This window comes from Sinohyriopsis cumingii, chromosome 9 (genome assembly GCF_028554795.1).
Source record: "Sinohyriopsis cumingii isolate HCF-2022 chromosome 9, ASM2855479v2, whole genome shotgun sequence".
Taxonomy (NCBI): Eukaryota; Metazoa; Mollusca; class Bivalvia; order Unionida; family Unionidae; genus Sinohyriopsis; species Sinohyriopsis cumingii.
Genome location: NC_142969.1, coordinates 25062500 through 25184395, shown reverse-complemented (window position 1 = coordinate 25184395; position 121896 = coordinate 25062500). Strand labels below are relative to the sequence as shown.

The 121896-nt window shown below is 34.9% G+C and overlaps 1 protein-coding gene across 1 annotated transcript; it reads right to left on the bottom strand.

Annotated features, from left to right (window-relative positions):
• Positions 1 to 6356: 6356 nt before the first annotated feature.
• On the bottom strand, positions 6357 to 102003 carry LOC149791414 (stAR-related lipid transfer protein 3-like). Its single transcript, XM_089969952.1, has 14 exons — positions 101574 to 102003; positions 88021 to 88142; positions 84438 to 84582; positions 80474 to 80557; positions 77997 to 78074; positions 76642 to 76695; positions 71815 to 71950; positions 63322 to 63432; positions 25699 to 25760; positions 14569 to 14730; positions 12277 to 12372; positions 11137 to 11321; positions 9847 to 9940; positions 6357 to 6659 (listed from the first exon to the last, which is right to left on the bottom strand). Exons 2-14 carry the CDS (start codon positions 88110 to 88112, stop codon positions 6540 to 6542), a joined length of 1419 nt encoding a protein of 472 aa, XP_089826078.1. The 5' UTR covers positions 88113 to 88142; positions 101574 to 102003; the 3' UTR covers positions 6357 to 6539.
• Positions 102004 to 121896: the final 19893 nt, after the last annotated feature.

The window sequence follows — 121896 nt, the reverse complement described above, 5'->3', positions numbered from 1 at the left end:
GTGTAGTTTGGTTCTATGTACGTGTCATTTAGACTAGCCAACTGTTATTAATAGTCCTTCATAACTACACTGTTCTGGTGTATTTTGGCTCTGTGTACATGTCATTTAGACTTGCCAACTGTTATTAATAGTCCTTTATAACTACTGTTCTGGTGTATTTTGGTTCTATGTACATGTTATTTAGACTTGCCAACTGTTATTAATAGTCCTTCATAACTACACTGTTCTGGTGTATTTTGGCTCTGTGTACATGTTATTTAGACTTGCCAACTGTTATTAATAGTCCTTCATAACTACACTGTTCTGGTGTATTTTGGCTCTGTGTACATGTTATTTAGACTTGCCAACTGTTATTAATAGTCCTTCATAACTACACTGTTCTGGTGTATTTTGGCTCTATGTACATGTCATTTAGACTTGCCAACAGTTATTAATAGTCCTTCATAACTACTGTTCTGGTGTATTTTGGCTCTATGTACATGTCATTTAGACTTGCCATCTGTTATTAATAGCCCTTCATAACTAATGTTCTGGTGTATTTTGGCTGTATGTACATGTCATTTAGACTTGCCAACTGTTATTAATAGTCCTTTATAACTACTGTTCTGGTGTATTTTGGCTCTATGTATATGTCATTTAGACTTGCCAACTGTTATTAATAGTCCTTCATAACTACTGTTCTGGTGTATTTTGGCTCTATGTACATGTCATTTAGACTTGCCATCTGTTATTAATAGCCCTTCATAACTAATGTTCTGGTGTATTTTGGCTCTATGTACATGTCATTTAGACTTGCCAACAGTTATTAATAGTCCTTCATAACTAATGTTCTGGTGTATTTTGGCTCTATGTACATGTCATTTAGACTTGCCATCTGTTATTAATAGCCCTTCATAACTAATGTTCTGGTGTATTTTGGCTGTATGTACATGTCATTTAGACTTGCCAACTGTTATTAATAGTCCTTCCTAACTACTGTTCTGGTGTATTTTGGCTCTATGTACATGTCATTTAGACTTGCCAACTGTTATTAATAGTCCTTCATAACTACTGTTCTGGTGTATTTTGGCTCTATGTACATGTCATTTAGACTTGCCATCTGTTATTAATAGCCCTTCATAACTAATGTTCTGGTGTATTTTGGCTCTATGTACATGTCATTTAGACTTGCCAACAGTTATTAATAGTCCTTCATAACTAATGTTCTGGTGTATTTTGGCTCTATGTACATGTCATTTAGACTTGCCATTTGTTATTAATAGCCCTTCATAACTAATGTTCTGGTGTATTTTGGCTCTAGATATGCACCATCACATTTAATACTGTCAGTTCATAAATTATAAAACTGCATAAAACATAAAACTAATTACAGTGCTGCACTCATGACAGAAGCAACATGTATTATAAACAAGAAATACTGAAACTTTCTGCAATATTTTCCTCCAATTGATATTGAGGCTTTCATATCATTTAAAATACATATTTTAAAAATATAAATGCTACCAAAATAGTATTGATAATTAATGCTTAAAAAGAGCACAATTATTGCATAATAACTTATACAGAACTTGGACACATTGGAATAATATACTATCACACAGAACATCTTTATCATAATTAAATGTTCCTAGAATACTCTTTATAATTACTTCTTCAAAGTTGAATAATTACTGCATGATAATTACTTCTGAAAAATTAATGTATGATAACTCATATAGATCTTGTACACAAAAAGCTATTACTTAAAACATGGTATCACTGTAAAATTGTACAAAAATCTCTACCCCACAGCAATGAAATAGTCTGTGCACAAATACTAAACTCTTGCTCAAATTTAAATGTTGACTTCAGTAAGTTTGTTCTGAGTGTCTGAAACACAAAACACAAGGGATTGTATTATAGGATTATATTATTAATAAAACTTATGGGATTATCAAATTAGAAAAACCCTCTATGTGCACACGAAATTTCAATGACCATGAAAGTTTGTGAAATGTGGAGTTGTCAGTGTAATTTTAGTTTGATGACTATGCAGTTGTTAGTGTAATTTTAGTTTGATGACTATGGAGATGTTAGTGTAATTTTAGTTTGATGACTATGGAGTTGTTAGTGTAATTTTAGTTTGATGACTATGGAGTTGTTAGTATAAGTTTAGTTTGATGACTATGGAGGATGGTATTATGCAGTAATATACAAATGTGCTACTTTCTTTCAAATAAAAAAAATAAATGAAAATTTTTGCAACAATACACAGTCAACTAGGACTTGTGGTTGCGAGGCCAAAGAAGTCAACAAAGAAAAAGAGCTACGAAAAGGTATAAAGCTGCAAAAATATATAGATGATATTTTCTTGAAACAAGTGAATAATGGATATATTTCATCAAGTGTGTTAAACAACTCTGTAACAGTTATGTGTTTCAGCTATGAGATAAAATATATCCATTATTCACTCAGAACAAGCAAATTTTCTTTTTATTTTATGCTCAAGTTTATTGGCTAGCAATATATACAACTGATTGAAGCAGCAGATTTCTTTCTGTGTCCCATATGATGATATCCGTGGTTTATTGCTTATGTTCGGCAGTGTTTTGTTTATACTTCTGTTTTGTGTATACTGCTGTTTTGTGTATACTGCTGTGTTTTGTGTGTATTCTCACGAGAAATATCTATAGTAACAAAACTTCCCTTCCTACTTCAAGGCAAAACAGCACATAAAAAAACTGAAGACAAAAGTATATGCATGTTATTGGATTTGAACTTGATTTGACTGATAACAGGCAACCATACTTACCACACACGCATCTAAAAATAGCTACAAATCTTCTTGGTTATAATGTTATTGACACAGCAGTGATATATATTTACTGTATTTCACTCCCTTGAATTATCACAATTATTTCACTTGGAAAATCACAGCTTAGCATAATATAAAACAATATCATTATATTTCCCTCTGTCATTATCAATGCATAGGTTTAAGTTGGGTAAACAAAATTCTCATTTCAGAGAAGTATGTATTTTTAGAACTATGAACCTCTAACCCACTGTATTTACTTGTCTATAACATGCCCCGCTTCATCACTGGGGTCCATTTTAGTACATGTGATCACTGGATTCAGGCTAAATGTTTAAAAGCTGCACCACAAAATGAACTGAATATGCAAAACTCTGAGGTTATACTTTTTCCTCTTTAATAAATTCCTCTATATCCAGAAACTTCCCTTTTTTCCAAAAGAAGGTGGGAAAATTTCCCACTAAATTTTTAGTTTCTAACAGACTCTCTCACAAACAATAAAATGCAGGATATCTAAGGGAAAATGTGTGTATTCTTTCATATGTATTTCGATGAAGTTGAAGTTTACATTTGGAACAGCATTTAAAACTTAGCTGATTCTTCAGTGAATCCGATAAAAAGATAAAATCAAACAAGTGAACATAAATCTGTAGTCACCACTTGAACTAAAAGAATGACAGAGGATGAGTATACTTTGAGGGATAACAACTAGACCTTTCTTTGAAACCAAACATATTTTTATCGTTTTTACTAGACCTTGCTTTGCTCAGTTATTTTATAAGTGTTGGTTTCTATACATCAGTGTGAGTTTTTACTAAACCTGCATTCAACACAATCGGATGACTGATAACATCAGAATCTGTACTGGATTCTCCGTAGGAATAATGCATTCCAAAGAACAGACCAACTAGGCTGGTTATTAAGTGACTTTATTGACCTTGACTACTATAGTACCTTCAGTCCAAATCACACAGTATTTCCTGCAGTATAAGGTACACGCAACATGACAGACCAAGATCGACCATTTCATGATTTATTCGGTTTAGTAACTCAGGGATCTTTACCATTCACTTTAAATCTTAACCAGAAAGATAGCATCATTCCCGATTTGTTGGTGTTCTATGGGTTGGCAAATCTAGGTCTAATTTGTCTGAAAATGCATGTACATGACATATTAGCAAATATGGTATGGGGTCACTCACATTGATACAACACAGTTTCTAATTACACACTAGCATAGTCATGGATCGCAATGTATTGACGGAACTATATTTTGCCATATAATCTACCATGGTACAATTTTGTTTTGTTGTTGTTGTTGTTGTGGGCCTTATGCCATTTTTCAGCACATGATAGACTATACATGGCAGCCAGTATAACTGGTGGAGGAAGAACCTGGGAAAACCCATAGTTAAAGAGGAACTTGTCTGTATCAGTATCATGGTACAAGTTTATATCTTCCCTGAAAGACATATCATGAGCAATCACAGGAATACATAGACCATCTGGCATGTAAGTTGCAAACCTCAAATTTGGAAATGTATTTTTTTTAAAAAGTGTTTAGTCTATTTGTATGTTTAATTGTTAATGCCTGGACACAGTAATCACTCAAATACAATATATATTTCTACTTTTAAGAGTACCAATTTTCATTGTTTTTCTTCTAAAAGACAAAAGTTTTTGGTACTTAAATATGCTGATATGGCCCTGCTAGGGATCGTGTCCTATTTTCTGTAATTGTGAATTGTACAGTAGGTTACTGAGCTTAAAATATATGCAAATATTGGGAGTTCATTTCAGTTTCTAATGGACTATTTTCTCTTCATCATGTATCGTTGGAGTTGTTTCAATTTAAATCGAACTACACTATCTTCATCAAGTTGTCACAACTTGTACATTAAATATGACTATTAGGGGCACTCATGCAGCAACATACTTTTTCTTCATCTGTCGCCTTTATATCCAGATTAAATATATATATGATGTTAAAAAAGCAGTTTACCAATAATTCCTTTATGAACAGGTTTCCTTAATATCAAAGTGCCTGCCAAGTCAGGCTTAACTGTACTGACTTAACAGTACAGGTCAAGTAGTCTTTTAGAAGAAGAAAACCAGAGAACCAACAGAAAACCCAAGATTATGAATGGGTGACATCTGATCCTTTTGCATATGCTAAACCAATTGGGGACTGCATAGGTGCAAAAGACCAACATCTGATTGATTAGTGACTTAACATGACCCAATCAGATGTCAGAATATACAGTTGAACATGAGTCTGACCATGAAATATGCCTGTACAATTTTGGGAAAACTTGGAGGAATGTGAGTCTCAACACATTAACCCCTGGTGATGAGTTTACAAGGCAGGAGGTAGTGGCCTACTGCCAAGCTCTGTAGCGTCAAGGTCATGTACGATACGCCAAATTGGCTGGTATTATAGAAAGGTAGACAGATGTACCTCTACAATGATACCAAATAATCTGGAATTTCTAGTTGTACTACAAAATTAAGAGGGGAAAACCTCATTTTTTGGACCCAATTTTTTTCTACCCAAAATCTGCCTGTGGTCGGAATCTGATTTGTGTCCGGATTTTAGACATTTTTGGTCTCAGATCTAAGGCAGACTGGTATGAAATGCAAACAGACAGATGAACCTTTGCAAAAAGTAGGATAAGATGGGCATTTGGAATAAAATGTGGTCTTGATACAAAAATAATGGGTCCATTAAGCAAAAAAAAATATAAAAAAAAATAACAAAATAATTAAATCGAACTTTTACCCTTCTGCTCATGCACAACCCAAATAGTCAATGAAAAACAATGTTTATAACTAGGCATTATGTTATTGGAAGATCACCTGGAAGTTATTTATTAGGATGTATTCAGAAATAGCTTTCAAAATGTGTTTCCTACTTGAATTTCAGGTGAAAACGACAAAAACCTCCAGGGGTTAATGTGTTAAAAGGTTAAAAAATTTATTTTAATGAGTTGAGAAGAATATGATGAGAGGGAATGTAACTTTGAAAACTACTATATATTATTAGGACAAGATATTTTTTATCAGTGATTAACATTAGAGACAAGCACAATTTGTAAAAAAAAATCAACCATTGTCAAAAATAATCTAAACTTCTGCAAAAATTAATTTAAAATTTTTTCAATATATGAAACATGTATTTGAAATAATTATTTTCACTGTTTGGGACTCAATGAAAAGAAAATTGTTGGAAGAAAGTACTCCATCTGTTATTTGAAATTATCACCATGAAAGTCTGCTCCCAGACTGTTTTGATTTCAGGCCATTTGATCCAGTTTCAACTTGCAACCTGTATTTGGTACTATACGTGGTCACTGTTCCTGACAATGAAAATGGACTCCAATGTCACATGTGCTAATATTAACACGTCACAACTTGCACTTGGTTTGTACATCCATAAACACTGAATCTGTGGAAGGAGCTTAGACTTTGGGCATTCTGAAATATTTTGAGTCCTTCAATGTTTGGTTAAAATGAAGTTCTGAAATTTTACACTTTTCAAACAAATGAAGTTCTGAGACAGAACTCTTTTAAAATTTTGTATTGAGCAGCTCAACAAATCTTGAATTAGAAAAGCACTGCCCTGTAACTGGGCTCCTTGGCATCATACTACAAGAGTTAAGTGTCTTGAATTCTTCACCGGTAAAGTTTCTTTGGTTAAAATGAAAGAAAATCCTGAATTGGTGTGACCAGAGGATTTACCCATACATTATATGGAATCTTCCAGTTTTGATTGCTTCACATCTTCTATATGTCCTCTTAGTATCTTCAGATATTCCATCAATACACTAGAAAAACCCTGATCAACAACTGCATGAGGAAGCCAGCCCTGAAGAAAAATTAAAAGATAACTGTGTTTTACATTTGTTATCTGAATTATCCCTAATTTTGCTGCAGGATAATATTTTGACGAATATCTATTTATAAACACTTTATTGCTTTACAAATAAATAAAAAACTTTTCTTATGCATTGAAATGGTTAATGATTTGATTTTTCCAGTCTGTCTCTTCTATGTGAATGTTTATTGATCTATACCACCCTTCCACCCATCAGTTCATCTATTTTTTACTCAAGAATATGTCTTTCTCTTTGTCTATTCAACCAACCAACAACCTATGCTTTCACCAATGTATAACAACATCAGTCTTGCTTAAAGACTGTTGGTATTATAAAGACCATTTCAGAACGTACAATAAACACAGAAACATGTGATAGACCATTAAGATAAATTTGTACCTCACAATAATGCATAGCTGTAACACTGTCCATTTTATAAAACAGAAGGAGCCTTGGATCCATTTAAGAGGATAAATTTTATTTGTGAAAATGTTAGTTAATATTCATTATGGTGTGAATTTGCATAATGTTGTTATGGTAAAACATACCCATTATAATGTATTCTTGTACATAATTTAACCCAATTAAAGATTACCTCACCAATAAAGTGAATATACATAAAATATATCTTATTGTAATGTTGTCATGCCTACAAGACACCCATTATAACATATTCCTGTGTATAATTTAACTCTATAAATGATTACCTTGTTGATAAAAAGAATTTACAAAAAACATACAATGCCATAATGATGCTATGCATAAACCATTCCCATTATAACATGTTCTTGCATAAAATTCAACTCCAAAATAGAATTACCTCGTTGATAAAATGAATTAGATAAAACACACTGTGACAATGCTACCATTCAACATTACCCATTATAACATGTTCTTGCATATAACTGAACTCAAAAGACTGTCTTGCCAATACAGTGAAACATTTTCATGGCTCCCATGAATAACATTACCAAAAAATCTCACTCTATTTTAGATCATGGATGGCAAATGTCACATTCATCTCCATTCATTAATGGCAGCCAAACATTAAAAAAATAAGAATGTAAACACTGAATGTTCTCTGCTGCAATGCACCTATAACTTTCTGCCATGTCAGAGGAAAACAATGCATTGCTACCACATGTACTCACTTACAAGACAAACTATATGTAAGACAGACCATGAGCTGCCATAAAATAATGTGCCAGTAGAACAGGTCTATGTTGTTTGTTCTAGTGATTACTTGTAACAAACTGCACAGACCCAGACCTGTTGGTACATTAGAAAACAGCAGATTTGTTTCTGTGTGTCACTTTTGCTAAGTCCAGGTATTAAGACATGTATCATTGCCTCAGCCATGTGTTTGATGTCTAAACATTGCTGTGGGCTAGAGCTAATCTGTTACGAAAGGATACAGTGACCCACCAGAGAGCGGAATCTTAAAATTGACACAGGTGATAGATTGTGCCAACTGGACAAAGGCTTGCCTACACCTACATGTTAAAGGTTTGTTCAGAGATCAGAGGAACCTGCGGGGTGAATGGGGGTGTGTTCTCATCCATCCCCACATGGACAGACAGCGAGAAGGACATTGTCCGATAAGTTTGATTGGATCGGTTCACAGCAATATCCAATCAAAATTTAGATAGAGGGTGTGGTTACAATTTAGATCCGAATTATAACTTTCTAACTCTCAAGCAAAAGGTCAGTTGTTCTCCTGGAAAGATTGTTGAGCAAACAGGATTACTCCAAAAAAGCCACTCGTAATTTGGCTGTAAAACTTAGAAACAAATTCTAAGGAAAGACAAAGCTTCAAAAAGAAAGCTTTATGGGGACAGGACTTCTAGTTCAGTAAGTCCTGAGTCTCCAAGTGGGGAGACAGAAACGAGACTAGTGAACAGTCAGAGTTGACAAAAGTCTAGTTGGTGGAGAGAAGGTGGAGGAGGAGGAAAAGTAGGCTGGAGGAGAAAGTGAAGGAGGAGGAAAAGGAATATAGAGAAGTCGAAGAGGAGAAGGAGGAGTACAGAGAAGTTGAGGAGGAAGAGAACGAATTTGGAGAAAGTTGGGGAAGAGGAGGTGAAGGAAATGGGAGAAGTAGGAGAGAAGAATAAACAGATGAGTAGAATATAAGGACAGGTGGAAATCTATCTCACACTACTAATCAAGTGATACGATAGGCTATTACAGGGTTGAGCGGAAGGAGAGTACTTGGGAAATTTGAATCATTTCACTACTGATTTGTTATTAAATTGTTATTCATTGAATTTCACTTTTTTAAAATATATTCAATCATTTAACAGTCGACACTGCTAACTGGGGACTTAGATCTTTACATCTATCTTTCACTAATTTAACTTGCAACCATAATCGAGCCTGGGTGGGACTTCTATAATAATTTAAATAAAATATTGGGAGCACCACACCCCAACCATAACAACCCCCACACTGTGTCATTTTCTGATGCACTTGACATAAACCAGTGCATATAGTATTGGTCAAGCAGGGAATTTCATCTGCAAAGGACTCATGAATGAGTACCCCTCAGCCATGAAGGAAAACACAAATTTTAAATTTGCAAAATGAATTTAAAATTTGCCTAATATATCAAAATGAATATAAAGTTTGTATAACATTTCCAGATGAATTTAAAATTTGCATAATATTTCCAGATGAATTTAAAATTTGCTTTATATTTCAAAATGATTTTAAAATTTGTATAAGAATTCAAGGTGAATATTACATGGGCAGAATTTCAAACACCAGTAAACAATCGTCCATTAAGTCAACCTTTATATATACCAATCAAGCTATACTTACATGAATTAAGCAAGTCCCAGTTTAAAAAGACAAATATATTAATAATTAATAATATGTATTTCTGATGTTGTTGTTGTTGTTGTTGTTTTGGGGCTTAACGCCATTTGTCAGCACACGATAGGCTATACATGGCGGCCAGTATTAATGGTGGAGGAAGAACCTGGGAAAACCCCGGAAAGAACCACCGACCCACGAGAAGCTACTGGCAAGCTTTCTCACATACCCACATTGGCTGAATCCTAGACTCGAACCGCCGCAGACAGAGGTGAGATGGCAGTGATCCGTAACGGAGAGCGCTTTAGACCACTCGGCCACTCGGGGCCCCTGTATTTCTGAAGATATTCTGAGAATGATACTTACCTTGAGGTTAGTATTGACCAACCAAGTAAATAAACATCTATCTGGTTCATTCTCGATAGGTTGAAACATCCAGCCTCCTGGGCCATTATCTCCCCTAAAAATAAAAAATTCATACATCATAAACTATCTAACATATTTTCAATGAACAATATACACTAGGCCATAGTCTCTCACATCACTCCACAGACGGATGACATCGAAGCCAATTGTCTATAGAAAAGTCCAAAGTTTTGCTATCCCACACGTGATGGCATTTGCTGCAATGTATTTGGTAACTAAAGATCCACCAAAATGTGGTACTTGCAGAGGCTGATAGGTTGATTACTTATCTTCATGTCAACTCCTTTGTACATGTAACCTTATTTATTCAGTCTCCATCTGGTGATGTTTTTTTACATACTACTCTTGTTTCTCACTTGTTTTAAAACTGGAGACAACAGAGATCCCCCCCCCAAAAAAAAAACCTGTCCAACAGATTACAGGAGTGAGGTGACAAATACATGTAATACAAACCTACTGTTACAATAGTAAATGAACTAACAACCTCTGTCACACATTTCCATGAATCCTTTGTTACGAAATGAAGGCCAGTAAACACTGCTTCACACTTGGTGGGCAAAATTTGGACTTTTCAATAGGAAACTGACATCACCATGATAATGAAACAAAGCATAACTAGCACAATGACATCAGAGATTCACACTAATGCACACTTAAATGAGAACATAACAGACCCAGATTTGCTGTCACATAATGTGCCGGTAGATAACAAGCTATACTGTTCTTTAAGTTACAAGAATGAAAAGTTTACACCTCTCCTATGACTTACAAAGATACTTTTGTAATTATGTAGCACTAAACATTTGAGTAATCTGTGTCATAGATATTTTCATTTTTTTAGATCTATTACATATATGAAATATATGTTTATCAAACATAACAGACATCGTTTTAAATTTAACTTTAAAAGAAAGCCCATTATGGGCAATTTCGGAAGATGTTTACTTCAGCTTGTATAGTCTGTGATATGAGGTTTAAATAAACTATTATATTCAAATTAATTTTTAAATCTGTTTCAGATTTGTAAATGTTTAATAAAATATTGAAATTTTTCAAGTTTTAAAAAGATTATTCACAGAAAAATATTGTATTTCAAAGTACAAAAAAGTGAAGTAAAAATATACATTATCAACTTCTATAATATGCCATCCAACTTAACTTCATGAAATTAATGTATTGAACAACATCTCTTATAATTTTACAAAGGGAGGTAACACCAGCTGACTCTACCTCACATATTTCTTCTGAGGAGGCATATCGGGGTGGGTGCAACCACAGCCTATGGACACAAAACTTCCTTCACGGTACCCCCATTTCCGCACACTGATAAAGTCTCGTGCAGATATCAGACCCCCAAGTGCCTCTGCTGATACATTATATTGCACATCTATGTTATCTTCTAACACCTGTAATGTCTAAAAAAGAAAACAAGGGTCAACTATATATCATACTTCAAGAAGCAGGCAATGTACATTATTCCCTTTGTCTCTTCATCTAATCATATATCTGTCCATTCTCCCTGTCCAGACTGTAGCCCCTGTATTACTTTATCTATTGACATCAATCTATTGACCTATTGCTATGGGTGCATCTTGGGAATAAGCGTTTCTTGCACTTGGTTGCTGTGACCTGTTTTTCAAGATTTATAAAAATAGTTGGTTAAAAAAGAATCATACCTGAGCCCTTCTACAATACCACTTAACCTATTTCCACCAAAGTTACACTGAGTGTTCATTTTAAAAAATAGACGTGCCCAGCACCAAAACCTGTCACTGTTACCTACTTTCAAGTAGTTTTTTTTTAATTGCCTGAAAATTGTGTCCATTCACCTAATGCAATGCTCCTATTGTTTCACCTATCAACATTAAACTTGCACTATAGTTACATCTTGGTTGCTGTGACCTACTTTCCATCATTTATAGAGCAGTGAGTAAAGATACTGATCCATCTATATTACTGAGTTTTCTCGGGTCTAAATCAACAGCAGAGAAAATCTGCTCACATAGAAATATTATGGATTGTCGTTGAATCCAGCTTATAAACAAATGCATGCATATATAAAAGGAAACTGATGTCAACAACTTTTTATAAATTCCACGGAAATGCAAATCTAAATGCAAGTCTGTAAAGGAATCTTAATTCTACATTATAAACAAAAGAATCTGCAAATGAAGTCATTCTCTGTTATTCCTAACAAAGGCTATTTAACACATTAACCCCTGGTGACGAGTTTACATGGCAGGAGGTAGTAGTCTACTGCCAAGCTATGTAGCGTCACGGTCATGTATGATACGCCAAAGTGGGTGGTATTATAGAAAGGTAGACAGATGTAGCTCTACACAAAGGGGAAAACTTGACTAAAAAACTTACTCTACACTCTATCACTGTAGGGTTCCATTTGGGAGAATCGCCAAGTCCTTGAATCATCTCCTCCCATAGCATTTTAGGTGGATAATCAATTATACCCTGCATTGATAAAAAAAACAGACAAAACTAAATAAAAAGCAAGTCACCAGACTGAGTCTAACTACTGTACATGCTGTGACAGATAAAAATACCCTCAGGTAAGCTATTTTAGAAAGTTTTCTTGACTCCTAAAGAAGACTATCGCATGCAAATAAAGTATTCTGATACCAAATAACCATATATACTCACATACAAGTCTGATCTGACTCTAAACTGCACAGATCAGATCTACCATCACATAATGCATCTAAAAAACTGGGTCTGTATAGTTTGTTGGGATTAATCAGTACAACAAGCAACATAGACCCTGATCTGCCAGTGCATTACATGACAACAAATCAGAGTCTAGGTTGGTTGCAGGTGGATGCGACTTGTAAGCAAGTATATACAATAAGCAAAAATATTTCAATCAGATTTGTCCATTTGTCCATGCATCAAACACGTCCATCTGTCCAAGCATCAGACACGTCCATCTGTCCATGCATAAGACATATCCATCTGTCCATGCATTAGACATATCCATTTGTCCATGCATCAGACATATCCATCTGTCCATGCATCAGACATGTCCACCTGACCAAGCATCAGACATGTAACTCAGTCCATGCAGCCATTTCTCAGTAAATTTTGTCCATCAAATGAGAGTTGCTATCTTCATAATGATGTTTCACAAGGATGACTAGATTACAACAACAAAACAGTATAGTATTTTGGTTAGATGCAGCTGCGGTGAGGAGGATTGGGGTAAGGAAATGGAAAGAGTAAAAGAAAGGAGGATGCAAATGGTGGTTGGGTGGGGTGGGAATTAGAAGCATGAGACAGCTTCTGATTGGACTACCCTCAACACTAACTGAACAAGCAAGATCATATCTGCTACAATGTTTTATAAGGATGAGTATATGACAATAAAATCTTTCAGATCATGGATATGGTTCTGGGGGTGAGGTTGGAGTGTATAATGTTATATTTACATTGCTAATAAGAAGGCCCTATATGTCAAGCCTACAAGTGAAGTGCTGCTGTACATTTCAGGATGTTGACCCCATGGCTCAATGGCTGAATGAGTGTTGCAGATTCATTATTCTTGCTTCATAATGACTCGTCCAAAAAATTAACAGAATATATTGTGGGTTTTATGAAATTTAAACAAAATACTGACAATATTAATACACAAAGTATCTGTTAATGTAACCTTTGACCCACAAAGTGCCATGTGTGCTACAAAAATGAGTTGTCTTTGCTTCATAATAATTCATTCCAAATATTAACAGAACACATCATGGGATTTAGGAAATAGAAGCAACTCAAAAACAAAACCTTTATACAAATCTTCTACAACTGTGACCTTGACCCCAAGGTCAAAGGGGCAAACAAGCGTGTAACATAATGATTTGTCTCATCTTCATAATGACTGATGCCAAATATAATGAGAACCCATTTATGCAAAGTATAATGAGATTGCACAATGGCGGCTTACAAAATATACACAAATGAAATGACTTTAACCATAAATTTAACACAATTTATTATGAACATGACCTTGACCACAATGTTAAAATGATAAGTGAGTAGGAATATTAGTTAGTGGCTGCATTCCTTTGACCTCACATTTATGACGCCAAAGATACCAAAATAAAACCTTTTTCAGCCAATACTTGTTTTATTATGTTCCAAAAAATTTAAACATATTTATTCAGTTATAAGAAATACACATAAAATATACAACAAACAATTCAATCCATCCATTAATGGAGAGCTGAATTTTCGTCCAGGTTGAACAGACAACAAAATGGCAGTTCCTGCTTGGGAAACCATGCTGAGCATTTGCATATATATGGAAATGATGCATGTCTAGGAGTGTATTTTTCGGACTTTGTGTTAATATTTTTTTGTGCAAACACAAGTCTCCAAGTCGAATACACGTAAATTTGGAGTTTATTCTGAAATTTTTAACATTCTTGTTATGGTCAGGAATCATTCATTCAACTGCAAATGACATAGACCCTGATTTGCTGGCAGATCAGGGTCTATGTTGTTTTTTTTCCCAAAGATTACTCCTAACAAACTGCATAGACTCAGATCTTCCTATGCTATATGCAAATCAAATTCTGTGCAGTCCATAGTTGGACTCGATATATAAGCCAGTATACAGTATTCCCCCATGTCCACCATAAAAAATTCAAGTTTGATTTTTACCTGTAACCTGAATACCTTTCTGCCATACTTCTTGATGTATGTACTCTGTACAATTCCCTCATGTACATTCTTTCCCCCTTCCAGTTTCCATCCATCTCTTACTGTAAATAGTTCCCATGCAGCGTCCCATGCTTCATGTACCAGCTTGAGTAAATCACCCTCCTGGTAAACAAAATTTTCAAAACAATAGATTATAAAATAAGGTTTAAAATCAAGCACTGAGTTCAATTCTTATTTTTTCATGCACATTTATTTACCATATATACTTCACTTACAAGTCCAGCTGTGAACAACATAGATTCTGCAATATCTTCAAAAAATGAGCCAGCTGATCTGGTTTTATATTGTTTTGTTCCACTTACGACTAAAAACAAACTGCAGAGACCCAAATCTGCCAGCAGATTATGCAACAACAGATCTGGGTCTCTGTAGTTTGCAGTTGGACCCAACTTATAAACGAATATATCTGGTATTAATAATTAGGCCCTGCATTCCTTTTACTTGGAATTTTTTTGTCTTATAAATAATATAAAGAAATTAGGAAGGATTATTTCCCTTTATTTTGTCTGAGTATCTAATTCATTTTCGGGTCTTAAAACTGCAAACAGAGGCTCTAGAAGGCCTGACATTGCTCACCTTGCTTACATAACAGTTAACTATTTCACTAAGCAGGCTTATGTAGTACATGTACTGTAAGAACACAATCCTGGGTAAACTATCTCTCAACTTGATTTTCATGTCCACTGTATGTTGACATAATTAATGATGTAGAGTCTCATACTTTTAAATAAACTCATCCAATGTCTTATGATTATTTTTTTTTAGCAAGTATTATTAGATTTAGATGATAATACAGTCTCAGGTCTCAGATGCCAGAGGATTTCATTAATATGACTGGGTCTTGCTTATTATTGAATTTGTCCAAGATACTTGAAGAGATATGCATGTTCCAAGTCTGATGAGCATTGAATTAGAAATACATGTATGATTTTATTCCAGAGTGGCAAAAGGCTCAGGTACATGTAATCAGATGAAAGCTTTCCACACTAATATACTTCAACCTCACTCATCACTGAACCTATTCAACATCCTGATGATGTAAGACCACATTTCAAGTTTAATCAAAATCTGATCAGATATATGGCTTCCAGAATGGAAATAAGCAAGTGTTGACAGATGCACAATGGCCATAGTTCATACCATAAGCTCACTTAGACTTGTGTCAAAGCAAGTTAAACATGATTGTAATTGGATATATAATATCATAAATGTCTTATATAAAATTATACCTTAATGTCCTTTAAAAAATGATAAGATAAAAAAGTTATATTATTTCACAATAAGTACAGTAATAAATTGACAGTGGGAATGCAGGTAAATTATATAACATCAGCATAATGGGAGGGGGATACATTTTAAAGCTTTGCATGGCCAAAAATATGAATAGTTGAGGGATGCAGATATTATGGGGAAATGACTTGCATCTAGGGTGGATATAGCATTTTTCTCTACAAGGTTTCAGTTTTCAAATAGATGACTTATTTTGTTTTAAAAAAGCAGCTGTTTCTTGTTTGTTTGTTTTTCACTGCTAAAAAAAAGGTGTACATTTATAACCTCAAAATTGGGTAGGGGTATAGGCTGACCCCTCCCTTGTTGCTGTTAAGCTTTTATGGATATGCTGATACACTGGATATCATTGGCATTGAAGGAATAAGTTAAATCCTGGCAAAATGTATGTGCCTTGTTTTATGGATATGCCGATACACTGGATATCATTGGCATTGAAGGAATAAGTTAAATCCTGGCAAAATGTATGTGCCTTGTTCATGGGGAATTTTGTGTCCAGGTTATTTACTTACTACTTTTAATCTATTAGACAGGAAGAAGCTTACACACACACACACACACACACACACACACAGAGTAACTTTAACATCTGGCACCAGTATCATAGAATATTGTTAGATTCCTAATACCAAGCAGGGTAGGTCTAGTCTTCTAACATACCTTTTGATTTTAGTCTTTGTAATAGTAAATGCTAAAACAAGCAGGTTAGGTTTAGTTTTGTAACATAACTTTTGATTTTAGTCTTTGTAATAGTAAATGCTAAAACAAGCAGGTTAGGTTTAGTTTTGTAACATAACTTTTGATTTTAGTCTTTGTAATAGTAAATGCTAAAACAAGCAGGTTAGGTTTAGTTTTTGTAACATAACTTTTGATTTTAGTCTTTGTAATAGTAAATGCTAAAACAAGCAGGTTAGGTTTAGTTTTGTAACATAACTTTTGATTTTAGGTCTAGTCCTGTAATATACAATTTGCAAATGAAAAATTCTAAGGCAACTTTTTAAGGACTGTATAATAAATTTCTAAGAAATTATATCTGAATGTATAGTACATTTTTAAGAACTAGACACATGAATGTATAATAAATTTTTTACAGACTTTACAATCATCTAAAAATGTATAATCCATTTTTAAGGACTGTATATCTGAATGAAAGCTATATTTTTAAGGACTGTACATCTAAATGTAGGATACATTTTTCAAGACTACATCTGAACGTATAATACATTTTTAAGGACTATACATCTGAATGTATGATACATTTTTAAGGACTGTACATCTGATTGTATGATACATTTTTAAGGACTGTACATCTGATTGTATGATACATTTTTAACGACTGGACATATGAATGTATAATATATTTTAAAGGAGTGTACATCTGATACACATTTTTAAGGACTATTCATCTGAATGTGTAATACATTTTTAAAGACTGTACATCTAAATGTAGGATACCTTTATTAGGGCTATACATCTAAATGTATGATACATTTTAAGCACTGTACACCTGATACAGATATTTATGGACTGTACATATGAATATATAATACATGTCCAAGGACTATACATATGAATGTATAATACATTTTTAAGGACTGTACATCTAAATGTATAATATACTGGAACTCACATACTGGAATTAAAAAAAAGGAATGGTGTTGATTTTATACAAAAGATCAAGTTTTTCTACATGAATTAATTGCCGAATTTGAAGAGAATTTTTTTTATATCATTTCATATACAGGGACATTTATTTCCAATGTTCTTTTGAAAAGTTTTTGAACTAATCTAAATTCTTTCTTTCTTCTCAAGTATGAAATTACAGTAATGGCCGGACAACCATTCAATTCTTTCATTCAACAGATGTTTGCTACTCTTTTAAATACTTTGCTTTGGCACAAAATAATATCAGTGTACATACTTTTCAATACACTCCAAGACTTTCTTTGAGTCAATACAAAAGTTAGATTCAATGATATATTCATTATTACATTCAATGACTGAGTTTTTTTTACTCAAATATTAGTCTACACTGTCTAATAGCCATGAAGAAGTCTTTTTTTTGGCCAGTAGTTCTTAGAGATTATAAACAGTAATAAATATTCAATTCAACATCAAAGATAAATTATACTGCATTATATTTACAGTGTGTCATATACTTACAAACAAATTCCTGTATATCTTTTAAAAATTCTTTTTTTTCAAGATGAAACAAATACTCCTGCATTTTCAGGTGTCAATCACTTAATAAATCAATCCTTATTTCCTCAATAGGCAAAGTTCAATAAAAAATACAGAGAACAGGACACAAAAAGAGAAGTTTAACAATTTATATCGATGATTTTGGAAAGCATTCCAGAAAGTCAGTGATACATATGAGCATGCATAATGGCACATAAACATTGTAAACCTAAAAATAAACCAAAAAAGGAAGGGGGAAGAGAGAGAGAGAGAGAGAGAGAGAGAGAGAGAGAGAGAGAGAGAAATATGAAGTTTTTTTTATTACAGTAAGGGTCCATTAATAATAATGGTTCTGATTTTAATCTGGTGTCTTATAGGTACAAAATTTTGTATCAGCTGATCTGGGGAGTTCTACTTTTGATAAATGTTTGGACTTCATGCTAAGATAAACACCCAAAGTTTTGTCTACTGGTATTTCAAGCATTGGTTTTAAGAGTTTTAGTAAATGTGACTTCTTGTTTAATTCTGGATATCATATAAATTAAATTTGGTCAAAATAAAATATAATAATCCAAACTGTAACATGCATACAATGTTACATAGTAAATGTAGATGAACCAATACTGTTTTGTTATTTTTGAATCCCATATAAACCCCATGTGGAACCTCATTTATACATGTGACTGTTATACCTGTACAGTACCACTAAACTTGGGACATAATAGTTCAGCGGTCAGTGGTAGTTTTAGGTATATATCACAAAACAATGAATTACCCATTCTTACTTTAGCATAAGCTAGTCCTTCAAAGAACAACTGAAACATCCTTTGAAATTAAGGAGATAAGATATACAAAGTAGGTAATTTGTTTATACAGTAAATTATTTAAATTTAATTTAATGTAATTATGCTCATGATTTAAAAAGACGTCTGTTTTTTTAAGAATAACATTTTATTATATTTAAATATAATGGTGTAAGCCAGTAAAAGCCCCTACACTGTAATAAGTATATTATCTTGAAGTTAATTGTTGTTTTTGTTGCCTTGGGTTTGATGCCATTTTTCAGCGCATTTTAGGCTATAAATATATGGTGGTCAGTATAACTAGTAGAAAAAGTGCCTGGTTAAACCTTAGTAAGAAACACTGACCAATGGGAAGCTACTGGCAAGCTTTTTCACATACCCACATTGGCCAAGACTTAGACTTGAACCCATGCAGGCAGAGGTGAGAGAGCAGTTATCACTAAGGCAAGCACTTTAGACCACTTCGCCACTATGGGCCCCAAAGATAACCGTAAACCAGCACATACTGTACTGCTGTTTACGATTTTGAAATTCAAGACAGTGCAGTTCATCACAATGCTTTGTCTCAAGTCCTGAATAAGTAATTTGCATACCTGTATTTAAAATACATGGATGAGATAATCAATTAAATACTGGTACACATGTATTTAAAATACAGGGATGAGATAATCAATTAAATACTGGTATACATGTATTTAAAATACAGGGATGAGATAATCAATTAAATACTGGTATCCATGTATTTAAAATACAGGGATGAGATAATCAAATAAATACTGGTATCCATGTATTTAAAATACATGGATGAGATAATCAATTAAATACTGGTATCCATGTATTTAAAATACATGGATGAGATAATCAATTAATTAGTGGTATCCATGTATTTAAAATACAGGGATGAGATAATCAAATAAATACTGGTATCCATGTATTTAAAATACATGGATGGGATAATCAATTAAATACTGGTATACATGTATTTAAAATACAGGGATGGGATAATCAATTAAATACTGGTATCCATGTATTTAAAATACAGGGATGGGATAATCAATTAAATACTGGTATACATATATTTAAAATACAGGGATGGGATAATCAATTAAATACTGGTATCCATGTATTTAAAATACAGGGATGGGATAATCAATTAAATACTGGTATCAATGTATTTAAAATACAGGGATGAGATAATCAATTAAATACTGGTATCCATGTATTTAAAATTTAGGGATGAGATAACTGAATATTGGTATACCTGTAATTAAAATACAGTAATGAAATAATTAAATACTGGTATAATAAAAAAAAGTATCTTGCTGGTCTTTATGTCTGCAAGTTAGTATGTCTGCTCATTTCTTATAATTTGCTCACTGCAACATATTTGTATTTACTTGTGAAAATATCTGGAGTCAGAGGCATGCAAGAAATGTAAAGTTACAATGTAAATTCCATAAATGGAGTAACTATAACTTTTAATTACAACATGCTCAAGTATTTTCTCATGTAGCTTGACTAATGAATGGTCACACATTACTTAGCTCAGTAACTGAATATTAATTGCTAAATTTGGAAATGACAAAGCATACAGTATATATATATATATATATATATATATATATATATATATATATATATATATATATATATATATATATATAAATAAAATAGAGACAAACAGTCATACATATAATTATATTGTTATAAAGGATATACAATACATAAATTTAAAAAAATTATCCAATTTTATATAGTGCATTGGCATTAATTCCATTAGGATACAAAGTATCTAACTAATGAATCCAATAAGTTTCTTTTATGAGTCTATTCATGTCACCATGCACAATATTTACTGGCATGAAATGAAAAAAAAATCGAGTAGAGAGTGATTACTGGTGTTAAAGTGTGTTAAAATATTAGAGGAAAACTGGGGATCTCTATAATTAATTATATGAAAGCAATGATTATTCATTCTCTTAGAACTTGTTGAAGTGTTTGTCTAACATGTTGCATGCTACATGTTTGTACAGGTTATCAAATAAATCACATCAGTTGATATGCAGTTAATGTTATCACGTGGAGAAAATACCTCTTTCGTATTAGTGCTACTGAAAGAAATAATTTCTCCTACGTTTACACATTAAAAGCACCAGTGTCTGTTTCATTTAGATGACAAAAAAATTGTATTTTTTATTTATTTTCAGTCTGTTTAGTTCTAATTAGAAAATCTTGCAAATTCTTGGGTCTTCTATAAACGAGAATTGGTTTATTTTTGTAAAGTGATTTTATGCTGGCTTTATTTGATAAATTTATGAGACTATAATATTTATTAATTATATGACCTATATTAGGTCATGAATGATTATATTGTATCGTGAAAAGAATTACATTTTTCTCTAATTTACATTCTGCTGTGTTTAAAGCCTTATAGTGAGTAAGATTGCGGGCTTTGTTCAGTGCAGAATCAATTATATGTGTAGGATAATTTCTATTTTGGAAATATGTTTGTAATTTATTCAACAAATTTTGTTATTGACAATCATCTGAAATAATGCAGTGGTATCTTTTGGCCTGGAGATATGGTATACCATTTTTACAAGCCCTTGTCAACACACTTTAACACCAATAATCACTCTCTACTCGATTTTTCTTTCATGCCAATAGATAATGTGTATGGTGACATGAATAGACTCATAAAAGAAACTTGTTGGATTCACAAGTTAAATACATGTACTTTGTATCCTAATGGCCTTAATGTCAATGTACTATATAAAATTGTGTAATTTTTCTAATTTTTAATTTTTTTAAAAAATTGATATATTGTATATCCTTTATAACAATATAATTACATATATATGTATGACTGTTTCTTTCTATTTTATTATATTATTTTTACTGATTCAGGTTTCATTAGAGACTTGTGTAACTTTTAGATCCTGTCATATATATATAAATAATTATTATGACGATGCATATCATTTATGACGTTACAAAATGATGTAATTGTTATTTTAAAATAAAAGATGTCATCTGTTTTTTTTCACAAGATTTCAATGCTTGATGAAGCATAAATGTGAAACTATTTACACAGAATTTTCAGCGTTTGTGTTGTTTTTTTATATCCCAATTATATATATATTTTATATATATTCAGTTGTAAGGATTTAATATCTGATTTTTGATTTGGTACCTGCATATCATAAAGTGCAGTAACTGCAATGATACTGAAAATTTATAATCATTTGAAGAATTTCACAACATAATTTAGATGTACAAATTAATTTGGGAGCCATGGTGGCTCAGTCGTTCACATGCCTGACTCACAACTAAAGAGTGCAGGTTGGAATACTAGCCTACGGTAGGATAACTACTGCAGTGTGTCCTTTGGCATTTTACTTCAACTACCTTGGTTCTAAATAGCCTACTTGTGTTGCTGTGCTGTAAAACACTGATTGAAAAGAAATTAGTTTCACATGAAGTGGGTTTATTTTGTGATCTCTGCTTATAGCTTAATTTCTGTTACTCAATACCTCTAGGTAACACAGATATAGACAATTTCAGCGACATTGCTGAGGAGTCAAAAATAATTGGAAAGCATTCCCTCAGAGATTACAAAGTAGCTGAATCGAATGTTTCAGTGTCTGCCTGTTTCAAAGTAAATAATCTAATGTCAGGATTGACTGATCTCCATGGATCCAGTAAATCTAGTTTACTCTTGATTTTGTGGACTGATGTTTGGCCATGGAGTATTTATCATGTAAAACGTCATAAGAGTCAAGCTCAAAGTCCTGAACAACATTCCACTCATACAAATAATAACAGAAAAATTATCAAAATTCATAATAGCCTCTCTAATTTCTAAAAAATAGTTAGCATTATTATCATTATGACCATATAAATTCACTGATGTAAATCTCTGTCCATTAACTCCATGTGTTGAGCAACATTCCAGTCACAGAAATAATAACAGAAAAATTATCTAAAATTTCTAAAAGCTTGCATTATCATTATTATGATCACATAAATTCACTAGTGTAAATTTATTTCCATTAATTGATAAATTTAGAAGAAATATTTGAATCTTGATATCCATTGTTATATTCAATTTAAATCTTGGCATATATTATCAGATCTGATTTGAATCTGCATATCTAATGTTATGCTCTAATTGAATGTGGGTATCCATTGTTGCATTCTATTTGAATCTGGGTATATGTTGTTATATTCTATCTGAACCTGATTATCAACTGTTATATAATATTTGAAAATGGGTATCTATTATATTATTATAGTTTACCTTTGTAAGAAGCACCCTGTTATGAACAGTATAATTATTACTTAGCTGCTAATGGCCAATATCATTAGCTTGTACCAGTCTAAACTAGCAAGCCAATATCATTGGCTGGTACCAGCCTAAATTGGCAAGCCAATATCATTGGCTGGTACCAGACTAAATTAACAAGCCAATATCACTGGCTGTTACCAGTCTAAACTGGCAAGGAAATATCATTGGCTGGTACCAGCCTAAATTGGCAAGAAAATTGTATCGACTGGTACCAGACTAAATTGGCAAGCCAATATCATTGGCTGGTACCAGACTAAATTAACAAGCCAACATCACTGGCTGTTACCAGCCTAAATTGGCAAGGAAATATCATCGGCTGGTACTGGCCTAAATTAACAAGCCAATATCATTGGCTGATAACTTAAAAAATCTGTCTCCTGACACATCTGTGTGGTGCATAATGGATAAAAAGTACTGCATTTTTAAAAATTAATTTATAATTATCACCAGTCTCATTAGCACAGGAAGGCAATGTAGTTGTCATTGAGTACAAGTCTATTTCTGAGAGTCAAAATTATTCAACTTGTAAGAGAAAAATAGGCCATAGGAATATGCAAACTGGATAGACTGATGCCCAGAACAATAAAATATGCTCAATAACAACTTATACCAGCATTTTTGCTATATTTACAAAAACCATAATTCCACTTTGGAAATGTACAAATCATCATTCTTTTTAGTGTTTTCAAATATAATGAATGCTATAAGATATCTATACATAGCTACAATACTTTCACTCTGCAAAATGACTGGAATGTACAAAGACATTTCATGGATTCTAGTACAAAAATGGCAGCCATTCCAGAAAGTAACTCCCAAACACAGTGGTTGTTCCAGGAGACAAGAAAATGGTGAGACCAAGAATGTGTCCTAGTTTACTGATTCATCCAACATGGACACAATCCATCATCAGGTTTTCTCACAGACTATCAGAAGCATTGCATAATCCTACCAAGACTACCTTTTAAACATATATTACTTTGTGAACAGATTGTTTAACTGGTTTTATTCAGGTATGTCATGCTTATTATTGAAGAAAAAAAAGCTAATGAAATAATACTGAATAAAAATACCAGTATTGAATTGTTTACTCCAAACTATAATCCTTTTTTTTGCCAGACAAGAGTTTAGTCCAGAGCTAGTGCAGTTTTTTTAAAAGCTGAACAGCTGCAATTTCATTTAGTATATGCCAATATGGTATATTAAAATATGTCTTTCCAAACATCATCCAAAGACAGTCATTTGTAGATAAAGAATGGCTTACTGAATGTGGCTGGAATAAAATAAATGATTCCCCAAATAACTATCAGCTAATAATTAGCAGTGTGCATCTGGGTTCAGATTTCTTCTAAACTGCTAGTATAGTAGTAAACCTTATCTCTGACCATTTGATTTGTTTAGCAGGTAATTAGATCCTAAAATTACATATACAGTTGCCTCTGTTCAATTATAAAAACAAAAATCATTTTTTTTATCTGAGCAATATGAGGGTTTAATAAAGAGTTAAGAGTCAGGAGTGAATGTGAACTGTTATTAATCATGATATTGTCGGTACAGAAAATAAGTAAAGTTTGGGCTGTTGTAAAGGCTTCATGCCTTCTACCATCAATTCAGACAAATTAAAATCAGCTTGAATTTATGTAATAAAATGGATAATTATTTACAATTCATAATGTATTTTCTCCTGCAGATTAAGCATCTTTTCAGATATTCACATCATTCCTAGTCATCATTGGGAACTATCAGGAGTACATGGGAATCATAAAATATTACAAAATTAAAAGTAGCTAACAAGCAGAAGATTTAGGATCTGCAGGGTGTAATCTACCAGATAATATTGTACAAGTATACTTTTTAGATCTGAAAGAATTCAAGAATATATCAGTACTTGACAAAGAATATATTAGACCAGTATGCTTGCACAAAAACTGATAGTTGCCACTAATTTTCCAGTAATTTTCCTGTTGGAAGATTACTGATCTTAGATGTTACAATGTCAGATCTGGATCTATGCAGTTTGTTATGACTAATCAATAGAACAAACAATGCTGATCCAGATCTAATGGAGTATTTTGTGATGGCAGATCACCATCTGTTATTTGTAGTGGGATCCAACTATTACACAATTGTATATGAAAAGTATGTTTCCAACAATAGCAGAGGTCACATACTGTAATTCTTACAGAACAATACTGAATACAGGTATCTCCTTTTACAATGACAAAATCTGAGCATGTTTTTTTTAAAAATTGTGTTTTAGTTTTTGGAAAAAGTCTGAACAAAAGTTAATTTAAGCCCTACGTTTCCAAACTGTGACAAATAAAGCCCATATGGGTATAGCAGAAATACTGTGCAAAGCTTTAAGCTCTTTAAAAGGCATGGAGGGAGGTGGGGGTAATGTTACAGACTTACCCCACTACTATAAAAACTGTTAATTGATGTTTCACTTGCCTTGCGACTGTGTCCATGTGATGTTGATGAAGGCTCTTTCCTCTCTGTTTCATCGTCAGACCCTGAAATGGAATAAAGCCATGAAAATACAAGGCAGGTTGGGGGAGCACTGCCACCTGAATAATGTGGTCATGTGACTTGTCTTGATGAATATTATCCACCAATTTTTGGGGTCTAATCATGCATTCAATGAACTGAATGGGAAATCCACTAGAACAGGTAATTTTAAATATTTTTACCTGTTATGTATGGACGCTTGTTTCCAAAGTGCATGTCGCATTCACATGACAAATCCACAGATGCCTGAGTGAAGTCACAAGATCAAGTCAACAGAATGTTAATGAGCAAATGCACATAGTTGCTGGATCTGACGGAACAGCCCAGATGTAGCCATCAAATTTTAAATGGTGACAGGAGGTAGGGTTGTATTATTCCACATGGATTTACATGTCAAACATAGGATTTCATCTGGAAATATACTGTACATAAGGCCAAAAAGCCCCGTCAACCAAACCTAACTCAGGAGCCACAAGAAAAACTGGTAGCTGTTTAAAATGTGTATGGAGGAAAGATCTGTATGTATCAATTGTATGATTTTATGAAGAGGTGAGATCAAAGTTAAATCATCCGTACAGGTTTGGGTGATGATTTATAACAAGGTTTTATTTAAATATAAATTATGAAAAATAATACTTTGTCATTTTTTTAAAGGTTTGTGTATTACCTTCAGATACATAGATTGATAGTCAGATAAATAGATAAATACAGATTAATAACAAGAATAGACAGAAGATGGGTAGATATCCATTAAAATATATATGGAGAGTAACCAACATGCAAAAAGATCATGACATCAACTGACAAACTGGAGAAAATGGATAAAAGGTACAGACAACTAACAGATTATAAAAATTGAGGCAGTTATTTACACAGGGAATTTCCAAATGATCAGGGTTTATGTTGTATATTATGCACCAGCAGATCTATGTCCATGCAGTTTGCAGTTGGACTGGACAGATAAATAAGTTTATAAAGTACATAGTACCTGATAATGACTGTTAATTTCCTTACAGCACTGACATAATACAGTTGGTATAAGCAATATTTATTGATTATCACTGACATAATCCATTAGGTAAAATCAATATTTATTATCAATGACATAATCCAACTGGAAAAAAACAATATTTTCACTGATATAATCCAGTAGGTGAAACCAATATTCATTATTACTGATGTAATACATTTGGTATAATCAATATTTATTTATTATCACTGATAAGCTGGTATAAGCAATATTTATTTATTATAATCATAGTAAAGCTTACACACATCTCAGAGTGGGCCCCAGGTGGACAAATGGTCCAAAATGTTTGCCTTTACCAATCACTGCCATCTCACCTCTGCATGGGTTTGAGTCTGGCTTAGACAATGTATGTGAGAAAGCTAGCCAGTTACATCCCATGGGTCAGGATTTCATACTGGGGTTTTCCCGGGTTCTTCCTGCACCAATTATCCTGGCCACCATGTATAGCCTATAGTGTGATGAAAAATGTTGTTAAACCCAAAGAACAGACAGCTAAAAGGATAACCGAGTCATAAGCAAATATGCTTTTATTAAGCTCCAGTAATTCATACTGGAAAACATCTTTATGTATATTGTTTTAAAGTTTTCTCACCATGAAGATGCTAAAATCTTTTCTACCATATCTGTCCTATTTAGTTAATCCTGTAATAGTTTTATTTTGGCTACATTTCTGAAGGGTGGTATATTTATTCCAATTTATTATATAATTCCTGTAAAACTTTTTTTCATTGGATGATACAAAATCAAGTGGTATGTGAGATCTCCTTGTATTGCAAGGTCATTCTTCACATCCCGACTTTATGTGACAGCATAAACATCATAGTTCTTAGTGTCATGCAACTAAAATGGCATCTGAACAAATCTAAAGCAAATTAAACAGCATGTTTCTCCTCCAAATCATGTAATAAAACAGTTAAAGACCCTTGCTTCAATGCGGTTTCAAGAACTAGAAAACCTACCATACTGAATTCAACTTTAATTCTCGAATATTTACTAAGTTTAGAAAAATGCTGAAATCTAATGTATTTTTTTAAAACCATTTATTCATGCACTTCAGCTTGTTTACGTTGCAGCAAAGAACGGTGCAGAAATCCATTTTCCGAAATTGTCCGAGTCGGAAAATGTGTTCTTACGGACCAGCAGTTTTTGCATGGTTACTTTAGTAAATTGTGTCCTGTAACTTAAAAGGGCATTAGTTCCTTTTTCGTTTGAGCTATGTTTACACAAGAACCATTCATACTTACTAGCGAGTACCATACGAGTACGTTGTAAATTTACATAGTGTATGCTGAAATTTATGGATTCGAACTGAAACCATCCACAGCTTCTATGGATACAACCAATCAAAACAGACAGTACTGGTTTAGGGGATATCTTTTATTGGTTACATAAGAACGAATTTCATTGGCTGAACGACAGGCTTCTACAGAAATCTGTACTTGTGAACCAATCGCTAGACTCATTCAAGCCATTAAATTTTCTGAGGAATGCAGCTGGATGTGTGTTTCTTTTATTATTATTATTATTACTGTTGTTGTTGTTGTTGTTATTATTATTATTATTATTATTATTATATCAAAGGTAACTCAACTAAACGGGCTAAAACTAAACTTGACTATGTCATAGAATAAGATAAAAATTAGAAAACGGGAGTTCACAGTTTTTTGGCTGCAGGAGTTTCTTTGGCTATAGGCCAACACAGATCTATTTATAATCATCGCATATTGTATACTAGTCCTACATGTAAGACGTATCACATGTTATTTATGTTTTAGTGCAACAAAACATTATTATCAGCGTCGAAGTCTTACGTGTAGGAATACTTGTATTACAGAGTACTATGGTATCGCTGGTCTTGAAGTCAGCGATCGGAACATAAGTAAACAAAGACATCAACCTTCACGATATTATGAATGCCTATTTGCTCTATATTAGAATGCATTTAAAATTTCCACTTTAAATCGAATGACTGCGGGAAAACAATCGATATGTAGATTCCAGGTTATGCACGGGGATTTACTCTGATATCGCGGTAATACCGAAAAAAAAAAACCCACAACATTTTTACGATGCCATATACTTGAGAATTTTATGTAACTATTGCACAAACTGTAAATCGATGCTACTTCCATGGCATTCGTTCTTGCACATGTGCCTACCAACAACAGAAACTTATTTCAGAGAATTCAAGTAATATATCTGTAACCACCTGGGAGTGTGACAGGAGTTCAAGGTCAAAACGAACATCTACGAAAAAGACATATGGCCAAAACGGACTCGTGCTAAAAGGCCCATTGCTTTATGCATTACTAATTGCTATTCTTATGTATACTAATAAAAATAAATAATACATAATTATGAAATCCTTGCTTCTACAGTGAGATATCTATGAATATTGAAAAGGAAACCAAACATTGAACTGACTAAAACCACTACAGATAGACTTGATGAATATGAGAATTGTTAAGCAGAAGTAAGAATCCTGAAAGTCGAAGAGGAAGACGCAAGAACACCCCCCACCCCATATGTTTGAGTGATGGGTTGTAAGGCCAAGCATAGAGTATATTTTAAGACAAGAAAATGCGTACCAAGAATAATGCCGCTAATACGAGATGAAAGAACCAGAACAAGTAGAAGTTGAATAATGAAATCTTTATGACATTTTTAATCAGGGAGTATAAAAAAGAACGGATTCATGCAATAATAATGCACACACATATGAATTCCAATGGCGCAGTACAAGCCACTTTTCAAAAGTGAGGAAGAGATGTATTTAAACGATCTCATTGATACCAAAGTGTAACTGCAGGTTACAGTTAAAGAAAAATAATTATTTAAAAAAAAAAAAGAAAAGTGAAATGAGTCTTATTTAAAAACAAGGACGCATAACTTTTGAAATTGTAAACTTATTATTATTATTATTATTACTGAATCTTTTGGGGCCCCGAGTGGCCGAGTGGTCTAAAGCGCTCTTCGTTACGGATCACTGCCATCTCACCTCTGTCTGCGGCGGTTCGAGTCTCGGATTCAGCTAATGTGGGTATGTGAGAAAGCTTGTCAGTAGCTTCTCGTGGGTCGGTGGTTCTTTCCGGGGTTCTCCCGGATCCTTCCTCCACCATTAATACTGGCCGCCATGTATAGCCTATCGTGTGCTGAAAAATGGCGTTAAACCCCACAACAACAACTGAATTTTTTAAAGGCGTTGTCAGTGAGAATAGACCACCAACATCAGTATTGGCCTCTGTACAGACTGTGGAGTTGTCAGTGAGAATGGACCACCAACATCATTATAGGGCCTCTATAAAGATACAGCAAATGGACTACCAACATCAGTATTGGCATCTGTACAGATACATCAAGTGGACTACCAACGTCAGTATTGGCCTCTGTACAGATACATCAAATGGACCACCAACGTCAGTATTGGCCTCTGTACAGATACATCAAATGGACCACCAACATCAGTATTGGCTTCTGTACAGATACATCAAATGGACTACCAACATCAGTATTGGCTTCTGTACAGATACATCAAAAATGGACCACCAACGTCAGTATTGGCCTCTGTACAGATACATCAGCATGAAAGCACTTCTCGACCACAAACTTTTTAAACAACTCCCAGTGTTCCAACGAAAACTTTTTAATTTACTTGTTGGCGGACAATTTGATTTTGAAAAATTGTCAGCACCCCTACAGCATTTATTATTTATTTACATTATACAGTAATTTGGGGTTTGCCTATATCATATTTATTATTTATTTACATTATACAGTAATTTGGGGTTTGCCAACTGTTTGCAGAAAACCATGAGTACATTGTGATATTTTATCCATGAGTTTACTAGCCATGCTAACAACGTTTTACTTGAAATCTGCTTACTTATGGGCAGTTGATTCCATTCGTGCCTTTCATAAGATTTGATTTCACATTGACATTCATATCAAGGTCAAGATCTGAGTATCAATAAATACCGGTACTGATTAAAATCAAGACTTCGTCTCAATAAGTAAGTACTTACTGATAGGCAGTTATTGATTTTTCATCAGACTGTTCACGTTCGTTGACTGTTTAGATGTATATTTTCCTCAACTGATCTAATAACCTGATAACATACAACCATAATTAGAGGGAGAGGTTAACAGTAAAGGGTGTTTATGCATTGTAGCATTGGTTTAAATTTACAGGATACTGGGGGGAAAATTAATATTACAGAGTAGTCAAAAATTCTTTAAAATAATATGGAAGCAGTCTAATAAAATATTCATTAGGATCATACATAAATGTTTTACGACATTAGGATCACATAAAAGTTTTATTACATTAGGATAACAGGGTTTTATTACATTAGGATCACATAAAGTTTTATTACGTTAGGATCATAAAAAGGTTTTATGACATTAAGATCATATAAAAGTTTTAATACATTAGGATAACAAGGTTTTATTACATTCGGATAATGCATACAGGTTTATTACCTCAGGATAATACAAAACGGTTTCATTATATTATAACAATACAAAAATGGTTTGATTACATAAAGAATTTTCTAACAAAAATAATATTTAAAAGCAGTGTAGCTATTTTTCCAGATAAAAACAGTAAGTCATTTAGTTAAAGGGATATTAAAATGTATACATGGTGCCCACGCTTTTCTAAAGATAATTTTCCAGGTCATTTCCAGAGATTTTCCAGGATGAAATTACTTTTTTCAAGGTTCACATGTGACCATTACTGAATGGAATTAAAGAACATTTTAGATTATAAAACATGCACTTTCTAAATCTAAAGATGTTTCTCTTTCAAGACTCCCCAAAAGCATCGAAGTCAGAAAGATGATCATGTACAATACCACAAAATGTATCACACGAAACAAGTTTGATTATATTCCTATAAATTGGCATGTGAAGTCATTTCAATGTACAGAATAAAAATTCTAACTTTATTTTGCTGCATTATGTTGCTAAGTGAGAACAACAAACATAATGAACATAAATTATGTTTTGTTTCCTTTCAAAGCTTTGATTCTAAAGAATTCTATACCAATATATATATATATATATATATATATATATATATATATATATATATATATATATATATATGTATGTATGTCATAGAAAGTAACATTTCCTATTACATTATGAAAAAGAAAGAAAAATCAAATAATTAGAATCTTGTCTTGTAACGAAAAGAGTAGAACCCTGAATTTATCTGTGCCAAAACAATCCCAAACATGATTTTTCAAACAACCTAATCTCCTTAAGACGATCTGGTTACAAATCCATCATTGAAAAACATTTTCAAAAGGGTTGATTTAAATTTTGACAAAAGACCTTCAAAATTATATATTGTTATATAAACAAGGACTGAATGTTCTGTAAAATCAACTTATCTTCTTGTAATTCCTTAAACCAGTCCCCAAACACGTACTGATAAAGGAGCTCGTATAGTTTTTAAAAAAATATATACAATGCTGTCGGGCATTTCAGCGCACCTAAAGTTTCCGTCTCCAATACTGAAGCAAAACGCATATCGAATTCGACCGATTGACGAAAATAAAATACTGCAATGCTTACCATTTGAAAAGAGGTAATTGTCACCACAATATTCTGTTCAAAATAATATTAATTTTGGACACACGAGATACCACCACCGTGTTTTCATGACTCGCGATATGTCGGCCAATTCTGCGCACAGCTTTGAAAAGATGTAATGTTTATCCGTCGGGCCAAAGAAATGAAATACATTACTTTAGACTGTTTCTGTCAGCAGTTCAGTCGAGTAATTAGGTCAGGTTTATAGCTAGTTTTACAAAATTCAGCGTAACAATGCCAATAAATGGCAAGCGATATTAAGCCAAGTAAACCGATCTTGTAAAAACATTAGTAAAATTCAATATTTTATAATAATAAAAAGTAAGCCATTATGTGGAAGAAAAACAACAATGAATAGGGTGTAATGCATTTAGAACGTCTTGCTTATGGGGAAAAATTACTCAAGAATTTAGAAACAGACTACAGACTACAGGCCGGGAAATTTTGTGGAAAATCCCGTTCTAGCAGCAAGTTGATATGTTGGGTAGCAGACGATTTTGTACGTGTGGGACAATTTCTTGCAAAATTGGAAACTTTGATTAAGAGGCATAATTTTTTTAAGGTATACATTTCCATCTTTTGCAAAATGTATTTATTTGTATGATTCTAACAGATACATAGTATATAGGATTTTCTGGGTTACAGGTTTAAGAACGTCATGGAGTGGGTCTTCATATTGACATTTAGTATTCACATTTTCATATGCATTTCGAGTCGAAATGTGGGATATTTTTGTATACTTTATAGTATCACGTTTCTTAATTAAAGTAAGATCTTTCTTTCTTGATACAAAATGAATTTATGGCAACAAATAACACGTGATCCAACGTTTACAGAAATGACGTATCGTTGCGCAGAATTACCCGACGCGCAGAATTGGCCGACATGGTGGTAATACAAGGGACGACAATTTCTCATTTCATCTCTGAGATTCAACAATTTGGACTACAAATTTGGCTTAAAACGATTAGCAGTCCGTTTTTTAATCCGAGTTTCCTCCGAATATTCCTACCCTATTTTGCATATTTGGACATTTAGGTTGGGGTGTGGGGTCATTACAACTGCATATCGAATGTTTTTGGAATTTGCCGCCACCGTGTGTTAGCGACATATGTTATATCGACTCATGCCTGCACGAAATCGATAGGAAAATTATTTATTTTCTCAGAAATGGCAAGTATTATCATCGTTATGTCGTTAATCTGCGGTCAAACAAGACGAAACTACGGCGTAGATGAAACCTGACCCAGTACTCGCCATTTGCATTACTAGTCATATGACTTCACAAATCTCAAATGAGGACATCGGAAGTTCAATAGTCACGTGATATCAACAACAAAATCCTTTATAATGTTTTGTACAGAGATTCAATTATATTAAATGAAAGCCAGATACTTTTTGTAAAAACCAGCAATATGACCAGTCTGATCTATCAAGCAGAGATCACATGTCAACGTGCTAGTCACGTGATACAACAATACTCCAAAAGTTGTTCTCGGAATATATAAATATAGAGAATTTTTGTGTTCTTTTTTTTATTTTATTCTTATCACAACCAGTATACAACTTTCATTTAATATTTTCTTTCTCTACAACATTTGAAAAGGTGGGTTGTTAGATTTGTGTACAGTATTCATGCGACTAGCAATGCAAATCGCGAGGACCAGGTCACATTTCATCAACGACGTGTTTTATCTTGTCTTTCAGCAGATTAAAGACATAACGATTCTAATACTCAGAATTTCTGAGATAATAAGTAATTTTCATATCGATTTCATGCATGTATCACTCGATCAAGAAACGTTTAAAGTTTACTAGGCCATCCGGCAAGGTTTATAGGACCCAAACCAGCAACCATTAACTGTTTTAACTGCCACACCACCGAAGATCTACACCACGTATTCAATATATGCCCAAAATATCAACCCGCTCGGAAAATATTTATCAAAACCCAAAAAGAGATTGGATCACCACACACTTACCCAGAGTTACTTATGGACTCTAATAAAAATAAACAATCAGCATATAAAAATATAAATCAATTCATAGACTCAGCAGGACTTAGGAACAAAATATAATTACTATCCCCACAAAACCAAAAGACCCAGTAACTAGCTAAATAAATTTAGAAGCCACCACATAAAAAACCATAACATATCATTCAATTTTATAAAAGTATTAATAAATAATTCACTTACGAAGCACCTATAAAAAAACTAAGGAAACCGCAAAATCGGATGTCCTAGATGTCCTTAACGAACCGAGTAATCAGATAGGATTCCTGTCCAAGATGTCCTTAACGAACCGTGTAATCGGTTAGGACTCCGGTCTCTTGCTAAATAAAGTATAAATAACATTCAATCTCTAAAAACATCAATTAATAAATAACTTAAAGAGGTAATATCTAAAAACTTATAAATAACCTAACGTAGGAAACACACCCTAAACACCTCGACTAGTAATCCCATAATAACCTTGAAAATCTCTCTTCATACATCATATCTACTAAGAACCTCTATAAACAGCATAGAACATCCCCCCTCCTTTTAGAACATTTTGAAGAAGAAAAAAAAAGAAAAAAATCTCGAGAAAAAAAAAAACCACCAGGCAAATGCAACAAGAAACCAGCGATGTAAAGCAAGCAGGACCGTTCCCGAGCTCTCCTTCCCACTAATGACAGCCAACCATTCAACTGTAGGGACCTTTATGGACCCACAGACTGAGGCCAAACTATCAGGGTTCCTTGAATCCATAAAAGCCTGGGGGAGGTGGCACCATCCCCTTCCCCAGGAACAACTAGCAGGCTGCGGTGCAGTCAGAAAAAAGTGGCACATGCACAATTGTGCGAACGCTACTATAATTAAACTCAACAACAAAAGCCACCACCATATTGGCCTCTTCTGACGCTAGATTGGTTTACATAACTTCCATGTAAGGAAAGATACGGAAATCGAGCTGACTTTGAAAATAAAAGTCTACTTGACGAATCTAATCTACCGGGCGTTTGGACTGACTCAGAATATATGTTTACTGTAAGCAACCAAATAATCCATTCTGCACCCTCTGAATATTCTGGTTAGAACTCGACAAATTTAACTCACGATCAGTTCAGTTACGATTCATTTTCGTAACTGTTTCAGGCGTCAATAGGTTTGCGGAAAATTCTCGGATTTTTCCCGACTTTCATCAATATTTGCGTAATTCCAGGACTTTTCACGATCGGCAAAAAAATTATCAGTTCTCCCGACTTTTTCCCGATTTCCCGGTAGCGTGGGAACCCTGTGTATAATAATTTCCATTTTGATCAAGATAAAGACATTTATTTTTTATTTATTTGACTTATGATTTATATTCCCATATTTAATTCAGACATGAAGGTCACTCTAAATAATTTGGTGCATACTTTACCAATACACAAGTTAAGACCTTTACGTAGAGAAAGTTTCTGTTGTGTTGCTCTTGAAAGAAAGAAAATGAAAAGAAGGACAGAAGAAAGGAAGCTAGAAATTAACAAAGAACTACAACTAAGGCTCCTATACAAAATACTGAACACTCGCCATGTCTATAAAATATGGTACATTATGTACACAGTCTCGCCATGTCTACAAAATATGGTATATTATGTACATAGTCTCGCCATGTCTATGAAATATGGTATATTATGTACACAGTCTCGCCATGTCTATAAAATATGGTATATTATGTACACAGTCTCGCCATGTCTATAAAATATGGTATATTATGTACAGTCTCGCCATGTCTATATAATATGGTATATTATGTACACAGTCTCGCCATGTCTATAAAATATGGTATATTATGTACACAGTCTCGCCATGTCTATAAAATATGGTATATTATGTACACAGTCTCGCCATGTCTATAAAATATGGTATATTATGTACAGTCTCGCCATGTCTATATAATATGGTACACAGTATTATGTACACAGTCTCGCCATGTCTATAAAATATGGTATATTATGTACACACAGTGGCGTCACTCGGGTTGGTGTCACCCAGTGCGGTAGCTCATGGTGTCCCCCCCCCATGGTCCTCCTTCCGTTACAGACCATACAGAATCCTTAGTAATGTCATTTTGGTGTCACCCCCTCTGATGGTGTCACCCGGTGCAGTCTGCACCCCCCGCATCCCCCTAGCGACGCCACTGCTGTGCCTGCTAGTCGTGTATTTAACTATGATCGGTTATCCGCTTATGAAATCCGACTAGACCGAGCAGTGTGTGCTCTGTAAAATTTGCAATTTTTCATTTTGGTGTCACCCCTCTGAGATGGTGTCACCCGGTGCGGTCCGCACCCCCCGCACCCCTCTAGCGACGCCACTGTGTACACAGTCTCGCCATGTCTATAAAATATGGTATATTATGTACACAGATACAACACTCGCCATGTCTATAAAATATGGTATATTATGTACACGGTCACAACACTAGCCATGTCTACAGAATATGGTATATTAAGCACAGTTACAACACTCGCCATGTTTATTAAATATGGTATATTATGTACACAGTCACAACACTAGCCATGTCTGTAGAATATGGTATATTAAGCACAGTTACAACACTCGCCATGTCTACAAATATGGTATAATATGTACACAGTCACAACACTAGCAATGTCTATAGAATATGGTATATTAGGTACACAGTCACAGCTGAATACACACAATCAACCATGTGTGTATGCGTATCAAATGTTGTACACGGCCAACATGTATATATCCTTTGCCTTTACAAAAACTCAAAACCTGTACCTGTATGAATTTATTCAATGTGAAATTTAAATTTAAATGTGTCGAAGATACTTTCTTTACATTTTCTGATTTAAATTCATTGTGCTCGATCCTATTTTCTACACTGAACTATTCTGGTCGGTTCTGATTTATTGTAACGTGTCCAGTTTTGTAATGTTAGGTTTGTTTTTGGTAACTAAGTGGCTACTCTCTAATTTAGCAAATTACAAACAATCTACCATGTTCACGTTCTGTGTTTCCAAACAGAATACACTATGCACTGCACTGATTTATGTTATAGGGTTTTATGGCACATCAGCACAACCCATACTACACAGTCAAGTAGGTTTAAGTATCTCAAAAAGGTAATACAAATAAAGATAATGGCAAAAAAAAGAGTCCTTAAAATATTAACTTTTAAAAGTCAAATTTTGAATATAAACTCCTTTAAAAAATATTCTAAGCTGGAATTTCATCACAGCATACATCCCAGTTTATGTCTGGAGCCCTTGGGTGGTGGTGGTGGTGGTGGTGGTGGGGCTACTGGAAGGGATACAATGCAATATGCAAAAACATTGACAAAATATGTTATATATGTACAAAATTAGGTTCCTAGAGTTTATGTGCACAAAGTTCTTTAGTAAAATGTTACAAGAACGTGAAGTAAAATAGAAGGCAACGAGAGTACCATGAATGGCACATTATATACCCACCCAGTATTTAACAGTCCTCTATGTAAGCACTAGTAGGGTATGGATGGATGATCCCGGATATTGTTGATCCATATGTCTCAACGAACTAGTGCTTTGGTGATAGTATGTGGTCTTGAACTAAATTCATTGTGCAGGAAATAATTTTTAGACTTACCATGACACTTACCTTTGACCATTAAGACTCCAAAAATCTATAGGTTTATTTCTTTCCCTATGTACAAGATACCAACAAAGTGTGGGAAAGGGACACGTTGTGAAAGAACAGCTTTCTTTAAGTCATAATGAACCTAATCTTTGACCTTTTGACCCCAAAACCAACAGGAATCTTCCTGACCTTAAGCACACACACTCCACAATTTAGGTCAACAAATAAGGTCTTAAAGTAAAGTTATAATTTTTCTTTCTTTCAGTATTAGTGACCTTGCCATTTGACCTTCAATTAACAATTTAATAAGCTTCTTTCGCACGTGGAGGAAGCAATCAACACATTTTTTGTGATCTATAACTTTTCCATGATAAACCATTTTTCAAATTTAAATGTTGACTTTTGACATCCAAATCAAGAGGCTTCTTCCTTATTCCGAGCGTAAGACATCAAGACAGTTTAGTCCACGTCTATGGCGTCGAGCCACATGTGACGTTATTGTGCTGAAACAAATTGTCTTCCTTCAGTTGCAGTGAACTTGATCTGTCATCTTTTCACAACTAAATTAATAGACATTTTTCTTATCTCAAGTTCAAGTCAGCCATAAAGTTTTAAATAGATGGTGTAAAACAAAGTTATTGTGCAGAAACAAAAAAAAAAAAAGCAACTGGACTGACATCCATCATCACACTGCTCCCCTTTAAGTGGGCGTATTATAAAAATGATCTATAAATCAAATGCTAAATCAGGTGTACCAAAAAATATTTTATCTATTATAATAAAATTCTAAACACTGTTGTTTACTAATAACACGAATCCCCTTACAAACAAGGACACCTTTGTAGCAAATATAATTTCTGACATGTTTTGTAGAAAACAGTCACTGGAGCCTAAATCTTGGGACACAGTGACCTGCTACTGGTACGGATGAGTTACTCTCCCTGAGATGCATCCATGTCCAAGTTTAATGAGCATAGGTATATTAGGGTCCAATATACTGGCAGTGTAACAAATGGATAGCCGAAAACACGGAAGTTACACAATTGTTAAAAGTAGTTAACAGTTTTGATATGTTACAATTATTCACCTTTATATGCATCCATGCAATTTGCATAATCGCAGGTGAAATACTGTCAAACATATTGAGGAAGTAACGAACGAATTGTTCAATATGCAAGTCACTAAAGGACATTAAGTCACAAAGGCCTAGTTTCAGAATGATTACGTTCTGCGATGCAAACATATAATAATTTTCATGAGTGAACGAAGGAAGGGACAAAACGCTACACTGAAGTTGTGGAAAGGAGAAAAGATGGTGTGTATCTAGTAATAAAATTACTGACTCAACTCTTTGTCCTAAAAAACGTCCCCTCTTTGAAGGAAAAAAAAAACAAACAAACAAACTTTCAAACCTTAAGCGCAGATATTAAACACGAGGGCCCTTAAAGTGTTATCGCTGAATGCAATTGAAGCCGACAAAATTTTATTGCACTTAACGTCAGAGCAAAATGCAAGGGAAACGGGATCGTCAATGATAAGATTTGACCTTTTCCAACTTTAAGATGTCTAACTTTCCATAAATGTTGAGCCCATAGAAGACTGCAGTCCTTCTTGTCTCCAAAGTGTAAATTATTTCTGCTAAATATTTTGGGTGACTGTACAATTACTTCAACACTTAATGACTAAGAGGTGCACGATTCATTCCATCGTTTCATCAGCTTTCTCTCTAAAGATACGTCAATAGATGACTATCACAACTTGTTAAGGGCATATTAAAACCAATGTTTTCAGTTCTCTAGAAGTTTAAATGCTATTTACCAACGATAGTGTCAATATTTAAAATTAAACTGGTAATACGTCACACTGGTCACGCCAGAGAAACGCTCATATCAGAGATGTATGCGTTTTGTATTTTGGACGCTTGTTATATCTTGAAACATTATAGATAAAGCGCCTGGCAGGATTTTTATTCTAGCAAGTGGTGTTTATATTTCAGTAAACTAGATAGCAAAAATATGAAAGGCAAAACCATAGCAAAATCCTCTGGAAAATATTCATCAAATGTAAATATGCTTGATGGGCAAGATAGAAAAGTTAAAGATGGTGTAATTACCCCCCCCCCAAAAAAAAAAAAAACAAAAAAAACAAAACAACAAAGGCAAACATTACTACCGTGAAAGTCACATTATACATCCGCCATGTGTTTAGTAGTTCTCTGTGTAGAAAACTGAAATTTGTGTGTAGAAATCATCACTCTTTTTCAGTCAGCGACCTTGACCTTTGATATTTTGGGCTCAAAACTAAAAGGTTTCTTCTTTACCCTTAAAGTGCAAGCAACCCACAAAGTTTGGTACAGTTCTATAATGTTACTGATCGGAAAAAAAATAGTATTTTCTTCTTTCAGTCACAGTGACCCTGGTGTTTGATCTTTTGGTACCGAAATCTGCAGGGTTAGTCCTTGATGCAAGTGCATCACAAAGTTCAGAACTGTAGATGGTAGAAAAGTTATTGTGCGGAACCCATTTTTATTCTTTCAGTCACTATGACTTTGACTGTTGAGTTGTTTTTGTGGGTTTTTTTGGCATGAAATCAATGGCGTTTTTTTCTCTTTTCTTACCATAAGTCAAAGCTATTCGTAATGTTTGATAACTGTAGATGGCGAACACCTGGAGTTATTGTGCAAACACCGTATTGATAACAGCGGGCATATAACAAGGGAAATCCATCACATACAATGTATATTTTACAAAAAAATAAGCGAATGTTTTTTTATTACTGAAAAAACAACAGCAACATATAATCAGAAACACTGATAGAATATATAATAATATAAGAGGTGGGTGGGTGGATATAGTATCTTCATCTATTAAGATCAAGGTAACTCGGTAGAGCGTCGGACTCGTAAACCAATTGTCGCGGTTTTGATACCCGTCTAGGTCAGCTGCCTCTGTGTGACCTTGAGAAAGACGCTAAGCTCCCTTTGTTGACATGATACAGCCAATAATGTTTTAAACGTGGCGTTAAAGTAAACCGAAAAGGCTTTGTAATTACCTCAAATTCACCTGTCTGAAAATGAGAAGCCCATGTTTGAAATTGATAGGTATACGTCCTTGGCAGAGGGAGCATGCCGGGATGAACTATCAAACAGTGATTTCTAGTAGGACGAATTGAATTTCATTGATCTAGACTCCAAAACATTTTTTTTTCAACGTTTGCCCCATGTTTAAGATTGCCAGCATCAAACACCACCAATAGAAGTCGACCGTGAACTGAGAAAAAGACAAATCATTTGATTTGTATCGTCTTTATTACACACACAATGCGGATAGCATTAGTTCTAAATCTAGATAATCCGTATCAGTGAAAGTATAACTGATGAAGGTTGTATATGATTTAAGACTGAAATTCAAAAAATCCCAGAAATTGTAATTTGACTGTATTATTTCCGTAAACAATGGAACGCATTAAACTGCGTAATTAAAAAAGAAAAAAAGAAAACAAACAACTGACGATCTCGTCAGCAGACAACAGCTAAATTTCTCGAAAATGAAACTTTTTTTTACAGCTTGTGACAGTGACCTTATTATTTCTTTTTTTGTGTGTGTGTATGTTTGTATTTTATGGAAAAAGTCTGATGACATGATAAATTCAACCTACATTCTTGCATACCCTGATCATAAAATTTTGAGCTAGATATAAAACCATACTCTTCGGAGACTAGATAGACCGTACTGTCTCATGCACTACAAAGTTTCTATTAAAAGAATGCAAGCTTAAACGAGGATATACAAAACAAACCTGCCGATAACGAATACTTTGAGCCGTATTAAGCTCGTAATTTAAGCGTATTCCGCTCTTAGTCAATGTATATCCCATATCGTAAGGAAAATTAGCGATATATTATGTTTCCAGTAAAGCTAAGCAATAAATAAACGAACGAAAAAAAAAGAAGGAAGAAACACGCTCTCTGAATCAGACCTCTCCTGTTGCATGAGCACTCAACTGGAACTATTTTAAAGTTTATAAAAAAAGGCCTCGATTTCATATTGCGGCATTGGGCGTGCCAAGCCTCTAAAAACATCGCCTTATTGCAATAGCTACAGGACACCTTTTAAAAAAAACAAGACACAGACATGTACTTTGTTGAAGAGTGGGATGAGTTATGAAATCAAGGGTTGGTAATGGCAACCATGTGAAAATTATTAAGTTCTTCTCGTATCTAACTGACAATATAGCCAATATATTTACCACCACCACCACCACCACCCATGCAAGCCCTTAACCCTTAAAAGGAAATGGATGTTCGCGATAAGGAGCAGGACTTATCAATTTTATTTTATTTGTGATCGATTCGTCCTGGACAAATAACTTAAGATGAAATATCACGAATTTTGTTTTCACGTTTCCAACAAAGAACATACTTCGTTGGATTTTTGTTTACATTTCGTATTAAAACAATTTAATTTCATACAAAAAAACTTGATAAATTTATAGAAATAGTATGTCCCTTATTATAAATCTGGTAATAATATCAGAAGTTAAGTTTTACAGTAAATAATAACCAACATGTTTGTTTTTTTTTAAAAATCATTTTAAATCTTACCAAAAATAAACGATTGTAAAGGCTGTAGAACTTAATTGTTCTCTAAAAATATTCGATGCTATAATACATGTTAATATCAAAGGATATGCCGAAGTGATGATTAAGTTGTACAATTAATGCATTTGTTGATCAATGAAAAATAAAACAACCCAAAAATAGTAAGAACATAAAAAGAAGCCGCAATAACTTCCCAGATACTCGATATGTTGCTATGTGCTGTTTAATGGTAAACTAAATTCAGCACAAGAAACAAGTATTTTTTTTATATCTATATATTTTTGTATCTTCTTCAGTTTCTACAATTATTTATCTTTTAAACCAGTACAAACATGTAAAATGCAAGAGGAAATATTAACAGGTACAATAGTATTAACAGGTAAAATATTATTATTAACAGGAAATATTAACAGGAAAATAGTATTAACAGGTAAAATAGTATTATTAACAGGTAAAGTAGTATTAATAGGTAAAATAGTATTATTAACAGGGAATATCAACAGGTAAAATAGTATTAACAGGTAAAAGGTATTAACAGGTAAAATAGTATTATTAACAGGGAATATTAACAGGTAAAATAGTTTTAACAGGTAAAAGGTATTAACAGGTAAAATAGTATTAACAGGAAATATTAACAGGTAATATAGTATTAACAGGTTAAAAAAGTATTATTAATAGGAAATATTAACAGGTAAAATAGTATTAATAGGTAAAATAGTATTATTAACAGGGAATATCAACAGGTAAAATAGTATTAACAGGTAAAGGTATTAACAGGTAAAATAGTATTATTAACAGGAAATATTAACAGGTAAAATAGTATCAACAAGTTAAAAAAGTATTAACAGGAAATATTAACAGGTAAAATAGTATTATAGTATTATTAACAGGAAATATTAACAGGTAAAATAGTATTATCACAAGAGTGTTATGTTTACTCTTTGTCCGAATTAGTCATGTACTTCTACTCTTTTTAATAATGTATAAAACATCAGTCAGCGACAGGGTCAATATGCTTGGCTACTGCCGACACCAATCAACCCGGGTTAGGCAAGTGAACTACAATTAGGTGGAAATTATTATTATTTTAAAAAATTATTTAAAAAAAGTTGTTTCCATTTATTTATAGCAATGTCCACAATGCAAAACCTTTACATTTGTCCTTAATAAACATTTGTTAACTTTTTTCAAAAATATTTAGTGAATAATTTTATAAACCCTAACGCACAGAAATACAGCTAAATATAAATATATACCTTCTATACAATATGTCCGGAAACATTAAAAGTTCCTTGGACTTTAAGATAAGGTTCCAGTAACCAATACATGTCTTCTCTGTGTGTGTGTGTGTGTGTGTGTGTGATCTGGATTTCTAGCGTAGCTTTAAAAAAAATTATCATTTCGCGAAGATGTCGGCAATGTGGCAGTTTATAGTGATGTCATAATAATAATAATAATAATAGTAAAATAAATTTTCTTTAACGAGGATAACACACTTGGTCATGACTGATCCATCGGCCATGTGGTCATGAGTTTTTGTAATTTGCTCCATTTAAAACAAAATAATACAAGATCATACACATAATCAGGTATCTAGCACTGGGGCATCATGCCACAGACATGTAGCAGTATGTCCCGCCCATTCATACTATCTTGACACTAGGCCGACCATCGTGAACACTAACCGCTTAAAGCTAAGCGCCTAGCGAAGTCGCTGTAGGTACCATTTTTATAAGTCTTTGGTATGACTCCGCCGGGGTTCGAACCCGCAACCTCCCGCATCCGAGGCGGACGCTCATATGCCACCGGAGCGGTATGCTCTGGTTGTGACTACGATCTACCCTGAATGGGGATGATACAGTTTATACAACGTCTCTGACAATTTCTTTTTTCTGAAATTAATATCAAAACAATATCGCTTTTCCATCAAAACAACCTTTTTATTGGATGATGGCCCCAAAATTAAGTTTTGGGCGGGGGTGGGGGAGACCTTCTTGCTATGTCACTGATCATGACTCACCACTGTCAAAAAGAAAAGTAATTGTTTTTTAACTTGGTTTTAACTGCACTTTAACGTATTATTTAGCTACGTTCCATCAGCTGTGTGTGATATTACTCGCTATAATTTGTATAATATAAACAGCTTTCACTCGATACAAGCCAAAAAAAAGTTTATATTAAAATCATTTTTTCTTTTAGTCATTCAAGAAATCACGTTATCTATCGAGTGTCGTCCAGACAAAGCGACTCCATTTACAACTTTAAAAGTTTATGTAGTTGTGGATTTGGAAATTACATAAACCCTACTTTTTCTCTTGCGAGCATTTTCTAGAGCATCACACTGTATTGTTTCAATCTCCGTATATCATATGAAAATTTATTTAACTTAAAATTCCTTTTGCATGGTGATATAATATTTCTAAATGAAGTAGTTACTCGTATTTTACGTGATCAAACTGACGCACCCTTTTCTTACACGCGCGCACTCCATGGCTTTGTCTAGTCGTAAACAAGTTCCCCTTTTTTTTCCAACGACTGACTATCGTGTCTGCAGCGACAAGCTCTTCTATACAATACTGCTCACTTTAAAAACCTTTTTTCGTTCGTTTTTCTTGTTTCCTTCCCTTCTTTATTTGTTCAACTTTATACACAATGTTATGCAAATATTTCTTCACAAGTTACACCTTTTATCTTCTTTCATTTCATTATATTTATATTTTTATCAACTCCTTCATTGTTCATTTTGTTGTATTCAAATGGTCTAATGGTAATGATTAATTAGCACACTCTTCTCTTCACTCTTCGACGATTAAATATTTCTATAATGAAACTTCAATTTCATCCTCGACATTTTCACGAGCATAGAAAACTTTTGCATCATTGAAAGAGAAGGACATTATAAACCACTGGCTTTCGCTATAACCCTTTCCCTTCCTTACTTGATATCTTGTAATCCATCAGCAAAGTTATGAAACGAAATATGCTGAAGCTAACACCCCACCCCCACCACAATTTATGAATAGGTATAACAAGTAGATATATTAAGAGTATTTACCATCCAGAATGTTGATATCAATATTTACTTTACGAATGTGGGTTTACTTCGTGCGACCATAGCGAGCTGGCTCGAAAATTGACTAATGGAAAGTGTGCATTGTGATCTGTCTTGTACATTATGATCTGGAGTTTTTATACTGATTGATTTAAAGTGTTGAATATGCCACCATGTGATTTTTGTAACAGATGATTTTCCAATCCCCAGTCAAAAGTTGCCCCCACCCCCCAACAACAAACTCCACTGAAAATCCAGTGAAGGGAGAAAAAACCAACAACATTAGGGGTAAAAAAAATATATATATCTAAATTCCAACAACACGTCATCCCAAAATAAATATCCAAGAGCAACTTGGTGTTAAGAGTATTGTTATATTTAGTAAAATATTACACCTGCTCAATACATATCAATAGCGGTAATATTACCCTATTTATACATACAAGGCTAGCGGGTGATTTATTCTGTTTGAGATAAACTAATTAAACAGTAAATGGTGGTGGTGGTTTTTGTACTTAAAGCTATTTTTCAGCACATAATAAGCTATATGTGGCGGCCCGTATATATGGTGGAAGAAAAACACGGAATAACATCAGAAAGAACCACCGACCATCGGGAAGCTATTGACAGAGGTGGCGAGCGCTTTAGATCACTCGGCCACCCAGCGACCCTATACAAACAAAGCCGAAATTCTTTAAATGCCATTTACCAGCACGCCCAGATCAATTTTAATTAATGTAGAAGTAACCCTGTTCCAGAAACTGGCATAAACGTATAGTTACGTGATCACTATACGTAAATAGCAAGCCATCGTGACCTACATTTTGTACTCCTCCTGATGTACGCAAGTACTGAGTTTAATGACCGTAAAAGCAAGTGTCCAATAAATTGACATAAACGCAGTGCTAACCTTTATGATGACAACGACGCAGGAGTGGGGATAATGAATGCTCTACTACACCTTAGTGCAATCAATAATAATAATAATAATAATAATAACAATAACAATAATAATTTAATTTAGATCAGCCATGAAAGCCTGTTGGCATTTTTGTCTACTCTTAAGTGGCGTGGGATACGTGCTACCTGGAAAACAATTACATTAAATCTGGCTGTAACGAATCTAAATATAAATACGTGCTGATCATAGTGCCTTGTGCCGTCTTAAGTTGACAACAATTATCTTTCTTATGTACACAGGAATATAATATTACCTGATGTTTTGGAACATAGCTGGACTTTGTTTACCAACTTTATGCTGGTTGTCTGTGCCAAAACCAGCGAATATATGAGAGAGAGAGAGAGAGAGAGAGAGAGAGTGAGAGAGAGAAAGAGAGTGTGTGATGTGTGTGATTTGGATTTTTAACGTAGCTTTAATAATTTTTCAGTCATATCGCTACGATGTATGCAGTGTTTATAGTGATGTCTAGCACTGGGGCATCATGCCGCAGACATGTAGTATGATGTCCCACCCAGTCACATTATCCTGATACCAGGCCGACCAGTCCTAACACTAACCTCTTAATGCTGAGCGCCAAGCGAGGCAGCTGTTAGTACCAATTTTGCAAGTCTTTGGTATGCCTCGGCGGGGTTCGAACCCACGACCTCCCGCTTCCGCGGCAGACGCTGTAACCGCTAGGCCACCGGTGCGGTCTGAGAGAGAGAGAGAGAGAGAGAGAGAGATTGCATAACCTATAAAAGTATTTTAAAAATACAAGCACACGTAAATTATCAAATAACCTGGATCGCCACAATACCTTCGGATATTCGTTCAGTAAAGGTCCAAAACCTTATAATTACTACAATGGATGGCATGCTTATCTGTAATATTATATTTTTTTTTAAATTATATTTTTCCAGCAGATTCATAAATATTTTATCTTGTGCAATCATAATTTTAAGGCAAGCGTAACATTACGCCGTTTTTTCTTTCATTTTCTGAATGAGGGCCTTACAAGCGTGATAAGGAACTGCAGATTTCTGCAACTTTGAACTGACAACCTTACTTTTGCCTGCCATATATTTGTTTTCCTTCGGTTTTGCTAGATGCTTTACTTTGATTCCTCCCAATTAAGTATGGTTTACCGGTAAGTAATATATACTTTAAGTAAACGACATTCCCATTGCCCGGACAACAAAAAAATTGTTGGTTAACTGTAATTTCACGTGACTAGCTCACTTTTTACTTAAAGAGTGAGCCATTTTCTCGCCATCATCCGTGCCAAGCTAGTCTTTCAAATTGGAATCGTTTCCCCACCCACCCCACGCCGACATCTGATAGACAAATGAAGTGAAACGATGTGATCAAAGAGCAGACTAGGCCAGTCTATGCACGATGTAAAACCACAGGGCTGATTCAACTAGTAATTCCTTTCAACGTGAGTGATTTTAATCTGAGTTTATCGAGCATGCTGAATGACTTATCGTCGCTTTGGCGTTACGTCATTTCTGCCTGTACCACGCCATCCGCCATATTGCTCGGTGAAAACGCTGAGCGACAACATATAGCCTATCGGGTCAAAATTAGTACTTCTATTTTGGTGGTGATAGAAATGTTTGTTATGCATTTTGGGTAGGGATTTAAAGGTAATTGTTTATTCTTGATAATATGAGCTCAGAGTGTTGTTGTCTGTGTGTATTTTGGCGACAGAGCAGAGTAAGTAATAAGGCCTTGGTGATGATCCGGAAGTGAAACGTGTTATGTTTACACGCTGTTCTGTTGACAGTCCAGCATCTCAAAAAAGAGCAGGTCAACCTTTGACAAGAACTTCAACGTGAAGTCATCTTTGAAGGTATTTTAGATTAACATATGATTTGCATTGATTGTCACACAGTGGAAAGGTCAGTACTGAGAAACAAATGTAGAGAACATATAGTAAAATTAATTGTGTTATATGTCAATATGTTGAAATATGTCGTTAAACCCCAAACAGAAAAACTCATGGGTACCAGTCATCGTCTTAGTCATATTTTGGAGGAAGTTTGAATGAATATTTACACATTAAATTTCATCTTATAAAAGGATGTTACTTCTTTTTAAAAAATTCTTTAAAAATAGTCAAAAATGCCAGACCGCTATGGTAAGAGCGTCCGCCCCAGATGCGGCTGGCGGAGTCGTATCAAAGATTTACAAAATTAGTAGTAGCAGCTGCCTTGCCTGGCGCTCAACATTAAGAAGTTGGTGTTAGGACTGGTCGGCCTGGTGTCAGGAAAATATGACCGGGTAGAACATCAAGCTATGTCTGCGGCATGATGCCCAAACTCTAAACATCACTATAAACTTCCACGCTGTAGACATCGTAGCGATATGACTAAAACTGTAAAGCTACTTTAAAAATCCAAACAAACAAATAAAAAATTTCTCTTCATCTGTACAGCTCAAAAATGATTACACCTGACCTGTATATTAGTAAGAAAACAACAGCATTTAAAGACGTGTATTTGCTAAGCAATAATAAATCTCTAAAAGATAAAAGCGTTGATCGGTCCCAGTATTTGCATCACGATACATGTCTGCAAAGCGGATAGGCTCCAAGTTTACATCAGGCTGACTTTTTTCTGGGACATTTAAAAAATTTGTGAAAAAAGCGTTGGAAACGTTTATTGTGCAAAGTAACTCAATATTTATAAATACACATTGACGAAAATGCCACTGGAGAGACTTGTGTTAAGGTTACGTGAAATTGACAATTTCTCAAACTAGTAACATTATCTCCCATAATATATTTAGAAATATTAAAAAGGGTTAAAAACCCTGAAGAAAATTGCAATTTTAATCATAACAAAAGACTAATGTTTTCAATACATTTTATTTCCACCTACGAATTTAAAGAAACTGGATAACTGATATTTTGTATGCATCCATTCACATAAGATTTTAGGGTAATTTAAAGAAATACAATGTAAAACATAACGACAAGAAAATAAAGTAGGAACTTCGAAAGTTATAAAGACCTAAGAATTTATTATAAATGCAACTTGAGCAGATTATAAATAAATTCAAACACACTATCAACTAAAAATGATATTAAATATTACGCTTGAAGTATATGTACTTTACAAATATCTATTACCGCTATTTCGTATACGTTACAATATTGCAGGCTGTTTTCTGTTGGATCGTGAAATATCCGTATGATATATTTACAATAATATTTAATTCCAAACTTTATTTTACAAAAATCTGTAAACTTATGCTTTATAGTGGAATAGTCAACATTATTGCTATTTTTAATGCAGCACTTACGTACAATGATTTGTTTCATACTACAGGAGAAAGATTTCAAAATTCGTTGCAATATATAATTTCCTTTATCCTGATGAAATACTTGGAAAATAGTCGTATTTTTATTTATCCATGACACATGTTTCCATTGTTATGAAAGGTCGTTTAAACCACCATGTAACACAGTCTATCAACTTCCAAATGACTAAAAAAATTACACAATGAATTTATCGTCAACCAACTGACCACATAAAATACACAATCAGTTTATCATCACACAACTGACCAAATAAATTACACAAGGAGTTTATCATCAACCAACTGACCACATAAATTACACAATGAGTTTATCATCATACAACTGACCAAATAAATTACACAATCAGTTTATCATCAACCAACTGACCACATAAATTACACAATCAGTCTATCATCATACAACTGACCAAATAAATTACAACCAGATTATCATCATACAACTGACTAAAAAAATCACACAATCAGTCTGTCATCATCAAATTGACAGCATACATTACAGAGTACATCATCATCCAATTGACCAAATAAACTGCAATCTTTATAAAGCATATCTGAAAATATGTTCTCCATCCTAACGATTCCGTCAGTCCAGGTTGTGGGACAATTAATCGATATGTGTACAAATCCGATCATTATTACTTCGTGTGTGTGTGTGTGTGTGAGAGAGAGAGAGAGAGAGAGTACATCTGTACTAAGTTGTATTCGTGTATGTACATGTATTCCATAACGACTCCTGTTTCCCTCCATAATCATTTAAAAAGTCTTCGATTCACTGTGAAAGTAAAAAAAAGTAGTTCATTCTTTAAAACTTTATCCCTACCGCAATACAGCCTTTTAATGAAGAAAAAAAAAAAACGAAACATACCATCTGTCTCCTTTTTCTTTTTCCTATGCCTCCCAAAAAATAACCGGGACATTCCAGTCCAGCTTCAGGACGCGACCACTCGTTTCGGAACTATGCCATTACTACTACCTTGACAACACCAAAACACACCGGTACCAACCACGTTCAATTAATTGTACACTCCTACACCTGTAACCTAAACATATCTTCTTTTGTTATATATTAAAGCTATTTGCACGGTACCTTGCTAAATTGCAAATATCCCTTTTATTATTTCAGTTGTCCTAATTACTGATCCAAAACATCACGGTGCTCTTGTCTTTCTTGTACAGTAGACCTTTTCTATGTCACATACACAACTGAAGAAGTCACCGACTTCTACACAGGTAAAACGTATCGATTATACATAATAGCCTTGCGAAAGAATATGTAAAGAAAGCAAACAAAATTCTTTTAATAAAAGCACTCGACTAAGCATTCAAATTCGATGGAAAAGAAACTATCAAAATACGTGACTATTCGCTATTAAGTTTTCTTTCGGCCTCAGCCTAACGCCTTACTATAAGCGACTTACACTTTTTATGCCATATGTGTGTGTGTATTTGTGTGTGTGTAGAGCCAGATCAGGTCAAGTATTGCGGGGGGCGGGGTCCAAAATCAAGAGGACCCTGATTTTTCCTCGAAAGAGCACCAAAGCAAATGTCTGTGTCTATCTACTCAAAGTGTGTATATATAATGGGGGTGTCGGGCGATTAAGTTTATGAAACAATAAATGACCCTGGGGGACATATCTCCCCACAAACAGCCCTTCACCCTTGAAGAAAGAGGATGAGTGGCAGAGATAAGTTCAGATATCGTAACTAAATGCATAAATAAATTCCTCTTTATATATATATATATATATATATATATATATATATATATATATATATATATATATATATATATATATATATATATATATATATCAACTTTAGGGATTTTAGGGATGAGTGTGTGTGTGCGTGTGATTTGGATTTAAAAGGTAGCTTTAAAAAAAAAAATCAATCATATCGCTACGATGTCTGCAGTGTGGCTGTTTATAGTGATGTCTAGCACTGGGGCATCATGCTGTAGACATGTAGCATGATGTCCCACCCATTCACTTTATCCTGACACCAGGCCGACCAGTCCTAACACTAACCTTTTAATGCTGAGCGCCAAGCGAGGCAGCTGTTAGTACCATTTTTGTAAGTCTTTGGTATGACTCGGCGGGGATCGAACCCATGACCTCCCGCATCCGAGGCGGGCACTCTAACCACTAGGCCACCGGAGCGGTCACTATAGTGATGAAGCTAAGAGCAAGTTCCAAGTTATGATCCATGACCCAAGGACGGATGCATATACAAATTAGTCTTGTCAGTAAGTATATATATGGTTACAGCATGAAAATATAAATAGTTTCCAATATGTGATACAGAGAGTAAGGTCAAACAAGGGCAAATGCTAGTTTAAAAGAAAGATACCTTTCGACTGACGGAAGTTTCCAAAAATAAAAATCCAAAGATAAATGCATGCATCGCAGCAAATAAGCACCGAATTCAATCTATAAACACAGAAATTAGGGGTGGCCTTTGGAATGGGATTCATATTGACGATGAAAAGTAAATCCCCACTCCCTAAACAGTAAGTGTAACAAGTTTTATCAGTTTTCTACTGGTAGCTTTGGAGTTGTGGGGTTGGGTGGAGGTAGCGGGTAAGCCTTTAACACTAGGATGATGTCATCATTTTTACTCAGGGAAAGGCGAGACAAATATCACAAATTGAGGACGAGAATGTGAGATGATTAGTTAAGCGGGGGGGGGGCTGATTAAAATGTTCAGTGCACAGTAAAATTTGTTCGCTATCCATATAAGGCTTGTGATAGTTTTATTATTGTTGGCCGATAACCTTTTAATACTTCAAACAAAAATGTCCTATCATTTTCTGGATTTAGATTTCTAGAATTAAATAAACATGAAGCTAAAATAATCGACCAATTCCAGCTGGTTTGGAGCGAGCAACATTGTGTTTAAGGGAATGGGTTGACGGAAAAGTGGGTATTTCCCATAAATACTGCGATTTATGTTTTGTCTCTAATTTTACTGTACCACCCCTAACAATAGGTAGCGATTCGTGTTATTTTAAGTTTGATAACCCCTTTTTGTTGGAATTAAGCAGTCATATTTAATTTCTTTCGCATTGTCTCAGCGAAACATTCAAGCACGCACGCGCTGTTCCTCAAATGCTGTAAAAATACATGTAGCGCGTGCCGAATGAAAAGGTGTATAAAAAAACAAATCGACAAGGTGATTAATTTTATTGTGATTATAGTGCTCGTTTACCTGAACGTGTGAGGAGTTTTTTTTCTCTTTCATCTGACAGCTTGTAGATAATGCCTACGTTAGAGTTCAGATTTGTTTTCAACTAAATGTCCAGCGATCGAAGTCTTAATAAAGCACACGTAGGACCGAATCTGACTGAAAAAGCATTCAAAAACATAAGTATGCCAATTAGTAATTTTATGGCTGTATTTGATGTATGACACTTTCTCAAACTAAAACTGCTTGCGTTTTCAACAATATAATCTTATACCCGCCACCGTTACATTGTCGGATTGTGTGTTTCCATTGATTGCGCCCGTGTGCTCTTATTTCTGAGGAGATAAATTCAAAAGTGCTTGTAAAATTGGGCACCAGTAGTGCTTTGAATCTGTATTAAGTTTTTCTTGGAAGAACAATGAATGATTTCAGACTCGTAGACGAATGTCGAAGAGAATAAACAAAAGACATGGGGTCTGTTCAAATTGTTACGATCGTGTAAATCCGTACTCCATTTATATCTATTAGTTACTTTCCTTAAAATAATGTCAACGTAATTGAATGTAGTAAAAACATATAATGCTTATGCAGATTGTTACCTGTTGGCTCATAAATGAGTCTTATCTTAATGATACTAGATTGTTACCTGTTGGCTCATAAATGAGTCTTATCTTAATGATACTAGGTATAACGATAAATAATAAATTTAATAATAATTAATACATGTTCAAATAAAATAATTATTCAGACTTTCTAACAATCAGAGAATTGCTCCAATTTTTCAATGTATGTAAAATATATTTTTATCTGGACAGCAATACTTATTTTCTAAGATTAAATACATGAACTAGGTAAAGACAATTTAAAACCAAAACACTGAACACTTAAGCCAAACAATAAAGGAGGAAAAAAAAAAACCCAATGATAACTACATCCAAATGTTTTCCGCATTATGCGGCGTTTTCGTGACACAGTAACAGAATACATGTCGATTAATTCGACGGTGGATTTTTTTCCTATCAAAATCACGTTATAATTTATCGTTATTATTTATTATTTATGCATCAAATGCTTCAACTGTTTTAAAAATATCTCTGGTATTTGAAAATATTACAAGCTGAAGGGAACATTTATTTTTCTAGTGTTTATACCCATTTTATTATATTGATTTTCTAGAAATGCGAATCTTCGTTAAATGCAGTTAAAAAAGGGACTTCTTTTTATTGAAAATCAATTTGGTAACCCAATCAAGATGAAAATGACGAAACAAAAAAGTATAATTTACCTTTATCCGCATTGCTGTGTTCATATCGAAACTGCAATTGGTTCAAGATATGATAGAATCGTTTCATTTTCAAAAAGAAAACCTTTAACAAGCCGACAAATCACCTTTAAACTGACAAAGTTGTGTCCCAATCGTATGATTATTGATCGTCATCGTACGATGCGCCATACGAGTGGTGAGACTGAACCAATAACGTATTGGTTGTTTTACTTCAGTAAACATCTGTGCAGAAGTAGTAAAACTGTCCAACAGACACTATAATTTAAGTGCAAGGGGTTCGAACAAACAAACGAACGAAAGAAAATAGTTGTTATCCATCGCCAGCTCTTTCATAGATGCACAGATGTATAATTAGGAGTGAATATAGAAAATTACTGTTGGAATAATTTTCATATTATTCATTAAGTGGAAGCTATTTTTAACCTTCTGCCTTGCCAGCGTTCGCTTTACTAAGGTTATCTGATCAACAAAGTCGTCGTAGACCTAGCTTGCAATCTTACTGTTCTGGGTAGATATGATCAACTACATTCTATAAAAAAACTGTAATCTATTGCAATACACTTCCGGACCGCTTCGGTGGCCTAGTGGTTAGAGCGTCCGCCTAGGACGCGGGAGGTTGTGGGTTCGATCCCGACCTAGTCATACCAGAGCCATACAAAAATGGTACTAACAGCTGCCTCGCTTGGCGCTCAGCATTAACAGGTTAGTATTAGGACTTGTCGACCTGGTGTCAGGATAATGTGACTGGGTGGGACATTGTCTGCAGCATGATGCCCCAGTGCTAGACATCACTATAAAACTGCCACACTGCAGACATCTAGCGATATGACTGAAAAATTGTTAAAGCTACGTTAAAAATCCAAATCACACACACACACAATACACTTCCATGACTGCATACAATTATATCAAAATTTTCTTCATCTATAAATTCCTCGACTGAATGAAACTGAAACACCTGATGTATACCAGGAAACTATTCGTTATAATTAGACATAACTCTGGTAGGCTGAAAAGGCTTGGGTCAAGGACTTTGACTGGTGCATGGAAGTCCAACTAACGTGTACGATATATTATCAACGATAGACAAGCAGAGGTTATAATATTTGCGTTGCTGTGACGTGGTGCAGTCAATATGATTTTTAAAAAATCCATTTGATTTATGCGGGTCAAAAGGTGTGTGTGTGTGTGTGTGTGTGTGTGTTATTTAGATTTTTAATGTAACTTTAACAATTTTAGTCATATCGCTACTATGTCTGCATTGTGGCAGTTTATAGTGGTCCAGCAGTAGGGCATCATGTCGCCGACATGTAGCATCATGTCCCACTCAGTCACATTATCCTGGCCGACCGTCATACCACTAACCTCTTAATGCTATGCGCCAAGCGAGGCAGGTGCGAGTACCATTTTTATAAGTCTTTGATATGACTCGGCCTGGGGTTCAAACCCGCGACCACCGGCATCCGAGGCGGACGCTCTAACCACTAAGGTCGCCGCTACCAAAGTAGTCCGGATCAAAAGGTAAATGTAGTCATATAATTGCGACAAATATCTACAGCGAGTTTAAACAAAGATTATTGTATTGAATTATGTTCCAAGAAATCTTTATTTTGATTTTAAATGGTGTCAGTTAATGAAGTAACACTATTAATTAAACCACATCCCAATAAGAATGTATAAGTTTATTTACTGAAAGATTACACATCTTACATATATTTAGTCTAAATGCCACGTTCCTATTCGAAAGAGTTCTTGTTAAGCCACTGTCGGTGACATGATTTTCATTTAAATCTGCCATCGCTAAACGATATAATTCAGTTACGTTCGCTGAACCGAAATATCTTAGAAAACAAAAAATGTGGTTAGATATGAGAATATCATTTCAATATCCTGTTTTCAAATGATAGTATCTTTACTGTCAACTGATACTTAGAACAGGGAGTGTTTCTTTTTTTGTGTGTGTGCAAAGAAATACGTGCACAGTTCAGTGCAGGTACTTGGCGTAATTCACGTGACTTAATTAAATCGTGAAATTTTGAAAGCACATTTACTGGTACCTAAAATAAGCAATAGCAATTTGAGTATACCTCAGACCGTATTTCAATCAACATTTCATCATAATCGCAACATGAAATCTTTAATATAAGTTACAGAAAAAAAATATGAAAGAATAAAGACAATATTTTTGTCTCGCATGTGAATGACAATACTATGTAGCAGTTTTCCGGTGACGGCATCAATGTTGAGATATTTAAATTTAAAAATAGATTTTCCATTAATTGTTGTATTCAGCTGAAACAATGGTATAATTCTTATTTTGATCCTTTGAGTTTGTATGTAGGTATGTTTGGGCTTCCTGTCTCGCCTGCGATGGTAATAATGGCATATATGTATATGTACGAACATACATGAGCTCGAACACATACGCATACACCACTTCAACCAAGGGTTTGAGCACTGTTTATAATATGTGAAAAGATTTCGTGTGCTTGGACCTTGCCCATACCCCCCGCCTCGAATCCCTGTTAGATATCGAAATCAAAGCAAATCTTAGAGATTCTTTTTAACGAAAAAATGAAAATAAATTTAACAAAATATGGAGTATCCTTTTTAGTTAATACACGCATATATGCATTTTATCACGACACACACATTATATATATATATATATATATATATATATATATATATATATATATATATATATATATATATATATATGGTAAAATTGAAAAGAACAACAACAACAACAAAAATAACACATTTTAATATACAAAATAAACATGATTACTCTGTTTATAAGTCTGTATGAAGACAGTTGTATAAAAAGGACTGGAATGTTTTTATATTTCACTCATGTCGCGTGCCCAAACATTTCAATGCAATCTGACTATGGACGGCATATTTAATGCCGTCGTTATCAGTGCCACCCAGAGCATGTGATTCTGCATTGAAAACTGCCAGGCCGTCCCAGTTAATATAGCAGAATCATCACTGTACTTAGAAATGTATGGTTCCGGTGGCAATGTGGTTAGAGCGTCCGCCTCGGATGCGGGAGGTCGTGGGTTCGATTCCCGGCCGAGTTATAAAAAGGGTACTTAACAGATGCCTCGCTTGGCGCTCAGCATTAAGAGGTTAGTGTTAGGACTGGTCAGGACCTGGTTTCAGGATAATGTGACTGGGTGGGGCATCATACTACATGTCTGCGGCATGATGCCCCATTGCTAGACATCACTATAAACTGCCACACTGCAAACATCGTAGTGATATGACTGATTACTGAAGCTACGTTAAAAATCCAAATCACACGCACAGATTCTCTCTCTCTCTCTCTCTCTCTCTCTCACACACACACACACACACACACACATACATACATACATACATACATACACGCACCGGTATTAAGTCGGTAAACAAATTCCAGCTATGTTCCAAAACATCAGGTAATATTATATTCCTGTGTACATGTAAGAATGATAATTGTTGTCAACATAAGACGGCACAAGGCACAATGATCAGCACGTATTTATATTTAGATTCATTACAGCCAGATTTAATGTAATTGTTTTCCAGGTAGCACGTATCGCACGCCACTTAAGAGTAGACCAAAATACCAACATGCTTTCATGGCTAAATTAAATTATTATTATTATTATTATTATTATTATTATTGATTGATTGCACGAAGGTGTAGTAGAGCTTCATTATCCCCACTCATGCGTAGTTGTCATCATAAACGTTAGCACTGCGTTTATTTCAATTTATCGGACACTACTGCTTTTACGGTCATTAAATTCAATATTTGCGTACACCAGGAGGAGTACAACACCATACAAAATGTAGGTCACGATGGCTTGCTCTTTACGTATAGTGATCACGTAACACTATACGTTTATGCCAGTTTCTGGAACAGGGTTGCTTCTACATTAATTAAAATTGATCTGGGCGTTGCGTGCTGGTAAATGGCATTCAAAGAAATTCTACTTAGTTTGTATAGGGTCGCTGAGTGGTCGAGTGATCTAAAGCGCTTGCCACCTCTGTCAAAAGCTTCCCGACGGTCGGTGGTTCTTTCTGGGGTTATTCCATGTTTTTCTTCCACCATATATACGGGCCGCCATATATAGTTTATTATGTGCTGAAAAATAACTTTAAATCCAAAAACCACCACCACCATTTACTGCTTAATTAGTTTATACTGATGCATCAATGGCCCTTTCAATCTTCCCTTAATACTGTTGTATCAATGGCCCGGTAGATCTCCCAATACTACTGTTGCAATCAATGGCCCTTGCAATCTTCCACTAATAGTGATGCATGCAATCAATGGAAATTTACATTTCCTAATACATGTAGTACTTAACCAAAAATAACTGAACAAAGAAAAACCATGTATCCTTTTTTAAGCACCACAGATTACAGCCCTCCCTCAATAACTCACAAACCACATATCACATCCCTCCCTCAATAACTCATGCACAACAGGATCCAAAAACAATGACTGAACTATAAGTGAGCGTGCAAGTTACCGAGGGACCTTCAAAAAATAAGTGATCCCATCTCCGCCTGACGTCAAGAAAAACATGGGATGGGCATGTGTGTGTAAATATACTGTTTAATGGCTGGTAACTCGTTTTATAATTGCATCGAAAATACTTGAAAATAAAGTGTTTTCCGTAATGAAGTTGTTTCTTATTCTGTACAAATTACATTCATTTTCAAGATGCCCAACACCTGAAAGATCGTTAGCATTATTCCAAACAATATCCACGTGTATGTGAGAACATTTGTGTATTATATCACTGCTTTTTGTTGTTGATTAGTCTGGTTTCCTGATCCATGTATAGACAAAGTGAGAAGCAGGGAGTCTATGAGATAAGGACCAGACTAACTGACGAAACACCATGAAACAAGATTCCCTTTTCCAAACACTAGCTACATTTATTTCATGCAGCAATCGTTTACGTCGAAATCAATTTTTTTAATTGCTCAATTAGTAAAATATTGATGCCATGATTTCACTGCAAATATTAGAGATACTTCTCATCCCAGAGGATTTCTCAAAGTGCCAATTCAGGAATTCTCTGAAACTCACTTCTTCACAATGATTCTATCTCTTATTGTAACAAAGTATTAATTTCTGTTGGTTTCATTGTTATATTTGATCACATTTATGAATGAGTAGGTTAATTTAAGGTGGTATAATTATGCTATGTACACAATAATATTTATAACTGTGTTTGACTGACCATTTGGATTGAGTTCAACTGATTTATGACCAGGGTCACTAGATCTTACACATGTAGAATTTGCATGCCTTTTAACTTTTCTTTTATTCAATCCCCTTTATGTAATACAAAAGACGTAATTAACGTGACTGTCACAGAATTAGGCAAAAAAATAACTTGGTTTTGCCTTAGAACTATTTGACTATTTCTCGTTGTACATCCGTACAACGTTATCTAGGGTGATGCATACAACGTTATGTAGGGTGATTAAGTGTTTTTCCAGGTAAGAGACTGTATTAACATGTACCTCGCCGGAAATTACTTGCGACGACAGGATATTAATAACATGATATGCACGGGTATTTTACCCTGACTTTTGCTCACTCTCCTATGGATTTAAGTAGGATCATTTCTAAACCGACACTGGTCGTTTTGGCTCATGTCAAGGAGTGTACACTCTCCACTGTTCTCCAGCCATAGGGCTGACTGTCGCTGTGATTGTGACGTCACTGTGATTGTGACTGAGACTATGACTAGAGCTGATTAGAGATGTCTAGAGCTTTCTGGAGTTTCCAGAGTATTTAAGGCTGCATGCTGTCGATATGTATGGTATGGTATGGTATGGTATGGTATATGGTGTATGGTGTATGGTATGGTATGGTATATGGTGTATGGTGTATGGTATGGTATGGTATGGTATATGGTGTATGGTATGGTATAGTATGGTATGGTGTATGGTGTATGGTATGGTATAGTATGGTATGGTATATGGTGTATGGTATAGTATGGTATGGTATACTATGGTATGGTATGGTGTGGTGTGGTGTGTGGTGTGGTATGTGGTGTGGTATGTGGTATGGTTACGGTAATGGTGATGGTAATGATATGTATGTGCCATGGATGTAGACGTAGCAAATTCAAAAGGGTGTGGTATGCTGTCTGTACATGTGCATACGTATGACTGTACATGTGGTGGATCCATAAAGGGTGCGAGCGGCCAATACGAGTGTGGGCCAACCCAAGGAAGCGTGCGACTGTACAAGGGGTCTAGAAGCATACGTTTGGTTCAATTATTGTTCCAATTGCATTTTTTTCATAGGATTATTTTGAATCTTAATCGGAGTTCATATTAGAGATTATGTGAATCTCTCTTGTAGTGTAGAATACTGTTTGAAGCGTATCTGCAGTCCATGAGGTTTCCTGGATCTGTACTTCATATTGATTTCATATGTTTGGTTTATTTTCAATGTGTGAATGTTGTGTAGAGTGACTGGGTCAATCGTATATTGAGAGCATGAGAGAATCATTGTATTTTTACATCATATAGTTTTCTTTATTAATTCATTTCATAAATTTCCATCTTTCTCACATTGTGTTTGTTTTATTCATTTACTCCAAACACCCATGCGGTTTCTATTCTGTGACAGTGATAATACAAAGGAGGCCAGCTTTTAATTCAGTGCAACCATCCAGCAAATACTTAAGCAAGTAGTCAGATATCAAAACATGGTTGGCACTAAGTTAAGTTCTCAGTGATATAGCTGTTATGGTTGACTGACACATTTTACTTTTGAATACAAGAGGGCACATTGCATTTGTGATTACATTTAAACTGAACTGAAAGATAGAACACACAAATTTTGATTGATACAAAATTATTTTACTGATATTTCTTTATCAAAGTACTGCATGCAGCAGGCGTAAGAGTCATTTTCATTGATCAAAATTTCATTAAGTATCGTTGTTTATAGTGTACCACGAACATTGGAAAGAACATGTAACAAAATATATGACTTCTTATTAAAAGTTTATAATTAAATAATGTTGATTAAAATTTCCAGGTCCTATAAACTGTTTTCAACAATAAAACAATCAATATTAAAAAATGGGGTCCAAACCTGACCCCACATTATAAGTGGGTTCATGAGTTATCAGGCTGTGTTAACGAGAGGTGGGGGGCCCCGAGTGGCCGAGTGGTCTAAAGCGCTCTTCGTTACGGATCACTGCCATCTCACCTCTGTCTGCGGCGGTTCGAGTCTAAGATTCAGCCAATGTGGGCATGTGAGAAAGCTTGCCAGTAGCTTCTCGTGGGTCGGTGGTTCTTTCCGGGGTTTTCCGGGTTCTTCCTCCACCATTAATACTGGCCGCCATGTATAGCCTATCGTGCTGAAAAATGGCGTTAAACCCCACAACAACAACAACAACAACAACGAGAGGTGGTGTACTACCATACATACTACAATTAAGGGATATTTTAAATTAATAATTTTTTTTGTTGACCCATCAAATACTTTAGATACACTTAATGGCAAGACTTACAAATAATGAAAATGGGAGTTACTCACACCTTTACTACGAAAATAAAAACTGTCTATGATCCCACCAAAATCTGTTAAAAATGTCTCCTTTTAATCATTACTATCAATATATGTTTATACTCTTGACTTATTTTGGACTGACCATTAACATTTGTTTCTCTGCATCCCTAAATATACTTCCAAGCATTCTGTCTAATCAATCATTCTATATTTTATTTTCTTATCTTGTCGCACACACACAAATACACCTATAAATTTTGTTATTAACAGTTCTAAATGGACAGCCAACCATCAAAATGACCCTCTTTTTGCTGTATCTTGCACATGTACACACAATTTGGGCAGTTTATTTTCAAGTGAATATTTTTAGACAAACAACTTTCAAAGATGACTCACTTTCATTCTTTTAGTCTCTTTTTAATTTCTGTTGTACATGAATGCATATTGTAGCCATCTTTGTTTTCTCATGAAAATGTTTTTCGTAATGAGACAGCCAACTTAGTTCAATATTTAAGTTACTTTTTCCTGTCTCTTACATATGAACATATTTTTGGCAGCCTATTTTTATTTAAAAACTTGTTGGTTATTGGCCAGGCAACTATCAAAGGAAGACAACTTTTGGTGGCCTCTCTCAGTATTGTAATCTCTCTTCATCAAATACACATATTTTGGATGACTTATTTGCAGTGAAAAACTTTTTCTTAGTTATATAGGACAGGCAACATTTAAGGTAGTCTCTTTTAGTAATTTAGTCTCTTTTCCTATTCCTTGTACATGTACACATACTTTGGATGACTTAGTTTTAAGTGAAAAACATGGTAGGGTTTAGACACACAATTAGAAATACTGCAATTTGAAATTACTGTCTAAGCTAAATCTTAGTAACTCAAATATCATAATTGGCATGCCTAGTCCTTGTGCATTGCCTCAAACCTCAAAACATCCAAAAAGTGTAACAAAGATGTTAGAACCATAGTACTTCAATTTCTGTAAGTTATAATTTACCATCAAACCTGTGCACAGTGGACACATTTTGGGGACTAGCCCAAGAAGGCCTTTAGCAATGACTAGCCTCAATACACAGGGTCACTTAAATAGAAAAACCTTAGCAACGAAGAATGGAAGGAGAACTATAACAAGCAAGAGAAAGCTGAGAACTTATATTAGAATTCCGAGTAAAGAAAAGAGAATATAATTTCTTTTTTCTGCATCTTGCACGAACCAATTAAATAAACAGTGAGTTCTTAGCATGTAAAATAAAAAGGAAGGTTGCATTCATGCTAAACTCATTGCTACATATTGAAAAAATCTTGATATGGCAATCTGGTTTTGACTATCATGAGTTGGTGACCTAACACGAAGATGACATAATTATAATATGAGGAAATGGACCTACCTTCCGGAGTTGCCTGTGGAGAGTAAAATTCTCCATTATCATTCGTTGCAGTTGATTCATATGTATTGTAATTATGCAGCAAAGGATCTCTTTCAGAGTCATAAGAGCTTACTGAAATAAAATGTTTTGTGTGTGGATTAAAATAATAGCTTTAATTGTGCAGCATAATACTTTTTCATACAATGTGTTGCTGTAAACATGCATATTATTTACAAGGAATATAATATTTGCACAATTTTGGTCAGAATTGTTTTTTAACTAAACTAACCCTTCTGAAAGCTTGTTTCTGACAAGAACATTGACCAATCAGCATTGAGTGCTCTAGCAGCCACAAGGAAGGTATCCTAACATAAATAATACCTGGTGATTCGGACATTAATCACCATCGATTTCATGGTACAACATTGTGTTATAACAGAACACTGAAAAGTGGTTTCAGGATTTATTGAAAAAAACATAATTCAGATTTTGTTTTCCAGATATATATGAAAAAAGCACCCTCTTACATTCATAATACATGTACATGTAAAAGCTTGACAATTTTATGGTATTTATGAATAATACTTACTGAACGCAAAGCAAAACTGGAGACATAAATACATGCAGATATCATGAAGGAGTAAAATAGCATCCCTAAACATTTTGTTTTATTTCCTGGTCCATATATATGTACTCAAAATGCAAATTTATGCTTGTTTAAACAACATTTGTCAATGAAATATGTACTTGAAAATCACATTATTTTTTGTGTGATTATATCCTAAATTAGGAGATGAATAATGGAACATCAAAAATAATTTCAGTTACGATATTTTCAAATGCATAAGAGTCCATGACACTGTCTGACATAAATGTCACTTACAAACTGTTACATAACACAAGTGGTGGCATGATATGCTTGGACCCCCCAACATTGTTGGTTGATAAGTTGTTTTGATAAATAATTACTTCATGAGCATTTTCAACTTATTAATTTGAGTTTAATTTATTGCAAGCCTCCATGAACTGCCACAAGCAGTATGCAAGTAATTTAGTTTATGTGTATTGTTGAAGCCAATAACAACAGGTTCTCTTAGATTAAGAGAAACTTTGCCAAAATTGCTAAAATAAAATTTTTGCAAAATATAACATCTTTCCCTACCTAAATCTGAAGTTATGAGTGTAAAGGTACGCACTGCATTGACAGGTATAGCAAAAAAAGACAAGTGCGGCAAGTGCAGGCACAGCAATGAGAAAATAGTCAGATGATACTATCAGGGTATGGTTACCTCCATTTCCCAAAAATGTCAGGAGCAATTAAGTCTGGCCTCTTAGTTGTTTATGCATGTTCTTTGCCAACAGTTATATTTTTTATATATTTTTATTTCAAATAGTGATATAATAGCTCAATAAAAAGCATACAAAATGGGCATAAATTATTCCTAAGTGAGTACCATAAACAGCTGCTGATGAAGTCAACACCTGTTATCCATTCCTAGCATATAACATGAGTGGAAATGTCAACACTAATTATCCATTCCAAGTATATAACATGAGTGGAAATGTCAACACTAAATATCCATTCTAAGTATAAAAAAAGAGTTGAAGAAGTCAACACCAATTATTCTTTTCAGGTATACAGCATGAGTGGAAGAAGTCAACACTTATTATCCATTCCAAGTATAAAACATGAGTGGAAACGTCAACACTTATTATCCATTACAAGTATAAAACATGAGTGGAAAAGTCAACACTTATTATCCATTCCAAGCATAAAACATGAGTGAAACGTCAACACTAATTATCCATTCCTAGTATAAAACATGAGTGGAAAAGTCAACACTTATTATCCATTCCAAGTATATAACATGAGTGGAAAGTCAACACTTATTATCCATTTCAAGTATAAAACATGAGTGGAAAAGTCAACACTTATTATCCATTTCAAGTATAAAACATGAGTGGAAAAGTCAACACTTATTATCCATTCCAAGTATAAAACATGAGTGGAAAGTCAACACTTATTATCCATTCCAAGTATATAACATGAGTGGAAAGTCAACACTTATTATCCATTCCAAGTATAAAACATGAGTGAAATGTCAACACTAATTATCCAGTCCAAGTATAAAACATGAGTGGAAAAGTCAACACTTATTATCCATTTCAAGTATATAACATGAGTGGAAAAGTCAACACTTATTATCCATTCCAAGTATAAAACATGAGTGGAAAAGTGAACACTTATTATCCATTCCAAGTATAAAACATGAGTGGAAAAGTGAACACTTATTATCCATTCCAAGTATAAAACATGAGTGGAAAAGTCAACACTTATTATCCATTTCAAGTATAAAACATGAGTGGAAAAGTCAACACTTATTATCCATTCCAAGTATAAAACATGAGTGGAAGAAGTCAACACTTATTATCCATTCCAAGTATAAAACATGAGTGGAAAAGTCAACACTTATTATCCATTCCAAGTATATAACATGAGTGGAAAGTCAACACTTATTATCCATTTCAAGTATAAAACATGAGTGGAAGAAGTCAACACTTATTATCCATTCCAAGTATAAAACATGAGTGGAAAAGTCAACACTTATTATCCATTCCAAGTATAAAACATGAGTGAAAAGTCAACACTTATTATCCATTTCAAGTATAAAACATGAGTGGAAGAAGTCAACACTTATTATCCATTCCAAGTATAAAACATGAGTGGAAAAGTCAACACTTATTATCCATTCCAAGTATATAACATGAGTGGAAAGTCAACACTTATTATCCATTCCAAGTATAAAACATGAGTGGAAGAAGTCAACACTTATTATCCATTCCAAGTATAAAACATGAGTGGAAAGTCAACACTTATTATCCATTCCAAGTATAAAACATGAGTGGAAAAGTCAACACTTATTATCCATTCCAAGTATATAACATGAGTGGAAAGTCAACACTTATTATCCATTCCAAGTATAAAACATGAGTGGAAGAAGTCAACACTTATTATCCATTCCAAGTATAAAACATGAGTGGAAAAGTCAACACTTATTATCCATTCCAAGTATAAAACATGAGTGGAAAGTCAACACTTATTATCCATTCCAAGTATAAAACATGAGTGGAAGAAGTCAACACTTATTATCCATTCCAAGTATAAAACATGAGTGGAAAAGTCAACACTTATTATCCATTCCAAGTATATAACATGAGTGGAAAGTCAACACTTATTATCCATTCCAAGTATAAAACATGAGTGGAAAAGTCAACACTTATTATCCATTCCAAGTATATAACATGAGTGGAAAGTCAACACTTATTATCCATTCCAAGTATAAAACATGAGTGGAAGAAGTCAACACTTATTATCCATTCCAAGTATAAAACATGAGTGGAAAAGTCAACACTTATTATCCATTCCAAGTATATAACATGAGTGGAAAAGTCAACACTTATTATCCATTCCAAGTATATAACATGAGTGAAATGTCAACACTAAATATCCATTCTAAGTATAAAAAAAAGAGTTGAAGAAGTCAACACCAATTATTCTTTTCAGGTATACAGCATGAGTGGAAGAAGTCAACACTTATTATCCATTCCTAGTATAAAACATGAGTGAAAAGTCAACACTTATTATCCATTCCAAGTATAAAACATGAGTGGAAAAGTCAACACTTATTATCCATTCCAAGTATATAACATGAGTGGAAAGTCAACACTTATTATCCATTTCAAGTATAAAACATGAGTGGAAGAAGTCAACACTTATTATCCATTCCAAGTATAAAACATGAGTGGAAAAGTCAACACTTATTATCCATTCCAAGTATAAAACTTGAGTGAAAAGTCAACACTTATTATCCATTTCAAGTATAAAACATGAGTGGAAGAAGTCAACACTTATTATCCATTCCAAGTATAAAACATGAGTGGAAAAGTCAACACTTATTATCCATTCCAAGTATATAACATGAGTGGAAAGTCAACACTTATTATCCATTCCAAGTATAAAACATGAGTGGAAAAGTCAACACTTATTATCCATTCCAAGTATATAACATGAGTGGAAAGTCAACACTTATTATCCATTCCAAGTATATAACATGAGTGGAAAGTCAACACTTATTATCCATTCCAAGTATAAAACATGAGTGGAAAAGTCAACACTTATTATCCATTTCAAGTATAAAACATGAGTGAAATGTCAACACTAATTATCCAGTCCAAGTGTAAAACATGAGTGGAAAAGTCAACACTTATTATCCATTCCAAGTATATAACATGAGTGGAAAGTCAACACTTATTATCCATTTCAAGTATAAAACATGAGTGGAAGAAGTTAACACTTATTATCCATTTCAAGTATAAAACATGAGTGGAAAAGTCAACACTTATTATCCATTTCAAGTATAAAACATGAGTGGAAAAGTCAACACTTATTATCCATTCCAAGTATAAAACATGAGTGGAAAGTCAACACTTATTATCCATTCCAAGTATAAAACATGAGTGGAAAAGTGAACACTTATTATCCATTCCAAGTATAAAACATGAGTGGAAAAGTGAACACTTATTATCCATTCCAAGTATAAAACATGAGTGGAAAAGTCAACACTTATTATCCATTTCAAGTATAAAACATGAGTGGAAAAGTCAACACTTATTATCCATTCCAAGTATAAAACATGAGTGGAAAGTCAACACTTATTATCCATTCCAAGTATAAAACATGAGTGGAAAAGTGAACACTTATTATCCATTCCAAGTATAAAACATGAGTGGAAAAGTGAACACTTATTATCCATTCCAAGTATAAAACATGAGTGGAAAAGTGAACACTTATTATCCATTCCAAGTATATAACATGAGTGAAATGTCAACACTAAATATCCATTCTAAGTATAAAAAAAAGAGTTGAAGAAGTCAACACCAATTATTCTTTTCAGGTATACAGCATGAGTGGAAGAAGTCAACACTTATTATCCATTCCTAGTATAAAACATGAGTGAAAAGTCAACACTTATTATCCATTCCAAGTATAAAACATGAGTGGAAAAGTCAACACTTATTATCCATTCCAAGTATATAACATGAGTGGAAAGTCAACACTTATTATCCATTTCAAGTATAAAACATGAGTGGAAGAAGTCAACACTTATTATCCATTCCAAGTATAAAACATGAGTGGAAAAGTCAACACTTATTATCCATTCCAAGTATAAAACATGAGTGAAAAGTCAACACTTATTATCCATTTCAAGTAAAAAACATGAGTGGAAGAAGTCAACACTTATTATCCATTCCAAGTATAAAACATGAGTGGAAAAGTCAACACTTATTATCCATTCCAAGTATAAAACGTGAGTGAAAAGTCAACACTTATTATCCATTTCAAGTATAAAACATGAGTGGAAGAAGTCAACACTTATTATCCATTCCAAGTATAAAACATGAGTGGAAAAGTCAACACTTATTATCCATTCCAAGTATATAACATGAGTGGAAAGTCAACACTTATTATCCATTCCAAGTATAAAACATGAGTGGAAAAGTCAACACTTATTATCCATTCCAAGTATATAACATGAGTGGAAAGTCAACACTTATTATCCATTCCAAGTATATAACATGAGTGGAAAGTCAACACTTATTATCCATTCCAAGTATAAAACATGAGTGGAAAAGTCAACACTTATTATCCATTTCAAGTATAAAACATGAGTGAAATGTCAACACTAATTATCCAGTCCAAGTGTAAAACATGAGTGGAAAAGTCAACACTTATTATCCATTCCAAGTATATAACATGAGTGGAAAGTCAACACTTATTATCCATTTCAAGTATAAAACATGAGTGGAAGAAGTTAACACTTATTATCCATTTCAAGTATAAAACATGAGTGGAAAAGTCAACACTTATTATCCATTTCAAGTATAAAACATGAGTGGAAAAGTCAACACTTATTATCCATTCCAAGTATAAAACATGAGTGGAAAGTCAACACTTATTATCCATTCCAAGTATAAAACATGAGTGGAAAAGTGAACACTTATTATCCATTCCAAGTATAAAACATGAGTGGAAAAGTGAACACTTATTATCCATTCCAAGTATAAAACATGAGTGGAAAAGTCAACACTTATTATCCATTTCAAGTATAAAACATGAGTGGAAAAGTCAACACTTATTATCCATTCCAAGTATAAAACATGAGTGGAAAGTCAACACTTATTATCCATTCCAAGTATAAAACATGAGTGGAAAAGTGAACACTTATTATCCATTCCAAGTATAAAACATGAGTGGAAAAGTGAACACTTATTATCCATTCCAAGTATAAAACATGAGTGGAAAAGTGAACACTTATTATCCATTCCAAGTATATAACATGAGTGAAATGTCAACACTAAATATCCATTCTAAGTATAAAAAAAAGAGTTGAAGAAGTCAACACCAATTATTCTTTTCAGGTATACAGCATGAGTGGAAGAAGTCAACACTTATTATCCATTCCTAGTATAAAACATGAGTGAAAAGTCAACACTTATTATCCATTCCAAGTATAAAACATGAGTGGAAAAGTCAACACTTATTATCCATTCCAAGTATATAACATGAGTGGAAAGTCAACACTTATTATCCATTTCAAGTATAAAACATGAGTGGAAGAAGTCAACACTTATTATCCATTCCAAGTATAAAACATGAGTGGAAAAGTCAACACTTATTATCCATTCCAAGTATAAAACATGAGTGAAAAGTCAACACTTATTATCCATTTCAAGTAAAAAACATGAGTGGAAGAAGTCAACACTTATTATCCATTCCAAGTATAAAACATGAGTGGAAAAGTCAACACTTATTATCCATTCCAAGTATAAAACATGAGTGGAAAAGTCAACACTTATTATCCATTCCAAGTATATAACATGAGTGGAAAGTCAACACTTATTATCCATTCCAAGTATAAAACATGAGTGGAAAAGTCAACACTTATTATCCATTCCAAGTATATAACATGAGTGGAAAGTCAACACTTATTATCCATTCCAAGTATAAAACATGAGTGGAAGAAGTCAACACTTATTATCCATTCCAAGTATAAAACATGAGTGGAAAAGTCAACACTTATTATCCATTCCAAGTATATAACATGAGTGGAAAGTCAACACTTATTATCCATTCCAAGTATAAAACATGAGTGGAAGAAGTCAACACTTATTATCCATTCCAAGTATAAAACATGAGTGGAAAAGTGAACACTTATTATCCATTCCAAGTATATAACATGAGTGGAAAGTCAACACTTATTATCCATTCCAAGTATAAAACATGAGTGGAAAAGTCAACACTTATTATCCATTCCAAGTATATAGCATGAGTGGAAAGTCAACACTTATTATCCATTCCAAGTATAAAACATGAGTGGAAGAAGTCAACACTTATTATCCATTCCAAGTATAAAACATGAGTGGAAAAGTCAACACTTATTATCCATTCCAAGTATATAACATGAGTGGAAAGTCAACACTTATTATCCATTCCAAGTATAAAACATGAGTGGAAAAGTCAACACTTATTATCCATTCCAAGTATAAAACATGAGTGGAAAAGTCAACACTTATTATCCATTCCAAGTATATAACATGAGTGGAAGAAGTCAACACTTATTATCCATTCCAAGTATAAAACATGAGTGGAAAAGTCAACACTTATTATCCATTCCAAGTATAAAACATGAGTGGAAAAGTCAACACTTATTATCCATTCCAAGTATATAACATGAGTGGAAGAAGTCAACACTTATTATCCATTCCAAGTATAAAACATGAGTGGAAAAGTCAACACACAAAGCACCAAAAGATTTGGGTCTCAGCAGTTTCTTAGGGGTAATCACTAGAACAAGCAACATACACCCTGATCTGCCAGCATATTATGAGACAGCAGGTTTAGGTTGTGTTTTTTTGTGTGCAGCTAGAGTCAATCTCTAGGAAGTATATATGGTACCCAATTTAAAAAAAAAATCTGTATTCATGGTCACAACTGAATCATCACACATTATTTGTAATCATGGAATATTTGTGTACCAAGCATTCATTTGAAGGGAATCAAAAGAATTTTAATTACAGGTATAATCAATGGAAACATTGCAAAAAGCACAGCTTCCTACAGCTTCATTGGCAGGGCCTTACAGAGAATAACTTGTGCTAGAAAACCAAAGCTAGAGGAATGAGCAATCTCCATGCATAACATCCTAAAATGACGACAGAATAATGGAAATTGGCCTTGAATTACTTAAAAAATATGATTGCTTTTTAAAATAAAAACTACTATTGTTCTTTAACTTTTTTTATACAGAAAATGATGTCTTTCATCAGGATTTTATAACCAAAAGGTACTTAAAATAGATCTGAAAATAATAAAAAAAATATTTTGAACTATATTTGTTCATTAAAAGCAAATGACTAATAGTCAATAAAAAATTACAGACAACTGAATCTTACCATTTCGTAACAGCTTTTTCTCATGCGGTATGACTTTGAAGTCTAAAAACCACGTTTCCAGCCATGCTATAACAAAACACACTATTAACAGCACATAGCTGAGGGGATTTTTGCCACCAAAAAACTGGTCATTAAACTGAAACAAAAAAGAGGAAAAACTTATTTGACACTGCAGAGGTAAAATAACATAGCAGAAAATGCTATTCATTATTCCAGATTATCAGCTCAAAATTCCATGCAAACTGGACCAACACAAGTCCCTCAAGGGAACTGATGCTCAAGTGGTTGAAATGAATTTCTAGGAATCCAAGACAGACAGACAGACAGACCACAGACAACAGGTCATCCCAGCTATCCTTCTGCTCTATGACCAGTGGACCTAAAAATGAACTTAATTGATATGATGATACTTATCACATAAACATGGCATTACAAATTTTAAACAAAATTGAGATCTAAATTCAAAATGATTAAAGGGAAACCCTGCAATACTGCACTTTGTTATAACACAGATTTGGATATAAAATGGTCACATCATGGTTCCTATTTTTTTGTCCCTTATTCCCTGGCACTACAAACACAAATCATGTTTTAATGTGCTTTGTTGTAACAAATTTAATTTCAAAAAGCTGTCTCAACTCTGTCAAATAAATTGGCAGGTAGTAAATTTATTACTGGTACCATACATTTTACGGAATGTTTGTTTATATACCATGACAACCACCGACTCATAATCATTCAGTGAATTTCGGATTATTCCTGCTCTAATGACATCGAGTCTAAAGTATGGTCACCATTTATGAACCCATCTATTACATTATATCAGGATTCTCTGTACTAAAAAAATCTCGTCAAATGGGGTATAACTAGCTACTGATCATAGAACCATACTGTGTGTGCCTTTGTAGAGGAATTTACTCTTTTTTTATGTTTTCTACAGCATAATTGGCAAGATATAAAACCACTTTTCAAACATTTTCTATATTAATTTCTACCAAATATAATTTTTTAAAATTCACACTGGTTAGACACTAATAAGAACAAAAGGAAACAACAACCTGGCATCACATAATGAAATTTCAGCTTCAAGTGGCCAATTGTTTGTTTTTTCAGGACAGTGTGCATTTCCTCACAACTACTGTATGCTATACATGATTGTAGGAATTATACCCATTCAAGTATTGTCACATGCTGATGTCGTATGGTGTCACATGTTGATGTCGTATGGTGTCACATACAGTCATTACAGCAACCCTTTGTGAAATGTAGAGATAAAAAAATGTTTACTTTTTAAAAAAAAATGTTAAAAAAGGGAACAATATGGAAATTTTTTAATAGAAATTTAGTGTGAAATTATTGTAAATTAATGAGAAAAAAAATTGGAAAAAGCTCATATACTATAGTAAAAGTCATACAGGTTATGCTGGCATTCAGAACAGACTATTAAAGTAATGGATGTCATTTGTTAGAATTAGATTACACATACCTATAAATGAGCATGGGTTGCCACATTTTAAAAACTTTAACAGATACCTTTGTACCATTCATCCTTCACCAGAAGGTTATCAGATTTGTCTTCCTTTACTCTTGCCACTAATCTTTCCGAAAGCATTGATAAACAGCGTCTAGACCTGCCGTGAAAATATCTTATGAACAGATAATATTCCAATCCTATATCAGACAGACATGAAATCTTCACAATGAATAACTTAAACCATGAAACAGATCTAACTCTGCATATTCTCCAAAAATACCAAGACTTTATCTGATGGCATTGTGAACAACATGCTTAGGACCCGGGAAAAACCTGTAGTAGCCCCGGAATATTGAGGACTGGGGTCTAAAATTCAAACCACCCCGAGAGCTGCATGAGGGCATTTTTCTATGGCCCAAGAGTTGCACCATCTTTGTTAATTTCATCACAAAATGTAATGCCATGAGGCAATTGTCACTACAATATTCTGTTCAAAATAATATTAATTTTGGGCACATGGGATACCACCACAGTGTTTTCATGACTCACGATATGTCGGCCAATTCTGTGCACAGCATTGAAAAAATGTAATGTTTATCCATTGGGATATAGAAATAAAATACATTACTTTGGACTGTTTCTGTCAGCAGTTCAGTCGAGTAATTTAATCAGGTTTATAGCTAGTTTTACAAAATACTATGTAACAATGCCAATCAATGGCAAGCGATATTAAGCCAAGCAAACCGATCATGTAATTTAAAAAAAAATAAAATTCAATATTTTATACAAAAATGAATAGGGTGTAATGTATTTAGAACGTCTTGCTTATGGGGAAAAATTACTCAAGAATTTAGAAACAGACTATAGGCCAGGAAATTTTGTGAGAATCCTTTTCAAGCTGCAAGCTGACATGTTGGGTAGCAGACAATTTTGTACGTGTGGGACAACTTCTTGCAAAATTGGAAACTTTGACTAAGATGCGTAATTTTTTAAGGTATACATTTCCATCTTTTGTAAAATGTATTTATTTGTAAGATTCTAACAGATACATAGTAAATAGGATTTTCTGGGTTACAGGTTCAAGAAGGTCATGGAGTGGGTCTTCATAATGACATTTAGAAATCACATTTTCATATGAATTTTGAGTCGAAATGTGGGATATTTTTGTACACTTTATGAGTATCACGTTTCTTAATTAAAGTATGATCTTTCTTTCTTGATATAAAATGAATTTTTGGCAACAAATAACATGTGATCCAATGTTTACAGAAATAATGTATCGTTGCGCAGAATTACCTGACACGCATAATTGGCAGACATGGTGGCAATACAAGGGACGACAATTTCTCATTTCATCTCTGAGATTCAACAATTTGGACTACAAATTTGGCTTAAAACGATTAACAGCCCGTTTTTTAATCTGAGTTTCCTCTGAATATTCCCACCCAATGTTTCATATTTGGACATTTTGGTTGTGGTGTGGGGTCAATGCAACTGCATATAGAAATTTCTTGGAATTTGCCACCAACGTGCATTAGCAACATTCAGCAGATTAAAGACATAATGATTTTAATGCTCAAAATTTCTAAGAAAATAAGTAATTTTCATATAGATATCATGCATGTATCACTCGATATAGAAACGTTTAAAGCTTGCAGCTACACTTTGTCACACCATGTTGGCCTCTTGTGATGTTAGATTGGTTTTCATTACTTCCATGTAAGGAAAGATACGGAAATCTAGCTGACTTTGAAAATAAAAGTCTACTAGACGAATCTAATCCACTGGTCATTTGGATTAACTCAACATATATGTTTACTGCAAGCAACCAAATAATCCATTCTGCACCCTCCGAATATTCTGGTTAGAACTCGATATATTTAACTCACGATCAGTTTAGTTACAACTTAATTACATTATTGTTTCTGGCGTCAAGTGGTGGTGGAAAATTTCTGGGTTTTTCCAGACTTTCATCAATATTTGCGAATTTCCAGGACTTTTCATGGTCGGGAATTTTTTTTTCATTTCTCCTGACTTATTCCTGATTTTGCGGTAGTGTGGAAACCCTGTGTACTGAATTTATTACTGTTTTCTCGTTTAGAAACTATACTCCTCCAGTTTTCTCTTGTGGAGTAATGTACTCTTGTTTTTGGCCCAGACACTATACCCTAGCAAACATGCTAACTGAAGAACAGTTCCCTCGTAAGAAGGTAATAATAACACAGCAGTGTCATTAATTATAATAACGGGACATGTAAAAGCATCAGGGACAGATTCAGGAGTACAGAATTAAATACTCATGATTCCTACATGCATACTTTTTTAACTGATGTCCTTTGTATGACTACAATTTTTCCTTACATTAACCCTTTACCTCATGCAAGCGTCTTTGGATGCCTCCACACCATTTGCATGGAAGCGACTTTTGATGCCTCTACTCAAGTCGCATAGAAGCGCCTTTTGACGCCATTTTAAGCCGGTTTTCGTAGCGCCACCTTCAGGGAAAACCCCCTATTAGATACTACATTCATTTCTGCAATGACAATTACGTCAGATCACGTGGTCACTGTTTATGCACTGTTGATATTTGCTATTTAAAGTAACAGAGTCGTAATCTCCACTCTCCAAAATGGAGGTCGCGGATTTCATTCAGTACTTACGAAGTTTTCATGATTAGAATCACAACTATGAAAGATTCAATAACCTAGGTAAAGGCTCCGATATTGATGTAGGCAGCAATTAGTTTTTATTGATTATCAAATTCAGATTACTTAGTGATGTAGACGCAGACGAAAAACATGTAAATTTTGAGTATGAGAATGGCAGCTACGGTTTGTCACGCAGCCTCACTGACATGACAGTGAACGAGTTCTCTCAAGACTTTAAAGCACATACAAAATTCTTCCGTGATAAATAATTACACAGCTATAACAATCGGACTTTACTCTTAAATTTTTCCACATATAATAGATGTGTACCAAAAATGTAAAATGGTTAAAATTGTTGTTAAACGTAACATACACTACATTGCTTAACAGTTCACAGGTAGGCCTATGCATTAAGGGGTCGACTAGGTAACAGGTGTTCTATTTATAGTGTGCTGCACTTTGTAACTATGCTCTATGAGGTAACAGGTTAAGGAAACCTACTTAATATTGTCAGTGGGTACTAGTATCCTAAATATGCCCTTTTACTGTTGGTATGGGACATAATGTTTTATAATGAAATATCTAGCAGTAAAGAAAAATAATTTTCAATTATACTTGTGCAAGTTGCATATGGTATATGGTAATATAGTACCATGGACTGGAGGAATGAACAAGTCAGTGTTTTGTTATTCATTCTCAACTTACTTCAAATAAAAAGCACTTTCCTAAAAGGTAGACACATGTCATTGTCGTTGTTATCTGAAATATAAATGAGCATCATTTCAAATTTAACAACAAATTCATTTATAACTATAGAAGTTAATAGACTGATTGACAGACAGAGTGTTAAACACAGAAACATATTTATTCTATTAGCTTGATTGAGGAGTTAAACTGGGTAAATGAATTCCTAATACTATAATCTTTGAGTGAAAGAACAATGTGGCTGAGAAGAAATGAAAACTATTATGAATCGAACCTTACTGGACAAAATTAAATTAATTCAAGCGGTAATCAATTCACATTATTATATAAGATAGATAATAATATAGATAATAATAGCACATAATATAGATAATAATACTAATACATGATATAGATAATACTAATACATGATATATATAATAATAATGATACAGATAATAGTAGATGATATAGATAATAATACATGGTACAGATAATAATGATAAATGACATAGATAATAATAATATAGTATAAAGATAATAATAGATGATATAGATAATAATACATGATATAGATAATAATAATAGATGATAAAGATAATAATTATACATAATATAGATAATAATAATAATAATAATAATACATAAAATATATACTTTGCTTAAAAGTTGGATCCAACTGCAAAATATACACAGCCAGATTTACCAGTACAATACACCAGCAGCAGATGTGTGCAGTTTATTAGGACTAATTAGTGGAACAAAGAATATAGACCCTGATCTGCCAGCACATTATGCATTGGCAAATCAGGTTCTATATGTTGTTTGCAGTTGAGTGATTAGTATACATAGAAAATACATAATATCGATGATAATACTTCATAATATAGATAATAAGCATACAGGATTGTTTTTAATTTCAGGTGCGATGTATTCAACCATCTATTTCCAACTTGCACTTATTTATGTGAAAATCTTATTAATTTATTTTCAAATAAAAACTGACAGAGCATGTGTTCAAATCTTTTAAGTCTTTATATTTTTCAGAGGGGCCCAGCGTGGCCATGTGGTCTAAAGCGCTCACTGCTACGGAGCACTGATGTCCCACCTCTGTCAGCATGGGTTTGAGTCTCGGGCTTGGCTAATGTGGGTATGTGAGAATGTGGGTATGTGAGGGGTTTTACTGGGTTCTTCCTCCACCATTTATACTGGCCGCCATGTATAGCCTATCTTGTGCTGCAAAAAATGGCATTAAACCGTATTTTTCAGACATGTATTTGTCTAATTATCTCTGATACACCTGCAAGTGATCTAATTAGTCTGCACAGTCTAAATCAATTAGTATCTATTAACCAGTTTAGTTCTGTTTTACTTACAGATATAACCCACCAATGACGGAGTCTGAATAAGGCATAACCCAATATTAGAAAAGTAAACCTTGCAGCAGCTATCATCTGAAATTGATAGGAATGAAAAGTAATACAATACCGAGGCAAAAAAGTAAATTAATTCTTCAATAATATGCTCTTTTCTAGCTTACTGAGTTGTGTGTTTTTTGTGCCATTAGATGTTTTAGAATACAAGAATTTGAGGTATTAAATGTTTGGGTCATGTCACACCTATAGCAAAGAAATCTAAGTAAAGAAGCATATAAAACAAAGTCTGTTCGATGCAAATATATATTTACATGGGGCACACTGATATTTACATGGGGTAAGTAGATATTTACATTGGGCAAGTAGATATATACATGCAGCAAGTATATATTTACATGCAAGTGATTCTTCAGATAAGCATACTGAAAGGATTTACACTATACTGTCTGAAAAAGATTTCCAATAATTTAAGAAAGAAAAATACATTTCTTCTTTATAACTGCTGAACACTGAAACCATCTGTGATATTCATGAGCTAATAGATTTTTAAATTAGATACTGAATAAGTTGTACTGGATGTAAGATGGCACCATTTTCATATAAGACAAACCAGACACCATTAGACTTCTGCTGAATATCCCCTATTGATATGACCATCCATTCAGAAGAATTAGTTATGGTCACTATATTTTAGGTTAAAGCAGCACCATTTACATTCAGGACCATAATCAGTCTTGTGGTAAAACCAAATGTTAATATGACTTTCCATTTTGGAGGAGTAACAATAGCAAGATTACAAGATAGCTGGGATGGAGTTCATAATGACTGTCATGTCTACCATTTTCGTTTAGTACCAGCAATGACATAAAAAGAAATCGTCTGGAAAAACTATAATGTTGATATACCTTTAAATTTAAAAGGAGCAGCTGTAAGACTTTCAAGAAGACAGCTGTGGTGGCCATATTGAATATCAGCTCAGCAAAATATTAACTAGACTTCCAGTGAAATCCCATGCTGACTTACCTTTCCATTCATGAGGAGTAGCAATAACAAGATTAAAGGTTGTTGTAGTTGCCATATCAGATGTCAGATCAGCAACATTGATTTAGGGCAAACTTTTATGGAAGCCTTTCAGTACAAACCTAATGTCATAACTATTTATACAGGTGGAGTAGTGATAACAAGATCACAAGATGGCAAGTGTGGCAGCCATATAAGATGCTGGGCTACATCATTTTCATTTGGACCAATCAGACAACAGAGGAGTCTTCTGGTGAAATACATGTCAATATATCTTTCCAGACAGAAGTAGTCATAAGATTTTCAAGATGTCTGCGAAGGTGGCCATATTTGACATCAGATCAATACCATTCTCATTTAGGATCAACTAGCCGTTATAGGAAGTCTTTTAGTGAAAACCACATGCTGATAGGACCATTCATTCAGGAGGTGTAGTGATAATAATATTTAATGATGGCTGCTATGGTGACCATACTGAATGACCAAGCAATACGTTGTTTGGTTAGGAGTAACTAGACCTTAGGATGAATGTGTGTATAAAGTTTCATCTGTGTAGTTTAGGAGGAGTAGCAATAACAAACATGCTAAAGGCCAGGTGCCAGATGAAAGGCCAGGTGCCAGATGAAAGGCCAGGTGCCAGATGAAAGACAACAGTCCATCCCATAAGCTCTTCTGATCTGTGATGTATTTACTCTTGTCCCCGCCCTGAATGAGGAAATATTACCTTTCTCCCCTTTGCCACAGAAGTTAAAATCAAATTCATATCTTAGTATTTAAATTTTTAACATTGCTGCGAAGAATTGGGTCACAATATTACCCAATAATATCTTGATATTTTTCATGCAAATATTTCTGTTTCTCAACCAAATATAATCAATAATTTAAAGTACAAATAACAACCAAAAATCTAATCCAGTTTAAACTAGGCATTTCTGTTTAAGATCAAACTAGGAATTTCCACTGTCATAACTGGGAAATATGAACGGAAAGCAAAACATGAGTAATGTTAAATTCTCCAAAACAAGAGTAATGTTAAATTCTCCAAAACAAGAGTAATGTTAAATTCTCCAAAACAAGAGTGCCTCACATGGACTGATGCTCTTCTGAATGCAAAAGAATTTCCAGAGTCCACAATAATTTTGTTTCTTTCCTCCTTTATTCTCTTTAAGTGCTTAGTATTGGAAGCATCTCAGATATTCTTTAGTTAGGACCAACTTTGTATTTGTCAGCATGTGTCAAAAGGAGTAATGATAATATAACTTTCAAGATGGCCACTATGGAAGTCATTAGAAAGTCACATCTTACTTCAGAACCAACTGTATATGACAAAACTTTTTTCCATGGAAAGTCAAAGGTGATACAACCATTTATTTAAAATTTGTTTTTGACCAGTACAGCTACAAAAATCAAGAAGAAATTCTGCAGAATAAATAAGACATCATCAACACTTGACTTACCACTGTATCGAAAAGGGATGTTTTAAAGTTGTACTGAGCAACTTGTTTGTTAAATGCACTCCATATAGGATTATCTCCAATAAGCTAAAATAAGAGAAATTCATATTATTACTCATATTTGGATTACATTTGATAGCATAAAGATAATGAATAAGACTATACATGAGGAAATTCCAGAATAAGAGTGACATTTTATTCAATCTATATCTTAAAAACCCTGAAGTACGCAAGTTCTTGTTCTCACTTAATATATCTTATTTGATGAAAATCGTAAATATTTTTAAAAAATTCTGCAGCACAACTTTAATAGATATATATTCCTGGAAAGACTTGATTTTTCATAAGCTTAAAACATTTCTCCAAAATAAACATTAAAATTCTTCCTGTAACATTCATTGTGGGCATGAAATGTAAACCCATGTCAAAGCCTATGTTTCCTATGGCAACCACAGCCTAGCATTCAAGCCTGGGGAGATAAACCTGATTCAGGGAATGTGAAGAGATGAACCGATAATATACTGTCATATCATAGAATTTTTTGAGAATTTAAATTTATTAATTTTATGGAGTTTAAAAATCCATAAAGTGTTTAAAAATCTAAAAATTTAACATCAACGTGAAATCTATTATCATTTTAATACAAATGAACAAGTTTACATTCAAATAATGTTACCCATTTAAATATCATCTGATCCAAATTTTAAAAAATTCATAACAAGAAAAATTACTATATTGTGCAGCACTCCCTCATTATAATGACACCATATAATGAGACAATCATAAACCCTCATTATAATGAAACCAAGTAGTGAGGCAGCTATATAACTCATTACAGTGCAATTATAGTGAGACAGCCATATACACTGACAGTGCAATTATAGTGAGATAGCCATATATACACATTATAGTGCCACCATGTAGTGAAACAGCCATATATACTCATTATAGTGCCACCATGTAGTGAGACAGCCATCTAGTCATTATAGTGCCACCATGTAGTGAGACAGCCATCTACACTCATTATAGTGCCACCATGTAGTGAGACAGCCATATACACTCATTATAGTGCCACCATGTAGTGAGACAGCCATATACACTCATTATAGTGCCACCATATAGAGAAACAGCCAATATATTCCATATGATATCTCCATATACAATGTGACCCCACTATAACACGGTAGCTGGGAGCCATAGAACCCAACAGTGTTATAGGCTGAACCGTGTTATAAGCAACCAGCTCAGTTAGCTGAAGAAAATGATGCATGTACCCCAAAAACTGCAGGGGGGTGGGTTAGGTAATAAATGTGGGTGGTAAATTATGTGCTTCATCAGCACAGTTACCATCTTAAATTGATGCATATTAAAACATTAACCCATAGCGACGAGTTAACATGGCAAGAGGTAGTAGCCTACTGCTGTCATGCATGACACACTAAAGTGGGTGGTATTATAGAAAGGTAGACAGATATAGCTCTACAACGATACCAGATAATCTGGAACATGGAATATCTAGAAGCAATACAAAGTACAGATTTTTAAAAAAATCATTTTTTGGACCGATTTTTCTTCTACCCAAAATTCACTTGTGGTCAGAATCCGATTTTGTGTTTGGATTTTAGGCTTTTTGGTCTCAGATTTAAGGCAAACTGGTTTGAACTGCAAACAGACAGATGAACCTTTGCAAAAAGTAGGATAAGAAGAGCATTTGGAATAAAAAGTGGTCTCGATACAAAAATAATGGCTCCATTTAGCAACAAAAAAAAATGAAATAAAGAGAAAAAAAAGAACTCCAACGTTTACCCTTCTGCTCATGCGCAAGTCAAATAGCCAACAAAAAACGATGTTTCTAACAAAACTAGGCAGTATGTTATTCAAAGATCACCTGGGACTTGGTGTTTTCGGATCTATTCAGAAACAGCTTTCAAAATGTGTTTCCTACTTGATTTTCAGGCGAAAATGACAAAAACCTCCAGGGATTAATGTGTTAAATGATAAATACACCTGTAGTGAAAACAGAGAAGGCATATATAATAGTTTACTTTATTTAGAGAACCACGAATTGGTACATATACATGAATACTGTTTATATATACATGTCTGATGTATAACATGAATAGAGTATCAACACTGTACTCACCCACAAATCTCATCATATACAATGAATCCACAATACAAGTACTTCCATCAAAAATATGCAGAGATTTAAAATATTCAATAATTTTGTCACAGGTCATATTGGTCTGAATTCAGTGGAAAAATGTAACACAATCATGTAACAAATGACGCAGCACATTTACTTTTCAGTACGTCCCAAGTTGGTAAATGTTAGTTTGCATTTTTAAGCCGCCATTGGTAGCATTCATAAGCATAAACTTTTTCCCTGCAAAAAGGAAACTTTCACAGCACAGTTAACGTGTTCCAGTCACATTGGAAAATGCAAAAATCCATCAGATTCCATTACTTCTATTTAAGTTTGGTACTGACTTCCTCTGAAGAAAAGTTCTTTGTGTTTATTGAAGATTGTAATCGGCTCTCTTGGATGAAGGTAGCATGCATTATTGAAGTCACTGCTAAAGGCCAGCTTTGGAGAACCAAACAAATGCCCATTTCTTTTTGTGGTAATCTGTTTCCTTTGAAATTTCAGCAAACTATTTTATCTGGGTAGTTTTAAAAAGGAATTGGCCATTGTTTGGACTAGTCTAGTTACTGTTCCTCCCTGCCTATTGAATAAACCAATAAGTAAGACGTGGTTTTTTATTTTAAAAAATTATATTTGTGGTAGCAGCGTGATGCTGCCTTCCATGCATGCGTCAGAAATTTAGCAAAGGGTCAACAGATGAGGGAGACGCAGGTGTTCTGGTCTGATGACAGGGATCATTACAGAAAATGTGAGTGTTCTGAAGAATTTAATTCTGAGTGAAAAGAAGAGGAATTTTACTTACCTTCCACATATAAATGTCAGTCTTCGTAAATATATTAATTACTAGCAAGCGGACAAAAATTCGATGAAAGATAGATTACGAGATAATGCCAGATGTGAAGATAAGCTGATTATGATATAACAATGCACTGTTTAGATGGTTTGTCAATATGGACAAAGAATTTGTTTATGTAACAACAGATAAATTTCAGTTCATTTTATATCCAGTTTGTGGCTTCCTTTCATGGGTCCTCTGAATTTCTCCACTCCAAACCAGTGGTTGTATATACAAGTTTAAACACCAAAAATGTCACCAATAAAAAAATCGCCAGATGGTATATTTTGCCGCCAATATGGAAAAATTGATCCAAGTTTGCAACATCAGCGAAGCCCTATGCGATCACAGAAAAAACTTTTTATACATTATTTTTTGTACTTTTAAGAAGAAAACACTACTTTATCGTGTACAAGAAAAATACATATAAAATATCAGGAGCCAAACCACAATTGTCTTGTAATATTTATATGTGATCTCTTCCCCAAAATGATAATAAACATGTTATAATGGAGCGTATTAAAGCGGGGTTGCACTGTAGTGTGACAGCCATATGCCTTCATTACAATGCCACCATATAGTGAGACAGCCTAAGAATGAAGTAAATGATAAATATAATTTTACAACTACTTAATAAAATAGGATCCAAGATCATAGTGGCTAAATTTACAAATCACTGGCATGTCAACTCAGTCTGCATGGGTTCACATTTTGGGCTTTGACAATGATGGTATGTGGGAAAGCTTGCTAGAAGTTTCCCATTGGTCGGTGGTTCTTCCTGGATTTTCCTGGGTTCTTCCTCCAGCAGATATACTGGCTGTCATGTATAGCAGCACATCGTGTGCTGAAAAAATGGTGTTAAACCCACAAAACTACAACCTGACAAATAACAGGAACAGTTATATAACGAAGGGCATATATTGATTTAGTGCTGTATTTATAAAAAAAATTCTAAATAAATAATATCCCCTTTGGAGTCTGAGTACCTGTGTATAAATGACCCACAGTATAAAGGTGAGGATGAGATCAAAAGCAACGAACAGACAAAAAGTTCTCCGAACACTTGTCATCCGACCATTGTCCAGATCCCATACTGACAGTGCTGATAAACGAGATGACAAAGCCGCATTTCTGGAAAAGAACACATTCCGAAGATGTCAAAAAAATATGAATGATATGGGTATCAAATATTAAGATATTTTTTTTTATCTTTAAACAGCAAATGCATGACGAGATTATCATATTCATAAATATACAGTGAAACCTGCCTCAGCAGACACCTGTATATTAAAGACACCTGGTGGTCACAAAAAGGTCAGCACCAAATACTGACTTTTGATTCAAAACTCTTATATTAAAAATTCATCCTAAGATCTTCAATAGAATTGTATGTTACTGACACAAATGAATAATCATGAAAATGCCATGATTCTAACTTCTCTTGAATTGAAATGAGAGATCAAATTTAAAAAATTTTGAGCACAAGTCATAATTGTTTCATGCCAGTGGGGTCTATTCAGAATGGTCAAAATAAATTGACCCATTTCTTGTTTATATTATCAACTCCACATAAAGGACACCTGTCAATAAATAACATATTTACATGAGCCCCATCCTTAATGGAAACATTTCACAGTATACCAAAATAAATAAATGTAAGTATAACAAATGTGCATGTATTTATTCAAATTTTTATTTAGGGCTCAATTTTCCTCTTTTTATCATGATCATTTACTGAAAATCTGAGTAATTTGGAAACAAACTGAAGCCATATTTTGGTTGCAAAATAAAATTTCAAATTAGCAAAAAAAAAGGATAAAATTTTATCATTATTTTCTGGGGTTTTATTGTTCTGTACATGCAGCACTCTCCCATTATAATGACATTCATCAGAGTCAAAGAGTATACTGCCTTTTAGTGAGACCACCTTATAATGAAGCACATAAACAGGTCTTATAAGCAGAATGTGTTATAACGATATGTCTTATAGTGAGACCATCTTATAATGATGTACATTATACATATAATTTTAATGCAACTTAATGAAATTGGATCCATCACCATACAGGCCTTATTAGCAGAATGTGTTATAGTGATAAGTCTTAAAATAAGACCACCTTATAAAGATGTACATTATACAGAGAAGCCTCATTAATACAGACTTAGTTTATCTGGAAACCTTTCTATCTGGACATAATTCAACGGGAACAGAATTCCTAAACATTAATTTGCTCCATTAATCAATAAAACCACGTTCTGGATCCAGAAGTGAAAATCGGGACCAAAGTGAAACATTACTATAAAACTTGTCTCCATAATCCAGAAATAATCTGTCTTAAAATAAGAACATCTGAAATCACATATGAAAATAAATTCAGTCAGATAACACAGATTCACCTATGCAAATTTGGAGGTGTGTCAATGTATCAATCTCTGATTGGTCAAATTCTAGTGGTATGTTAAAGTTATCAACTGATCATGTGATCATTTGTGTGGAAAAATTAAGTAGCATGGCCATATTGTAACCAGCAATTGCATAAACATTGTCTGTTTTAGCTAATCACTGACAGGGGTGTTAATAATTAAATAAACACACTGGGATCAAATCACTTTTTGATATAACATATGGTTCATAAATTAAGTGTGTCATTAAGCCTCTTTGTTGTTTACCAATTATACGTAACAATCACAGTTTATTGATGACTGTACAAATACAGTTGATTGATTTAAGCTGTGGACAGTAAAGGGCTTCATTTCCAAATAAAATGGGGACATCAATTATCAGCTCATTAGCAGTTATAACAGCTGTAAAATATGACTTATAAAAATGACTGCATGTATATACAATCACAAATTATAATAATGCAAAATAATTACAAGTCAATAGATCATTTTCATTAATTTATTACAACCATTACTGAATATACAGTACATTTACAGCTAGCATCTACATGTATATGTGTACGGTGTGATGACATCATAAAATAAAAATATGCACGTTTCAATTATCCAGAAAACTCGTTAATCCAGACATATTCACTGGGAGCAAAGGTGTCAGGATTAACAAGGCTCCTCTGTACATATAATTTTAATATGACTTAATGCAATGGGATACATCACCAAACATACCTTATATGCAGAATGTGTTATAACAATAGGACTTTTAGTGGGACCACTTATAAATGATGTACCATTATACACATAATTTTAATATCACTTAATGCTATTTGATCCATCACCAAACAGGTCTTATATGCAGTGTATGTTATAACAATAGGTCTTTTAGTGGGACCACTTATAAATGATGTACCATTATACACATAATTTTAATATTACTTAATGCCATGGGATCTATCACCAAACAGGTCTTATATGAAGAATGTGTTATAACGATAGGACTTTTAATGGGACCACCTTATAAATGATGTACCATTATACACATAAATTTAATATCACTTAATGAAATGGGATCCATCTCCAAACAGGCCTTATAAGCAGAATGTTGTTGTTGTTGTAGGGTTTAACGCCATTTTTCAGCACACAATTGGCTATACATGGCAGCCAGTATTAATGGTGGAGGAAGCACCTGGAAAAAACCCAGAAAGAACCACTGACCCACGAGAAGCTACTGGCAAGCTTTCTCACATACCCACATTGGCTGAATCCGAGACTCGAACCCACGCAGACAGAGATGAGATGGCAATGATCCATAACGGACAGAGCTTTAGACCACTCGGGGGCCCCTATAAGCAGAATGTGTTAATAATATGTCTTATAGTAAGACCACCTTATCATGATGTACATTATACAAATAATTATAATATCACTTAATGGTATGGGATCCATCACCATAGAGACCTTTTTATGCAGAATGTGTTAGAACAATGGATTATATATAGTGTGTGTGTGATTTGGAGTTTTTAATGTAGCTTTAACAATTATTCAGTCATATCACTATGATGTCTGCAGTGTGGCAGTTTATAGTGATGTCTAGCACTGGTGCATTATGCTGCAGACATGTAGCATGATGTCCAACCCAGTCACATTATCCTGACATCAGGCCGACCAGTCCTAACACTAACCTCTTAATTCATAGCACCAAGCAAATAAGCTGTTAGTACCATTTTGTAAGTCTTTGGTATGACTCGGCCAGGGATCAAACCCACAACATCCTGCATCTGAAGTAGATGCTCTAACCACTAGACCACCAGAGTGGTTGGATCTTATAGTGATGGAGTTCTATTTATATCATGGAATTCAGTATCTAAATTTATTACATTATTCTTTTGAGATGCTTCTTGGTCAGATGTCATATATATATATATATATATATATATATATATATATATATATATATATATAATTTATTCATAAAGTATCAGCAAAATGTACCATGATGAAATTTATCTTAGGCCTGGCTGGGAGAAAGCTTCAAGTGAAATATGACTCAAATAAATAAAAAAGATGAATATAAAATATGGATGCTAGTGTATGAACAGATTGAAGCTACTATTTGGTGCCTCACATGGTAAACATTGGGATCTAATTTCTGAAGTGCATTTTATTTACCCCTGCAAAGAATTTGGAACCCTGTATGATGGTTCTCTTTTGTTCAGGTGTTGTTCCACTGGTTGTGATAGATGGTCCCGATAGTTCTGCATGCTTCCAGCTTTGCCTGTGTCTTCAGAAGCCTGCATGGAAATAAAAAGAGTAAATAAACATTGGAAATGATTTATCCTTGTTTTCAGATTGAATATTCAACACAATGACTTTGAACTTTTAATCCAATGAACCTGAACTTTTGTCTACCACGTTGACAATTCTCAGGTGCACATACAGAATGTTTGGTGAATGTAGCTGGAGTTAATCAGCAGAAATAGATGGATGGACATATGGATGGACGTATAGATGGACGTATAGATGGACAGAAGATATCATAACATAATATGCTGTGTCGGCATAGTAACCAAGTAGTGTCCATCTTCATTAAACCATTCCCCAACTCAAGGACATGGCTGGTTCTATGGTAAAAAGAAAGCATACAGGAAATGGTTTGGGTCAGGTATTATTGAAAAAATAAAAGCAACAAACAATATGTTACCAACAACAACTGAACAAAAAATTAAACCCAATCTTTTTCTTGATCCTACAGTTGCATCCTGGGATTGGAAAAATGGTTAAGGAGAACATGTAATGATGTTATATTCCAACTGAATTCAAGGTTATATAGATACATGAAACAAATTTACCAAAAATTAGTCACCACTGTAATTCTTGACAATAGCCCCACCCATGGGCAATATTAAGACAGGCAAGAATATGTGATAATATTGTATTAAATACGAAGGGAATTGGTTAAGGAGATACTGACCTACAAATGCTGGAGAATAAAAAAACCCATAAAATGGCCACTTTTTGTGATGGTCCAATACATCATAAGCAATTCTCCATTTTTGTACTGTACAAATTACCTCCCTTTCCAACCAGTGATTGGCTCCTCAAAGCATGTGTTACTATCTAACATATAGTTAAGAGAGCAAAATGAAAACATATCATATTGTGAAGCAAAATACTATAATGGAAGAAGTAATTTCCTTGACAGAAATGGATGTAACCAATATGACACTAAAGGGGTCAAGCTGCTGATATTTGTCATCTGCCACATCGTCTGAAATGCTGGGCTGAAATTATCTAACCTTGACATTAAAGTGATAATTAAGCTTCTTCGAGCTCCAATACACAGAAGCAGCCTACAAGTTTAACTTCAATTAGATTTCTTTTCAAATGGACAAAACTGGGGGTTGAAATTAGCTTAAGTTCTTATTCTAGATAATCTAGGCTCAGCTGTCAGTGAGATGCTGTTCACACTAGTTTGCCACCTTTGCAGATATAAAAACAAACAGGTCAGGATATATTAAATTTCAATAGACACATAAAGTTTCAGGTCGGAAAATAATTACCAGGCTGATAACTGGCTGAACATATATGTCATGTATAAACCTTTCAATATGATATCTACTGTAACTGGCAGCCACACTGGTAGACTAGAATAAGACTTTATTGCTGATGCCTTTATGATTGCTGAAATAAATTTACAAAATACTGAAAAAGCAGAAAAATAGTTTTCTGTCAGTATCTATAATTGAAATTAGGTGCAGAAAGTGTGTAAATGTGCATGGGGAGCCCATTCAGGGCATTTGCTGGCGTACTGTTGACTAATTTTAAGATCTTTTTAAATAGCCCTACTACCTAATTATTAAATGTACTGGAAAATATGTCATTTCTGGTTCTGGATTTTCTGTTGCTTGAGTGTTGTATTATCCTTCCATGATTAACTGGTTTTATCTCAAACAAATTTATAAAAACATTTTTTCCCAAATAAATATACAAACTAATAACTGACAACACTACTTTATTCCACTCTGCTTTGAAAAATAAAGGCAACAAGCCAACTTACCACCTCAAAACGATGTAACACATACTGACAGGCATTATGCCAAGTTTTATGGTGAACGTTTATTTTATGAGGTCCCTACGTAAGTCTTGAAAGATGACAATAAAAGTTACATGTTGGCAGTATCTTTCTTTCCCTAATTTTGTATCATTCTTTTCTTTGGGCCTTGGCTTCACATATTTTATTGTAAAAGCATTCTGAAATGATACACAATGACAAAATAATGTTAAAAAAACCACTATGTGAGGGACTGCCATAATGTCTGTAGAACAGATACTGGTGCGATTGTTCCATCATGCAGTTTTTGAAAGCCTAGGAGATAAGCCTTCACACGTCATGTGACCATGGCGTATTACAATAACCTTAAAAATATAATGACAAACAAGCTTAGTGGGAAAAAAGCTTTATTGATCGTCATATAAAGAAACAATGTGTGAACTGTAATGTAATAATGCATTTGTACACTTGTCCAGTTCACAGTAAGAGTTTTCCCCCCTTGTAAAGGATTTGATGCTCTTTTCTTACATAACAAGAATGGTTTGAATAAGTCCTAGAAGCTGAGTAATTACATGTATTGAGCACAAGTTTATCACAATAAGACAATACATAAACCAGACCTAATCACCTCCGAATTAAGCGTCATCAGCAACATCTTTATTGTCTGATAAATAAATAATCTTTTAACAAGACCTACAATATCCCATTTGTTTGTACCTCCCTCCCGATTTTAAAAACAAAATTCAACAAGGATATACAAAATACACAAAACTTGGTCATTTCATTAACTGATTTATAAGTTTTAATCAGATTGTCACCTGAGGGTCCCAAACAATGTCAATAATTCCATCAATTGTTTGATTTCCATCTCTTTCAACACATGTGTACAAGGGTTCCTCTTATTTATTTGTTCAATTTGTTTTTGAAATATTAAAAGAAGACATTATATATATTAGATGCAGACAACACAGCTTTTACTTAAGTAGACTATTCTAGAAACAAGAAATGGACAGCAAGTGGTCTGATGGTTTGTTTACATCAGGAGGTCCAATTTGCACTAAAACGTCAATAAACTGACAGTGTTAAGGACCACCTGGCAATGATCAGGTTAGAATCAATGAATGAAATGACGTTTTTTTTACTACCTTGATGCTTTCATTTTTAAAATTGGTAGGGGGTAAAAAAAATGGGAAGGTAAGCTAATACTATAATGACCTTTCAAATCCAATTCATTTATTTGGTAGTCTAATGAATAAAAAAAACTAATCAGACAACTGACAGCTGATATTTTGTAAAACAATTTCATTCAATGCATTTAATCCAAAGTACCGTCTTTAGTGTATTGCTCCTGCCATAAGCATAGTCAATGTATTACAAGACAGCACTTCAAATCAGTATATAAACTATGCTATCAGTTTAGGATACATATGCTCCATTAAGTTTGAAATGAAAGTAGTTCCTTGGGAGAACACTCACTTAAATAGATCCATAATAGCAAATACACCCTGAGCTATTTTTAGACACTAAGCATTAAAGGCATGATTAATATATTGAACTATTTTTAGTCACTAAGCCATATTTAAAGGCATGATTATTATCTTGAACTATTTTTAGTCACTAAGCCATATTTAAAGGCATGATTATTATCTTGAACTATTTTTAGTCACTAAGCCATATTTAAAGGCATGATTATTATCTTGAACTATTTTTAGTCACTAAGCCATATTTAAAGGCATGATTATTATCTTGAACTATTTTTAGTCACTAAGCCATATTTAAAGGCATGATTATTATCTTGAACTATTTTTAGTCACTAAGCCATATTTAAAGGCATGATTATTATCTTGAACTATTTTTAGTCACTAAGCCATATTTAAAGGCATGATTATTATCTTGAGCTATTTTTAGTCACTAAGCCATATTTAAAGACATGATTATTGTCTTGAACTATTTAGTCACTAAGCCATATTTAAAAGCATGATTATAATCTTTAACTATTTTTAGTCACTAAGCCATATTTAAAGGCATGATTATTATCTTGAACTATTTTTAGTCACTAAGCCATATTTAAAGACATGATTATTGTCTTGAACTATTTAGTCACTAAGCCATATTTAAAAGCATGATTATAATCTTTAACTATTTTTAGTCACTAAGCCATATTTAAAGGCATGATCAATATTATATTTTCATTTGTTTTCAAAATCATCAGGAAGAAAAAGAGGGGAATAGAAATCTTCCTAACTACGGCACTGCATTATGTTAGCTGGTATACATTTTATTGACGGTCACCAACGCTGAAAGTTCTGTACTTTAGATATTTCATTGTTGACTATGCCCAGAAGTCATTTAACTGACCACACCAGGTATTTGAAAGAACACAACGCTTTTTGAAAAATCATTCTCTATTTCAGTATAATTTGCATTTATTTGACGAAGTGGATATTTCAAGAAAGTGTACCACAATACATATAAATGCACCCATTAATGATTTTGGAAACAATGAAAACTTCAATTAAACTCACAGGTATTTTAAACTGGATTTCTAGAAAAAAATCTCTTTTAGTTTCATTGTAAAGTACATATCTCTTGCTTACTCAATGTGGGAAACCTGTTTGCTTACTTCTGTCAGCTCTAAGCGATTGTTAATACCATGCCATTAATCAAAGACAGTCTAATACTCTTGATCATTTTCAGAAAGAACGCATTTTGATGTGAATAACATGAAGAAACTGTATGATGATTGGAAGCCCTACAAAACTTGGACCTGTTGAAGGAATGCCGCCATATATAAAAAATGATGCAAAAAGACATACATACATACATATATACATACCTACATACATACATACATACGTACATACATACGTACGTATATACATACATACATACATACCTACATATTTACATACATACCTACATACATACATGCAAACATACATGCGTGTGCATGCATGCATACATACAGACAGACAAACACACACACATATATATATACATATACGTATATATATATATATATATATATATATATATATATATATATATATATATATATATAGTCTAACCTATCTATTGAATGAGGTCTTAGATTGACTCGTTGATTAATTGCACTATTGTTTTTAACCAAGAAGTGCTGATTGAGATTTCCCAACTCTTTATACATTTTCATTTGAGGTATCGTTACTGGTTTTTAATTTATGGGGCTTTTGATACTCAACTTTTATTTCAGAAAACGTGAATGTATTAATTAACTCTTTGTTCTGACTACAGTAATATCAAACACTCTTTCCCACTTCCCCTTGGCGTGCAGAATACTTGGCTAACTCAAAATCTTATTCAGCACTTTTGCCTTTAGAAACATCGAAGATTGTTTTCTTTGCATATACTATATTATCTCAAAATAGTGATCAAGTCAAAGGCACCTACCTTGGGTATTACAGCAACTTCAACCAACGTGTTTCAATCACATATGTCTCGTTACAGTTTCTCCTTCAATCAATAGATGGTTTAAACAAAATTGAACGCGGTAATCCATATAAGAAGACACCAATGTCCTTAAATCGATTTTAAGACAGATACTTAAATGAAAATTGTATTTCCGGTTTCGGATTAGGTCTATTGCAGTTAAGGAAACAATATTCGTTTTGATTAGCAAAACGATGTGGCTAATTTGTTTCCTTACATGTTCAACTGTGAATCCATGATTTGGTACAATTATTTAAGGAAACTTAGTACAGGGATTAATCTTTAGAAGCTCTAAGCACTTACAGTATTACATAACATAAAAACATATACAATGTGTGTGTGTGTGTGTGTGAGATTTAGATTTTTAACATGGCTTTAACAAAAATTTCAGTCATATCGCTATGATATCTGCAGTGTGACAGCTTATAGTGATGTCTAGCACTGGGGCATCATGCAGCATGATCTCCCACCCAGTAACATTATCCTGACACCAGACCGACCAGTCCTACCACTAACCTCTTAATGATGAGTGCCAAGCAAGGCAGCTATTATAAAGTTGTACCAATTAATCGGCCATACTCATAATCGGACTGATTATTGGAGCAATCGGTATAATCGGTATCGGCAGAAATAATCGGTGCCAATGTAAACAAATTTCCCAAATATAAATTTAATCATAACATTCATCTTGACATGGCTTGAATTTTAAATCAGAATTAAATAGTGGAAATTAAGGAATAAACATTTGATTTGGGGGTTAATTGAAAGACAGTATATTCTTAAAAGTAAATACCTTTTAACATGCTTGCTGTAAACTACTGATGATTGTCTGCTCACAACAAGTTATCAATACCATGCATGCACTCATCCAAATCACAGCAGCCAACCAGCCAATGAGGCCTCGTGTGGCCGCTGAGCTTCCAGCATATGCATTACAGGGATGGTCCTGGCTTTTAAAACGTTGCCAAAACAAATCGCCAATCTCAATATTTTTGTTGCCAATTTTCAAAAAATGTCGCCAGAATAAGTAGTGAATATTTTTCCTGCCGAATAAGTAGTGAATATTTTTCCAAGACTATTAATGCAATAGGCAATGAAAATTGAAAAAGATGGGACAGTTATTACTTTATTGACAACAAGCTATACAGCCATAATATTACAAAATAAATCATTACATGACTGTTTTGCACTACTTCTATGGTCTTTGCATTGTGCATCACCATTAGTGCATAGGTCTAACTGTTGTCACCTGAAATAAATGCATTATCAAATGTAAAATATCTACTTTCCCACAGTCTCTCTTTTTTTAATAGAAACATCAAGTATTAAGCAAATCTATATTATGTAAATTATTTTCCAAATAGTAGTTTTGCAAGAAGCTTTATTTAGATAATGACATTTTAATACTATAACCCTACGATTGTACTTTGCAATGTAAGATAAGTGATGTATAATGCGACCATCGATTTCACGCATTCAGGAATTAAATGCCCCCCCCCCCCTTTATGGCTAGCTTCACATAGTACATCTCTGTCAACCAGGAGTTCAGAAAATTATTTTTGCTGCGCTTTGCTTGTTACTGAACTGCTTCCTAAATTCCAGGAATGATCACTGAATGCTGTAGATTTTTTCTCGACAAGCAAATTATGATCTCCATTCCCACCAATGAAACTTACACGAGTCAACTTGACCTGGCATTACTGTACCATACATATAAGCAGTGATTACCATCATTAAATTAAAAGAAGGAATGAAGAAATATATCACAGAGCATATGTGTTCTGAATAAACTAATTCGGAATAAATATTTTATTTAGTAAAGAGTTTTATTTGCATATATGAGTTAACAATAAGAAATGTGATGTGATGTGTGATGTGATTTTGATTTTTAACGTAGCTTTAACAATTTTTCAGTCATATTGCTACGATGTCTGCAATGTGGCAGTTTATAGTGATGTCTAGCACTGGGGCATCATGCCGCAGACATGTAGCATGATGTCCCACCCAGTCACATTATCCTGACACCGGGCCAACCAGTCCTAACACTAACCTTTTAATGCTGAGCACCAAGCAAGGCAGCTGTTAGTACCATTTTTCTAAGTCTTTGGTATGACTCGGCCGGGGATCGAACCCATGACCTCCTGCATCCAAGGCGGATGCTCTAACCACTAGGCCACCGGAGCGGTTAACAATAAGAAATAAGGTGGGATATAAAATGTGGGAAATAGTTATCACATGAATGGTTGCTTGAGAAGACATTTAACTGTTAACATAAATCTGCACCCATTTTAGGCATTGTTAGTTATAACAAAAATAGGGCATGCTTTACTTGTCAATCAAATGCTAGTGCTTTCACTAACTGTAGAACAGGCAGTTTCTTGACATAATCGGTCTCATAATCGGTGTCGGCAATTTTAATCATCGGCTATACGCAGTATCGGCATAATCGACAAAAAGTGACATCTGTACAGCTTTAAACTGTTAGTGCCATTTTTGTAAATCTTTGGAATTACTTGGCCGGAGATCAAACCCATGACCTCCCACATCTGAGGCACACGCTCAAACCACTAGGCCACCAGAGCAGTTACACAGATAATGACATGGTTACACAAAAAATTACCATAAAATTACAAAATAAAAACATGCTGACAATAAGTAAGGTAGTAGCATTATTAAGTCTTTAAGTCTGTTCTTTAAGTCTATGTTCTGTAGAACATCAAAAGCTCATTATAATTCTATATGGTTCATAACATGACAAACAAGAGAACGTCGCCTTGCATGGTTAACTGGTACACACCATTTTCTTTGCTAATATCTTCTGAATCATTTTAAATATCTTCATTAAACTTTGCATACTTTGCATACTTGTTTACTGAGACTAGCCAACAAGTCCTGAAAAAAAATGAAGTCTGCCTCACCTATCTCATTTTTATTGCAAAGTCCATCAATTCATTGAACTATCCCACTCATCTGCTTAGTATCTACAGAACTGTTTAAGATATTTTTAATGAATCTTGGCACGCACTTGTATCCAGACAAGTTTCTCCCCCATGTAAAATTCAACTTTGTCAGATTAGTTAAGAGTTTATCTTTTCATTTTTATACTGTTTTTTAAAAGGTATATTAGTACCAATTGCTCAAGCCATGATCGCAGAGCTAAATGTGCTGAAAACAGCCATTTCAGAAATAAACAACAAAGCTATGGTAGGTGTGACTGACGCATATACTGTAATTCCAATCTACTTTCTGTCATGCTTAAAGATATGTCCAGTCTCTTGGTTACATGTAATATTGTGTTTCATTAATATCTAGCATATTTTTTTTGCGATTTTATGATTTTTTGTAAAATGTGATACATATCAGAGCAAACATATATTTTATACAATAATTCCAAACCCTGTCTAGTTCTGACAGAGTTATCTCTCTTAAGTGCTTGAATACAAGGTTATGTTGTCACCAAACTGAAAATCTGTGATCAATCATCCACCACAGTATGAGACATGCTTCCTGAAGTAGGGCAGGTATAAATCCACAGTAGAGTACAGGCCTGACTTCATCAGGAACATTTTTAACATTAAGTGGAGTGTTGTTGTTGTTGTTCTAGGGTTTAACGCTATCTGAGCCTTGGACTCGAACCCACGCAGACAGAGGTGAGATGGCAGTGATCTGGAATGATGAGCGCATTAGACCACTCGGCCACTCGGGGCCCCCAAGTGGAGTGTAATTAGGTGATAACTACACAAGTGAAAGATGGTCAACACATGCTGTGTGCACTGTACTAACCACCTAACTGGTCTAGACCTGTAGTCTAATGGTACTACACTCTGTCATTACAAAATGTTTCACTAAAACATGGATCCTGTTATAAAGTGGATGTTGTCATGAATCATATTTCATTATGTAATAGTGAAATCATATGCCTAATGTACTTCCTGATAAGGCAGTCTCACTATAATGCTGTTGACTATAAGACAGTCTCACAACAATGCTATCTCACTGAAAGACAGTCCCACTATAAGGCTGTATGATCTATGGTTCCTTTGGACACCAATATAATGCGAGAGTAGTGTCTGTTCCTGACTATCAGAGAGAGAGATAGACTGGACTTCATTTCCAATCATGACGGTCAGACCACTTATCCCCACCACGCACATTCTAGGGTTTATCTAATATGTGTCTTGACTGCAATGACATGTAGATCTGAATGACGTTCAGAGATCTTGGAAATGCTTAATTACGCATATTTGGACGCCAATTTTTTATCTGGGACACAGAAAATCACTGAGGCGGGAGTCTCTGTACACATGTAATAGGTGTGTGGCAAAATTCAAAGACTTGACAGTCCTGCTTCAGCCACCTGCTTTGTGGGAAAATGTGTTGATCAATTAGCTGTGCTGATATTTACAATGACAGAATTCAGTGACTGAAAGACCCCTTGATCTACATACATGTTGCCATTTTATAAGAGTACATAAAAAAAGAACATGATGCAATAGATGGGTGGCAAGTTCAAAGGCTCTGACTGGCGACTGGGTGAGAAAAAGAATGTACTGATATCTACAGTGATTGAATTCAAAGACAGAAAGACCCAGAGATGTACATGTGATCATTTATAACAGTACATCAAATAAACAACTTTAACTTTCGTTATTGTGTTAATTTCTGAACGTAGAGGAATAAGCAGTGCATGTGAGCCAAGACAAGTTGAGACTTAGACAAAATGCCATTCGTAAGTGGGTGACAAGTCACCTAAAAATGTAAACTTCGCCTTCTTCTGTTAGGAAAGCAAAAACGACTTCACCCTGTGATTATTTAAGAGGTACACTGACTGACCATACCATATTTTTTTTAATGCCCCTCGCCTTAGCCCGGTTAGTTCTAGTGTTGCAGTGAAATCTATTCATCAAGACATCAGTAGCTAGGCCTAGTTTTTATATCAATTACGTTGACAAACAAACTCTTGCCCATTCACAAGCATTATGTTTTGATAGCTGATTGACCATTAACCCTTTTCCAAGTAAGGTAGCAACTATCAATTTCCTGCATGATATCCTTTGATGAATACAAACTTGTGTTTTAAGATCAGAATCGGTGATCTGGATATTTATTAATTGCCTCTTATACACTATTTCATCATAAAATTAGTTAAAAACTGTAAGTGAACCAGTAGGCCTAACAGGAAATAATGGCAGACTTCGCAAAGTCTGGGATGTACCAGTTTATTAGATTGTCTGTGTTTTAAATCATTGGGCAAATATATTCAGAAAAAATATACAAATCATTAAAACCAAAGCCTAGGTATTATTTTATTAAAGATTTAACTTTAAAATGCAAATTATGTAGATCAGAAACATATGGGACAATGCTATGTTGTGGAATTTGCGAGATGAGCTTTAAGGTCTAAGCTGTTTTCTGACCTGACACGTATTTGCAAAAATACGGGGAAAAACAGCAAATCAGATACTATTTATTTGCCTAAAATTACTACAAGTACATATACAAATAAATAAACCATAAATTGGCGATCCTGTCAATGGACTGTTGTAATGAAGCTATATTATAGTGAGTGATTACATTACGAAAACTTCTCCATCTAAAAATAGATGCACTCACGTATGTGTTGATTCTGTAGGAAAGAAGGGACTGCAACTTTTGATGGTGGGACTCCTATTTTTACCGAAATGGGAGTCCTGGACTCAAGAGTTTTAAAATTCTAGCGAGACCTCTGATGTTGTAGAACAAACGTCAAGATAAAATGGATGGAATGTAGTGATCAAGTATACTACAGTATATGAGACCTATCTTGATTTGGACCTTTAAGTCTAGCAGTATGTCTGTCTAACTGACTTCAAGATAGACAAACCATGTTCAACTTCCTCCCATTACAGTTGCATCCCTTACTGTTACAGTAGGTGTGAAAGTTGTCTCCATATTCACCATACCTGCTAGAACATGTGTCAATATAATTTCCAGCATAGACCTTTCTTGACACCACACTATACGCCTATAGCCCAGGGGTAGGTAAAATATGGTCAGTGGGCCATATCCAGCAAGTAACCTGGTTTTAACCATTAATTTACATCATATGATGTGGCTTTAAAAATCACTTATCCAGCCTAAATCCTAGAGGATATTGCCCATGGCTGCCTTAGCCTGTATAAATAGTAAACAACTGTGATTAAAGCTGATGGAGAATATCACTATGGGGCAGTTCATACAGCTGTCAGAGAGGCTATTACAAGGTGGTGGTCAGTGAAAAACAACCACCATTCTACAGATTACTTAACTGACTAAAGCCAGGGTGAATTTGTGTTGCAGTTCTTTCAGCCCTGCTGTGGGAATGCCCATTAGGGTTATTTGCATAGGCAAAGCACATACAGTACACACACACACCCCCATTTGCCATGGATAAAACTGTATAGCTTTCAAAGTGTTGATATAAAGCAAATTGATATACCAATACTACTGGTATATCAAACTGTGATCTGGCTTTGGCACATTAATGTGCATATATATTGTTTCAGCACTGGGTTATATTTCAACAGTAAGCTATAGCTTCTATATTCTCAAAATCTGTGATGAATTTCCACTAATTAATCGTTAGCATTGAAATAAAATAATGATAAAAAATACTGGGATGTGGTGTGAAAGAAAAAAAGTAACCTACAAGAACCTGGGACTTAGTAACAGTTTGATGTAAGCATTCCATGGGATTTTAATAAAGTGTTCACAGTACTAATGATACGAAGTTCCAATAGCATGCAAGACTTTTAAGGTACATTTATATGTAAGGAAGAATTGTGTAATCTATTTAATGCTTTTTTTAAAATTTATTTCTCCTTTTTTATAAAACCTATTAAATAAGAGTCTAGTAACATATTGTTTAATACTAAAATGTCTGAAAACTGCTCTACCCTCCGTCAACCACTCTCTATCATTGTGTGAGTTGGTTATGCAGCAAATTGACCAATAAAGAAATATAGGGATGGCTGATAAATAAATGCCTTTATAGTAAGTCTCTGCAACCCATCCACCACATCTCTCTCTCCCTCTCTCAGTCTCTCTTCAAAGAAAGATACCAGGGACAGTGGCATCACGGGGGTTGGTGTCACCCAGTGTGATAACTCATTGTGTCATCCCCATGGACCTACTTCCTGCACAGAAATTCAAAATTTTTATAGACAATCATTTGGTGTCATCTCCTCTGATGGTGCCACCTGGTGCAGTCTGCACCCCCCTAGTGATGCCACTGACCAGGGAAAATAAGTTAAAAAATGAGCATGGTGGATTTTCGTTTGTCATGCTACAATGACTCTGGACCTATGAATGAGGGAAAAATGTTGTCACACAAAGCAAACAGAATGGGGAAAGTTATAAATGGAAGATAGAAACAATTGTATGATTGGTAGCCATGTTCATTAAATTATACTGACTTAGATGAACTGTAAATGATTTTAAATGTTTGAATTAGCTCTTACTGGCTCTTCATTTTACTGAGTATATATTTTCAACTCATTTAAATATGGTGGCTTTATATTAAAGCCTGTGCACGCAGTGTTGAAGTAGTTAGCCATGCTGTATTTTTTTGTGATCTACATTCTTCATTTAAACCATCTTTCTTGTTTAAATCATAAGTGTGTCTTCTAGTTACTGAATCAATATGAATGACAATAGAAGTATAAAAACTGAAAGAAGCAGCTGATTAATTTGCAAAGGATATTGTGATCATTTGCAAAAGGTTAAGACCTACATTTTGTAGTGGACACACTAGACAGGGCTGTGCAGAGTTCATTCATTCCATCAATACACATTTGCTTAAAGTCAATCGTAAATGCTTTGGAAATGCAAGTGTGTGTATTTCTATGTGATATCAATAAAATATATGTATAGCATGTACATTTCATCTTACACCTGCACCTAATCCCCATCCCCTGTATCTATCAGATGCACTTTCTGAGTCTCAAAATCCCCAAAGCACTGTCTGGAAGGTTAGCCAGTATGCAGGACTTGTATTTTTTTTCTTCAAAATGAGAACAAAAAGATTAAATGATAAGCAGACCAGAAAGATAAAAAGTTCACATGCATTATATATATATATATATATATATATATATATATATATATATATATATATATATGAGCGGGGTCTTAAAGGTATGGATGCATAAACTGCAGTAGAATATCTCGGCCTAGTTGAACAAACCTTGGTGGTTGATCACGAAGTTGATCCTCGCGTTAATCCCACTTTAACTTCCCGGTATATTATACCGCAGATAACAATCGAAGTGGCTGTTACAGTACGAACAGATATCTATCAGAGAAAGACTAGCTGCCCACTGTCTTCATGGTTCAATGTAGTAATAATATTAGTATCCCTACTTCGTAAAAGGGCTTTGACATCGAAGCTATACCATAATAACAGTCGGCTTATGACAAACATGACACAATAATCAAATCTATCTGCGACCTCTTTGCGATATGAAATCTGTGGCAGCCTCCCAGTTTTCTTACCATGTTGACTGACATTATCAGATAGCTGACGCTCACAGTTATACAACCTTTGATCTCGCAATGTCAATATAGATATAGCTGCATGTACACAAAGCGAACTACGACTGCCATTTTGAACAGCAAAGTCATGTGATTATGGCGGGCGATTATATCCCGGAAGTGTTTCCAACCACAGGGGCTCGTTACAAATAAAATCAAGGGATGGGGGTTCTAACCTGTAATAATATATAACATTATATTATTACAGGTTAGAACCCCCATCCCTTGATTTTCTTTGTAACGAGCCCTGTGTTTCCAACGGGACAATAAACACTTCATAGTAAATAAATACTAACTGACAGCTTTGTGTCCTTATGAACGATTTTAAATGCAAAATAAAGGCAGATTTTTATTAAAAGTCTCTTCAATGTTTGTCTAGTTTATGTGGTTCTCTACCTGAAATATGGCAAATGATGGTGGTAGTGGTGGTGGTGGGGTATTCGTCTCTGGTTGTTTTATCCATGTTTTGATTCACTGATTACCTGGATTTACGTCGCGTGCGACCAAAGGGGAATGTGCGACGAGTTTATTTCCGCACAGCGGGATGCTAAATGTTCCTTGGGGAAGGAGTTAGTGTAACATCACCCAAGTGTTTATGTGCTCAAGGAACACTGTTAATTTAGCCGTCAAGTCGTATGACGACTATATGTCCCTAACAACCTGAATGAAGGGCTATCATGAGTGGGAATGGGCCCAACACACACTCATGTTAACAATGGGTTGATTTCAGTCCGTTATTGACTGCTAGGTGACGACCCAAGCTGTATATAACGCAACCAATTGCAACGGTGACGTCACATCGGGACACCTAGCGTTAGGCGGGTGAAAATTGTTCCACATCTCCGCCGTTATACGATGTCCGAGAGAGGCAACAGGGCAAGGAACTCGGCAAGCCAGCCATAGATGTCGTGCACTCCAAAGAACGCCAGCCCGTACTTGGTCAAGTTTAGTCTAGTTGTACTAACGGACAATAAAAAATGACAATAATGTGTTAGCCACCAATGCAATTGGGTCAAATCAAAACAAGTTTTACAATTTTCCTACGTCCTAAAAAGCGGAAAAATTCTAATACATAGCGTACGTTGTAGATGCCCTACAAATTTTTAATAACTAATATGTCTGAGCGACATATACAAAGTTTGGTCACTGTTAGATCATAAAAGGTTTGAATTTTGAAGCGGTGAATTGAAGGATCAAGCTAGTGTGCATAATAGTTTTATCGAAACGGGATACCAAGACAAAATGGTTCCCTGGATAACAGGCAATACTGGTAGCCCTTAGAAGGGCTTTTTAAGCAAAAGTTCCCCGTTTTACTTCTGCTTCTTTACATTTCACCGCAGTCCTTTTTCCTCAGGTAATTTCGGGGAAATGGTAGGTGTGTAGCGTAGAAATGTAGTTAGCTGCTTCTACTAGCTACCGGACTGGGCAGTTCTTGTAGGCCTCTTGATAGAATTGTGTGAGGATTCTGACACCATAGTGCCATTCACTACTCATTTATTTTTGCTTTTATTTATGTTAGGTGTTTTACCCAGGTTATTTTCTTCCTTACCCTTTTAAAAAATTCTTATCCAAAGTATATGTGTATTTTCTTTCATTTCAACAAAATAATTTTGCCTTCTATGATTAAATAGAATTAGGCCCAGTTGATAGCTTGGCAATTATCTCAGATGAGAGGACATCGCACTACTGACCGTCTCGACGATACAAAATCGTGTTCTCTCAATAGGAACATTTTCAAAGTCGGTACATTGACAAAACCTGCAATGAGTTGAAAGAATTTTTGTTAAAGCGGAGTTGTTTTTTTATTTTTATTTTTATTTTAAAGAAGCATGCAAATTAAATTTTCACTGACTTCTGAACATACAGTACACCGCCAATTCGGGTTTTATTTTCCGTTCCTATTAAATTGCAGTGCTGTTGTTTAGTTGGAGGTGTGGGGGGGGGGTATGGATAGGGGTATTATTTTTTTTATTATTATGAGCTATACTTTAAATGGGTTTATGAAAGTAAATTAATAGCATCATCGTTTTCAAAGTGGTTAATTCAGAGCTTCCATTTTATTTTTTATTTTATGGGGATTTTTTCGTTGTAATTTTAACATGAATTCAAATATTATTCCCGGTGGTTTAACGATAGGTAAAGTTGCTAGGAAAATGTGTTTTGGGTTAATTTTAAAGATCGGTTAAATTTAATGGTACTTAAAGAGGCTTGGAAAAGCTTTACCTATAGATGTTATGTATACCGACACGGAAATCATGTTTTAGTTGAGTAGCATACTCCCCTGGGTGGTGGCGCTAAAACCCATTTTGGGCCTTAATAGCTGCCCCTTTACCCTTAGTACGCCATTGTTTCTTTGTTTGACATTCTTTAAGAGGCGGTTTAAAAAAGCACTTCTATGAGAGAGAGAGATACCTTATAAACATCCGACTTTCCTAGTACTACCATGTAAGATGTCTCACATGTTAGTTGTTTTAGTGCTACTCCCCACACGGTTAGAGCGTCCGCCTCGGATGCGGGAGGTCATGGGTTCGATCCCCGGTCGAGTCATACCAAAAATTTACAAAAATGGTACTAACAGCTGCCTCGCTTGGCGCTCAGCATTAAGAGGTTAGTGTTAGGACTGGTCGGCCTGGTGTCAGGATAATGTGACTGGGTGGGACATCATGCTAAATGTCTGCGGCATGATGCCCCAGTACTAGACATCATTATAAACTGTCACACTGCAGACATCGTAGCGATATGACTGAAAAATTGTTAAAGCTACGTTAAAAATCCAAATCACACACACACACACACATACTCCCCAGACGCCCAAAACATAAATATCAGCGTCGAGGTCTTACATGTAGGACTACCGGCTTTCCCACCAATAAATTACATAGATAATCGAAGTAAATATTACTGTCAGATTTGAAAAAGTGGCAACGTAATTTTGGGTTTAAGAAAATAGTGCACGGGAATCTCTATTGATATTTAAACAACCGTAGAAGATTCTGTATAAATGTCAGACAACAGACCAATAGGAAGAAATGCGTCTTCTTGACAAACAGTGTACGTAAGGGTGCCCGTATAAATTTTTCTGGGAGGAGTTGGGGTGGGGGACAAACATATAGTGGTCAGCTATTAAGCTTTTCCGATGTAGGCTAAAACATGTTTTGAGGTGAAATGGGGGGTGGGGGGTGGGTGGGTAAGTGCCCACTCCCCGCCCCTATGAATGTGCGGGAGTCCATGGGTGTACGGATGGGATTAGATCGATCAAGAAGACGGAAAAAAGAAGAAATAGTAGATAGTACAACAGATACAACGGAGCAAGATAATTCCAATATATGGAAAATGGTTTAAAGTAAGTTGATAACGAGGGGCATGTATAGTGCCGGATTATGGGCTTCCAGGGCCCTAAGCATTTAAAATATTATTGTGCCCTCCCCACCTAACAAAATGTGAAACTTTGTCCCATGAGCTGTGTTAAGAAAATTTTGGCGCCACCTTCATGCCGCCCACGTACAAGCAGACATGGTTTTAGTGAGTAGTAATTTATAACATGTATAACACAGTTTTTCATAACTTGGTACGCTAGTTCACATGGTATGTGTCAGTGGCGTCACTAGGGTTGATGCCGCCCAGTGCGATAACTCGTGGTGTCACCCCCATGGGCCCCCTTCCTGCACAATTGTTTTTCTTATAGACAGTCATGTGCGGTATGTCATTGTGTCACCCCATGGACCCCTTCCTGCACAAAAATTCAAAAATTATATAGGAAATCATGTGCGATAACTCATGGTGTCACCCCCATGGACCTTCTTCCTGCACAAAAATTCAAAATATTTATAAGCAGTCATTTTGGTGTCACTCCCTTTGATGGTGTCACCCGGTGCGGACCGCCCCCCCCCCCCAACCCTCCCCTTAGTGACGCCACTGGTATATGTATCTTCTATTGTGCGTTAACTTTATTAAATTATCTTTGGCATGGCTTATAAGAAGCTCTTCCTTGTTAATTTTATTTGATATATTTCTAATGAAAAAATAAGTGGTTTAAAATGGCCACTCGAAAGCTGAAAATCACATTAACTTCAGATGTAATTTGCCATTTAAACACGAGCGTTCAGCCTTTGAACACATTCTTAGAGAGAATCTTAAATGGAGACTTAATGGGGCCACGGGCCGAACAACACTTTTTACTTTTATAAAAGATTTTTTTTGTTTGAACAAGAACTAGAAGAGTCCCGGGTGTGTCTTACCACAAGGCCTGTGTATAGCTCTCGGTGGGAGATCATGCTACATGTCTGCGGCATAATGCTCCAGGGCTAGAGATCACTATGTACTGCCACACTGCAGACATCGTAGCGATATGACTGAAAAATTGTAAGAGCTGCTTTAAAATCAACACACACACACACACACACACACACACACACACACACAGTATTCCTTGGCAAAGTCTGGATTTTACTATACAGGGCAAGGTGAGTACTGAAGGGGGACGAAATAGGGACTATGGGACTTCCATGTAAAAAGGTGAGTTTGCCCTGTAGGGACAAGATTTATAGGGACAATGGGAATTAGCAATACAGACAGGGTCCGTGCACTATAGGGACAAAAGGTATTTTAACTAGAGTGGGACTGTACAGGGACAATAGGAATTGAACATGGGTGACATCACGGTATTGGACACCGCAACAATGTTGCAAGATGCTGACCTCAATTGGGCGGAAAAGTGTGGCAAGGGGCTGACCTGAATGCGCGTTACTCAGGGACAAATAGAGACACAGACATAGACATAGACAGATTTGTGGACCACAGGCGTAGCTATGATATTGTGCGCCCGGGGACGAACTATAAAATTGGCGCCCCAGCCCCCTCCCCGTTTAATCACATTTTTGAATATTACCCTTGTTTACTTATTATAATGTAACGTTGTAAGCCTCATTTTGGCGCCCCTGTACCTTGGCGCCCGGGGACATATGTACCCCCTGCCCCCCCCCCCCCTTAGCTACGCCTCTGTTGTGGACATAAATCTATCACACACAAAAATCGACTAAAATATATTTTAGGCAAGAGAGAATATATATCTTTTCGAGGCAATGGAGTGGACCTGAAAAGGGCCTTCTTCTTCTTCTTCCGCCATCATCTCCTCACTTTCTCTGTTATTTCTTTCTTCTTCTTCTTCTTTGGTATCCAGTCAGGATGTCCCACGGCTCTGAACTTTTCCTGTCCTTTATTCAATTTTCATTCATTTTTCAAAGTCCACTTTTTTCTGTCTATTTTCTTTCTCCTTTCTCTCCTTAGCCCATGTACCTTTTATCTTCTTCACCTCCTCTTCCATCACCTTTCTTACCATTAGTTCTGCTTTATTTATTTGGTCTGATCCCCACTTCACAAAAGACCAGTCTGTTAAATTCTCTATTTCTTCTTAAAAAAAAGAAGTACCCTACTTTTGTCACACCATCAAGAGCCTACTTCAATTTCCCACTTTAACATACTTCAACTTAATAAATCATCTCAACTTCTCCACCTCCTCTTCTATCACGTCTTTAACCAGATCTCTGGCTACTTTTAGACTCGCCACTTGACTTGTCACGAAGTCTAGGATAACTGGATACCTCCATTCAGCTGAAATCCTTTCTACGACATACGCTGCATCCATCATCCAATATCAGCCGTCATTTAAGTCATTCACTAAATTCATTTTTAATTATGTTGACTGGTCGACGAGGGTAGCCAGACTGACTGATTGATTTATTGAATTAGAGTCGTGTTCGTGATAAAATTAGAGCCACAAATATAGATTTGATCAAAAGAATTTTCAAGCCAAAATGGAAACCGCGTAATTTTGAATGGCTGCTCGACCTTTTCAATATCGACTCTAAGCCGAGAGCTATCCGGAGTACGGACAGTACTGAAGTTCAGGCTGACCCTTACGCCATTTCCCTCTTCCAGCGCTGCTAAGTTGTTAGTCCAGTATTTGTCTGATGGCTACACCATGTAAGGTCCACCCACAACCTCACCCTCAGTCCACGCTACGAACTGGACTGATAAAACACCAGCCGGTAATTGTCTTGAATACTGCATTTTTTTTACAGCATTCTCTTTAGTATGAAGAGACTTGTTGGTCGGCAAGAATCGCCTGACAGCTATCACACTGCTTTCCCTATTTCATATGGATAGCCATATCCGCACGTGCAGCATGTTTCCCATGCTCCCGTCAGGCCAATCATGTCATGGTAGCAGCTGGCGCTCCGATGTTGCTCCCTCGACGTCGCCCAAGTGAATGAGAATGGAATGTGAATGGAATGAATCGGTAGCCAAACTGACGAACGCTTCACATTATAAACTTCAAACACGGACGTGATGGAAAACATCCCCTTACACCAACTACCCATATCACATGCCAAACAATCCACAGTGATGAGAGTACTAACCTAAAATATATTTTTGTGCAAAACAACACACTAATACTTAAAAAACATTATACTTTCTATCAGTACATAGTAGGAAGGAAAATTGTGCAGGGACAAGATATAAAACACACACACACACACATGCACAAACGTACGCGCGCACACAAACACGCACATACACACATATACACACAAACGTACGCTCGCACACAAACACACACACACATAATTGGCAACTTGATCAGTCTCTCTTTTCTATAGATCTGGTTAGCTCTGAGAAGGGCTGTTTTGTTTGTGAACTTCACTTGCACCTGATTAAGGCCCGCACCTCCCAGGCCAAGCTCCACACACTCATCTACGGCTCCACTCGTTCTACCACGAAATGGTAAAGATGGGGAGTAATGAAGAGGGTTGATTCGCTTCACTCTCCCAATCTTCGGTTTCAGGGATTGTGAAGACTGCGTCCCTTTCACGTACGTTCTGATACTGCTCTGCTGCTGCTGCTGTGGTCGCTGGGGTTCCCACTCTTATTGTTGCTCCAGCTCGAAGTCCTTATCTTCCGCTTATGGTGATTTCTGTAAAGGTACCCTCCCCACAGGCTTCACATAGCAGATGGGTCTCATCACAAGGATTATGCCTTTTTCTTTCTCCTTCTCCACCTCTAAGTCAAAGTGTTCTTCTTCTTTATCAATAGTCTCCATGGCTGGTTCGTCTAGGAGGCGACGAGCATTTTCCAGATGCTTCTGGAGTTCCATTATCTTTTGCGCTTGCTCATGTTGTTGATCTTGTTGCGTCAACGCTGGGTAGCCAGATTGTTACGTTGTTTGAATTTAGGCCTCATTCGCACACTGGGGCGACCGGTTATTGCCCCCATGGGGGCTGATTGAGTTTTTGGAGAGGGACGGTATAGTGCCACATCCCCCAACGCTTTAAAGCACACAAAGTGTGATAATTGATTTTGTCCGTTTTCGGGACGTATGTACCACGGGACAAGAGGTGAGTGGGAATAGACCCACACGCACTCATGCAAAATGTCAGTCAAATATGGATCTGGATATGTAGGCTTAGGGCTACAAAAATCATAAGTATCTCTATGTCTGGATTTGTTTTATTAAGTACAAATCAAATGTTCACACAAACAAAGCACACACATATTCTCTTTGTGTGCCTCTGCCTGTCTGCCTGTCTGGCTGTCTCTATATGTGTAACATTAACATTACTAATGTCAGTCCATATACTACCGCAACAAAGCCGATAAAACAAACCTACTTGGCCTGACAACACATTTTTTAGCAAACTTACTGTTAGTAAATCGGTAAAATTTGAAAATAGTGTTATAAAAATGACATATCCACAGCCATGTTTTCAAACAATGTTTTCAGTCTAGGATGGCCAATGAACAAGAGGTAAACGTATGTAGGGGCTTAACATTAAGTAACAAGGTAAGTAGGCCCAAAAAGCGTTCAAGCTTCCAAAATATAAATTAATTTAAATAAAATATAAAATCAAACAAAGTGAACGAATTAATAATAAAGTGTGTATAATCAGTTATAGTTGCAATTGTGAAATATGTTATAATGAAGGATTTTGACTGTATGGAACTAGCTACAACATGTACTATATAACATGTGAATAAAGAAAAATTTCACTACCAATAAAACTGCACCCTCATAAATGAGCTAGACAAACAACTTAGTTAATAGCCTATACTACAAGCGTCCGCTCTAATATGTACCTTCTCTGCCTTTTCTGTTAAGTCGAGAATGAAACATCGGATGTAATCGGTTTCCAATGAGAACTATATTCTAAACTACTTTCGTCCAAATCGACCAAGATTGCGGCGGAAGGAGACAAAGTACCAATCGGACTAATTTCTGCTTTTGCTGTCATAAAATACATAGTGCGCTCTGCCAGAGGCGAATCACCTTACATATCACCTTGTTATGTATTCCTACAACTACTTCCTAGGTAAAATCTCGAATTGACGAAAATGTCATAACGATGAACCTGATCAGCGTTCTCTCAACACCGATAGCACGTTACAGTATGCACACTAAATTCGGTACTAAATTTCCATGTTGGTAAGTTAGTTGTGCCTGTGTTTTTAAGTGAGTTTACATCTGACAGTCTTGTGAGATCTGATATATTTCCCGATACAATTATGAAATCCTAGAGATAAATCGCCCTCTAAGCCCAAGTCACATATTTTATACGATTCAATGGCAAACGAATAGAGAATACCTTCTGTACCACGTATATATCTAGATAAATGTATAACTTTCAGATTACAAAAGATCAATGAGATTAAAAATGATCGATCTAAAGAGATCAATCATAACATAAAAGTGCGTTATTATACTATGTCAGGTGTTTGTTTTATACCCGTGTCTCCCTTGTCCACATTACTATTATAAAATGACGTGTGTGGTAGTGTGGTTATGTTCTCAAGACAATTAGTTTACTGATAGGACTGAACTACCAAGAATCAACTCTTTTGAAGTAATTCAGAAAAAAAACTGATGCTTACTCTCTGTGTGTGTGTGTGTGTGTGTGTGTTACAAACACGCATACACACCTAGGCCGATAAATCAGCCCTTCACCCGTGATGATATTGATTTTCGGGTTTAACTCAATATTATCAAGGGAGAAGGGCTGATTTATCGACCTAATACACGCCGAGACACACGCACGCAAAAAAGTTCGTTTCATACTATGATGTCATCTGTCTGCGTGAATTGGAGTCTCAGCTCGGTCAGTGTGGGTATGCCAGTGGTTTCGGAAAAATGGACACAATTAGAAAATCAATGTCGCCGAGGTCGCTGGAGTACAATTCCTTCAACAGCGTCAAATACTCGTGTTTTTTCCGAAGTGAAATTGTTTTGATCAACATAACAGACATATCAAACATAAGTTGAATTTTTCTGTTTGTTTTAGAAGCCTGAATGACGAAATTTACATGTCATAGAGACTTTCTGAAAGATTGCGTAATTCATTGTTATTCCCAATCCCATCGAAACAAAACTGTCTTAAGAGTGGATAAGTCTGAAATTTTCTAGGAGAAAGCCGATCATGAAATATGGCAATACCAAGGAGGTCTAAACGGCTGCTGTGTCCTAAGTGGTTAGAGCGACCGCCTCAGATGCGAGAGGTCGCGGGTTCGAACCCCGGCCGAGTCATATCTAAAACGTATAAGACTTATATAGCAGCTGCCTTGCCTGGCGCTCAGCACTAAGAGGTTAGTGTTAGGACTGGTCGGCCTAGTGTGTGAATTACGTGACTGATGCCCCAGTGCTAGACATCACTATAAACTGCCAAAATGATGCAGCGATGTGACTGAAAAATTGCTAAATTTAACGATTCGAATCACACACACACACACACACACACACACCAGTTAGGTCTAGGATTGTTTAATGTCGCCAAATCGTCAATCATATGAATTGTTTAAGGACATAACCTCTATAACGTAATGTAAGATCAATGCTATTTTAAATACAGCATAACTCAATAACCAAATATAATTTGTATGTAAAAATTAAAATTTGGAAGGCGTATCAGTTTGTGATTAAGAATAAATCATTGTTTATCTTAAATTTGATGATTTATATTTGGTTAATTTTCTAATCTATTTTTGTGGTCATTTTCCTAAAATGTCTTTTGTGAAAATGCTTGCCAGTAGCTTCCCCCGTGTTAGTGGTTCTTACCTGGGCTTTCCCTGGTTCTACATATTGGCCGCCTTGTATAGATGCTTGCCGGTACGGTCACTAGCAGACAATATCCTGACCATTTTACCTGGACGATGGGTAACCTGGCAGTTTGTCCTATGTGGGACCACCAAAATTGACCATTTTGAAAAATGCACACTGAAGCAAAATCAGTTTATAAATTACAAATATAGAAACTAACAGAAAGCCTGATTTTTGTTCCGTTTATTTATGCATTTTGTTAAAAGGTATCTTGAGATTCAATGAATTTATTTAAACTTCCTAACACCGTCTAAACTCAACGGTTAAGTCTGCCATCATATCTCAAATATAGATGCTGATGACGTCATTCTGGAACTATCGCTATAGACTATCAAATGCTGTGATTGTTAAACCACAAAACAACTCATCATGAGGCATGTATTAAATATCAGTTGGGGATCCATGTATTTACCGCAAACCACTACAAGCCACCGCAAACCACCACAAACCTGCCACAAACCACCATTAAAATGCATTATAATGCTAATTATCTGTGAAAACATGAGATTGTGAATTTTACACCGAGTCCAATTTACAGCTGTAAAGTGTTGTCACGACATGTGCATTTTTGCTCATAATCATTTTTAAAAAAATCCATTACATTCATTAGATAATTGAAATAAGTTACTTTATTTGACTATATTTGAATGTACTTTAGTATATTTCATTGCATTTTAGTAACTAGCTACTATGTCGTAACCTCAACGTCCACGAAGTTGGGGTACTAATATTAGTACCATTCAGTAATTAGATGTGCATTTCTTCTCTTTCAAATTGTTATTGTTTGATTTCCCCAAAAATTTTATTGTGCTGATGATTGCTGTCTAAATCATTTTTGTTACAAAATGTTTATTGGATTTCTGTGTGCATTATTCTTACATATTAATTTAAGCGTCTACAAGTTTTCCATTCAATTTCATTCATTGATGGCATGTAGGTAGGAGAGGTTATTTAAACAGCATTTAAAAACATATAGTATTTGCTCTTTTTTAACATATGTAATTTAAGTTTTAAGAGTTTTCAACAAACAAAAAAGCCTGCCCCCTCATTTTGAAATCTAGCAATAAAATTTAAATCACGTGGACAAATTAATTCAACATAAGCGTTTGAGACCGGGATATTGATTACAATTAATTATATGACATACTTACAGAAATTACACCATATCGAAAGACCAGTTAGAAGCAATTTTGATTTTTAAATCTAAGTTTAAGTCAAATTATTTTTAGTTTCATTTTTGCATTCTTGTTTAGTTGTATATAAGTACCGCGGTAATGTTCGAAGCGAACTAAATTATTGTATCTACAATCTCAGTCTTCCATTTCAGATCATCTGCCCAGTAATTGTTTGTCATTATTGACGTACAAACCAGAGAAAACAATATTCTTAACAAAACAGATGTGCAAAAACTAGCCCTTACATAAGATTGAAAACCACACACACACACACACACACACACACATATATATATATATATATATATATATATATATATATATATATATATATATATATATAATAGTTACGTGTCAGAGTGGATCCTAACGCAAAACACACATATACACTGCCTTTCTATGATGATTTATAATAAATTAATCATTATAAATGATTTAAGGAGGAGCTACCACTATACTGACTGACACTCGACTGAGAAGAAAAGACATTAATAAAACGTCTCTTATATACATACGGCAGTAGCCCTTCCTCTTTAAAATATTAGAGTTCAGCATTGCAAAAAGCGAGAAAATGAAACGAAATCAAGGAATAGAATAAAGACACATTAAATCGAATAGTTTAAGTAGTAGTAGTAGCAGAGGAGGTTTCTGGCTCAGTAACCCAAAAAACCACCCAAACAAGTACAACAACGTCTTTTTGGCCATCCCCAGGGACAACACACTTAGGATGTACCTGCAATGAAAGTCGAACCCGATGTGACAAATTTGTGATTGTCGTACGAAATGTACTTGTTTGGATGTTTTTTTAAGGCACTAATCCATAAACACGCCATCTCTGTTACTACTGAAAATATTGAATCATCATTTTGATTTTTTACAAAGTTCAGATAAAATTTATACCTGACTATTTATAAAGTTTAGATAAAATTTATACATGATTATTTATAAAGTTTGGATAAAATTTATACAATCTTGTCAATATTAGCCTGACTATCGCTGATATATTCTACTTGATGTGTTCGTTGATACCTATTTTCATACTTGCTAATTCTCATCGGGAGAATATCTGTTAGCATAATATAAATGATACGAAACTCAAGTATTAAATCGTCCATGTCGTATTTTACGCAGCGCAAATAAGATCGTATTTGATCAAATAATTTTTTGTAAGTCACGTGGGCGGGTTTCACAAGCTCTTTTTTGTCTCAAAGCGAGGTTCAATTCTTTTACAAGCCGTTGATAAAGAAGCACCAACACTAATCAACAAAAACGGATGTAATGATGCTCCGCTAGAATTTATACCAGAGACAGTCATTAGCAAAGGTAAATACGATGTCACACATAAGATTCTGCTGTAGCATTTGTAACATCTCTTTACACACCAGAGTTTTTTTGTGTGATAAACTTGTAGTATTGCATTAATGCATCGATCTCGTAGTTAGAAATATCTTCCGACACGTGGTTGAAATGTATTGTTTGTTTTGTTTTTCATTATTTTTTTTACGACAGAGTAAAAGTTGTAGTGCAACAAAAGAATCAAGTAACTGACGAAATCTCTCATTGACAGGATTAGACAGAAAAGTTCCGTATTTGTCATATACGGAAGAAGCTGTATCCTTGTATCGCTCACCTGTCAATACCTCGCTTTTTCTTACCCACTTGTATCGCTCATCTATCATTACCTCGCTTTTTCTTACCCACTTGTATCGCTCATCTGTCAATACCTCGCTTTTTCTTACCCACTTGTATCGCTCATCTGTCAATACCTCGCTTTTTCTTACCTGCTTGTATCGCTCATCTGTCAATACCTCGCTTTTTCTTACCCACTTGTATCGCTCATCTGTCAATACCTCGCTTTTTCTTACCCACTTGTATCGCTCATCTGTCAATACCTCGCTTTTTCTTACCCACTTGTATCGCTCATCTATCATTACCTCGCTTTTTCTTACCTGCTTGTATCGCTCATCTGTCAATACCTCGCTTTTTCTTACCCACTTGTATCGCTCATCTGTCAATACCTCGCTTTTTCTTACCCACTTGTATCGCTCATCTATCATTACCTCGCTTTTTCTTACCCACTTGTATCGCTCATCTATCACTACCTCGCTTTTTCTTACCTGCTTGTACCGCTCATCTGTCAATACCTCGCTTTTTCTTACCCACTTGTATCGCTCATCTGTCAATACCTCGCTTTTTCTTACCCACTTGTATCGCTCATCTGTCAATACCTCGCTTTTTCTTACCCACTTGTATCGCTCATCTGTCAATAACTCGCTTTTTCTTACCCACTTGTATCGCTCATCTATCACTACCTCGCTTTTTCTTACCCACTTTTATCGCTCATCTGTCAATAACTCGCTTGATTACCCACTTGTAAGAATCAAATTCAGATTGTACAGATGGTACAGATGATATATCACTGATAGGATCCACGTATTCGCTTTCTGTTTTTTCAGTAAATCCCATTGCTAAACTTATTTCGTCCATGCTAAGATTTTCGAGTGTGAGATTTCTAATAATCGCATACCAGGTCACAAAATTTGGCAACATTACTCCCTTGACAATATTTTTTGAGATAATGATACTTAACGATACTAAATGGAACACCAAGTTTTTTTCGTAATATTTTCTATTCTTCTGTAAATATTTTTTAAATCTTGTCGTAGTAATTTCTTACTGACAATTCTCTGGAACGTCTTTTTCTTGGCAGTGGAATATCGTCTGTGGCATCGTATTATATTATGATCAAATCATAAACTTTCATGTCGTTGATTTAATCAAAAAGATTTTTGTCTCAGTGTCTTCATAACCATCAATCAGCGAATCAAGTTCTTCAATTACTTTTAACGATTTGTTGACAATAACTGGATCAAAAGTTACACTGTCATCAACAAAAAATTGTATTGCATTAGTGTACGCTCTAAACATTCATTCTGCATCTTCTGCATCACCTTCAACTTCAAGCAGATTTTTTTAAAATCAGGATAATCTATATAAAACTCAATAAATACTTGGCGTTTACTAAATCTTTCGTTGAGCTTTTGCTATTTGATAATTTATTTTTTCTTGTTTTATTTGCCAAATCATTATTTTCTCTGTATGGTCGTTTTTATTCGATTTTCTTCAGGTTTCTTTTTCGCCTAGCGCTCCTTATTTTAAATATCAGATTTAATTTAATGATTAAATCAATATTTTCTTTGCTCAGTTCGGTTAATATTTCTTTCATTAAATCTTCTATTTTTTTCTGTTTCTCGCGACAATCATCAGGATGATAGCTTTGCCTGATTAAATCAAAAGTACGCGAAGAAAATTATCTGTAATCGCTGGAAGATTAGTTATTTTTAATGGATTTTATAAATAAAATAACTTTTTCATTTCGTTTATTTGTTTTTTAGCGTTTGCTTCTGTTGTTTGATCGTCAGTTAAATTAGTAAGATTTTTGACTCCGATAATATTTTTGCTTTTACAAGTATTATCATAAAATTCTTTTGTCACAGTCGTGTCGTTGTGTCTGATATTATTCTAAATTGTCCGATTAAATTGATCGTCGAGTGTGTATATTTTCTGAAACGCGGTCAGACCAGGATACGGACTTTCTGCAGCGATAACATATATTCTGAAGCATTGATATTTGTTAAATGTGTTTACGATTTGAATTGTAAAATATTGCGTTGTTGAAATAGATGTATTTGTTGTGATGTAAAGTGATGTCCAGGCAATATTGTCGTTAGATCCCTCCAGTTATAGATTCGTCCAAAACCAGAATTTAATCGACCGCGCAAATGAAACTGCCAAATAGATACCGCAACAGGATCTTTAATTTTTAACCAGAAATTTGCAATTTCTCCGTTGGTTGTCAATTCTTAAGCGCTAACAACGACACACTAAAAGAAAAGCGTGATTTGGATTATTACCCGTATATTGTGTGTACGCACTTGCAACAAACCCAACTCGATTATCAGATGCTTCAACAAGTGTTGGAATATACCCGACATTGTTTTTAGTTCGTTTTACACCGCAACCAGAAACAGAGCCAACATACGCTTCGTTGGTGAGATTAGCCTGATTGACAGGAGTATAATTTGTTTTTATTAGTGCCCATGTAGATAGGACCTTTCAGTATATCTCTGATTGTTTTGACATACGAATCATTGACTGCGGAAGATACAGCTGTGATTGCCGAAGTTTTACCGTCATCAACATATGTCTTGTTTGTTAAATCTTCGTTAGCAGCCGGAGTATATGTGACAGTTATTTTGTTTGAGCGCATGCTTCACTAGACATTGTATTGCCGCTCAGTTTGATGAAATTACTTTTGGCAAATTTAACATTAGTCACCCAGTCATCGTTGGCCAATGTTGTATTGACAAGTTGTGTATTGTAAATTAACGTACCTCTCATAACAATCGAACCAGTCATTGATCCACCAGACAGATGTAAATATGGTGTTAATGCGCCTTTTAATTGTGCAAAACTGACAGCATCAGTGTCATTAGCTGGTGGTGTGTTTGTTGATAACCCAGTTACCTTTGCGTTGTTTGACAAAGTTAAATTTCGTGACATTGCATCATAGGTTTTCTTTAGTGCAGCGTCATAGACACGTCTTAGCTGGGTATAACATGCTGCCTGGCTTGTGTTTAAATTTGCACGTGGAAAGTCTTGTTTTAGCCCGATAATCATTTTACCAGACATGTGATTTTTACTATAATCGCTCCGCCGGTCTTATCTAGTTTTATATCGTCGACGTATTTTAACTGAATACTACACGGCTTTGGGAGTAAAGTATATCCATCCGACAAAACGAGTTCATATTTTCCCATACAAATGCAGTAACTTTTTTTAATCATATGCTGATTTTCTAATTCTACCTAAGGCTTAATTATATATGGGTTCAAGGACACTGGAACAGGAACAGCCCTATCAAATGATTTTTTATATTACGACATCATAGTGAATAATGGAAATGCTAATGATAATGCAGCACTCTTCCGAACTTTTCTCATAGACAATGCTCTATCTTTAAGAATTGTCGCACCAGGTGCAGCCGCTGACGCGAGCGCCACAAGGGTTTCACTTACTCGTGCCTACAATAATCTTGCTGTGACGCCACCAGGAGCTGCAGATGATGCAACAGCAATTCTTGCAATAGCAAATGGGATCATAAAGTGGGCACAAAATTAAAACGAATGATATACCAAACGAAGAGCATTTTCCGTAGAATCTCGCCAAATAACAATGATGATGCCACTTTGCACAATTGTTGGATTTTGTCGAGATTACAACAAATTATTTCGTGGTCTGAAACACACTTGTGCAAGATCGAGCAGAACACAGCGATTGTTTGATTATATTGGGTGTCGCCGAAGCACAATTTCAGATTTCTAGACTTGCTCTTTGGATACCATGAATTGTACCTTCAGCCAGCTAGTCAGTCGAGCTAGAATCAATGTTGACGTCATACACAAAAAAAGATATATTACCAACAAAACAAAATATACCAAACATCATTTACTCCAGCAACTGACTACACATGACGTACAACAACCGCACCAAGCGAACAATTGCCAAAACTGATGTGGTTGAAAGTCGTCATGCAAAATAAGATTTGCAATGTTATCATCAGTCATCGAACCATTAACTTGGTACACTCGTTGTCCTTCTGGAATATCGTCGCAAAACAGCTAGTAAGTGAAATCATTACGGAACATCTCTGTGCGCTCAATATCATCAGATTTTACTGAAATCTTAAAACCAGCTGGTGTCTTTCTACCAAATGGAATCTTTGATTTAAAAAAAAAATTAATACCGACCCTAATATATTTTCTGCATAACAATTATATTTCGGGAGTAGTGAAGGGGGGCACTCTACGTACAATGGGAATTAGCATTAAAAACACCCTTGGGTCAATCTACGTACAATGGAAATTTAACATGGAGAAAAATCGTGGGTCAATCTACGTACAAGGGGAATTAACATGGGAATAAATCGTGGGTCACTCTACGTACAAGGGAATTGAACATGGCAATAAATCGTGGGTCACTCTACGGACAAGGGAAATTTAACATGGGATTTTTTTTAAATTTTAAAAAATTTTTTTTTAAAAAAGGGGTAGGCAATTCAAAAGACTATCTCTTTTCGAGAAATATGGCTGGCCCTGAAAAGGGCCTTTGGGTTTTATGTTAATGTATTCATTAACATAAATGGCACCGCATTGGTCTTCTTCTTGTCCTTAGGCTGCGTCTTACTGTTGGTCCGTACATCAGCACTCTTTTCAGGCATCCTTGTCTTTCGACGTAGATCCTACGTATCCACAGGCTGGTGTTTGTCCTGTGGACAACGGTCCACTTCGATCGGACATACATGAGCAAGTCTGTCCGAAACATCATGGAAGACACAAGGGTGGATGACTCAACTGTAGTCCACATCTTGAAGCGACGAGAACAGGTGAATCAATGCATTGAACGGCGCTTATTTATAGGCGGAGGAAGGATTGAAACGGATTGAGTTCATTTACCAATCCGAACATGCGTTACAGAATTCAGTCAGCTCGCATCCAATCCGAAGAGAGCAGTCTGTGACGTCACGTAGTCAATATAGATTCGCTAGCGCTTGTGTGCAGTCAATCTATGCGACAGTGATTCAACATGACGGAAACTCAGAAAACGATCCAGTGGGGTGCACCAGCAGGGGAGACTGCCCAAGGGAACCCGGACTTACTTTCAGAAGAGGTGAATTGGGATTTTGTGGATTTTCTCTCCTCGCAAGAATTTGTTCCGGAACCTTCGTTACTTTCTTCATTATCGCAAGTGGAGAATTTTAGACAGAGACAGAAAGAAGAATTGGAGAAATTTATACAACGACAAAAGGAAGCGGAACAGACTTTTCTCCTACAGCAACAGCAACAAGAAGAAGAGGTAAGAAAAAAACAACAGCAAGAAGAAGTAGCAGCAAAGAAACAAGAGGGTGAAAATCAAACGGTCACGGTACTGTTGGACATTTTAGCGGAGTTAAGAAGTCTGAAACAAATGTATCAGACTTCTTTATCACGACCGAAGAGAATACGACCTTCCCGAGCCAAACATGTCAACCCTGTGACTAAGCCTACCGTACCACCCTTAGTGATTTCAACCCAATCATTATCATCATCAACATTACGCAGTCCAGAAGTAGGCCTTGGCCGTGGCAAAGGCTTAAGGCAGTTAAAATTGATTGCTTAAACTCACCCCTACACCATGAAGAAAAAAGGCCCTTTTCAGGGCCACCCACATTTCTCGAAAAGAAATACAATTTCAATTTGCCAATAACTCAAAAAAAAAAAAAAAAAACTCACCCATGTTACCCTTTTAATACGTGTCTGTGTATGAGTGCGTGAGTGTAGCTTCTTATTTTAAAATCACAACTCAAAGACACTTACCTTATATCATTCATTTATTCTTTTCTCCATTTTTTACAATCCAATTCACAATTTATAACTCAACACTTTAATAAAAAGTTCATTAATTTCTTCTTTTCTCCTTGTTTAGTCTCTCTGTTTTTTGAATTTCTTCACCGTCACACTCTTTTCCTCTTCTTCCTCCTCGCTTTCTTCCCTTCTTCTTTTTTTCTCCTGTTTCTTTTTCTTCACCTGTCTTCTTTCTTCCTCTGAAGAATCCCTCTCTTCCTCTGAAGAATCCCTCTCTTCTTCTGAAGAATTCCTCTCTTCTTCTGACTCCTCTTGTTTCTTTTTGGGGCAATCTGGAGACCAATGTCCTTTTTCTTTACAATAATAACAGGTATCTTGACTTTTGTCTTTTTTATCCCCTGTTTTTTTTCTTTTTTGACGGTCTGGACACTCTGAAGACCAATGCCCTTTCTTCTGACAGATATAGCAAGTATCTTGACTTTTATCTCTAAAGGAAGGAGAGTAGTCCGTAGGCTGGTCTGAAGAGAATTTTCTAATGACCCCTCGCAAAGCTCTGACGAAACGTTCCATCTGGTCAGTCTCTTCCATCGTTGTGCTCGGCTCGAGAGTGAAATGAATAGTGAAAGGACAAGACACACACCCTTTTATATACGCTGGTCTGCTATGACTATAAAGTAGTTTATGGTGTTTGAACTTGAGTCATTTGACTTTTTGCTTTCAAGATGAAACGATCCCATTCATTCGAGAAGAAAGAAGAAAGTAAGAGGCAGAAACGTGATCTATCGCCTCGTACCAGGGCTGAAATCTTGGCACAAATTCATGCCAGTGATTTTGAAGAGGACATGAGTGAACCAGAATCCGAACCCTCTAAACCAAGTTCACCACCCTTTGTCAACCCTGAAAAGTACTATTCCATTCGAGAGACGGAAAAGCGCTCCTCTAGAAAATTTAGAACCACGGCTTACAAATACACGGTGAAGTTTAAAGATTTCAAGTCCGAAGTACCGTTAGAGAAAGCAGAAGGGTTCATCACCGGAGTGTGGGATTCTCTGCTCACTGCACTCAAGCGACAATGTCAACCCAAAGAAGACGATCGCTTGAGACTTTCCATACAACACGACGGTTTGAAATCCCCTGTTTGGATCGAGTTTAGCACCCCTGCAGAATTAACTGCTTCCAAAGTCATGGACAAGATTCAACACGTACAACAATCTAATGATCAGTTTGACATCACCGATGGTAAAGCCACACTGG

What these genes read in the sequence shown, in the direction of transcription:
- LOC149791414 (XM_089969952.1), bottom strand. Translation starts at nt 88,112, where the DNA reads ATGCAGAACTATCGGGACCATCTATCACAACCAGTGGAACAACACCTG. An exon ending in CACATGGACACAGTCGCAAG is followed by an intron (nt 14,731 to 25,698) that starts GCAAGTGAAACA and finishes TTTGTTTACCAG; the next exon opens with GAGGGTGATTTACTCAAGCT. An exon ending in GAAAGGTATTCAGGTTACAG is followed by an intron (nt 12,373 to 14,568) that starts GTAAAAATCAAA and finishes TTATCAATGCAG; the next exon opens with GGTATAATTGATTATCCACC.